The sequence below is a fragment of the Suricata suricatta genome, chromosome 1 (genome assembly GCF_006229205.1).
Source record: "Suricata suricatta isolate VVHF042 chromosome 1, meerkat_22Aug2017_6uvM2_HiC, whole genome shotgun sequence".
NCBI classification, from domain to species: domain Eukaryota; kingdom Metazoa; phylum Chordata; class Mammalia; order Carnivora; family Herpestidae; genus Suricata; species Suricata suricatta.
The window spans coordinates 32,948,851-33,092,041 of record NC_043700.1 but is presented as its reverse complement, the minus strand read 5'-3'; the positions used below and the strand labels follow the sequence as shown (position 1 = coordinate 33,092,041).

The window sequence follows — 143,191 nt, the reverse complement described above, 5'->3', positions numbered from 1 at the left end:
CCCCGCGTCAGGCTCTGTGCTGACAGCTAGCTCAGAGCCTGGAGCCTGCTTCCGGTTCTGTGTCTTCTCTCTCTACCCCTCCACGTCTCATGCTCTGTCTCTCTCTGTATCAAAAATAAATAAAACATTAAGAATAAATAAATAAAACGTAAGTGGAGGGGCACCTGGGTGGCTCAGTCGGTTAAGCCTCCGACTTCGGCTTAGGTCAGATCTCACATTCGTGGGTTCGAGCCCCGCGTCAAGCTCTGTGCTGACAGCTCAGAGCCTGGAGCCTGCTTCCAATTCTGTATCTCCCTCTCTCTGACCCTCCCCTGATCACGCTGTCTCTGTCTGTCTCTCAAAAATAAATAAAAAACATTAAAAAAAAAAAAAGTAAGTGGAAATGCAAAGGACCTACCTACAGTAGCTAAAATAAAGAAGAATAAAGTTGGGTGACTCACAAAACCTAATTTCAAAATTTATTCTAAAGCTTCAGCAGCCAACACAATGTTTTACTGGCATAAAGACAGACAAATAGATCCATGGAACAAACTAGAACCAAGGTAATTCAGTGGTTCCTCTATCTGAATTAACTTTTCAACAAATGTTGCTACAACAACTGGATACCTATTTGCGAGCCAATGGACTTCAATCCTTACCTTTCACCATATTAAAAAATTAACTCAACCAAACAGGGATCATAGACCTCAATATAAAAGCTAAAATGATACAACTTCTAGAACACAAGTGATATCTTTTTTTTCATGTGTGATTTTTTTTAATGTTTAATTTTTGAGAGAGAGAGAGAGACAGCATGAGCAGGGGAGGATCAAAGAAAGAGGGAGACACAGAATCTGAAGAGAGTCCAGGCTCTGAGCGGTCAGCACAGAGCCTGACGGGGGCTGGAACCCAGGAATGTGAGATCATGACCTGAGCCGAAGCCAGACGCTTAACCCACTGAGCCACCCAGACGCCCCCACAAGTGATATCTTAATGGTTTTGGATTTGGCAAAGAGTTCTTAAATATGTTAAAAAATCACAAATATCAATAAATTGGACTACATAAAAATAAAAAACTTTTGTTCTTCAAAACATTTTTCTGGAAAAGTGAAAAAACAAATCACATTCTGAGGAAGAAACATGTATCTGAAAAGGACTTGGGGTGCCTGGGTGGCTCAGTTGGTTGAGCATCCAACTTCAGCTCAGGTCATGATCTCACACTCATGAGTTTGAGCCCTGCATCGGGCTCTGTGCGGACAGCTTGGAGCCTGCAGCCTGCTTCTGATTCTGTCTCCCTCTCTCTCTGCCCCTCCCCAACTAGCACTCTGACTCTCTCTCAAAAACAAATAAACATAATAAAAATTTTTGAAAAGGACTTATAACTATAATATAGAAAGAACTGCAACTTAAAAAGATGATCTATTTTTTTTAATGGACAAAAGACTGGAACAGGCAGTTCACCAAAGAAGATGTATAGATGGCAATCATACAAAAATATATTCAACATCATTAGGGAAATGCAAATTAAACCCCAAATGAGGTGCTATTACAACCCATTTAGAAAGGCTAAGAAACAAAACATGAAATAATCACACAGAGTATCCTTGAAATATGGAGCAAGTGCAACTCTCAAACATTGCTGATGGGAATGGGAAATGCTGGCGGGAAAAGTTTGGCAGTTTCTTTCTTTTTTATTCTAAGTCGGCTCCATGCCCAGCGCAGAGCCCAATGCAAGGCTTAAACTTATGAGATCATAAGACCTGAGATCAACACCTGAGCTGAGATCAAGAGTTGAGTGCTTAGTCAACTATGACACCCAGGAACCCCTGGCAGTTACTTTTAAAAATATTTCTGCCATATGACACCTAGCCATTATTCCACTTCTAGGTATTTACTGAAGAGAAACTAAAGAATCTGTCCATATGAAGTCTTGTACATGAATATTCACAGTTTTATCTGTAATAGCCAAAAACTGGAAAACAACCCAAATGTCCAGGTAAATGGATAAACAAACTGTGGTACATTCAAACAAGAGAATACTACTTGGCAATAAAAAAGAGAAAACTGATACACGTAACATGGAGAAAGCCATAAAAAAAGTATATATATGATTCCATTTATAAAAAAATCATACATAAACTAATCTATAGTGACAGAAGCAAATCAGTGGTTCCCTGGAGACTGAGAGCACATGGGAGGAAAGGGGGAGGACTTACAAAGAGGCACAAGGAAACTTGAGGGTGATGAACATGTTCACTAATTTGATTGTAGTGATGGTTTCACAGATGTGTATATGTCAAAACATATCAAATTTATATATTTTAAATATTTAAAGCTTACTGTACATTAACCATGCCTCAAAAAGTGTAATGTAAATATATAAATTTACGTGTGTGTGCACGTATTTTTTTTTATAGTAGGGGACCTTTTTTACCCAGTAAGGGACCTTTTTCACCCAACAAACTAGCAAAGATTAAAAAAGCTGAGAAACCTGTGCTGGAAGAGCTGTGGGAAACAGATACTCCCATACTCTTGGTGGGAAGATAAAAAGGTACAACCTCTATTTGGCAATAATTATCAAATATTACAAATGCATATACCCTTTATGCCAGCAATTTCAACTAGAGTATTTGCAGATCTACTCATGAATAGATGAAATGAGATGAACAAGTTGTATAAAGTTGCAGAGTACAGAAATCTAAAGAGACCCAGCAGTACAGGACAGATTAAATAAATTACAGAACATTCATCTAGTGGAGTACTAAAGCTATAGAAGAATGGAGAAACTATATATGATAGGCAAAAAACTCCAAGACTTGCGAGTAGAAAGAACAAAGCCAATATGATACTCCCGTATTTGTGAAAGGAGAGATATAATACAGTCACATGGTCACATCTCTGTTATATATGTATAAAATAGACCTCTAGAAGAAATTAGTAAAGAAGTTCCTCAAAACGTTGAAAATAGAACTACTCTACGACCAAGGCTATCTTTGAAGCTGTCCCTGAATTTCCAGCTGAGAGAACACAGCAGCCCAGAACGCCAGGAGTGGAGACTGATCCTGTGGGAGAGACGGGTTCATCATGGTGGATGACCTAAAGCGATTCCTGTATAAAAAATTACCAAGTGTTGAAGGGCTGCATGCTATTGTTGTGTCACATATAGATGGAGAGCCTACTATTAAAGTGGCTGATGATAATGCTCCAGAGCATGCTTTGAGATCTGATTTCTTAACTACTTCTGCTCTTCCAACAGGCCAAGGGACCAAACTTGGACTTTCAAAAAACAGCAGTACCTGATACTATAACACTTACCGGGTGGTCTAATTCAACTGTTTACCTTTGGTGGCGAGTTTCATAGCCAGCAGCAATGCCAATAGAGGACTCATTGTCAACCTAGACAAGGAACTTGCTCCATTATGTGAAGAACTGAGACAAGCTGTGGAAGTTAATCTGGCAGTGGTTTTGATGCATCCCTTACTTTCCTTGTAACAGGCACGTATCAAGGCATCTTTACAGACTGCAAAAATACTTGTGTCCATGTACTCAAGAAAGAGCCCCTTTCCCACCTCACACTAAATAAAGAGCCTATAGATAAAATTTATGGACAGATTGTTATCTTTTCGCATGTAGAGTATTTTCTTAATGAGATCTGGGGATATCACAGAAATAGTTCAATACATGGTGTTAGTCACCAACTATGCATGAAATTCTATTCAGTGGGTCTGAATCAAAATGGTACTTTGAGGGTGCCTGGGTAGCTCAGTTGGTTAAGCATCTGACTCTGGATTTCTGCTCAGGTCATGATCTCATGATTCATGACTGCGAGCCCCAGGTCGGGCTCTGCACAAACAGTACAGAACCCACTTGGGATTCTCTCTCTCTCTCCATAAACCCCTTCCCTGCTCATATCCTATTCTTCCTCTCTCTCTCAAAATAAAAACAAATTTTTAATTTTTTTTTAAATTTTTTTAAAAATTAAAAAATGATCCACTTAAGCCATTAAGTGCTTCCTGATATATATTATGCCCAGTCCTATAAAATGAAGCACGCACTTTTTATGGGGAATAACAATGAGGACATACTTTTCTTTATAGTATTTTATTTCTTTGCACGGAGTGTGAGGAAGATATAATGGCTTAAATAAAAGTAATAAAATCAGTAAAATTACTAAAAAGAAGAAGAAGAAAAAAACTGCCCTATGATCTAGGAATTACATTACTAGGTATTCACCCAAAGAATATAAAAACAGTAATTCAGAGGGATACATGCACCCCAATATTTATAGCAGAATTACCCACAAAAGCCAAATTATGGAAAAGAGCCGAAGTGTCCACTGATAGATGAATGGATAAAGAAGAGATAGTATATATACACAATGGAATACTACTCAGCCATAAAAAAGAATGAAACCTTGCCATTTGCAACAACATGGATGGAGCTAGAGAATATTATGCTAAGTGAAATAAGTCAGAGAAAGACAAATACCTTATGATTTCACTCATATATGGAATTTAAGAAAACAAAGGAGCAAAGGGAAAAAAGAGAGGCAAACCAAGAAATAGACTCTTAACTATAGAAAACAAACTGGTGGTTACCAGAAGGGAGATTGGTGTGGGGAACAGGCTAAAGAGGTGATGAGGATTAAGAAGTGCACTTGTGATGAGCACCAAGTGATGTATGGAAGTGCTGAATCACTACCCTGTACACCTGAAACTAATATTACACTGTATGTTAACTGGATTTAAATAAAAGCTTAAAAATATAATAAAGAACCATAACTTATAAAGAAAGCCTTTTTCAGATTTCTATCAAGCCACATCAGCAGAAATCATTCTTAAGAGCATGATTTTGGCTTCTTACAGGACTGTTTTTATTGAACTGCACTTAGATTATATGTCATGGCCTCTACTATATTTATTATCTAGAGACGAAACTGATTGCATCAAGTAATAATCTCCTTTATCAGTATTTAATAGAAAAATTCCTCTCAAGATGTTAAAGCATGTATTTTTTGAACTCTTACCCCCTACCCATCTTATTTTCCTAATTATATTTTCCTTTAGTTTCAGTTTATTTGGTATTAAGTTCTTTTCTAATATATGAATTTAATAAGCATCATCAATCCATTCTACAATCCATCAGATAATTATATTTAATAATGATTAATTCTGTTGAATAAGTTTTGGGGATCTAATTACAGCAAGGTACTATAGTCATAACACTGTATCATATACTTGGAAGTTACTAAGAGTAAACCTTAAATGCTCTCATCTCACACACACACACACACACACACACACACACACACACACACACACAAATTATGTGCAGTGATGGAGGTGTTAACTAATCCTACTGTGTTAATCACTTCACAGTATATACATGTATCAAATCACATTGCACATCTTATACAATGTGTCAATTATATCTCTAAATCTTAAAAAAACATTTAAACATTAAAAGATTAAACATTATAGGGGCGCCTGGTGGCTTAGTTGGTTAGACATCCAACTCTTAGTTTTGGCTCAGGTCACAATCTCACAGTTTGTGAGTTCGAGCCCCGCATTGGGCTATGCCCTGACAGCCACAACCTGCTTGGAATTTTGTCTCCCTCTCTGTCTGCCTCTCCCCCACTTGTTCTCTCTCTCTCAAAGTAAGTAAATAAAAACATTTTAAAAATTAAAAAATAATTTAAGCATTAAAACAAAAACAATAAAGTCTGATCTACCTCCTGTAAATACTTTCAAATGTTACTTTTAGCAACAGTAACATTCATACCCATCCTATCCCACCAATAGCCAAAGGACACCATGTTAAAAGTGGTTTAATTTTAAAAACTAAACTAACTGAACTCATGGCTGCTGGCATCATCAACCCATGCTCTACCAAACTACAAAACAAAACGTGTTTAAACCAGATTTCTTTAAATGACCTGCGTTATTTTGTAATTATCTACATGAGAAATCACTCTACTCCCAAATGTATACTAGACTATCCTCCCTTTTTGCATTTATCAAATATCTTAAAACAATGAGGCAAAAAAAAAAAAAAACCCAAAAACAAAAACAAACACCACTTACCAGTAGCACAGATGGCTTTGTAAAGCAAATAAATATTCATTAAAACTTTCAATAGGCTTCTCTTGTAGCACATAGTCGATGCGCTGGCCTCCATTCAGCATTCCCACATTGATGGGTGGGACTTCTTCTTTAACTGCCACATTGGTCTCTTCTGTGTGAACATCTGAACATGGACGAACCACAATAACCATCTAAAAGCTTCCAGCTCCCCCAAGATTACCCCTAAGTCCCCTCCGATGGCCAAGTTTACAGTGGGAAGAACTACTCTCTGTTCAGAAAGCTCTCTGCACCTTCCTCCTCTCAATCCCCTTAAAGTTTCTCCTAAGTCACAATGACTTTGTCCAATCCCATTTTTTTCTTTCCTGTACCTCTGATAGTGAATTCATTTGCATCCGGTTTATAAATAAATGTACTTATAGAAATCTTTAGACAGTTGAAAATTAAAGCAAAAAGAATGCAACATTAACTGTGAAATTAAGGAGATATATGAGCTAGTGCACAGCCAGGAAAATAAAACTAAGTAATGAATACCCAGACATTCCCCTGAAAAAGCTTCACAGAGGAGGCTCCTAATATCACCCCCAGACTTCCCAAGCGAGAGAGGTTTTTTAATGCTTCTTTACCAGATGCTTAGCTTCTCTGGACATTTTTCCTCACAAATAATGTTTTTCTACAATTTGTGACTATTTGATAATAATATAAAAGACTAGCAGAGCTGAAGGCCCATTAGGACTCACAGTACTGGTCTGTACAATAAAAACAGAAAAACTGATCAGTAAAAACTCCTGGGAGAAAAAGAATTACATCATGGAGTTACTCTTATCTGATCTGATGTAGGAAATCAAAGTGTACAGTGTCACTGACCACTTAGCTTCTCTGAACTTGATTCCAATTCTGCTTCTGTTTCTTCTGTAGTTTCTGAAGCTTGTAAGGCCGGGTATGGAGCTCTGGTAAAAGACTTCCAGGCCATCCGCAGTGAACCTAACAAGTTATTCTTAAGGTCCATACTCATCCTGGTCAAACCCTCTCTCAGTTCTGAAACATATATGAATAAAAAATGTTACATGGTTTACAAAGAGTTTAGGGTCCAACACAGTTAAATAAAGTGAATGAGATCTAGTAAGTCTGCACTGACCAGACGGTCTAGAATTACAAGTTCTGTACTCAGACTTACCTAAGTGCATACGCTTCCTGCCTTTATGATGTGGGATCAGCATTGGTTCAAATTCCACTCCTGGGACCACCATTGGTTCAATTCTATAGGCCACAGGATCAAACTACACAGGAAAAATGATAGCTACATATATACCTTTGCTGAAGGCACTCAGAAAGTCTTAGGAACTGTGTATCAGGCAAGTATAATTATAAGCTCATTCAAAAAAAAAGTTATTTTGCCTCAGATTCAATGATTATAAATTGTCTCATTACCACAGAATAATATAGGATAAAGCAAATCAACACAATGGAAAATTATATGCTCTTAAGGCACCTGGGTGGCTCAGCGGGTTAGGCATCTGACTCTTACTTTCAGCTCAGGTCATGATCTTGTACTTCATGGGATCAAGCCCTCCACTGGGCTCACACTGACAGCATGAAACCTGCTTGGGATTCTCTCTCTTCCTCTCTGTCCCTCTCCCTTCTTGTGAACATGCACGCCCCACCACCCTACCCCCTCTCACACTCTCAAAATCAAGAAATAAACATTAAAAAAAAAAGGAAACAGAAAAGTATGTGCTCTTTACTAATGAGCCCTAATATTCAGGTGAAAACACGTCCAATGCTTACAGGGTGATAAATATTGAAGAAACCTTTGCATGTTGGAAATTTATAGTTGGGGTCAATTCTTTTTAGTCCTCGGACAGTAAGGAACATTCCAATGGGCGAGCCAAAGGCAAAAAATATTTCTGGTTTGTAGATGAGCCGGGGGTATTTTACAGACACCTGGAAAGAGGATATAGAAGTATCTATCATTGATAACAAAAGTGACAACTGTTCCTACCACACCAATGGCAGGCAATAAAATGACCAAAAAGAATTAGAGTTGTTACCTGCCCAATGCCAACATCCGGATAGTCACCATTTCCAGTAGCATCTGTTTTATTGCAAAACTCCAATTCTTTGGTGATGTTAGATATATTCATCCCTGAAGCTGGCTTCAGAGTTGGTCTATTAATACCCTAAAGAATAAAATAATGCCATGAAGCTATGTAGTAAAAATATACAAAGGCTTATACAGTCTGTTTTTATTGGTTTGAAAGGATGCTGAGGAAAGTTTTGAATTTTAGGAAGAGTCCTCAAAAACAAGATAAAGCTGATAAAAAGAATTGTCTTAAATGATAAATTGACATTCTTACATCCTCTAAAATGGTAAAAGCTGTACACAGCCATTCAATTAGCAGTATAAACTTTAGGCAAACATTAGGAGAGAAAACAACAGCAGAGTATGATGAAGAAGAATGCTGAGGGTCACAAAGGAGATCAATGAAGTGCCTGCCCTTTTAACGGAAGCAGAATGTCTCTATGAATATAGAAAATAATGCAGATCCTGGGCCAAGAACTGGGCCTTAAATAAGAATTGAACAGCCTGATACAAAGTTGAAAGATAACTACTAAGATGTGGAAAGGAATTCAATGGCCAAAAAAAACTAAATGTAGAAGACATTACAATGTGGATAAACCTCAAGTTCATTACACTAAAGTGAAAGAAACCAGCCACAAAAAGCCACATATTGTATGATTCCATTTATATGAAATGTCCAGAATAATAAAATCCGTAACGACAGAAAGGCCAGTGATTCATATAAGGAATGGGGAGTGACTACTAATGGGTATAGAGTTTCTTTTTAGGGTGATGGAAATGTTCTCAAATTAGCTAGTGGTAATGGTTATACAACTCTGTGAATACACTAAAAACAGCTGAATTATACACTTTAAAAGGATGAATTTTATGGTAGGTGATGTGAATTATATTTCAATAAAAAGGTTATGAAAGGAAAAAAATGGAATGGTGAAAAGACTCCAGGGGAGATAAGATTTCTGAAGCTAATAATGTTTTTAAGGATGTCAATATAGAAAATGTGTTTAATATCTCAAAAGAAAGCCAAAGATCAGTTAACAAAATATCTTAGCTGCCTAAACACCTCGCAAAGCAAAAGATACATGGATGTCAAAACCTGTTCAATCCTACAAGCTACATTAAACACATACCGCTGAATTTTTTCTGGTCCTAAAGTAGTTTAATATCTTCTTTCTTGGTCCTAGGGGAATTCCCATTTCCTGAAGATCTTTGTCTGTACATAAAACCTAAGCACAGAAAAGCAAATATCTTTCTTATTTCTAGGCAAAATAAATGAATTAAATGTCCTGTTCTCTGAGAGGACTAAGATCTAGGCATTCTTGTTTTTTGCTTTATATTACTAGGGATCCCTATTGGTACAACATCATTAATAATTTTGAGAAGAGTATTTTATTCATAAAAGCCTAGAGAAAAATAAAAAGTATTGATACTACAGTATCAATGCTATCGTAATATAGATGACATTATTCCAAAAACAAAAACCAGATCTACAGAAGTGGCTAGATAAGGCATGACACAAAACACCCCTTGATTTCCATGCTGACTTAGATGTCACATTCCTGAGAAAGATTATATCCCTACTCATGGACACAAGCAGTAAGAACATAGAGCAAATGCAGAGCAGGATCTCTCAGTAGCACTGAAGCTACTAACCTGACGAGGTTAAGGCTTTCTTCACCCTCCTAGACTAGGTTAGTTCTTAATACCACTGTATACTTTTCCAACTTAGAACTTTGCCTACTTAGAACTGTTTTTGTAATAAAGTGTTTAATATGTGCCTTCCCCACTAAACTATAAACATAATGATGTGAGAGTCCATATCTGTCTTACTGACCATTCCATCTCTAGTAGCTGATATAGTGTGCCTGATCATATTAAGCATTCCCTAAATATCTTTTAAAGAATGTATTGCAAACCTGAAAAAAGCACCAAAAAAGTGGCAAAAACCAAAAACAAATAAATAAGCAATACCAGCAGTAGAGCTCTTGAAAGTATAACAGAAAATAAGAGAATAGTTAGCAGTCATTTATTCTTCCTCATGTTCATGTTTTCTGAGCTGTGTTGTTTTTCAGTCTTTGCTCTGCTATATGTTTGTCCATATGGCTCCTCTGAACCTTGCACTCCCACAAATCAGGATCACTTCATATGATAAAAAAACACATGAACAAGGTAAAGGACATCACTAATGATAACAGATATTTATGACTAAAATGATTCTAAAGGGCAGGCTCTTAGTAAGCGATAAGATGAAGATTAAGCAATAAAAATACTAAAAATGGTACAGCATAAAGTTTTAAAAGATAATTTTTACCAGTGCTTCCTTATCTACTTTCTCCTTCTCAAAGATACTAAAGAATTCAGAGAGTTGAAGTTTCTCCAAATCCTCCTCTAGTGTCAGTGTGTCTCCTTGATCCATGGCAGTATTTGGTGCATCCTAAAAATTAAATTATAAAGCTCATATTCTCTGAAATTTATTTAGATTTTCTTTTATTATTACTATTTGGCAATAAAAATGTATAAAAGTTCCACATAAAGATACACTTAACTTTAAATAAATTGTGATTTATATAAAATTTAAATTAAGAAGTGGTTAATCTTTAAGTTTGCAACTTCAGTTGAAACAATGTTCTTAAATAAATGAATGCATGAATTATTATCAAAGTATTTTCAACTTGATTAACAGAACATTTATTGAGCTCTTATAAGACAAAGCCTCTGTCCTGGAAGAACTCATAGTCCAGCAATATAAATAGGATACTTACATAAAAAGAGAAAACACATAAGATAGCATATGCTAAGTACGAATTCAACACTATAGATAAATGTTCACAGGACTTTGTTTTGCAAAAGATGTCTAAATATCAAGTCCTCCCACTTCTTTCAGACAGAATTTCTATAAATTATATCAGTTTGCATCCAATGTATTCTTCATTTCCTCATCATATGCAAACTCTACTTGAGCTCAATGATTCTCTAATTCTAATTATAGACCAGAAGTACATATTTATAATGGAAAATAAGATACCTGTAGTTATTCAGAATATAGCAAATATTTGTGGAAGCATATTATGATCTTGCTTCTATCATCCAAGAGCAAGAGAGATAATTATAAGTCTTTTAAAATTAAAATAAATGTAAAATCAATGTTATGGTATAAAACTAAACTAAGCAAAAAAACTAAAATTCTAAAATCTAAAAATCCATACTAAGAAATAATATATGAGAACCTATCTGTACATCTAAATTACCTTTTCACTGTCAATATCCCCCAAAGAATCTTTCTGATTTGTTAGGATATCAAACAATATAAGCGAACCTATAAGTAAAATAGAAGAAGGGACAATTTCTAAGCATTGGCACTACATAGCTATCTTTTATACAAAAAGTATTAAGCCAATTACCCATGTAGCAAAATCTATGAAGCAGGAAGTCTTTCTTTCCAATCCACCACCACCCTTCCAACCCCTTCCATACTATGCATCACAGACCAGTTCTAGACCTTTGAATCCGATACTGATAAAACACATTGTACTTAAAGAACAGGTGTCCTTAATATGTGACAGTCCCCTCTGGTCACAGAGAATTCATTTGTTACCTAAACTATGACCAGCAATGGATACACCCCCTTTGAAATTAGGGTTCCTCTGCAGAAAAAGCTTATATATTCGGTTCATTTCAGAAGCAACTGTGTCCACAATAGTCTGACAGTAGGTGGGGCTATTGTAGAAGAAGACATCCAGAATTGTGTCATTGGTGAAGTGCCTTAGGCGGTTAATGCTGGGCAGAGTTATTCGCTGCAGATCTCTGGGGAAAAAAAAAAAAGGTTTTTTTTTAATTTTTTTATACAGTTTATTTTTGAGACAGAGACACTGCATGAGTGAGGGAGGGGCAGAAAAAGAGGGAGACACAGAATCTGAAACAGGCTCCAGGCTCTGACCTGTCAGCACAGAACCTGATGCGGGGCTTGAACCCACAAACCGTTGAGACCATGACGTGAGCCGACGTCGGATGCTCAACCAACTGAGCCACCAAGAAAGGTATTTTAAACAGAAAACTTAATACATTCCAAAAGCCCCTCCAGCTTAGCCTTCAAGCTTAGACTTAGATATTTAAATATAAAACAGGCAATTAATCAATTTATAGGAAATATAGGGGACTCAGAGACAAGTTTAATTAAGCCAAAGGGGTGTCATCAGTGAAAGTCAGTGAGACCCTCTATAAGACAAACCTAGTTTCTTCAATACATAAATTGTAAGGAAACAAGAGATGGAAAGGTAATCAAGAGAACAAAAGAGACTTAAAAGACAAATTGGTGAATTATAACTTATGGACCTCATTTAGATTCCAGTTTAAAATGTGTATGTGCACTTGTGTATGTGTACATATAGGTATATTTGATGATATTAAGAATTTTTAGGTCTGATAATGGTGTTATGGTTAATATATTTTTTAAAAGTCCTTTCAAACATACATTTACAAATGAAATAACATCTTAACATTTGGTTCAAAAATAATATGATGGAAAAAAATAACAACATGGTGGAGTGGAGGGATGGGCAATAGACAGGGATAGGAAGATAATGGATAGAGCAGAACTGGACATGTGCTGAGACTTGCTGGAGCTGCGTAATCATGATCTGTACATGAATATTCATTATATAAGCTACTTTTGTGTACAAAATTCTCTACCATTAAAAAAGTTTTTTATAAGATGGAAAATACAAGAGGCTTTTCCTAGAATTCTCAGTATTAAGGTTTTTGGATCACAAATCAAATGATAAATGGATCAGCTCCCTTTCTCAATGCAGAATTTCTAAAAGCTGAAAAAAGGCAAAAAGAACTCTTATCCCTCAAAGGAACACATTTGGGGACATTATTTAAATCAACTTTGTTAAAACTTTCTCAAAATACCCAGAAAGATTCCTCAAATATTCAACAGTTTCTGTAGTTTAGAGAGGGCAATATGCCCTTAGTAACCTCTTAGTATCAGTTTGAATATGAATATGAACTCCATACCTACTAAAAGCAATACAATGCAACATCTGGCACATGAAATATGCTCACATCATACAGTATTAAGAACTGAGAGAGACAGAATCAGGAAAGCCATTTCCAAGATCAACATGGAAATAAAACTAATTACTTCCTTTATCTTCCACAGAAGCATCTGTCAGTTCTATCCTAAAACTATATTATGAACACACTTCTTTTTGGAGAGCCTATAGCTCTCTAGAATATCTGGAATATAAGAGAAGACATTACCATAAAATCTACAAACAAAACTATTGGGCTTGTGACTAAAGAAAGCCATGACTTAAGCGGTGCCTGGGTGTCTCAGTTCAGCATCTGATTTTGGCTCAGGTCATGAGTGCAGGCCCCTCATTGGACTAAATGCTGTCAGCGCAGAGCCCGCTTTGGATCATCTGTCCACCTCTCTCTCTCTACACTTCTCTAGCTTGCTTTTGCTTAATAAATAAATAAATAAATAAAACTTTAAAAAAGAAAAGAAAGCCATCACTTAAGAGGCACCTGATGGCTCAGTCAGCAGAGTGTCCAACTCTTGATTTCAGCTCAGGTCATGATCCCAGGGTCATGGGATTGAGCCCCACTTTGGGCTCCATGTTGGGCACATGGAGCTCCCTTCTGAGGGCTCCCCTCTCCCCCACTTGTACTCTTTCTCTAAAACAAAATCAGGGAAAAAAGCCATCACTTAAAAGTTGTACCAATTAGGACACCAAGCCTGCGTGGCTCAGTAGGTTGGGCATCAAACTCATCAGGTCATGCTCTCATGCATGGTTCTGACAGTGCAGAGCCTGCTCGGGATTTTCTCAACCTCTCTCTCTACCCCTCCACACTCGTGCTCTCACTCTCTCTCTTAAAATAAACTTTAATTTTAAAAAAAGTTGTACCAATTATAGCTCAAGTTATAAATGTTAATAATATAATGAATGTTTGGGAATTTCCTTTTTTTCCCCAAATGTGGACAAATGTTATCTAAATAAGATCACAAAAGGAACAATAAAATACTTTGTACATCTTGAGGTTGGTTAGCTTTGACAGTCGAAGAAGGAAATTCTTATACATTGGGAAGAAAGTAATGTTTGGCTTTAATGCTAAAGAAATAATATATCTGTAACAGTAAACAGTAATGAGCTAATAAAACATACTGGAAGAAGATACGCACAGCTCTTTACTCCTAATCAGGCTAGTTAAACCAAGGGATTGGTCAACATTTAATAATGTTTACACAAAACTTCCTGAAAAAATTTTTATACAATCAGCTGTAAGCAGAAACATATCAATGATCAATGATCAGAGAACATATTACAATCACAGTTAACAACTCAAATATGAAAGGTATTACTCACACATCTACACCAGTAGAATGCAAAGGACTATGCCAGTTGACTGGAAGAAATTCTACCCTCCCAATCTGCTGATTTTCTTGGGCTTTCTTAAAATGTGTCTGTAGTAGGTTCAAGGAAACACTGCGAAAATCATTAACTGAAAAAGAAATGAACTTACGCATCACCAGGAAAGCAATAAATTTGCAAAATTAGGATACAATGGATCATGTAATTATATTCTATCTTCATTTGCTTAGAACACATATTTACTGGAGTCAAAAAGAGCAAGTGGTATTTAGGGAATATTATTAGTGCATATAGGAAAAGCTTTTCCCTTAACCCAGAACTTTACTACTTAAAACATTTAATCTAAAGAAAAGCTAACTTCAGAATTTCTACTGTGTCATGGAAACTGTGTAACTATTTAAATAAAAAAGAAAAAATGACTATTTCAATTGGCCTTGCAGTTAGATTCCTATTCTAACTTTGTGGTTCTTATAAACAACCACAATTCAATATTTAAATTTTTTAAAAAATACACTGTTATTTGAAATTCATACTACATCAATCTTAACCTTCCAGAATGTATATGCTTAGAAGCATTAACTGGTAGGAGAAGATTCCCAAATTGGGACAATTAGACTCTGAATATATACTATTAAGTTTTAGAGGACACTACCTTTCAAAATCACATCGTACTAATGACCTAAATATTCCAAGTAGAACATCAAGAGCTTTATCCCACTATGAATTACACAAATGACTGAAGGTTCTGTCATTTAACTATATCATTTTTTGGTTCCCTTTAAATTTGGAATAGAGGACCATCACATCATAAAACAATTTTATAAGGATTAAGAGCCTGTTTACTCAAAAATTATTAGTTAAGAGTATAAACGATTAGTCTAGGGAATTTACTAGTACTTTAGGTCTAAGTTAAGAAGCTTTACCCCCTTGCCACCTGTCTTTAGCTCTCCAAATCTTATTATGCAGATAAGACAAAAGACTAAAAACAATACTTTGTCTCAGCTCAAAGGAGCACTAATATTCCCCCCTAAAGTGATTTAATTGTATAGACTTTGCAAACCTACCACACTGAACAATGCTTCGAAAGCGGAGATCACAAGCTGGTCCAATCCCATGGACTACAAAAACCAAGTGATCTATTTGTAAAGGCTCTCCTATAAATGAAATTAAAAAGACAAATTATTTCATATAACTGGTCTTATATTCTAAAATCAAACATTCACAAAAGATGAGTACATCACTTTAAAGTATGAGTATAAAGATGAGTACATCACTTTAAAGGACACAAAACAGTCCTGTATTTTACTTAGCAAAAATACAGGGATTTTCCTGTGTTTCTAATTTATCTTATCATAAATCTGTGAAAAAACTTTTCAGGCTTTTTTAAACTTTTTATTTTGAAATAACTACACTCTTACAGAAAATGTCAAAGAATAGTATAGACACTTCCCTGTACTTTTTATAAATCCAACACTTTAACATTCACCATTTGCTTTATTATTCTCTATGTGTATGTGTTTACCACACATTTTTTTTTGAACGATTTGGAAGTAGGTTGCATAGATCATCAGATTGCACACATCATACCTCTTTAACCCTTTAAATAGTTTAATACGTATTTCCTAAAAAGATTTTCTTAAATAACCACAGAATGGTTATCAAATTCAGGTAACAAAACATTGGTAGAATACTTTTATCTAATATTCCATTTTTATCAATTGTACCAATAATACGTGGTGTCTATATAAACCCTAAATGTTTAAACTCATCTTTGTATTTTTATATATATTTTTTAAATTTTTATTTAAGTAATCTTTACACCCAATGTGGAGCTCAAACTCACAACCCCAAGATCAATAGCCACATGCTCCTGCAACTGAGCCAGCCAGGTGCCCCTAAACTCATCTTTTTAAATTATATTAAGTCTAAGATGTCACAAGTATACTAAGTCTAAGGTAAGCCATCTTCTCTGCAAGATAAAAGGAATCTTATAATCCAGTTAAACATATTATAAAACCAACCATAAATGGGCCTAGCGCAACAGCATTGGATAATCATCAAGGTCCTACTAGAAAATAGTTTTCCTTAGCTAAAAATCTTCAAGGACAGGCGTTACCAGAAATATATTTCCTTTTTTTTTTAAGTTATTTATTTATTTATTTTGAGAAAGAGAGCATAAGCAGCGGAGGGGCAGAGAGAGAGACGAAGAGAGAGACTCCCAGGCAGGCTCCAAGCTGTCAGTGCAGAGTCTGATGTGGGGAACAATTCCACAAACCATGAGATCATGACCTGAGCCAAGATGCAGAATCAGAAACTTAATCAACTGAGCCACTCAAGTGCCCCTAGAAATAAATTTCTAATCAAACAGGTGGAATCACACTTTTTAAAATTAGGACTAAATCAGTTCACTTGTACCTAGTGATTTCCTGATTAGTACTGCCAAATTTGACCCATCCTACAATATATACTTAGCAACTTTAAAATAGACATTTATATCTATCAAGATTCTTAGTACCTGAAGCAATGTGGATCTCAACTCATAAGACCATATCATTAAATCATTTTAAGTTTTGAGGTAATCCAAATCCATAAAAAAAGAAAATCACGATTTAAGTAATAAGTGTATGAGAAGAAAAAAACTGGATGGCTCAGTCAGTTGAACATCATGCTCTTGGTTTCAGCTAAGGTTCTTGAGTTCAAGCCCCACATCAGGCTCCACAATGACAAGGCAGAACCTGCTTGGAATTCTCTCTCTCATTCCCCCACTCTTCCCCCAACTCCTGCTGCCTCTCTCCTTCTCTCTCACACAAAGTAAATAAATAGGCTTTAAAAAAAGAAAAAGAAGAAAAAAATAAATCGTTAACATTACCACAATGAATGTCAACAGAGATGTTCTCAACCCCTCTCTTCACTGTTCTTGGTCGACCCTGTTCAGTGGGTGTCGAACCCCATTCATCAGATCCTGCAACTGGCTGGTAATGCACCATAAGCTTAAACAGAAAAGATCAAAGCAATAAATATATTCTACATTATATTTATAAATATATTCATACATTTTGAGGGACAGGAACATGTATTTCAAAACAGAATACCTAGTCAAACCTCAACTGGATGTTAGACAGGCAACTCCAATAGCTTGAAATGAGAACCCTGAAAATATAGTAGGCCAATGTTGTACACATTAAATACCTTATAATTTTGTCAATTATACCTCAATATAGCCGAGAAAGAAAAAAATACATGTAGGCTTTCAATAATACCCTACACGTGTAAGATATGCTCACAGAATGTGTCAGTGATATTCTTAATCTATAGTGGCATAATTTTCACTAAGTAAATTCTTTTGTATAAACTGAATGAGGTAAAAAATGGTGGCAGTGGCTACAAGTTTAAATTTCGTAACTGTGAATGCAATATGAAAATTCCCTAAGGTTATCCTAAGTAGAACCCCTATGAAAAAGAAACCAATTAAGCTCTTCTTAGTAATGCAATTAATCTTTAATCCCAAAAGAAAGAAAAGTTTAATTTGCTTCACCTTTGGATTGTGTAATATAATAATTTCTCTGTTAGGAGATTCCAGTTTCTTTTTCCATTCATCCAGAGTTACAGCAAGCATGTAAGTTTCCTTAAAAGAAAACACCTTTCATTAGATTTCTCTAATAGCTTTTCTATTAAATTGAGGTTTGTTTTTTTTAACAAGAATACTACTACGTAAACCATTACATAAGAATATCCAACTCCAGTATATCAAATTATTTGAAAAATCTTTCAAAATTGCAACAGATACAACAAATAAAATCACTCCAAATTTTATCATCTAAACTAGATAAAATCACTGTTAACATTTTGATACACTTATTTCAATATTAATGTCTACTCCAATTTAAAGAAAGCAAATTTCAGGCTGTTTCTGAAGTAGAAAAATAAAATGACCAATCTTGTGGTCATAGTTTAAATATTAACAATGATCACCATTAGGGGGAAAATTTTAATTTACAGGCCTAACAGGCATAAAGGCATAACATAAAGGCATAACTTTATCTTGAAACTAATTTGCAAAAAGAAATGCTATATATGTAATCCAGACACAATCGAACTCTTTCTGGAAATTTCACTAAAATGAGTCACAGGAAAAGGTTATTAAATAAGAGAAGGAAAAAAGTGAAATGGGTCAGAGGAATACCTCTAATACTTGGCTGAAGCTCTCAGAGTAGGGAACATACTTATTATCTTTGTCTCCCTTGTAAAACCAGGTACATCGTCTCACTTCTGAGGCTAGCTCATCCCAGTACACAGCATACCGCATCCTCTCCCCCAAATGCACATCATATCTGCCCCCATCAGTGGGGACAACTCTCCCATTGCAATCTTTTCCTATCACAGATTGGAAAAGGGAAAAGAAGTAGATATATCAAAATAAACTTCCCAAAATACAATTCTAAGTTATATTCTAAATAATGTTATGAAACATACAATGAGTTTCTACTTGGCTAAACATTAAACGTAATGGGTCAGTTGGTTGAGCATCTGACTGGCTCAGGTCAGGATCTCGTGGTTCACGAGTTCAAGCCCCAAGTCAGGCTCTATACTGACAGCTCAGAGCCTGGATCCTGCTTTAAGGATTCTCTGTCCCTCGTTCTCTGCCCCTCCCTCTTTCGTACTCTCTCTCTTTCTCTCAAAAATAAATAAAACATTTTAAAAAACTAACATCAAACAAAATGGAAATAACTTTTTTTTTACTATTTTACAAACCATAAAACCCCCGACGCGGGGCTCGAACCCACGAACGTGAGATCTGACCTGAGCCGAAGTCGGAGGCTTAACCAATGAGCCACCCAGGCGCCCCCAGACCAAATTCTTAAATATTATTTTTAAATGCTATAGAGACAACTAGAAAAAAATCTAAAATTTATTTTTAAGAGTGCTCAATATAAGAACTATTACATTAGACTGCAAGAAATAGCCTTTATCTATTACAAATCTTCATTTTCATCCTACCAGAACCATAGGCCTCTTCCAGCTGCTGTGAATCCTCAGAGTTAAAAGGAATCCATGTCTCCTTAGAATCTATTATTTTACAATAAAACCAATGAGGAGAAACTGGTTCATACAAACTGCCAGCATCCATGTCTAGTAGCTCAAAGGAACTACATGAGTTTGGGGACGGAGATGGATCCGACTGGGACAATTGTTCCTGGTGTGACTCCACTGATGACATTTCGTTCTCTAAAAGACAAGATAAAAGAAAACTATCGGGAAAAAATTATTTTCCTTTTATTAACGCTGAAATTGCTCTCTCTCACACACACACTTGGTCATTTAAAGGAGCCATTTCTAAAAAAAAAAGAAATTTAAATCTAAACTGAAAATAGAAATAACTTCTTAGGACTTGAGAGGGAGCTTTAAACAAAATGCTTCTTATAGTCAGACCAACCACTTCACACTGATCTCCCAGTGCTCTCAGAAAACTGCATGGTTTTAATCAGACAATAAATTATAAGACAAACCCAGAATCAGAAGAAACACATGGTCAAAAACTTGATTGCAAAAAAGCATCTAATCACAATTTCAGTCTAAATCTATTGATAAAGGCAAAAAAGTAACTCCAACTGTCTTAGAAACACCTAGATTTTAGGGCTCCAGACCCCTATCATTACACATTTACATGATTACTGGAATCTTAAAATATTGAAAATAAAACTGTTCACTTAAGAATCAGTCAACTGTTATTGATCCCTGAAGTGTGCTTAACTGGGGACTAGGGCTCAAATATGGAAAACACGAACCCCAGTTTGATCCACTGTGCGCAAGCGCGCACCCACTCACACCTTTCAGGTCTCAGGTGAAAAGTAACAGGCGACCTCAAAAGCCTCCTTCCCTCAAAGACGACTCAGGCCTACGTGGTCCGACCCCATCAACTCAGACCACTCAGCAAAGAACACCGCACACATCAAAATATCAAAATACTCCAGCTCTGCGGAGAGTGAGCAACATTTATTGGTATCGCTGCCCCAACGCAGCGGGAAGGCAAACACCTGGCCTCCAGAGCGAACGCTCTCGAGGCTATCGGCCACTTTTTCTTTTTTCCTAGCACCCATTTACCTCGGCCACGTTGGCGTATCCCCTCTCCCCACGACCCTGGGCCTTCTGCAGCCCGGATCCGGGACCTCAGAGCTCGGGAACTTGCCTCCCCCCCGCTTCCAGCCCTGCAGAGAGGGGCGGAGCCACCAATAGAAACAAGGTAATTTCCCGGTACCTTAGGGCGCAGTCGATAAAAAGGGGACCCTGACCGCTTCCCTAGGACGGAGGTCACCCACCCCCGGGCTAGTCCTCCTTTCCCTGCCTCCGGCATCTCCATCCCGTAGTGCCTCCAACCCGCACCCCAGCGGGGCCTACCTCGGCGCAGCGCCTACCTCAACAAGCCGTCGCGGGCTCACCTGGCTGCCCGGCTGCCTTTCACACTCTCCGGCCCTCGCTGAGGGGGGCACATGTCCCCGCGGCGGCCTTTCCCCAGAGCCCAGGCGGAGCGGGGCGGAGCAGGGCGGAGCCTGCGGCCCCGCCAGGCTCGTGCCCAACACCGGGCTCCACTGCGCTCCCAGCTGGTGAGCGGCCGGCCGGACTTCAAAGAGCAAAGGTGAGGTGGCGACGGGGACCGCGGGTGGTAGCGATGGATGGGGCGAGGAGAGCAGCCGGAGGCCGGCAGGAAGTGTCGCGAGAGGTGGAAGGAATCGCGCGAGATGTGGCTCCTTCCTGCAGGCAGGGAGCCGGAGTGCCGGGCACACCGGCAGTGCGTTGGCCGTGCCTTCCACTCTGAGCGGGCGCGTGGGATTTCTGTGTGAGGTCGGAGGTCTTCGAAAAGCCGGGACGGGGAATAATAACACGTTATAGGTGTAAGGGAGCATTTTGAGTTTCAGTGGAAGACAAAGTTTCTTCAGGATTAATCACCCATCCTCCCCACTTGGTAAATGAAATGGGAAAAGAGGCCCGCTGACCCCGGGACTCAGGCTGACCGTACTAAAGGGCCAGGCATGGTGCCGGGAACCCGAGGGAGACGCAGATGCCACGCCCCTGGTGGGCAGTAGAACGACAGGGCGCTGGCAGCAGCTTCATCTACCCAGACTCCTGGGTGTACAGAAGAATGGATACAATTGACATCTGCAAAGAAAAAAAAAAGGTTACCTCTGGGGCTCTGCCCCTTCCCCCTTCTGTTTTATTAGGATTTCGAGGCTGCCAAAAAGATATGTCTAAAAAACGCAGAGGTGAGCTTCACCGGATTTAAAAGCTGCACAAGAGGTTGGAAACGAGATATTTTTGTCCAAACAAGATGACATAATTGAGGTGAAAAGTTTAAACGAAATTTCCCACAGTCCTGAAGCTAATGGCCCCACCCTGCTCTCCTGAGTATTTAGTTTTACGGAAGGCCTTGGCTCCTTTGGGTATTTTGTAAGATACTTGCCTATTTTCTAAGTAGATTATAGGGCAAGGGTTCAGGGAATGTCTTTTATTTCTCCAGAACCGAGGAAAAATTCTTATAACACTTTCTTTTCCAGATTAATAGTCACACACACAGATTTCCACAAGTTTACTTATACCTTTTCAAATTTATAACACCTTCTGATCTGCAGGGACAGAGTAAGGAATGCCAGTGCTGTCCCATTCTCTCGGATCTTGTCAGATGATTAGCTCATATCATTGACTAATAGCAGCTCTTACTACATTCTAGGTAGAATTGTAAGCATCCGACAAGTGTGATTCCATTTAGTCCCCATGGCAACCTGATGAAGTACAGACTACAGTTATCCCTATTTGCAGAGGTAAAATGACTTACCCAAAGTCTACTACCAGCAAGTGATGGAGTCAAAATTTTAAACACAGTATCTATCTTCAGAGCCTCCACTTAAGTAACTTACCTAAAATCAGTCAGTTGAGTGACAAAACCAGAACTTGAATTTAGGTTCTCTGTTTCCAAATCTCTATATCCTCAATAGACTGTTTGCAATTTTATTGGTCTCAGGAACTCTACACTGTAATTATTGAGAACCCTATAGAGTATTATTTATGTAGGTTATATATATTGCTGTTTGCTGTACTAGAAATTAAAACAAATTTAAATATTTACTAGTTCATTTAAAATAACATTAAAGGGGTGCCTGGGTGGCTCAGTCAATTAAGCCTCCGACTTCAGCTCAGGTCAGATCTCACATTTGTGGGTTCGAGCCCCTAGTTGGGCTCTGTGCTGACAGCTCAGAGCCTGGAGCCTGCTTCCGGTTCTGTGTCTCTTTCTCTCTCTGCCCCTCCCCCTCTCATGTTCTGTCTCTCTCTGTATCAAAAATAAATAAAACATTAAAAAAAATAAAAAATAAATAAACAAGCACTCCAGATGAGTTAGAGGCAAACAGTGTGGGATCTATGCTTTAAGAAACTGCCTTAAGCAAATAAATTTTAGGTTCCCAAGAATGCCCAGTAGGTAGGTTCAGAAAGAGGATATTCTATAGTATATCACTCAACACACACACACACACGCACATACACACTTAATTTCACTGACTATTGTTTGCAGTTGTATATCAGATCTTTTACCAGAAAAAAACTTAAAGGCAAAATCTGAAACAAACCCTATCTTTTCCTTTCAGTTCTCGAGTGCAGGAGGCAGCAAACTTTTCTGTGAAGCGCCAGACAAATATTTCAGGCTCAGTGGGCCATAAGGTTTCTGTCACAACTAATTAGATCGCTTATTGTAGCAAAAATAGCCAGAGACAATAGGTAAACAGATGAGGGTGGCTGTGTCCCAACAACTTTGTTTAAAAAAGGAGGCAGTAGGTTACATTGCAGTTTGCTGACTCCATGCTCCAGTACAAAAGATAATGCTAATTGCCAGTAAGCTGCCTAAAGAGCAAAAGCAAGAGTCTAAGGGTCATGAAACTAGATTTCATATCCAGAGTTGGAAAAAGTGCTAGGCATCAATTTTGCATTCTCATTTCCTTCCAAAATAAACCGTATTTCAGCATTCAAAATGTATGTGTTGAGTGCCTATCAAGGCATTAGGTAAGAGGATACACAGTTTTTGGAGGCAGGAGTCCTCAATATCCGATGGACAGCTAGGCATCCTGAATGCAGAAAACTCCACAGTTGTCGTGGATGCCTGACTATAACAAGAACAGGGCATCAGGCTGTGATGATGGTTCTCAAATTCAAGTAAATGGAAAAATATGCTCAGTAGATTCTTTAAAATGTTGATTTTTAGATCCAACACCCAGAGTTTCTGATTAAACTAAAATAGTTTCATCAGAGGAGTCATTGAATCTACATTTTAATGAAGAATATACAGGCAGCCGCTCTGAGGCAAGGTGCTTAAATCAAGAAACAGAAGGTCTGAGCTAGAATTTTGGCTATATCGCTAACTTAGTGTATAAAAGAAGAATGTTAAGGGGTGCCTGCATGGCTCAGTTGGTTAAGTGTCTGACTCTTGATATCAGCTCAGGTCATGATCTAGTGGTCCTGAGATGGAGCCCCATGTGGGGCTTTGTGCTAAACTCAGAGACTGCTGACATTCTCTCTCCCCCTCTGCTCCTCCCCCACGTGTGCGTGTGTGCATGTGCGTGTGCACCCGTGCTCTCTCAGAATAAACATTTATAAAAATGAGAATGTTAGAACTAGAGGAAACCTTAGTGATCTCCAATGTGATGTTCTCTTCCAAATCAAAGTTGGTGATTTTTGTTAAATCAGTCCATAAACCACTCATGAAAACACATTGTATTACCAGGGAGCCTGCTTGGGATTCTCTCTTCCCTTCTCTCTGCCTCTCCCAACTCACCCATGTGTACTCTCGCTCTCAAAGTAAATAAACAATAACAACAAAACAAAAGAGAGCTGTTTTGAAGAACGTCAGTTTAAGCTGTGCAGCAAGCTGGCACTAGCCCTGGGAAGTGTCCATCAAGCCAAGGCTTCCCGTTGGCCACGGGTGTCAGAATGAACTGTAGGGGTCGAGGGCAAGTGGCCTATGATAGGCCACTTTGCCATATTGATGATTTAAAATAAAAGTTACTGGGAAAAAAAGCTGTGCAAGAAGAACACTCGGACCGTCCTCCGTCCCCCTGAAAGCAGGAAATAAATCTCCTGTGAAAGGTACCCTTCCTGCACCAGGAGGTAGAGACATCCTCACCACCCAGAGCTGGGAAATCTAGAGCCAAGAAGGCTGTATAAACAATCCTGGTTATTTTTTTACTCATTTACTACCCCAACCCAAATTCTGTTTAGAATTCCTTAATAATTGAACCTCCCAAAGTGAAGTTTTCTGTATCCCCTCAATTCCTCACAAATTTGTCTCTTTGTCTAAAAAGTATAAAAACTGCCTGCCTTGGTCACCTCTTGAGGTGTCAGTTTCAGTATTGCACCTCTGTGCACATGTAATAAAACTGTGGGGCTTTTCCTGTCAATCTGTCTCATGTAAATTTAATTCCTAGTTCAGCTGGAAGGTAAGAATTTTTTCTTCCCCTCAGAGCCAATGTAAATGTAGCAAACGCAAATGTAAAAATGTAACACTTTTAGGGAAAACAAAACTAGGAGAAAATCTTGGGGAACTGGGGTTAAGTAAACCTGTGGCTCTTAAGAGAGTTGACCTCAAAAGTCCAATCATTAAAAGCAAAAAATGATAAATAAGATTTCTTCAAAAATAAAAATTTGTGCTCTGGGAAAGACTCTGTTAAGAGGATGAAAAGACAAGCTACAGACTGGAATAAAATATTTCCAAACCACACATCTGACAAAGGACTTGTAGCCAGAAAACAAAGAATTCTCAAAACTCATCAGTCAAGATGATGGAGACCAAATGTGCTTTCAATACTATTTTTCAGGAGCGGGAGGCGGAACTTCTTGGAGAAACAACTGATTCTAGGACTAGAACCGAACAAGCCTGGAAAACCTTCTGGGGCCAGAAAGTAAGGGAAGGGAGTGAAAAAAAAGCCACACACACAATGACGACAGAAGGTGTCAAAAGGACACAACTGAGAGAGCTCCCAATGACCAATGTAAAAGAATTAGAGGAATAAAATAGATAAGGTAGTATTAGATCATAACATGAAGTATAAAATAAGTATTTATGAGTCCTTACTGATATAAATATTACACGACCAACAAATAAATAGGAGAACTAATTTATATAAACACCCTCAAGGAAGTAGAGGATAACTCCCTATTTCTTAAGTGTAGATTTGCATATAGTGACTTCCTTCCAAAAAGTGTAGTATGAAAAAGGTGGGGGAGGGGGGAGTAATTTTATGGTGGAGAAACCCAACAAACACTACCTCAGCCAGGTCATTAAGGTTAACGTCAACAGTATGTTATGTTGACAGTATACATACATTTGATATGTGATGAGATGGGCACTTGCCATCTCTGTGGTCTTCCTCTCAAAAACCCACAGCCCCACTGTATATGAGAAAAACATCAGACAAATCCCAGTTGAGGGAAGTCTACAAAATATCTGACCAGTACTCCCCAAGACTGTCACGGTCATCAAAAACAAGGAAGATCTGAGAAACTGTCACAGCCAAGAGGCTCCTAATATATGATGAGTAAATGTAATGTAGTATTCTGAATGGGATCCTGGAAGAGAGAAAGGAAGTCAGGTAAAAACTAAGGAAATCTGAAGACAGTGTGCATTTTAGTTAATAAGAATGTATCATTATTGGTCCACTAATTGTGTCCAATGGACAACACTAATTTAAGGTGTTAATGAAGTGTGGAGTATATAGGAACTCTGTGGCGTCTTAAGTTTTCTGTAAATCTAAACAATTCTGTAATAAGTTTACTAAAATAAGTCCCCCTGAAATGGGCAAAAGATATGCACAGGCATTTCACAGAAGAGAATACACAGATGGCAAATAAGCACATGAAATGATGTTCAACATCATTAACTATCAAGGAAATGTAAATTAAACCAAAACCACAATGAGATATCACTATGCATCTGTCAGAACATCCTAGAAGTTTGGTAGTATTCTACAAAATTAAGCATACAACTACTCTATATCCAGAGTATATCCAGAGTATATCCAGAGCTGCATTCCTGGTCATTTTTCCCAAAGAAATGAAGACGATGTCCATACAAAACCCTGTACATGAGTGTAGAGAGTAGCTTTATTCATAATAGCCCCAAATTAGAAACAACTCAGATGTCTTCAACAGGTGACTAGTTAAAAAACAGAGGCACAGGGGCGCCTGGGTGGCTCAGTCGGTTAAGCCTCCGGCTTCGGCTCAGGTCAGATCTCACGTTCGTGGGTTCGAGCCCCGCATCAGGCTCTGTGCTGACAGCCAGCTCAGAGCCTGGAGCCTGCTTCAGATTCTGTGTCTCCTTCTCTCTCTGCCCCTCCCCCTCTCATGCTCTGTCTCTCTCTGTATCAAAAATAAATAAAACATTAAAAAAAAAAGTTTAAATATATCCCTTGCCAGGTAGCCATGCAGGATTTAAAAACAAAAACAAAAACAAAAACAGAGGCACATCCGTATAGTAGACTACTGCTTAGCAATAAAAAAGAACTACTGATAAGGAGAAAACTTGAATGAATCTCAAGAGAATTATGCTGAGTGAAAAAAAAAGCCAATCTCTAATGGTTACAATACTGTACAATTCTACTTATAGAACATTCTTGAAATGGCAAAACTCAGAAATGGAGAACAGATTAGTGATTGCAATGGGTTTAGAATGGTGGGAAAGGGGAAGTAGACGTGGTTATGAAAGGTCAATAGTAAAAATAATTGTGGTGGTAGAATTTTTCTGTATTTTGGATCAGTGTCAATTTACTGCTTGTGACATTTTGCAAAAATATTACCATTGGGGGAAACTGGGTAAAGAGTACATGAAAGCCGTGCATTATTTTTTAAAACTGCGTGTGAATCTACAATGCTCTTAAAATAAGAATCTTAATTTAAAAAATACAGGGGGTGCCTGGGTGGCTCAGTCGGTTGAGCATCCGACTTCAGCTCAGGTCATGATCTTGCAGTTTGTGTGTTCGAGCCCCATGTCAGGCTCTGTGCTGACAGACAGCTCAGAGCCTGGAACCTGCTTTGGATTCTGTGTCTCCCCTTCTTTCTGCCCCTCCCCTGCTCATGTTCTGTCTCTCTGTTTCTCAATGATAAATAAATGTTAAAAAAAAAAAAGGTTTTTTTAAAATGTAGTACCCCCAGTAAACTTGAATTTCAGGGAAACAATTATTTTAATATTAGCATATCCTATGCAATATTTGGAATATATTGATTTAAAAAAAAAGATTTGCTGAGGCATCTGAGTGGCTCAGTCAGTTAACCTCAATTTCAGCTCAGGTCATGAGCTCATGATTCATGAGTTTGAGCCCCACATGGGTTCTGCACCGACAGTGTGGAGCCTGCTTGGGATTTTCTGTCTCCCTCTCTGCCCCTCTCCTACTTACTCTCAAAAATAAACATTAAAAAAAAAAAACTTCAAGAAAATGATGTTACTCATCTGAAATCCAAATGTAACTAGGAGTCCTATAATTTATCAGGCAATACTACTATTAGCATTAGCTTATGGAAACAGAGTACATATTGCAAAATAAAAGGACATTTAAGGACTGGCTGACAGATGTGCCCTGATCCCAGAAACCCCTAAATCCTCACTCTCAGCAGCTGGTACCTTCTGTGCCTCACATTTCATGATAACAAATATGCCTACTACTCCTGGTAAGAAAAGCTACCTGGAGTAAAAAACCTCCTGTTTACACACAGGAATAAAAATTATCAGATAATCTACCCTTCCTAATTTCAGATTTAAAAGAGCTATCCCCGAGGCACCAGCTGGCTCAGTCAGTTAAGCGTCCAACTCTTGATTTCTGCTCAGTGATCTCACAGCTTGTGAATTTAAGCCCCTTGTCAGGCTCCTCATTGATAGCGCAGAGCTTGCTCGAGATTCACTCTCTCCCTCTCTCTGCCCCTCCCCTGCTTGTGTTCTGTCTCAAAAAATATAAAAAAAACTTTAAAAATAAAAAATGAAAGAGCTATCCCCTCTAACAAAGATTATGAAAAAATAAAAACAAAATAGTCAAGAAGCAAGTTCTAGAAATAATTTTGGGTCTCCAGTAAAACACTAGAAATCCAAAAACTAACAAAATACCTCTAACATTTATCATAACATAATGAAGTTGGAGATCAAAAAAGAAAGGAAAAAGCAATTTGGGAGGAAATCTATTATTCAGTAAAAAGAAAACATCAAATTATCCTTAATAATCCTTTGAGATAAGATGCTTATAACCACAGACACAAGCATAATTCCATAAAAGAACAGAAAGAACAAAAAATTCTTTTTATTTTTTAATGTTTTATTTATTTTTGAGACAGAGGGAGACAGAGCATGAGAGGGGGAGGGGCAGAGAGAGAGGGGGAGACCCAGAATCTGAATCAGGCTCCAGGCTCTAGGCTGTCAGCACAGAGCCCGATGCAGGGCTCAAATCCACAAACTGTGATATCATGACCTGAGCCGAAGTTAGACACTCAACGGACTGAGTCACCCAGGCGCCCCCCCAAAATTCTTAAAATGTAAAAATAGAGTCAAAATGTAAAACTCCAAATGAAGATTTGGAATATAAAAGTGAGTAAATCTCCCACAAAATACTGCAAAAAGGCAAAAAATATAAAAAGAAAGCAAAGTGAATCAAAGAACCAGCCTTAGCGGTCTATAACAGAAATAGCAGGAATTCTAGAAAGAGTTAACAGAGAAGAGGGTGATGGAGGGGGGAAATTTAAAAAATCAAGACAATGTCATAGAGCTTAGGGTATGAGTTTCCAGAATGAAATATGTCCAGTAAAATGCACAAAAAACAGACCCACATCAAAGCTATGCTGTTAGGAAATTTCAGAAGAGAGGAGACAAAAATATCCTACAAGCTTCCAGAGAGAAGGATTTTATATAAAGGGTCATGAAAACATTCTCAAATACGCAAGATGTTAAAAACTTTCTCATGCAGCCTTTTGCAGGAAGCTACTGGAGAATATGCTCTACCAAAATGAGGGATTAAATTAAGAAAGAGAAAGACATAAACTACAGACAATAGGAAATGAGCAGGAAAAGCAAAAAAAATCCCCAGGATAAGTAGAAGATCCCAGAATGATAATACGCACTGGGAACATACCAGTTCAACAGTCAGAAGGCTCCACGGTAGACTTCTTCAGGAATTTGAAAGTATAAAATATATGTGTGAACATCTTAAAAGAAGATTTACACAAAGGATTGGAGGATTCAAGGTCAAATTAGTTATAAGTACATGAGCAATCTCGAATTTATCAAATCATTTATCAAATAAGATAAGGATTAATTGCAGGGAAAAGAAGGAGTTGTTCAGGAAAGGAAAAGTAATCCCAGTTTACAACATCACTGAGCTCTGATTAGCATTTACATGGTCATAATAATGTACAATGAAATCATCGCATGACTAGATTGGGGGGTGGATTTTGAGTACAGGAGGATGAAGACTGAGATGTATTTTAGGGGCAGACAGTTAAATCTAAACCTTCACCTCCTGTAATAGAAAATCAGTAGAAATGACTTAAAATTGAGAAATCAAAAGAAGCAATATGTCATTAAAAAATATGGAGAGGCATGTAGCTGGCTTAGCCAGTAGAGCATGCGACTCTTCATCTCAGGGTTGTAAATTCAGGCCCCATGTTGGGTATAGAGATTACTTAAGGAAAATAAAATCTTGAAAATAAATAAACAAAAATTTAAAATATGGAGATAACACCTAAGGGAGCTAGAAAAAGACCAAAAAACAAAAACAAAAACAAAACCCAAAACCAGTAAACGGAAGGAAATAATAAAGATGAGAGCAAAAATAAATTATAAAGAAACTAAACAATAGAACAAAAAATACAGGGATAATTTTTTAAAACCTCAGTTAAAACTCGTTGCTTTTGAGCAACAACCTCTTTGACCTTGGCTACAGGAACCTTTTACTTGACACAAGCAAAAATGAACTATTGGGACCTCATCAAAATAAAAAGCTTCTGCAAAGCAAACAATCAGCAAAACTAAATGGCAACCAACGGAATGGGAGAAGATATCTGCAAATGAAATATCAGATAAAGGGGTAGTATCCAAAATCTATGAAGAACTTATCAAACTCAACACCCAAAAAACAAATAATCCAGTGAAGAAATGGGTATAAGACATGACTATATACTTTTCCAAAGAAGACATCTGAAGAAATGGTCAACATCATTCGTCATCAGGGAAATACAAATCAAAACCACAATGAGATAACACCGGTCAGAACAGCTAAAATTAACAACTCCGGCAACAACAGATATTGGCAAGGATGTGAAGAAAGAGGAACCCTTTTGCTGGTGGGAATGCAAACTGGTGCAGCCACTCTGGAAAACAGCATGGTGGTTTCTTCAAAAAATTACAAATAGAACTACAATCCAGCAATTGCACTATGAGGTACTTACCCAAAGGATATAGGAGTGCTATTTCAGAGGGGCACATGCACCTCAGTGTTTATCTAGCAGCACTACAGACAATACCCAAAGTATGCAAAGATCCCAAATGTCCATCAGCTGATGAATGAATAAAGAAGATGTGGTGTAGAGGCATCTGGGTGGCTCATTCGGTTGAGTGTCTGACTTCAGCTCAGGTCAGAATCTCATGGTTTTTGAGATCAAGCCGCGCATCGGGCTCTGTGCTGACAGCTTGGAGCCTGGAGCCGGCTTTGGATTCTCTCTCTCTCTGCCTCTCCCCTGCTTGTACTCTTTCTCGCTCTCTCAAAAATAAACATTAAAAAAAATTTTTTTAATATGTGGTATCTACATATAGACAATGGAATATTAGTTGGAGATCAAAAAGAATGAAATCTTGCCATTTCCAACAATGTGGATAGAACTAGAGTGTATCATGCTAAGTGAAATTAGTCAGAGAAAGACAAATATCATATGACTTCACTCATATGGAATTTAAGTTACAAAACAGATGACCATAAAGGAAGGGAAGGAAGCAAAGATAATATAAAAACAGGAAGAGAGACAAACCATAAGAGACTCTTAAATACAGAGAACAGACTGAGGGTTGCTGGAGGGGCTTTAGGTGGAGGGATGAGCTAAATGGGCAAGAGGCATTACTTGTTGGAATGAGCACTAGGTGTTATATATAAGTGATGAATCACTAAATTTTATTCCTGAAATCATTATTAAACTACATGTTAACTAACTTGGATGTAAATTAAAAAAAAAAAACAACTCATTGCTTTTGTAGAAGAAAATCTGGGACTGGGAGCAGAAGCATGGTCCTTGTTACAGAATTGACTCTTTAACCTCATAACTTCCATAGAATTATTTGAGTCTTGAAAACTCAACTTTTTTTTAAAAAGAAAAAAGAAGATGAAAAAATAAATTTCAGTCATCACCTAAATGTAATAAGACAGGACGCCATCAAAATCCTCAAGGAGAAAGCAGGCAAAAACCTCTTTGACCTTGGCTGCAGCAACTTCTTACTCAATACATTTCCAGAGGCAAGGGAAACAAAAGCAAAAATGAACTATTGGGACCTCATCAAAGTAAAAAAGCTTCTGCACAGTGAAGGAAACAATCAGAAAACTAAAAGGCAACCAACAGAATGGGAGAAGATGTTTGCAAATGACACATCAGATAAAGAGTTAGTATCCAAAATCTATAAAGAACTAATCAAGGTACACCTGGGTGGCTCAGGCAGTTGAGTGTCCGGCTTCAGCTCATGTCATGATCTCGCAGTTTGTGGGTTCGAGCCCCACGTCAGGCTCTGTGCTGACAGCTAGCTCAGAGCCTGGAGCCTGTCTTCGGATTCTGTGACCCTCTCTCTGACCCTCCCTTGCTTACTCTATCTCTCTCTCTCTCTCTCAAAGGTAAATAAAACATTAAAAAAAAAAAAAAACTTACCAACTCAACACCTAAAAACCAAATAATCTAATGAAGAAATGGGCAAAAGACATGAATAGACAATTCTCCAAAGAAGACATTCAGATGGCTAACACATGAAAAAATGCTCAACATCACTCATCATCAGAGAAATACAAATCAAAACCACAATGAGATACCACCTCAACACCTGTCAGAATGGCTAACATTTAGCAATTCAGGCAACAACAGATGTTGGCAAGGATGCGGAAAAAAAGGAACTCTTGTACACTCCTGGTGGGAATGCAAACTGGTGCAGCCACTCTGGAAAACAGTATGGAGGTTCCTCAAAAAATTAAAAATAGAACTACCCTATGACCCAGAAATTGCACTACTAGATATCTATCTAAGGGATATAGGTATGCTGTTTCACAGGGGCACATTCACCCCAATGTTTATAGCAGCACTATCTACAGTAGCCAAAGTATGTAAAGAGCCCAAATGTCAATCAATGGATGAGTGGATAAAGAATTATGTGGTGTGTGTGTATATACACACACAATGGTGTATTACTCGGCAATCATAAACAATGAAATCTTGCCATTCGTAACTACATGGATAGAATTGGAGGGTATTATGCTAAGTGAAATAAGTCAGTCAGAGAAAGACAAATATCATATGACTTCACTCATATGAGGACTTTAAGATACAAAACAGATGAACATAAGGGAAGGGAAGCAAAAATAATATAAAAACAGGGAGGAAGACAAAACAGAAGAGACTCTTAAATAAAATACAGAGAACAAACAGAGGGTTACTGGAGGAATGGTGGGAAGGGGGATGATCTAAATGGGTAAGGGGCATTAAGGAATCTACTCCTGAAATCATTGTTGCACTATATGCTAATTAACTTGGATACAAATTTAAAAAGTAAAAATAAATAAAAATAAAGGTAGAAAAAAAATTCCACTGATCAACTACCCATCTCCCAAAAAATGCCTGCTTGGCTCAGTCAGTTAAGCATCCAACTTCTGCTAAGGCATGATTTCAGGTTCTTGGGTTCAAGCCTCACATTGGGCTCCACACTGATAGTCCGGAGCCTGCTCGATATTCTCTCTCTCACCCTTTACTGCCTCTTCCCCACCCACGCTTTCCTACTCTGTGAAAATAAATAAATAAAACTTAAGAATAAAAAACTTTTGTAAATGCCAATTTAACCTATATTCTTCAACTTTTTAAGTCTTCCTACCATTAATAGTATTACATTAATCACTACAGAACTGTCTGTAAAACCCTATTTTTTTAAGCATTTAGAAGAAATCCATACCAACAAAGCAGAGACAAGCATAACCCACCATCCAGATACTTCATTAGGGCATATCTGTCTAAATATTTATATTGGCATTTATATTTGAAACATTAGTGGCTTATTATAAAGAAGACATAGCTATGTTTAACATGCCAGGTCTGGATAACTTTATTCAAGCTTTTGACAAAAACTACCCCCAAAGTAATATAAATGTAGAGACTTCTAGAAAGTCCAGATGTGAAATTCCAAGACAATTTTGAATTTAGTCTGGAGTCGATATTGAGTCAAATATTGAACCAAACCCATAAATCATAAATACTATTTTCCTTCTTAAGTTCATTATATTTTCTGGAACAGGTTACCAAGTTTTCCTTTCTTTGATACTCGTATTTGGAATCATTTTAACACGGTTTACATCTTTAAGTTATAAATTTGTACTATCTTGAGTATCTTTTTTTAATTAAAAATATGAATCCAAATGTGATAACTCTTCCTTAAAGAATGCCAATTACTAAATGTAGAAGAAATGAGAGAAATAGAAAATCACCATTAGAACACCACAGTAGTAACTGACACACGCAAGATCTGGCAACAGATACAAAAATGAGTGAGCAATAGTTTAAGCAGAAACAGGACATTTGCATAGTCTCAAAGTAGCTCCAGCAAATAGTCATTACAAAGAAAAACATAGTAATTTTACAGTACAGAATCCTAGCAAACACGACCTCAGTAATTAAGGTTAACAACAGCAGAGATACATTATGACATCAGGTGTCATGATACACTGTCACAGATTGGAAGACACTATGAAGATATGACAACTTAAGTGCAAGGTGGGATCCTGCAGTGGATCTTAGAACAGTAAAAGGACATCAGTGAAAAGACCAACAAAATCTCTACTTTTTAAACTCTCTACTTTAGTCAACAGTATTGTATAAAGGCTAATTTCTTAATTTGACAAATGTTCTATGGTTGTAGAAGATGTTAACAGAGGGGAAGTTCAGTGAATATATACATAAACTACTCATTTTACAACTCTTTAGGAGGTCTTAAATTATCTTAAAATTAAAAAAATAACTGCTAAAAACATATATACATATGTGCATAATGTGTGTGTGTGTGTATAAAAATCAAAACTTCATGGAAATTGGTATCATCGGCCCTCAGTTAAATAGTTAATAGCGTTCTCTCCTGAATTAGTCACGGTCTTACTGATTTTCTTTAAATTGGCTTTAAGGTTCTCCCCCTTCTAAATTTTTATTTTCAAATATAAGTTTCTAATTTTCATAGAAGGCCTTTTTTTTTAATATTCCTACATTAGGCCAAAAATAAAAATCCTAGAATAACATTGTCACATAGTATCTCATAAAATCAGTCGCTCCATCATCCATCAGACCCAGCCAACACTTGTACTCCATTTTTTCTCATCATGTGTTGGTTTGGCTTTGTTTAAAAGGAGAGGAGATGGCTGATAGATTTATTAGCACTAGCAGGCCTGACAGTCTAGAAAAAAGTTATCACTTGGATATCTTATTAAGAAACAGCTGTTTTTCCAATAACAGATACTGTATACTAGAACTCACTTCTGAGAGGAAAAGTAAGTCATTTACCTACGTCTCTTCCATACCATAGCATAAAGCTACCCAAGCAAGCCTAGCTAAGACCCTTTCAATATTCCTTTCTTAAGTTTGGCTCTGAACTGACCGTTATTAATGGTAATAAACATCTTTTTTTATAAAACAATTTATTCTAGGGAAATAAAGGTAAACATCAACTATGCCTTTAAAAGAAAATTTCCCACTCTAACTATGGCTGATTCATTCCCTGAGCATGAATCCTTTTTTATCCTTGTTTTTTACTGTAAACTAAGCTGAAATCTGCTGATAGGGATCTTGATGGTGAACCTAGTATTTTAGATGGAGAAGCGCATTTCCAAATGATCACACTTATTACTTTCACGGATATTTCCACTCACTGTGGTATTTAATTTTTCATCTGTACCTATCATAATGCTCTATACGGAAGCAGCAGCAGTGAAAAGACGATTGTGGGGAGGTGAGGAAATTTTAAGGTGGATCTTTATCCAAATATAATAAAAAAGCAAAAAAGAAAATGGCCACAAACATCTCATTCCTATGCCACTGCCATCTTCCAATCTGCCTTCCGCTATTAACATGAAAAGTAGGAGTGGTAAAACTCTACCCTAATGATCTATACAAAAAAGGAGACAAGTTACCTCAGGAACTCACTACACATTGCAATATGTTCAAGTGGTGAAAAGATAGAAATTCATTCAGAATTGCCATACTATCTGGCTGCCAATATAATCTCTTGAATAATTATATTAAACATATTACTATAAAACGTACCAAGAAGTAGAGAATAATACTATATTTATGAACTGCAAATAACAAAACAAAACAGAGGTCCAAGAAGGCTAAAGTCCAAGCTGTAATTTACACATGAAGTGTATGTTGAAAGCAGTCACAACGTACAAAAATGTGACAAGTAGTCCAGATGTTTAAAAAAAACAGAGCCTGCTTGCCTCGGATTATATCCAGTCTCATCTGGTAAGTTTTTGATAAGCCTGTTACACAAAACATGTTTTCCTCCTGCTGATAAGAAGCAGCCTGTACATATCCACACATTTCTTAAGGAGTGACTGACTTGGCAATAATGGTAACTCCACAGTTTCCTATTACATTCATTGGTCTGAAAACTGAAAACAACTAACTCATAACTAAAATGTTCTTTCAAGTCCTTTACCAGTTTTTCAAGTTTTAATCAAAGGAAAGTTGGAATGTATTGCTTCTTGTCACCAACAAGCATTTCAAAAAGAGGGTTAATTAACCAAAATCAAGAGTTCTTTGGTCAAGTTAGTAACAGGCTTCCCCTTTGTTCTAAATCCTTCATAATCCTTTTTTTTCCAATTTTTCCAGTATGGCCTGGATTTTACAAACAGCCTCTTTTCTGGCCTGCCGGACAGAATCCTGGCCCCCAGTTTCAACTGAATCCAGTTCCAAAAGTTCCTTAGTTAGCATTTCTTCCAGAAGCCAGTATGCTTTGTCTGTCTTTTTTCCTACGAACTCTTCTACTTCTTGCTCAAGATATTGGACCTTCTCCAGCACATGTATGATTTTTTTAATACTTGGAGGAGTACCTTCATCTGAAGGCAGACACTCTTCAGGAAGATTATCACTGTGCTCTTGATTGCTGGGGTGCTCGTTGCTGGCATTACCATACAGTTGAGGCTCAGCACTGTACTGGACTTGGGAATCCAAAAGGTCTGAATTCTCACTGTTCACTGTTCCCGAGGACTCGTACTGATGGACGTTGCAAGGAAAGCTGTGCCGGTTCACGCCTTGATCTGATTGGCTATACGGGTATGGGGAGTCCTTGGAGTGGGAGAGCAAAGAGGGGGAAAGAGCTGTTTTAATGGGAATCCATCAACATCAGGTTGGTTAGCTCCCATCTTTCACCTGACCATGAGGGTACACGCAAAGAGTCCCCACTAATGAAACTAGGCCTCCCTCCTTAACCATTTCAGAAAAATACAACCGTAAAAAGATAAGTGTGCTCTGTTAGGTAAAAGGCAGAGGATCCCTGGGGTATAGTGGCTGGAATCTACCCTGAAGTGTTGATCATCATGAATACCTCACAATCAATCCTTTCCACCTCACAATCCACCCAGTGACGTAATAAATAGACATTAGATAGTTTTCCCCTAAAGAGTTAAAACCTAAGACAGACCTTAAAAAGGAACATAGCCACAGGCAGATGATGTTTACGTCTGTGGTTTATACAATTTCACATTGGTATCATCTTCTGTGTACTGACTGAAGTAATAAAATGCAATCTTGGATTTTGTTTAACATTCAGATAGCATTACAACTAATGGGAAATGAGCATTCTTTTGTCTTTTACAAAAAAGATGTGAACCTATTACTGCTCTAAAAAATAAAGTGTATTAAAAAAAAGAAGAAGAAACTGGGCTAGATAAAGCTACAGGTAGTAATCACCACTTTTTGCAATTAGTCCCCATTTCACACACACCAATGCAGGCAAGTTTCATGTTGTGCCTTTACAAGTACCCAAACATCAAAAGGACGTTGAGCAGGCTCCTACCTTGGGCTGCTGGGGTGGTGGGGAGTGAGGGGACTGAGGAGAGCTGCTGCTGGGCCACGCTGAAGCACTCTCACTCATGTAGAGACTCCCAGGCGGCGCTGAGGGTGCGGCTGAAGGCCAGGGGTACCGAGTTCCCATTCCATAAGCACCAGGAGAAGCCCATGAGTCCTCCGGTGGTCGTACAGTTGGTCCCGGCTGCGGAACACTACGATTACCATCCCCATAAGGATAATGGGGCAGGGTCATTCCAGGGTTCTAGATTGAAAGGAAGGAAATAGGCTGGTCACTGCTAAAAAAACAAAAAACAAGAAACCTGAACGAAGTAATGAAAATACTGTAGTATCAATAGACTGAGATGCTTCCTCTTTGCTTAACAGATGCACTTTCGCTGCTACCAGGCTAAGTGGCAGCATCTCTAATCAGTGGCAGTCATTTCTCCACGCCTGAAAAAGCTTCACTCTGAAGATACAGGAGGCAGATATAGAGACAATCAAACTCCGAAGGAAAAAGGCTTAAAATTCAACCACTAAAGTGTAGCATAAATCTGTTCCAAGATACGAGAAATAAGTAGACCCATATGCTATAAGGAATAACAAATTAAGATGTATCTATCAGAACTCCCCTGGAAGGGACAGAGAAACAAACATGGTATCACTCCAGGAATATTAAACAAATACAAACCCAAGACAAAACTGCTTACCTGTGAAGCAGGATATCCTGGAACCTGCCCCCGAAGAGGGGGTGCTTCAGTCTGGCAGTCCTGCTGAGGATACAGCCAACGAGAGACTGGGGCTGGGCTGTTGCCAGGTGAACGGTAAGTGCTTGGAACCTCTGGGGAGTAACTGGTCTGAGTATATCCAGGTGTATAATAAGCCCCAGAATAAGAGGCAGTATTCGCCCCAGGGCCAGGGGGGTATGGTGGGCCATATGCTCCATTTGTGTAAGAATTCAAACTCTGTAAAAAAACAAAATCGAAAGAAAAAAAAAAAAGACTGAATAGAAAAACTGACCTGACCTAATACCCAACTTTGAAAACTCTGGAAAGGGAAAAGGTCAGTAATGAAAATATGAACTGCCTAAGAAATCTGTGAAGCATTCTTTCTCTAATATATTATGGCCATATACCATATATTAAACTCAGATTATCACTAGAGTCTGTTTTGTAGCCATGACAGGGTATATTGTGATGAATGAGGAAGTGAAGGCATCAGGGCTGTGTGAAGGCATCAGGGCTGTGCTTCCCAAACACTTAAGTATAACTAACAACTACACCTGACAGCAGAGAACCTGTGTCCGCCACCTGGGGAGACCCCCTGGGAGACCTGAGGAAAGGGCTAGACATGGAAGAAAATAATCATGGTACAACTAAAAGAAGAGAAGACTAGAAGAGCACTTGGGTGGCTTAGTCCATTAAGCGTCTGACTTCAGCTCAGGTCAGGAACTCACAGTTCGTGAGCTCAAGCCCTTCATTAGGCTCTATGCTGACAGCTTGGAGCCTAGAGCCTGCTTCAGATTCTGTGTCTCCCTGTCTCTCTCCCCTCCCCCGCTCACACTGTCTGTCTGCCCCTCTCTCAAAAATAAACATTAAAAAAAAATTTTAAGAGAAGACTAGAGAAACAGACCGAGCGCTGCCATAGGCTTTGTTTAATCTCTGAGCTTTAGTTTCTGCACCAGAAAAATAGAAATCATAAACCTACCTGGTAAGACTACTGTGAAAGGCAAATGAGCTGATATATATAAATACTTAGCATAGGGTCTGGCACACAGTACGCTCAATAAATGGTAATTATTTATAATATCATTTTTATTACTACTATTATGGCAATATCAAGAAATGAATCCAGATCTGAAAAGTACAAACCCCATGAAAAGCCTATGTTCTTTGTACTATCCCACTCTGCTTCCCCAGTAAATAACAGACCACAATGAACTACTGGGACCTCATCAAAATAAAAAGCTTCTGCACAGCGAAGGAAATGATCAGAAAATTAAAAGGCAACCAATGGAATAGGAGAAGATATTTACAAATGACATATCAGATAAAGGGTTATTGTCCAAAATCTACAAAGAACTTATTAAACTCAACACCCCCCCCCAAAAAAAATAATCTAGTGAAGAAATGGGCAAAAGACATGAATAGACATTTCTCCAAAGAAGACATCCAGATGGCCAATCAACACATGAAAAAATGCTCAACATGACTCATCATCAGAGAAATACAAATCAAAACCACAATGAGATACCACCTCACACCTATCAGAATGGCTAACATTAACAATTCAGGCAACACCAGATGTTGGCAAGGATGCAGAGAAAGAGGATCTCTTGTACATTGCTGGTGGGAATGCAAACTGGTACAGCCACTCTGGAAAACAATGTAGAGGTTCCTCAGAAAAAATAAAAAATAGAACTACTCTATGACCCAGCAATTACACTACTAGGTATTTATCCAAGGGATGCAGGTGTAGTGTTTCAGAGGGGCACATGCACCCCAATGTTTATAGCAGTGCTATCAACAACAGCCAAGGTATGGAAAGAGCCCAAATGTCCATCGATGAATGAATGGATAAAGATACGATACACACACACACACACACACACACACACACACACACACACAGGAGTATTACTCAGCAATCATAAAGAATGAAATCTTGGGGGTGCCTGGATGGCTCAGTCATTTGAGCGTCTGACTTCAGCTCAGGTCATGATCTCATGATTCGTGGGCTCAAGCCCCACATCGGGCTCTGTGCTGACGCTCAGAGTCTGGAGCCTGCTTCAGATCCTGTGTCTCCCTCTCTGTCTGCCCCTCCCCTACTCATGCTCTGTTTCTCACTGTCTCAATAATAAAACATTAAAAAAAAAAAAAAGAATGAAATCTTGTCATTTGCAACTATGTCGCTGGAACTGGAGGGTATTATCCTAAGTGAAATAAGTCAGTTGGAGAAAGACAAATATCATATATGACTTCACTCATATGAGGACTTTAAGATACAAAACAGATTAACATAAGGGAAGGGAAGCAAAAATAATATAAAAACAGGGAAGGGGACACACAGAGGGCTGCTGGATGGGTTGTGGGAGGGGGGATGATTTAAATGGGTTAGGGGCACTGAGGAATCTACTCCTGAAATCACTGTTGCAACATATGCTAACTTGGATGTATAAATTATTAAAAAAATAGTAAAATAAAATGTTAAAAAAAAAGACTACAGAGGCGAATTTCTTATATGTTGCTGTCACTTTTTTTTAAGATCTTATTTTTTTAGTAATCTCCACACCCATTGTGGGGCTCAAACTCAGAACCCCAAGATCAAGAGTCACATACACTACTGAGCCAGTTGCCCCCCGGCCCCTGCTCACTATAGATAGTTTTAAATCACCCATCCACACTGCTATTGGCACCCAGAATCCTAGGTTAGTTATCCAAATGAATTATAGCCAAACTTTACATTTATTTTTTTTTAATTTTTTAAACAATTTTTTATATGTTTTATTTATTTTTGATACAGAGAGAGACAGAGCATGAGAGGGGAAGAGGGCAGAGAGAGAAGGAGACACAGAACTGGAAACAGGCTCCAGGCTCTGAGCTAGCTGTCAGCACAGAGCCTGACGCAGGGCTCGAACCCACGAACGTGAGATCTGACCTGAGCTGAAGTCAGATGCTTAATCGACTGAGCCACCTAGGCACCCCTTTTTTAAAATTTTTTATGTTTCTATTTATCTTTGAGAGAGAGAGAGAGAGAGAGTGAGAGAGAGAGAGAGAGACCGTGAGCAGGGGAGGGTCAGAGTGAGAGGGAGGCGCAGAATCTGAAGACAGGCTTCAGGCTCTGAGCTGTCCGCACAGAGCATGACGCAGGGCTCGAACCCACAAACCGGGAGATCATGACCTGAGACGAAGCCTGACGCTCAACTGACTGAGCCACCCAGGTGCCCCCAAACTTTACATTTAAATGACTATCTTAATGTTTTCAATTAACTTCTGCTTCATCTTTTTAAAATGATAAAAACACAGAATCAAGTTTCCCAGTACTTAGCTAAGACTACATAATCATTTCCATTTCGGGTAGAAGAATAAGCAAAGAATCCTATGATGTTAGCCAGACTTACTGTGGTGATCATTTTGCAATGTATGCAAATGTATGCTGTACATCTAGAACTAATACATGTTGAGTATCAATTACACCTCAGTTAAAAAAAAGACTTCTGATAGTTTATACAGCTTCTAATCACTGAGGAAATAATAGTCAAATATGATTTCTAGTCTAACACATCAAAAAATGAGATGGATCGGGGCACTTGGGTCATTCAGTCAGTTAAGCAGCTGACTCAATTTTGGCTCAGGTCATGATCTCACAATTTGTGAGTTCAAGCCCCACATCTGCGCTGATAGTGCAGAGCCTGCTTGGGATTCTCTCTCTTTCTCTCTCCACCTCTCTCTCTGCCCCTCTCCAGCTTGTGCTTGTGCCCACACACTCTCTCTCTCAAAATAAAAAACAATTTTTTAATGAGATGGATCAAAGTGGGAGATCAATCATAATTCTGTAGAAAATAAATGCTTAGCCGTACTTTTACAGCAAGGGGATAAAAGACAGGCTATTATCACCACATGGCCAAAGAATTCCATGCAAGGACAGTTGCAGTGGAAGATCCAGCAAGGCATTCCCCAACCAGAAGGATGACAAACCACCCCTTTGTTAAAGTCACTAGAGGGCTGTTAAGATCTTTCCCCTGGATGTGCCTAAAAAAAGAGTCCTTAATACAGTGTATGATAAAACATCACGTGGTCTTTTGTACTTTTCAACTTCTAGAAATCCTTCCTAAGGAGAAGATTCAACTAGAGAAAAAGTTATAGGCATGAATTTGTTCAACACAGGATTATTTATAATCACACAAAACTGTAAACAACCTAAATTTCCCATAATAATGGAATGATTAAGTATATTATGGGCTGTTCATTGAGGGAATTTTATTGTCTTAAAATTCACTGTTAGAACTGACCAAACACTTAATGATGTTAAAGAATTATTTTTAGTTTTTTTCTTTAAGTTTTAATAATGACATTGATATGTTTTTAAATCTTCCTTACATTTTAAAGATATATACTTAAGTATTTATAAGTGAAATAATATGATGTCTGGAATTTCCTTCAAAATAACCCAAGGATACAGATGAAGCACGATGTGTGTGCACTGACATTTACTGAAGGTGAGATGAGTTCATGGGAGAGTACTGGGCTACACTCATTCCTTTTGATTATGTTTGGAAATTTCCTTAATATTAAAAAAATTCACCTTGTTATTTTACCCTATAACATGGAGAGTATATATGATAAATGAAAAGTCATACAAAAATGTATATATACAATAAGTTTAAATCTGTGTAAACATAATAGGGAAAATGCAAAATTATTTACCAAAATACAGATCTATTAGGGTAACAGAATTAGTATTTTCCTCCTTTTCTTTATTTTCCAAATATAAAGTTGATTACTTTTATAGTAAAAAAATTTTTTATGCTATTAAAAATGTCATGAAATCCCAAGTATGTCTAGGATCCAGTGGGCTGCTAGGACCAGAGCAACTTCATCAGTGTCCAAGTAGACTATTTCAGTGAAGGGAAACTTGTGTCTAAGGACAAGAAGCTACAATTTGCAAACTGTCAGCTGATACGGCAACACGAAAAATCTGAAAGAGCAACTACAAGAATGAAGTAAAATCTTTGACAGTTATTAAATTTCTGTAAAAGTCTCATTCTGGCTGCCAGAAGAAATCCAGAGGCTGGAAACTCAGAAATTCCAGCTGCTCCTCTTGTTCTAGATGTAAATATAGATATTATTTAGCATTCAAAAGTCATAACAATGTCACATCATATGGGGTCCTACTGTGAGCTAAAAATCATCCATATGAATACTTCTCCCAACAGTCAACTTCACAGTTGATGGACTGCTGTGTAGATGTAGAATCCAAAGAGGGAGAAAAGTAGTCAAGTCTTTCACACAGAAAGCAATACATTCCCTTTCCATTCCACAGCAAACAGACTCAACCCAAGCAAAGACAGATTACCTTTAAGCAACACAACTCCTCCTACGGTGCTTCTCTTGAAAAACATGGAAAGTTTCACCACAAAAATGCTCCATGAGTTCATAATCAGCAAGTCGACATCAACTTGAATTTCTCTAATACTCTAATACAGGGATGCCCTGGGTTTGCCTCAGGTCATGATCTCACAGTTTCTGAGTTTGAGTCCTGCATTGGTACAGACCCTGCTTCAGATCCGCTGTCTCCCTCTCTCTTTCCCTCCCCTACTCTCTCTTTCTCTCAAAAATAAACATTCAAAAAAAGATACACATATTTTCTGTATTTTTTCAGTTACCTGAAATATTTAAAATTTGTCCTAAGAGGTCAGTTTTTTTGACATCAAAAGCAAAGCAATAAAAATAAAAGTAAACAAGTGGTACTACATCAAACCAAAAAGCTTCTGCATGGCAAAGGAAACCATCAACAGAATAAAAAGGTAACCTACTAAATGGAAGAAAATATTTTCAAATCATATATTTGATAAGGAGTTAATATCTAAAAAATATAAAGAACTCCTAAAACTCAATAGCAAAAAAACCAAACAAGCCAATTAGAAATTAGACAGACAACCTGAATACTTTTCCAAAGAAGACATACAGATGACCAACAGGTACATTAAAAGGTGCTCAACATCACTAATCACCAAGGAAATACAAATCAAAACCACAATGAGACATCACCTCACACCTGTGAAAATGGCTATTATCAAGACAACAAATAATAAGTGTTGGTGAGGATGTGGAGAAAAGGAAACCCTTGCGCACTGTTGGTTGGGAATGTAAATTGATACAGACACTATGGAAAGAAAACAGTTTGGGGAATTCCTTGGAAAATTAAAAATAGAGTGATCCAGCAATGCCCCTACTCACAATATAGCCAAAGGAAACAAAAACACTAACTCAAAAAGATATCTGCATCCCCATGTTCATTGCAATATTTTTTACAATAGCCAAGGCATGGAAGCAACTTAAGTGTCTACCGATGGATGAATAAAGAAAATGTGGTATATATATATAAAAACAATTTACTATTACACAGCCATAAAAAAAAAGGAAATGTTGCCATTTGCAACAACATGGATGGAAATAAGTCAGACAAAGAAAGACAAATACCATATGCTCTCATTTATATGTGGAATCTTAAAAAAATCCTAAATTCAGATAATGAACTAAAGGGGGTCAAAAGATACAAACTTCCAGCTGTAAAATAAGTAAGTCATGATACAGCATGGTGACTATCGTTAATACTGTATTGCATATTTGGAAATTGCCAACAGAATAAATCTTAAAAGTTCTCATGAGAGGGCGCCTGAGTGGCTCAGTCGGTTAAGTGTCTGACTTTAGCTCAGGTCATGATTTCACAGTCTGTGGATTCGAGAACCCCGCATCAGGCTCTGTGCTGACAGCTCAGAACCTAGAGACTGCTTCGGGATTCTGTGTCTCCCTCTGTCTCTGCCTCTCCACAGCTCACATTCTGTTTTCTGTTTCAAAATAAATAAAAATTGAAAAAAAAAAAGTTCTTGGGGCGCCAGGTGGCTCAGTCAGTTAAGCATGTGTCTTGATTTCATCTCAGGTCATGATCTCCAGCAGTTCTTGAGTTCAAGCCCTGTGTCCAGCTGTGCTGACAGCTTGGAGCCTGGAGCATGCTTCAGATTCCATGTCTCCCCCTCTCTCTGCCCCTCCCCTGCTCACACTCTGCCTCTGTCTCAAAAATAAAGAAACATTAAAAAATTGTTTTAAAAAGTTCTCATCAGAAGATAAATAATTGTAACTATATGTGGTGATAGATGTTAACTAAACTTAATTGTGGTGGTTATTTCACAATAGACATAAACATCAAATCATTACATTATATACCTGGAACTAATATGATATTACATGTTAATTATATTTTTTTAAAAAGCCGAACTTAGAAAAATAAGTACATTTTATATTTATTGTTTCCAGGCCCTAAGAAATAATCTATTATGCCTCAAGATACCTTTTCTATGGGTAATATTTGCCTAGATATTTCCTTATCTCTGAGCCAAAAATATGAAGACAGAGTCCATTAAATAACAAAACCCCATACATCATTACTATGAAATCCTCACAAGTTTTGAAAATCAATATATTAAGAAAAAATTCAGAAAGCCTGGCAATTTTAGACCATACCTGGCCTTGCATTTCCGGTCTTACAGGATATGTACTTGGGTATGGAGCCCTAGGTCGTGCAGAATTCCAACAGTTAGAATTGTAGCTAGGATATGGTGGCTGGTCCTAAGGGGGGAAAAAGAGTCACCTTTAATAATATTCTTAACATCATACTGAAAAGTTGATAGAGGCAAGTAAAATCATCAAAACAAACCAAAAAAAAGCAATAGAACCCTACTATAAAATGGGGCACCTGGGTGACTCAGTTGGTTCAATGTCCAACTCTTGGTTTCTGCTCAGGTCATGATCTCAAGGTTCTGACAATTCATGAGCTCAAGCCCTACATGGGGCTCTGTGCTGTGTAGGGCTCCATGCTGACAGCACAGAGTCAGCTTGGGATTCTCTTTCTCTCTCTCTCTCTCTCTCTCTCTCTCTCTCTCTCTCTCTCTCTCTCCCTCCCTCCCTCCCTCCCTCCCCTCCCCCCCCCACACATAGATCTCTCAAAATGAATAATTTTTAAAAGAAGAACTCTATTAGTTACAAACAGAGAGGGAGAGAAGCAAACCATAAGAGACATAAATACAGAAAACAAAGGGTTGATGTGGGGGTGGGGGAGAGTAGGAAATGGGTGATGGGCATTGAGGAGGGCACTTGTTAGGATGAACACTGGGTGTTGTATGTAAGCAATGAATCATGGGAATCTACCCCAAAACCAAGAACACACTGTACATACTGTATGTTAGCCAATTTGACAATAAATTATATCTTAAAAATAATAAATAAATAAATAATAAAAAAGAACTCTACTGTAAAATCACTCTTTATTAAATTTTCATCATTAAATTGATGCTTCAAATATTGTATGGTAAGTCACATGCCCTAGAAAAAGCAATTATTGACTATCTAGGCCTATTCTTAAGCATTATGATACCAAATGACATATAAAAGAATTCTACTATGTTAAGATGCTTAGCAAAACCAGACACCTCGATTCCTTTGTCCCTCTCCCATCACCAACCCTATGTCTACCAATTTAATTAGCACAACAAGAAGATAGTTCTTTGCCACTATTAAGAGTAATATTTGCCTAGGGGCGCCTGGATAGCTTCGTCAGTTAAGCATCCAACCTCAGCTCAGGACATGATCTCAGAGTTTGTGAGTTCAAGCCCAGCAGTCAGGCTCTGTGCTGACAGCTCAGAGCCTGGAGCCCACTTCGGATCCTGTGTCTTCCTTGCTCTCTGCCCTTCCCCCGCTCATGCTCTCTCACCTTCAAAATCAGATAAACATTAAAAATCTTTTTTAAAGAGTAATATTTGCCTTATCTCAACAACTTTGGAGCTTGAAAATATTACCACTAAACTTTACTTTAAACACATACAACTTCAATCCTCCTTTGCCTGCCATACTAATTTTTCATGTTTCTTTACTTTCTGATATGGCTACACTTTCTGCTGGCAGCCTACAACTAACTCAAGTGTCAGGAGTTGGTACAGAACAACTACCACTCCAAGAAGAAAATCTGGCTATGACATTAATCTCTACAGCTTTGCACTCCAACTCAAAGAGTTAATGCAATGATTTGCAATAAGCCAATAAACTCTTAAGAGACTAGATCAACTCAAAAATTTTTAGAGCTTAATGTATACATTTGCTATCCTATAAGTTATTTCGCTTTGAACTTTACAGTTTAGTTTTAAGCTTAAACAAGATTTTCAAGTTGTTTCACAAAGAAATTCACTGGCAGTTGTAATCGCTGAGAGTTTAATTATCACCATCTTAGCTTAACTGCACCAGTTATGCATCAGTTTCATAATGCTTTGTTTTCAAAGCACGAAATTGTTCCATACGACATTATACAAGCTGGGCAAGCAGCATCTCCTTTACATAATGCAGAAGTTAGAGAATAGAAGATTTAAAATAAGATTACAGGCATACTTCAGATCCTAACTACCAAACTTCTCAATCAGCAGATGCCCCCAATTAATGCCCTCCCTTCCTTCTTCCCCTGGTAAAAGGGCAAGCATTTGACTAATTAATTGATCCCTCTCTGCGAAGAATATGAATCATATGAATCGTGAATAGAGATGAAAAGACAAGAGTTGAAGCTGACACCCCAGCGGTGGTGAATGAATTCCCAAATCTCCAGGACTACCCAGGTTCCTGTACCCTCCTACTGACTCTCTGAGGTACTCCACATTTTCATTGCTTCAGTCACCTACCTCTCACCTTGCCCTCCCTTCCTTCCTTAGCTTACCAACAACTAATCCTTTGCCACTGCTTCCCTCAGATACGCTCACCCTGCAAAAACCCAGCCCTGCTTAAACTCAACTGTCCACTGACTTCACATCTGCACTTCCTCTAAATACTGGTGGAGAGAAACACAAGCAGCTCTGGTTTCACTCTTCATAAATCTCAAGTAGATACTACACTTCCTTAGAATGTTGATCTCACTCTCCAGAACAATTCCACTCTTGTCTCCTCAAATTTTAATATCCTCTTAGCCTGGAATGCCTGGGTGGCTTAGTTGGTTGAGCCCCAACTTTGGTTCAGATCATGATCTTACAGTTCGTGGGTTCAAGCCCCACGTCGGGCTCTGTGCTGACAGCTCAGAGCCTGGAGCCTGCTTCAGATTCTGTGTCTCCCTTGCTCTCTGCCCGTCCCCCGCTCATGCTCTCAACAATAAACAAACATCAAAACAAAACAAAAAAAAAGTCTGGGGGCACCTGGGTGGCTAAGTCAGTTAAGCGGCCGACTTCGGCTCAGAGTATAATATCACGGTTCGTGAGTTTGAGCCCTGTGTTAGGATCTGTGCTGACAGCTCAGAGCCTAGAGCCTGCTTCGGATTCTGTGTCTCCCTCTCTCTCTGCTCTTCCCCTGCTCTCTCTGTCTCTCGAAAATAAATAAACGTTAAAAAAACTTTTTTAAGAAGTCTGGCACTACTGTCTTAGTCCACCCCTCAATTTTCAACTGACAACTTTATCTCATGGTTCACCTTAAAAAAAAGAAGGAAAAAGGAATCAGAATCACCATCTTCCTCCTTAACTAAATTGAATGCACTCTATCTGCCATTGTCTTCCCAGAAAGCATGAATAAAGTGCCTTTGACCCTATTAAAAGCCAATTCCTGAGGCACCTGGGTGGCTCAATCCATTAAGCATCCAACTCTTAATTTCAGCTCAAGTCAGGATCTGTTTGTGAGACTGAGCCTTACTCAGGCTCCATGCTCACAATGTAGAGCAGGCCTAGGATTCTCTCTCACCCTCTCTGCTTCTGCCCCACTCATGCACTCTCTTTTTAAAATAAATAAACATTTATGAAGCGCCAGAGTGGCTCAGTCAAGGTTAAGTCGGCTTCAGCTCAGGTCATGATTTCGCGGTTCGTGGGTTCAAGCCCTGCATCAGGCTCTGCTCTGACAGCTAGCTCAGAGCCTGGAGCCTGTCTTCAGATTTGGGTCTCCCTCTCTCTCTGACCCTCCCTTCCTCGCACTCTCTCTCTGTCTCTCAAAAATAAATAAAAAACACTAAAAATTTTAAAAAATAAAATAAAATAAAGATTAAAAAAATAAAATAAATTTAAAAACTAACAAACTGGATAATCACACACACACAAAAATAATTCACTCAAGTAACTCCTGAACAGTTTTTTTTTTTCCTGAACAGGTTTCTGAATGGATAGCCTCAGTAGTATACATTCTGATTTTCTTTTTAATGTTTATTTTTGAGGGAGAAAGACAGAGCATGAGTGGAGGAAGGGTAGGAGGGAAGGAGACACAGAATCTGAAGCAGGCTTCAGGCTCTGAGCTGTGAGCACAGAGCCCAACACGGGCTCGAACTCACAAACCATGAGATCATGACCTGAGCCAAAGTCTGACACCCAACCAACTGGGCCACTCAGGTGCCCCTCAGTGGTATACATTCTAAAAGCAAAATACATACAAGGAAATATTAAACTTTGTGTGGAATATTCTTAGTAGTGATATTAATGTTTTAATTTTTAAACTGTTTGTGTATTGCAGAATAGAGGAAATAAATAGACTAATGGTAATGGAAACCAGTATTTTCACACTGGAAAAGAAAAATAATATATTAAATGGAAAAAGATAAGAATTGTATAAAGTGAATTCAATTAATATATAAAATATATTCTAGATATATATTCTAAAAATGTAATTTAACCTTTTATTTATTTATTTATGTTTTACATTTATTTATTATTGAGACAGAGAGAGAGCATGAATGGGGTAGGGGCAGAGAGAGAAGTAGACATAGAATCCGAAGCAGGCTCTGAGCTGTCAGCACGGAGCCTGACTCTGGGCCTGAACCCGTGAACCGCGAGATCATAACCTGAACTGAAGTTGGTGGCTCAACCGACTGAGCCACGCAGGAGCTCCCAAACTTTTATTTTTTTAAGTTTATTTATTTATGAGAGAGAGGGAGGGGAGGAGGGAACACAAGTGGGGAAAGAACAGAGAGGGAGGAAGAAAGAGAATCCCAAGCAAGGCTCTACACTCAGCATAACGTCCTACGTAGGGCCTGATCCCATGACATGAGCCAAAATCAAGAGTCGGACGCTTAACCGACTGAGCCACCCAAGCACTCCTAAAAATGCAATTTCACCTTTTATGCAAAAGAAACAAATAGGTGTGGTGTGTGTGTGTGTGTGTGCACGCCAATTCCAAACAAAGGATTTAGGAATCAACGCAAACTCTAACAACTCTTTCACATACCTGTCCTCCACCATGAAACCAGCATATCCCATTACAGGAGCTGTGATTTCAGCTTGAATCCCAGAACAAAAAGACACATGGACAAATCAAACCCAACCTGGAGCCTGGAGAAGAGTCACTACAGCAGACTCACAGAACATGAGCAAGAAATAAATGTTTATGGTTGGAAGCCACAATACTTGTTTTTTTTTTTACTACAGGAAAAGTCAGAAATACAATAACTAAATACCAAGCTGGTAACATAACCATAGAGAGAGAATTATTTCAAATGACTTTTAAATAACAGTATTTTTACTGTACATCTTCAGTGGAATATATTCTAGGGATAAGCTCAACTGCAAAGAAACCTAAAACTGCATTCATTAGTTAACTGTTAGTCATAATATTGCCATTATAATTTTTATTGACAGCTCTATTGACATAATGCACTACAACTTAATCATTTAAGTTGTACAATTCAGCAGTTTTTAGATTCACAGATAAGTGCAATCATCACACCAATTTCAGAACATTTTTCAAAACCTCCAAAGGACACACCGTACCTTTTAGCCATACCTCCTATGTCTGCATTCCCCCAGCCCTATGCCACTACCAATCTACTTCTATCTCTATAGACTTGACTATTCTGGATATTTCATATAAATAGAATATGTGATATCTTGTGGCCAGCTTCTTTCACTTAGCATAACATTCCTGGGGTCCAACTATGATGTAGCATGTATCACTACTTCATTCTTTTTTGTGGGCAAATAGTATTCCAATGTGTATAAACACATTTTGTTTATTCATCAGTTGAGAGACATTTTTATCATTGCCACCTTTTAACTATTATATGAATTATACAATAGTTACTAATTATATATAATTAGTATAATAATGCTGCTATAAACATTCATGAAATTTCTTCAAGATTTTTTTAAGTTTATTTATTTTGCAACAGCATGTGCAGACACATGCACACAAGCAGAGAGAGAGAATCCCAATGGGCAGAGAGAGAGAATCCCAAGCAGGCTTTGTACTGTTGGTGCAGAGCCTGATGTAGGGTTCAAACTCATGAATGTAGAGCTCATGACCTGATCTGAAATCAAGAGTTGGACGCCTAACTGACTGAGTTACTGAGGTGCCCCTTCATGAATAATTTTTTATGTAAACATACATTTTCAGTTCTCCTGGGTATATGCCTAGAAGTGAAATTGCTAGGTCAACAAGTTGAGGAACTAGAAACTTTTTCAAAGCAGCTAAACCAATTTACATTCCCATTCGCTATGTGTGAGTTCCAGTTTCTCCACATCCTCAGAAATAGTTTGTCTGTAGTTTTGTGTTTATAGCCATCCTAGAGAGTGGGTGTGATGCGTTATCTCATTGTGGTTTTGATTTACAGCTCCCTCATGACTAATGATTTGAACATTTTTTTCATGTGCTCATTGGCCATTTTTTGTCTTCGTTAGAGAATTACCTATTTAGATGTTTTGCCCATTTTTAAATTGGGTTATTTATATTTTTATTGTTTAGGGTTTTTTTAAATGTTTATATGTATTTTTGAGAAGCAAGAGACAGAGTACAACCGGAGGAGGGCAGAGAGAGAGAAGGAGACACATAATATGAAGCAGGCTCCAGGCTCTGGGCTATCAGAGTCCAACACGGGCCTCGAACTGACAGAATGCAAGATCATGACCTGAACCGAAGTCAGACACTTAAGGTACCTGTTGTTTAGTTTTAAGAGCTCTTTATGTATCCTATATACAAGTCCCTTTTCAAATATGTGATTTGCGAACATTTTATTCCTTTTCACTTTCTTGATAGTGTCCCTTGAAAGTTCTTCATTTTAATGAAGTCCAATTTATCTATTTTTTTCTTTTGTTGGTTGTGCTTTTGGTGTCATATCTAAGCAACTGTTAGGCAGGAACCCAGACATGAGCAGCAGGAAGATGGACCTTAGATGTCCTGACAGAGAGCCCCAACTGAGGACCACTCAGGGACTACTCCATTCCACTCATCTAGCAGTCAGTTTGTGGTTACATCATCAAAGCAGAGAAAGAATGAAGTTTGTTGTGCTTGTCCTTATTTGACCTATGTTTCTAGAATAGAAATAATATTGCCATTTTCTACCCCGTAGAGGCATTTCCAATACTTCTTGGGAAAGGGCATGCATAGTTGACTAATTATTATATATTCCAGGCTTGTCATTCTATGTTGTGACCCTACAACCCACCTAAAAGAAAAGACGGGTATAAGCCCACACCCCGGAGTTTGCAGGGCCTTTGTCTGTCTTCACTGGCCCACTCCTCCCTTAGTGTACTTTAATGAAAATTTGCTCTGCTTTTGCTGTCCTGTTAACTCTTTACTATGGCAGTGAAAAGAATCAAGGCTTCTTTCCTTTTCCATCTAACACTCTATAACATAACCACTGCAAACTCCAAAGTAATGAAGATTTACCCCTTGTTTCTTCTAAGAGTTTTACAGTTTCAGCTCTTACATTTAGGTCTATGATCCATTTTAAGCTAATTTTTATATATGGTGTGAGAGCCCAACTTTATTTATTGTATATAGCTATCCAGTTGCCATAGTATTGTATGATGTGCCATAGACTGTTCTTTCCTTTATTAAATGATCTTGGATGGGGCACCTAGGTGGCTGTCAGTTAAGTGTCCAACTTCGGCACAGGTCATGATCTCACAGTCTGTGGGTTCGAGCCCCGCATCAGGCTCCGTGATGACCGCTCTGAGCCTGGAGCCTGCTTTAGATTCTGTTTCCCTCTCTCTGCCCTCCCCTGCTCACTTGCTCGCTCTCTCTCAAAAATAAATAAACACATTTAAAAAAATAAAATAAAAATAAACATACATTAAAGAAATAAAAAATAAATGGTTATGGCATCTTTGTCAAAAATCACTTGACCACAGACACAAACGAATTTATTTCTGGACTCTCAATTCTATCTCATATAGACATATAGGTTATATATGTCTTTTTCTTTCATTTTCTTGCCTGATTGCCCTAGTCAAAACTTCCAATAATACAATGTTGAACAGTAGTGGCAGGAGAAGATATCTTTGTCTTGTTTTTGATCTTAGGGAAAAGCCTCACATCACTAAGTATGCAGTTGGCTGTGGGTGTTTCATAGATACCCTTTATCAGACTGGAGAAATTTCTTTGTATTCCTTGAGTGATTTTTATCAAGAAAGAGTGCTGATTTTGTTAAATGCTTTTTCTACATCTATTGAAATAGTCATAGAAGAATGATGATGATAATGATGATGATTCAGAGCCTTCTGCACCCAATGTGGGGCTTGGACTCACAACTCAGAGATCACGTCTCATGCTCTGACTGAGACAGCCAGGTGTCCCGAGGTTTTATTTTTTTATTGATATGGTATATTACATTGATTTTCAGATGTTAAACCAACCTTGTGTTCCTGGAATAAATCCCACTTGGTCATGGTATATAATTCTTTTTATGGGTTGATGTATTTGCTAAACTTTTTTGAGGATTTCTGCATCCATACTTATAATAGGTATTGACCTGTTTTCTTGTGATGTCTGTCTAGTTTTGGTATCAGAATGGTGTTACTCTGATGAGTTAACAGGTGTTCTCTCCTCTCCTATTTTTTAGAAGTATTTATGAAGAATTAGTGTATCAGTTCTTTAAATGGTTGGTAGGATTCAGTAGCTCACCTGGGCTTAGACTTTCTTTGTAGGTAGTTTTTGTTGTTGTTGTTGTTTTGTTTTGTTTTTTACCAATTCAATTTCTTTACTTGTTACAGGTCTATTCAGATTTTCTATTTCTTCTTGAGTTAGTTTGGGTAGTTTGTATCTTCCTAGAAATTTGTCCATTTCTTCTAAAGTTACCTAATTTATTAGCATACAATCATCCTTAGTATTCCATTATGATCTTATTTCTGTAAGATCAGCAGTAATGTTCCTTCTTTCATTTCTGACTCTAGTGATGAGTCTTCTCTTTTTTTCCATATCAATATAGCTAGATTAATCAATTGTGTTGATCTTTTCAAAGAACCAGTCTTTGGTTGCATAGATTTCCTCTATTGTTTTTCTATTCCCTATTATGTTAATTTCCACTCTTATTTTGATTATGTCCTTCCTTCTGCTTACTTCAGGTTTAGTTTGCTCTTCTTTTTCCAGTATCAATATGGAAGATTAGGCTATTGATCTGAAATCATGATTCTTTCTTTAAAAAAATTTTTTTTAATGTTTTTTATTTATTTTTGAGAAACAGCACGGGCAGGGGAGGGTCAGAGAGAGAGGGAAACACAGAATCTGAAGCAGGCTCCGGGCTCTGAGCTGTCAGCACAGAGCCCAATGCAGGGCTCGAACCCACGAACCATGAGATCATGACCTGAGCTGAAGCCAGATGCTTAACCAACTGAGCCACCCAGGCACCCCCATGATTCTTAATATAGGCATTTATAGCTACAACTTCCTTTTAAGCAGTACTACTTTAGCTGTATCATAGGAATTTTGGTATACTGTGTCTTCATTTTCATTCATCTCAAGGTATTTTTTAATTTCCCTTTTGGTTTCTTCTTTGACCTGCTGGTTGTTTAGGAGTGTTTTATTTAAGGGGCACCTAACTGGCTCAGTTGGTAGAGCATGCAACTCTTGATCTCAGGGTTGTACAAATGAGCCCCATGTTGGTTGTAGAGATAACTTAAAAATCAAATCTTAAAAAAATATATTAAGGAGTATTTTATTTAATTTCCACATATATGAGTTTCCCAAGGTCTTTCCTGCTATTAATATCTAATTTCTTTACATTATGGTTGGAGAACATACTTTGTATTATTTCTATACCTGTGTATTAAGATTTTGTTTTACAGCTAACATATGGCTTATCTTGAAAAATGTCCCATGTGTACTTGAGAAGATATATATTCTGTTGTTGGGTGGAGTGTTCTATAGATGTCTGTTAGGTCTAATTGGTTTATATCTTCTATTTCCTTGTTAATTTTATATCTAGTTGTTCTATCCATTATTGAAAGTGGGGTACTGAAGCCTCTATTATTATTGAGTTGTATATTTCTCTATTTCTATATATTTCTCTTCTTTCATATACATTGGTATTTTGTTACTAGGTGCGTATATTTTTATAGTTACTATATCTTCCTATAGATTATCCTTTTTATCATGTTCCACTTTATCCCTAGTAACATTTTTTGGGTTTTTTGTTTATTTTTTAAATAGTTTATTTTTTTATTTTTTGAATGAGAGGGCACAAGTGAGCAAGGTACAGAGAGGAAGGTAGGGAGAGAGAGAATCCCAGGAGATGTAGAGAGGAAGCAGGGGAGAGATAGAGAAGAGGGGCTCACCCAAAGCAGAGTTCATGGTCACCCAAAGCAGGGCTCAAGCTCACCCAATGCAGGGCTCAAACTCAAGAAGTATGAGATCATGACCTGTGCTGAAGTCCGACGCCTAACTAACTGAGCCACCCAGGCACCCCTAACATTTTTTAAAGTTTGTCTGATACTGCATAGTCACTACAATTTTCTTCTAGTTAATGTTTGCATGTTTTTTCTTCCTTTCACTTTTAAGCCATTTGTATCTTTATTTTTTTTTAATGTTTATTATTTTTGAGGCAGTGCACACTTGAGAGTGGGGGAGGGGCAGAGAGAGGGAGACACAGGATCCGAATTGGGCTCTGTACTAACAGCAGAGATTTGAACTCACAAACCATGAAATCATGTCCTGAGCCAAAGCTGGATGCTTAGTTGACTGAGCCATCCAGGCACCCCAAGCCACTTATATCCTTAAATCTGAAGTATGGCTCCCACAGGCAGCTGAGAAGGAAAAACCTACTACTCCTATGTTTTTCCTTTACTCTTACAGTATTACCACACTCCCAACACTTTCGATACCTGATGTGTGAGATTTTTTCCCCCATGCCAAACAATTCTGCAACACCAGCTGGCTGTCCTACAATTAAACTCAATACTGACACAATCTACCTATAGACAGCATCAGATCCCAGAGGTCCCTTGAGACTGCCCCCCACTTCAGATGTCAACTACCAAGGAACAGATCCCAGGTACCAAGGAACAGATCCCAGGTCTCCAGGTTATCCACAATTTATGTCTGACTAGGCTACAAAGCAGAGGTTCCCATGACCTCTTCGCTCTTGGATTTGATTATTTGCTAGTACAGCTCACCCAATCAAGGGATATACTTATGTTTACCAGTTATAAAGGATATGATAAAGGATACAGATGAACAGCCAAATGCAGAGATTCATAGGGCAGGCAAGGTCTAGGAGGAGGCCAAGTGCAGAAGCTTCTGTCCCCATGGAGTCAAGGTACATTACTCTCCCAGTAGACTAAACTGGAAGCTCTCTGAACCCCACTGTGTTTGGATTTTTATAGAGGTTCCCTAACATAGGCATGATCAATTATTAACTTCATTTCCAGCCCCTCTCCCTTCTCTGGAGAATGGGGAGCAGGGCTGAAAACTCCAAACATCTAAGTATGGCTGGGGCTTTCTGGTGACCAACTCCATCCAGGAGCCACTAAGGAGACTACTCAGAGACACTTCATCAGAACCAAAGACAGTTGTATCACCCAGGAAATTCCAGGGGAGTCCTGGTCAGGAACCAGGCTCACAGACCAAATATTAGAACAAAAATGCTCCTCATCCAGAACACGGGACAGAGACCAATATGTATATTTTTCTATTATCTCACAGCAGCATATAATTGGATCTTACCTTTTTTTTTTTTTTTGGTTTTCTATGTCTCATATCTGTTCTTATTTCTCTATTCTTTTTTACTGCTTTCTTTTACTTTAAGTGAATATTTTCTAATGTAACGTTTTCTTTAATGAATGTGTGTGTGTGTGTGTGTGTGTGTGTGTGTGTGTGGTGTGTGTGGTGTGTGTGGTGTGTGTGTGTTTCGTTCCTTGACCACACCTATCTGTTAAAGCTCCACACCCTGGAACATAAATTGTTCCACAAACTGATCCAACCAAATTTGGGCTTCTTGGAAGAGAGACTTTTCCAAGTCAGTGGTTAAGATTTGTTCTAATCCCAAAGGGCTTCTCCCAGCTCTTCCCCAGGTTCTCCCCAGCAAACGAGGTGGCCTACAATTTAGACTATATGTCCAATGAATCTACCAATCTCCTTCCAGCTGCCTTTCACAATGATCTCCACAGTTTTTGAGAACATCCTTAGGCTACGGTTTCTCCACACCACACTCTGTTGCAAATAAAATAAAGTCAGTTCCTTTGGGAAAAGATTAGGAGGTACCTGCTTTACAGCCTGCCTCTGCCTCCAGATAAAATGTCTGAGCCACAGTCTACAACTGGGTTGGGGACAATAGTGTGTTTCTCTGAGAGACCCCTTGCTTTAAGAGCTGAGCACCGGGCGGGGAAAGGGCAGTAGCCTCAGGGCTTCTTACTAGGGTAAGGCTAGTCAGAGCCCTAGTATTCTTGGCAGTGCCCTCCATCCCCAAGTAAGGATGCGGCAGAAGAGGGAACCACACGACTGAACCACACTTGCCTAGAACTTGCCTGAGCAACAGTAGCTGGGGGCAAGATGAGGATTGTTGATGTGCGGCCCTCCCAGCAGGATAACCCTGACTGGGAGCTGGGCAGGGAGGGAGCCGTTTCCTTGGCTGCACCAGTCTGGAATGGAGCTTGTCACGCTGATCTGAGAGAGCAGAGACATGGAGCAGATCTTGGTTCAAATAGCACAGACTCTCACTGTTCTCATGGAGTTTGGCTAGATCTTCCAGAATAAATGTTTATTCGTTTGCTATATTCCCTAAGACTATTTACAGAGACTTTAACTGGCTGTTTTTCTGTTTTCTTTTTAAATAATTTTGACCAGTTTCACCGGGGACTGGGTCCACAGACCTCCTCACACTATCATGCCTGAACTAGGACCTGGCATTATTTTGGCCTTATTTGATATATTACTGTAGGATTGTGCAAGTATTTATAATTATCCTAACATTGTTAGTAATCAAGATATTCTATATGAGAAGAAAGTAGTAAATACAATAAAGAAGTAAAAATAATCTGTAATGTTAACTTGAATTAATATAAATATGAACTCATTTCTTTTTCTATCTAAAAAAAACCTATTTTGGGGTGCTCGGCTGGCTCAGTCATTGGAGCATGTGACTCCTGATCTTGGGGTTGTAAGTTCAAGCCCCACACTGGGTATAGAGATTACTTAAAAATACAATCTTTCCAAAAACATTCAACAATTAAAAAACATTTTAAAAACCTATTTCATAACTCTGCCCACTGGAAGGGTCTAGAAACAGTGGTAACGCAACTGCAGTCAGTTATACCTGGCACCCAAATTTAACTTCTGTACCAGTTATTAAGCTATTGGCCCTCAACTCCACAAATGCAGTGTTTTATAGTGTGGTTCTGTGACACAGGATCTGGAATGTTTCTCCTCTGCTGCATGCTTCGGTTCTGCCAAGAGGAGGCACTAGGTTAGAGAAGAGAAGGGACTTGCTCCTTCCTGTTTGCTTTTTCTTTGTCAGCCCAGCAATGCCCTTCAACGCGGAGGCAGCAGTTAGCAGCAATCTCCAGAATCTTCTGGTTTTCCAGAACTCCCTCAGAGACCAGCAGCAGGTAGGCAGTGCCTCCTCCTGGATTCCAGCTCCACCAGGCCATTCTTCCAAGTTTTCTGGTTCTGATAACCCTACCCCTTCTCTTTATTTCCTAGCCCTAGGAACTGTACTTGTTTCCTGTAGTTACCATCTCCTGTGTCACCTCCATTTTCTCTTTTTGTGTTTTGAGATCGCCAATGCCCACGTAACGAATTTCCTAAAATAAAATTTTTTTAAAAAGACCTAGTGTGGGGGTGCCTGGTGGCTCAGTCAGTTGAGTGTCCAACTCTTGATTTCAGCTCAAGCTTCTCAGTTTGTGAGTTTAAGCCCCACAACAGGCTCTGCACTGACAGCACAGAGCCTGCTTGGGATTCTCTTTCCCTCCGTCCCTCCCTCTCTCTCTCTGCCCCTCCCCCATGCTCTCTTTCTCTCAAAATACATAAACATTAAAAATAAAAAATAAATAAATAATAAAAGTAGGTTCTGTTTTCCTGCCTAGGTCCTGACATATATGCTTCTAAAAATAATTCCCCATTAAAAAAAAAAAAAATCAAAGCTTCTTAAAGGAATGGTTGATTATATGTGTGGGAAAGAATATACACAAAATAAGCCTGGCACATCTTGTACCAGAAATCAGGGAAGCTGCCAAAAATCAATGGGTCATGTCAAAAGGACTCAGAAGGCAAGAAGAAGGGACTCCTATTGGCATGAGATAATTTAAGCAATAAAAATAATGGCTACAACTCCGTGAAACACATTCAAAACAAAGAATATATTTTATATGTGTCTACATACATTTATTCACATTATGCAAATGAGATCATAATGATACTTCAAATAACAAACAAGAAAGTTGTTTTTCTGTAATTTTAACAGGGTTTAGAAGTGAATGAAAACTAAGTCTTACATATTTTTTTAGGTTTATTTTTGAGAGTGAGAGCGAGGGAGGGAGAAAGAGAGAGCGAGCATGCACCCACAAGCAGGAAAGGGAGAGAGAAAGAGAGGGAGACACCGAATCCAAAGCAGGCTGGGATTGACTTGGAGCTCAAACCCATTAACAGTGAGATCATGACCCGAGCCAAAGTTGCATGCTTAACCAACTGAGCCACCTAGGTAGGCACCCCTTAAATCTTCCATCTTATCTTGGGAATCTTTTTTTTTTTTTTAAAGATGGGTCAAGGGCGCCTGGGTGGCTCAGTCAGTTAGTGTCCGACTTCGGCTCCGGTCATGAGGTCATGATCTCACGGTTTGTGAGTTTGAGCCCCCGTCGGGCTCTGTGCTGACAGCTCAGAGCCTGGAACCTGCTGCAGAGTCTGTGTCTCCAGTTCGCATTCTGTCGTGCTCTCTCTCTCAAAAATAAACAAACATAAAAAAAAAAAAGGTCACTATCTATACCTTGATTATGGTAGTGGTTACATGACTGTATAAATTTGTCAAAACTCTGGGGCGCCTGGGTGGCTCAGTTGGTTAAGTGTCCGGCTTTAGCTCAGGTCATGACCTCACAGTTTGTGGGTTCGAGCCCCACATCAGGCTCTGTGCTGACAGCTAGCTCAGAGCCTGGGGCCTGTCTTCAGATTCTCTGTCTCCCTCTCTCTCTGACCCTCCTTTTCTCAAGCTCTCACTGTCTCTCAAAAATAAATAAAACATAAAGAATTTTTAAAAAATAAAATAAATTTGTCAAAACTCACAGAACTGTATCTTGAAAAAAGCACAATTTACAGAATGTAATTATACCATAATTTTCAAAATGAAAAGAAAGAATGTTGCCTATGGTCATACCACCCTGAATACTCCCAGTCTTGTCTGATCTCAAAGCTAAGCAAGTTCAGGCCTGGTTAGTACTTGGATGGGAGAAAATCTTCAATGAAGAGGTAAGAATTATTAATTTTATTAAGTCTTAATAAAAAGACTGTCGGTTCTTTTTTTTTCTCCCTTTTGGACAAAATGGAATAAATCTAAAAATATACCCAGTAACAAAGAAAGTCTGCAGCTCAAGGCCCTCCTAACATGACACTAATTCTATGAAATAGCACTTGGTCTCACGGGAAGCTGGCTGAAGCTCATCTCTGTTTTATAAACCAAGTTGCCAATTCTATCATGTGCTTCACTCTTTCCAAACCTTTTATTTGTTGTCTGAAACTAGACAAAGGTGCTAAAAGGTGATGTAAACAAGACAAAAGTAAGAAAAGGCTTTCACAAGAGGTAGTAATTAATGTGAATTAAAGTTCTTATGGTACTGGAAATTTGATCAAAATGATGCAAGACAATAAATTCATTACTTCCCTTTTGAGAAGAAATACTTAAATCTCAGATGAAGGCTAGAGTCAACTCCTTTCATATTTACCTTACAACTAGTTAAAAAAGAAAGAAAGAAAAAGAACTAGTGTTGTAGAAGTGAATGTGTGATTAAATTTACAAAGTGACTTACCAACATGCCTCCAAAATATAATCCCAGCCTGAGCAAATCAAACCCGCAGAGGAAGCTGACTAGTGTTGCTACTAAATTCCATTTACAAATTTGTTTACCTTGTTCACAAGAATTAGACAAAAACAATTAGAAAAGTACATTAAAAATTATTTTTATTGCTATCTCTGCCCAAATCACTATAAAAGCAGATTATGTTCCTGTACTGATCACCATCAAAAATTTTCATTCTCAATCTCATTTGGGTCTCTCCCATGCTTCTCTGTAAGTTTGCACTTTCCCCTAGCACCTGTTTCAAATATTCACCATATCAAGTTCTCAGCTTAATCCCTGCCATTTCCTTTCCTCTCAGATGACCTCACCTCCTACTTCACCAAGGACACCAAGAGCTATAAACTCCTTCAATGTCTCTCCCCTCTGACTCCAAACTGATTTTTCCTTCCTCTGGCTTGGATGGTTTTCCAGCTCTTCCTCACTTTTTTTTTAATGTTTATTTTTGAGAGTGAGAGTGAGAGCGAGAGCGAGAGCGAACGAGCTAGGGAGGGGCAGAGAGAGAGGGAGACACCACAGAATCTGAAGCAGGCTCCAGGCTCTAAGCTGTCATCACAAAGCTTGACTTGGGGTTCAAACTCATGGACCATTATGACCTGAGTGGAAGTCAGACACGTAAGCGACTGAGCCACCCAGGCACCTCTCTTCCTTACTTCTTAATACTTATTTCCACAAGCAATATTCCATTCTTTTGTTCCCATCTTTCTTCTCATTCTACTAGGTTACCCTCCTCTGCTTACAAACATACTCAAAACCACCTAATCCTAAAAATTCTTCTGTCAATCCTGATTCGCAGTCAAGTAACCACTTTCTCATTTGCTAACTTCTGGAAGTACAGTTTACACTGGTTGTCTTGGGGCGCCTGGGTGGCTCAGTCAGTTAAGCATCTAGCTTCGGCTCAGGTCATAATCTCACGGTTCGTGGGTTCGAGCCCTGCGTCAAGCTCTGTGCTGACAGTTCAGAGCCGGGAGCCTGCTTCTGATTCTGTGTGTGTCTCTTTCTCTGTACCCTCCCCTGCTTGCACTGTCTCTCAAAAATAAATAAAAGACATTAAAAAAAATTTTTTTAAATACACTGGTTGTCTTGTCATCCAAACCTCCCGTTCATTACTTTAATACGATTTTAAATCTCATCACTAAAATCAACAAGGCCCTCTTCATTGCCAAATCCAACAGAGTCTCTTCAGTTCTCATTACCACTTAACCTGCAAAACAATATTGTGTCCTTGCTTCTTTTGCATTGCATGACTTTCCTGATTTCCCAACTGTCTTTCCAAGTAGTCTCTCTCATTGTCTCCTTCTGAATCCTCTTTCTCTGTCACTATTCTAGACACTGAAAGATCTCCCATGGGAACATTATCCAGTTTGGTACCTCGAATATGCTTACATTTGATTAACTCTCAAATCACTATCGCCATCCCCCATCACCCAACTCTGCATCTATTGATTTGTCCTCCCAGCAACAACTCCTGGAGGCCACACACTAAAATTTGACATCATTGGGTACCTGGCTACTTCAGTAGGGAAAGCAGGGGACTCAGGGTTTTAAGCTCAAGCCTCATGTTGGGTCTAGAGACTACTTAAAATAACATCTTAAAAAAATTTTGACATCAAAAAACCCAAAACAAAAACAAAATCACAAACTTCTCTCTAATCAATCACGTACCCTGCATCCAGAGCTTGGCACATAGTTAGCACCATGAATAACTGGCTTCCAACAGAAATGAAATAGATGTAGAACATAAACCCTTGCCAAGTCTCTGTATTATTTTAAGTTTCTCTATTAAACAATCACTAGTTCTTCTGGTACAAAACTAATCTTCCCATAAAAACTTGTTCCTCTTCCTTTTTATTATTATGAAACATTTACTCCTAGAAAATACTAAAACCTCAGAATCACCCGGCTTCTCCAGCTTCCCTCACTTCCTTCCAACTGATACAAACTTTTAAAAATGTCTTTTAAATCTATGCAACTTCTTTTGAAATGCGTTCAAAAAGTAAGATAGAGGCACCTGACTGCCTCAGTCAGAAGAGTGACTCTTGATCCTGGGGTTGTGAGTTTGAACCCATGTCGAGTGTAGAGATTATTTTTTAAAAATAACCTAAAAAAAACCCAAAAGCAAGCTACCTAGATATGATAAAGCAAATATAATAAATGCTAATTACAGAATCTAGGTGGTAGCTGTATAGGCATTCACTGTGTAGTTCTTTCAATTGTTCTGTATGTTTGAAGATTTTTGTAATAAAATGTTGAAAAAAATGCTTGCTCTTCTGAACTACTCTGAGAGCATAATGGAGCTCTGTCTCCCCAGTCCTTCCCATTGTAATCACCCTCCAAGATGGCTCCCAAGGATCCCTTCCTGCTGGTATTTTCACCTTTGTGGAGATGGCTCCCATAGTGGTCAGTGGAAGTGATGGTCTATCACTTCTGAGATTAGGTGGTAAGAGACTGCAGCTTCCAGCTTCCATCTCATTACTCTCTCTGATGACTCATTCTGGGGTAACATGCAGATCACCTAGGGATCTTATTAAAATACACATTTGATTCTGGAGGGTAGAAGCAGGGCCTGACATACATCATTTCCAATAAGCTCCTAAGTGCTGCAGATGCTGCTAGTTCAGGGACGGTGGGCTAAGTATAACTAACAAGTGAAGAAAAGAAAGAAAGTAGGGAGAGTTAGGTTTAGGTTTTCTTCCCCTGCCATATTTACATATGTTAATACAGAGTAAAGTCTTTGTAGTGGTTCGGTGCCACATTAAATATACCTCAGTATATTTAATTCTATAGAGCAGTGCTTCTCAAACATAAACAAGCATAGAATCACCTGGTGATCTTACTAAACTACAACATTAAGTCTGGAGCATGAGAGATTCTGCATTTCAAACAACCTCCAGGTGACACTGAAGCTTCTGGCCCATGAACCACATTTTCTGAGTAGTAAGGTTCTTAAAGTCTCCTATACTTTTTGTTTGAGAGAGAGAGAGAGAGAGAAAGAGAGAGAGAGAGAGAGAGAGAGAGAGGGAGGGAGGGAGGGAGGGAGTACAAACACGTGAGCAAAAGAGAGGGGCAGGGAGAGAGGGAGAGAGGGAGGGAGGGAGGGAGAACAAACACGTGAGCAAAAGAGAGGGGCAGGCTCAGTGTGGAGCCCAAGGCAGAGCTCAATCCCACGACGCTGGGATCACGACCTGAGCCAAAATCAAGAGTCGAACACTCAACTGACTGAGCCACGCAGGCACCCCCTTCTATACCTTTCGTTTTGTGACATACTTGATTACATTAAATGTAAAATTTATGCTATATCAAAAACCACATTAAGTTAAAAGACAACGAATTTGGAAAACACATTTGTAACATCTGACAACATGCGTATCTTTTGCATTAATTTTCCATTGCTGCATAAAAAATTGCCATCCTATACTTTTCAAGTTTCCATAACACTAATATGAAAGATAACTTCCTGAAATGGTTTACAAATGCCCATAACACATTCCAGCTTCATCACCAACCACTCCGACTCCAGCAGCATCACCCATCTTACATGCACACCCATACTCCAACCACACCTTACAAAACCCTACACAAGTCTAAAATCTTAACTTCTCTAATCTTGCCCGGAAAAAACACTTTTGTTTTGGGAATACTCCAAGTCCAAGTAGAAGTGTATTGGTCCTCTCCCCTTTTCTTTCCGTTGGTCTTCGGTCTAGTTTGCCTACTTGTAAGCCAAGCATTTCATCGCTCTGAATGAATGAATTCATCGCTCTGAGTGAATTTAAGTTCCACAGCCTGCTCATTTAGACAAAAAGTATATAACTCTTCTTCCCAATTAACCCCTTACTACAACATGTTTTTTCTCACATAAATTTTTTTAAAGATAGGACTATCATGGCATAAAATCCACCCTTTTAAAGTGTACAATTCAGGGGCACCTGGACAGTTCAATCAGTTAAGTGTCTGACTTGTGCTCAGGTCATGATCCTGTGGTTCGTGGTTCAAGCCCCGCATTGAGCTCTCTATTCTCAGCACAGAGCCCACTTCGGATCCTCTGTCTCTCTCTCTCTCTCTGTCCATCCTCTGCTCGTACGTGGGTGTGTTTCCTCTCCCCCTCTCTCTCAAAAATAAACATTTTTAATAAAGTATACAATAGCTCCTGATATATTCAAAGTTGTGCATTTTCACTAATTCCAGAGTATTTTCATCACCCCAAAAAGAAACCCCATACCCTTCATCATCGCCTCAGAGTCCCTAGTCCCCTTAGCCCCTGTCAAACTACTACCCTTTCTGTCTCTACAGATTTGCCCATTCAGGACATTTCATGTAAATGGACTCATACAGTATGTGGTCTTTCTGACTGTCTTTGTTCAGGCAGCATGATGTTTCCAAGTTCATCCATGTCATAGAATGTATCAGTACTTATGTCTTTCCTACGGCTAAATAATTCCACTGTATAAGTGTACCATATTTTATCTATTTATCAGTCGATGGACATTTGGGTTATTCCCACGTTTGGCTACTCTGAGTAATGCTGCCATGAACATGCTTGTTGATCATAAAAACATGCAAGTTTTTATGTAGACACATCTTCCGTTCTCTTGGGTACATAATTAAAAGCAAACTTGCTGAATAACATACTAACTCTATGCTTAATGTTTGAGGAACTGCCAAACTATTTTCCAAAGCACTGAACCATTTTACATCGCCATCAGCAATGTATGGGAATTTCACTACTACATTTTCAACCCATGAAGAGGTTATTAATTACTGAATGAAAACAGGTGTGTGCTCCACCGTATAATAATTCTCTATTAAGAATACTGAATTAATATAGAGAAATCTGGCAGGAAAACAAGGAGTAAAATGCTGTAAATCCGAGGGTACAGGTTTCCCCTGCTATCTGAAACTAGGACATTCCTATGAAATCTTTTGCAAGCCAAAATGGCATAAGGCGAAAAAGCGATTACTGTTCATTTTTATGAAAATCGTTTCAGCAATCCCAGACCCTCAAAATTACCTTTCTGAGGCTATTCTGATACCTTAGGGCATATCTTGCTAATGGATGCACAAAATAAATCGAGATAAAGCACCGACGCTCAGGGACACAGTTCAAAGCTATGGCAGCTAGATGATGAGATGCTGAGTGCAGTTCCCAGGGAAGGAGCTGGGCTATGCCTCTACAACTGCTTGCTGCAAAACAGACGCTGAAGCTATTTTCCCTTTTCACCATTTTAGTGAAAGCAAAACTGTCCTTCAGATTTCTTTAGTTAAAATAGCCACTACTGTAGGTCTTTACTGAAAAACGAAGCGACAGTAAGGTGAATCTTCAAAAACCGGGGATACCTCTATTGACCCAAGTAGGTGAGTTGACCTCTCAGAGCCAACTATTTGAGTATAAAATAGGGAGACTGTAATGACATTTACATTGCAGCCGCAGTGAAGATTAAATTAATAAACCAAGTAAAGGTGCTTTCCAACACTGATTATTGGTGAGTCAACCCTGGACAAAGCATTAGGGGCTAAGGGCTAAATGCCGGATTCCTCCTCTTCCTTCCCGGCTCCTTCCCGGTGGGAGGGGCTGCTGAGTGACAGCGGGGGCTGCAGCCACCTCCCTTCTCCGGGAGAGCCGGCCATAGGAGCCACGCAGAATAAATTGTTAGAGCTCGAAAAGCTTGGCCGGGTCACTCCAGCCCAACATCAATCAAGGCGAGAGATTCCGCAGCTTGCTACTTAGGTAAGCAAGTCAACGCAGTATCCTTCTTCCTTTTTTAATGGTAATAGACACATTTATTTTGGTCGAAGCAGGAAAGGGAAAGCAAAGAGAACACAAGCATATCCCCTCAGCCACGATCCCAGCCAGTCTCGGTCTCTCCAACCCTCCCATAAGGAAAACAAATATGAAACCCGATCCGTGACGAACTTGGGAGGTTATCAATCCCGATGGCTCTCACCCCCCAAAGACTCCCCTTATCGGGACCCCCTGGGACAGATGGCCCAAAACTCACCTGGTGGCTTCCTCCAGCTCGACCTGTCTCTGACCAGGCGCCTGCGGAGGCATAGTAGCCATCGCCCCCTCCGCCTTCTCCCGGCCAGGTGGTCTCAGCCGGGCCGCCCCCGCGCACCCGCCAGGAAATGGGAGGCTGGGGAGGTTCAAGGCGAGGAGGATACAAGGGAGGAGGTGGGTGCATGGGCACATCGCCACCCCCTGGCCCGTAATAGCGGCCATACGACTGGCCGTCACTGGGGCCGTAGCCCGAGCGCCTCAAGGCCGACATGGGCTCTAATGCCCCTAAGTGCTTCCCGCCCCCCACGACCGGTCCATTGCGCAGGCGCCCGTCCGCGAGAGGAACCGGACAGCAGTGAAAGGGGTAGGCCGACAACAGCCAATCCCAGGCCCTGTCCCGCCCCTTCGGCTGCCTAGTCCCGTCAGTTGAGGAACAGCATACGTAACTTTGGGGTCTGGGAAGCAGGAAGGCAAGCGGCAACATGTTCCTCAATAGAGAGAATACGTTTTCCCTGCCACCTAGACAATCTAGATTCTTCTTCCCCTTTTACCAAGGATGAGGAAAGGGTGTCTCGGGACCGCACGACAGTCCCGCCTCTTCCGGAAGACGGGCACGTGACACCGGAAGTGGGTGGGAATTCTATGGAGGCGTTTCCGGCAGGCCCCGGCTACTGAAAGCCGGGGCAGACGTGCTGCTCCTGGTCCGGGTTCCTGTCCCGGTCCGGCCCAGGCGGCGACTGCGGTCGGAGGAAGGTGTTGGCCTACCGCCGCTGTACACTGCAGCCTTACCTCAGCTCAAAATGAACTATATGCCTGGCACCGCCAGCCTCATCGAGGACATAGACAGTGAGTAACTCATCTCTGGATGAAGTCTGGGGTGAGATCCTTCCTCCTGGGCGCGTACCTCTTCAGGGAGGGGATCATAGAATGAGTCTGGGGCGGGTTGAGTGTGTTTTTGACACGATCCAGAGTGTTCGGCGTTGACATCCTCCACGTGAGCGAAGAGCCTCTAGACGCTCCGTTTGCCCACCCCCTAGCCGGCTACCTCTGCCCTGCCTCTCGCAGCTTCCACCAATCCCGGGAGTCGGTAAGCCACAAGCTGTAGAACTCAAGTCCCGCTGTGGTAGGATGGGGCTGTTGAGACCTAAACACGAAAATTGCCCTCCCACCTGCGATATATCGAAGTACCAGGTTGTTACTGGTGGATGAATGAGAATAGTTAGAGAAAGGATTCATTAAGAAACGAACATTTTAGGACAACAGTAGTTGGACGTAATGGGCAGTAAACATAGGCTTTATGCTTTGTAGCCATTGCAGTATTTTTCTACCGTAAGGGCCTTTAGCACTTTTAGGTTATGATAGTAAAGATCGCTGCCAGACAAGGTCTTGACTTTTCTGGAAAGGCCGAATCACTTCAATTTTTTTTTTTTCTGTTCGACAATTTTCTTTTACTCCTAAGAAGACCTTTGTTATTCCTGGTAATTGCCCTGAAGATGGGTTCAGTCCTACACAAAAGAGATGCCAACTTACAATTGTCCTGTCTTTTCTTTTTCTAAGCTCTCAATTGCAGCAAAATGGTTTACACGGTTCTGAATAAGTCACAACAATCACAGTGACTGTGTATGCAAATTTAAAAAGTGAGTCTGTGTGCCTCCTGGCTGGCTCAGCCAGTAGAGCATGTGTCTCTGGGTCTCCGGGTTTTGAGTTTGAGCGCCAGGTCAGGTGTAGAGACTACTTACTAAAATCTTAAAAAAAAAAAAAAAAAAAAAAAAAAAGGCAATAAAATAAGGGGCACCTGGGTGACTCAGTCAGTTGAGTGTCTGACTTCAGCCCAGGTCATGATCTGGTGGTTCTGGAGTTCAAGCCTTATATCGGGTTCTCTGCTGTCAACTTGTCAGTGCAGAGCCTGGTTAGGATCCTCTGTTCTCCTCTCTCCACCCCTCCCCTGCTTGGGCTGTCCCAAAACTAAATAAATATTTAAAACCATAATAAAATAAAAAGTGAGTCCATGATCATATTCTCTTTTTACCATCAACTGAAATCACCTTTTAAATCAAAATTAGTGATTTTGCTGTCGAAAGAAAATGTAGTGTGAATTGGACCATATTCATGTATGAGTAAGAACCGCACAAGCCTCTCTGTAACATGTAATGAAATCTTCAGTTTTTGTCATCTGTGGATGCCTTTTTGCTTCCACCTCTCGTATTATATATCTGAATTATGTGAGGCCCCCAGTACATTCTGCCGTTTTACTTTATTTTTGTTCTCAAACCCTCTGACCCATTCTTTGTGGATTCCAAGCCCCCTCCTTTACTGAAAAATTTGAAACAATTTCTTATGCACCCTTCACTGCCCCTGCACTGCACGCACAATTTTGGCTTCTCTCCTCAGTCTTTCTGCATATTCACCCATCCTCTCATCTAAGTAGGAAGTGTTCCTCCCTTTCAGTCACCTTTATTCCTCTTTCTTCCCACTGCTTCTTCCATTAATACCCTTGTCCTCTCATATCTTCTCTCTTCCCTGCATCCTTCCCTTCGTGTATATCCTTGTCTGTCCATCTCATATTTTCTCTGTTACGTTTCCTCATCAAACCCCCCTCCCTATTTTCCTATCTTTACCCCCCACCTTTTGAAACCTCTCCATTTGACTCTACTTCCTTACCACCTCCATTACCCCTGCAGTCTGACTTTTCTTGTCATCACACTGCTGAATCTGCATTTTTTTTTTTTTTTTGGGAGAGAGTGTGCACACACCGGAAAATGTGTGGGAGGAGCAGAGAGAGAATCCCAAGTAGGCTCTGCACTATCAGTGCGGAGCCCAAAGCAGAGCTCGATCTCAGAAACTGTGAGATCATGACCTGAGTGGAAATCAAGAGGGTGGACATTTAATCCACTGAGCCACCCAGGCGCCCCTGAAGCTGCTTTCTTAAAAAGGCAGCAGTCTGATGCATTCTTCTGGATTCTTCCCTCCTGTCTGCAACATTGTGATACCTTTACCACTAGATTCTTAATTCTGTTTTCTTGCTTTTTGCCAGATTGATACTTGGTGATTTTATTACCTAACTCTCACTATTCCCTAAAGTAGGTGATCCCTTAGATTCTTTCTTTGGCCTGCTTCTTTCTTTAAATCTCTAGGAGAGCTCCTGGGCTTTAATAATTATATCACCCCTTTGTGGACTTACCCAAAAAGGACTTACCCAAAATTGCTCTAATTCTGACTTCTTTGACATTCCAGTCTTACATTTACAAGTGCCTGTTGACATCTCTACGTATGTGTCCTGATGAGCACTTCAGAATCACAAAGAGCTAAAGAGTCTTCCACCTTAAACTTCTTTTATTCCCAATATTTGATAAATGATCTGCCCTGACATAAGACTCACAGTTCCTACATTTCCTTTTTTTTTTTAGTTTTTTTTTTTTATTGCTTTTTATTTTATTTTTGAGAGACAGAGAGAGACAGCTGGAGCAGGGGAGGGTCAGAGAGAGAGGGAGACACAGAACCGGAAGCAGGCTCCAGGCTCTGAGCTAGCTGTCAGCACAGAGCCCGACGGGGGGCTCGAACCCACAAACTGTGAGATCTGACCTGAGCCAAAGCCGGATGCTTAACCGACTGAGCCACCCAGGCGCCCCAGTTTTTTTTTTGTTTTTTTTTTTTTGAGAGACAGAGATAGTGTGAGCAGGGGAGGGTCAGAGAGAGAGGGAGACAAAGAATCTGAAGACAGGCTCCAGGCTCTGAGCTAGCTGTCGGCACAGAGCCTGAGGCGGGGCTCGAACCCACAAACCGTGAGATCATGACCTGAGCTGAAGCCGGTTAAGGTTGCTTAACCGACTGAGCCACCCAGGTGCCCCCACTACATTTCCTTAACTCCTCCCTTCAGCACTCACTGCCACCCTCCCACACACACAAACTCAATCCCATTATTTCGAGCTACATAGTCTTGGGGCACCTGGGTGTCCCAGTTAGTTGAGCATCCAACTCTTGATTTACGCTCAGGTCATGATCCCAGGGTCATGGGATCAAGCCCCACATCAGGCTCCTCGCTGAGTGTGGAGCCTGCTTAGGATTCATTCTCATCTTCTCTCTCCCTCTCCCTCTCCCTTCCCTCCTCCCTCCCTCTCCCTCCCTCTCTCCCTCTCCCTCCCTCCCTCCACCTTTTCCTCTCCCTCTGCCTCTCTCTTGCACGTGTGCTGGCCCTGTCGCTCTTTCTCTTAAAAAAAAAAAAGTGGGGGGGGAACCACATAGTCTTAGTTCTCTCTGCCTCTCCCTTCTCACTGGCCTTGGCTAGGTTTCTTTTTCATGTCTCCCTTTTCTGCCATTTCAGTCTTCAGTGTTTTCTTGTGAAGTATAATGCAAGCGGAACCTGCTTCTGGTACTTTGTGGACTTTATCTCCTGTGACTTCCCTTTACACCCCCAACTTTTAGCCAAACATATGGATACATACAGACCTTTTTGTTCCTGCTGCCTAAATTACAGATTTCCCTTTCTCTCCCTTCCCAGAGGTCCAAAAATTATCTACCTTTCAAGGTCCAACTCAGATACTTCCTCTAGCTAGATAGTTTCTCTCAGTTTCATATAATTGAGATTTGCTTTCTTGTGGTACTTAATTATAGCCCAAAGAAGATAACAGATTCCTTCAGGGAAGAATCACTGTCTTGTTTCTCTGTTATGCTTCTAGATAGTATTTTATTTATGGCATTAAAGAAATTAATGAATTTTGCTACCTATTCTAGCAACTAACTGGCTTATTGTCAATTCTTGAATATGAGCTGAAAGTCCCCTCTTCAAAGAGGTTTTCCCTAGCCACTTTCACTCTCTCTTCATACTATCCTGCTATCTTCTTTATTATTGCGTTGTACTAATCACAGTAGGTCATGGGGGGGGTTGGGGGGGGGAGTTGTTTGTCTTCCTCCACCTGGAATATAAGTTGATAAGGTCGATGACTTTCTGAGTTGTCTTCTCTACTGTATATCTCAGCCCCGGAACAGCACATAGCTTTCAATAAATATGATTTAATTTTTGCTGTAGTTGATTGTCGGCATCCTCATTTTACCTGTGTGAGGCATTGTTTTTATTTAAAACCTTTCCTGGGGCGCCTGGGTGGCTCAGTCGGTTAAGCCTCCGACTTCAGCTCAGGTCAGATCTCATGTTTGTGGGTTCGAGCCCCGCGTCGGGCTCTGTGCTGGCAGCTAGCTCAGAGCCTGGAGCCTGCTTCCAGTTCTGTGTCTCCTCCTCTCTCTGACCCTCCCCCTCTATGCTCTGTCTCTCTGTATCAAAAATAAATTAAAACATTAAAAAAAAAATTTAAAACCTTTCCTGATTCCAAAGTGTGAAATGGAAACTCTTCTAAGTTGAGAGGAAAATAATTCTAGAATTAAGATCATAGAGGTCATCTAGACTAAATTTCTCAGATTTGTGGATATAGACACTGACATGACACTGGTAGGGTTTAACTGCCAACATCAACATCTAGAGCTGGGAGTCAGGCTTCCAGACTCCTCGCGCAGCCCTTTGCCCACTCGGCCACATTCTGATCCTTTTCAGCATGACTCTTGTCATATAAAACCCCGGAACGCCTTGGTCCTCTTTCTAATTTCCTAATGAACTCTGTCGTAAATACATTGGAAGAGGAAGTGTTGGAGCTTAAATTGTTATCAACTTCTTTTTATTGTTAATCCTGTAAACTACTCCTGAGGCTAACAGTTCTCATTTTTTAAAGATCTTTTTTCCTCTTCCCAGAAAAGCATTTGGTCCTGCTTCGAGATGGAAGGACACTTATAGGTTTTTTAAGAAGCATCGACCAATTCGGTATGTACTAGTTGTGGATTCTTATCCTCTGGATCAAAGAGCCCACCATTATATGTATTTTTGTGTTAGTTCATGTTGAGGTTTACTTACCTGCAACTTTCTCAAGTATCTGGCGTAACGGAAAATGTTTTGAGTCATTACATCATTGTTTTCTAAATTATGATTAGGTGATTCAAAAGCTAGTATTTACAAGCTTGTATTGCTAAAACTGGTTTTCACTAGAACATACGATTACAGTGTTTTGGACTGTTTTTTTATTTTCCCCAGTAGAGGGAGCCAAATGATAGAAATAAACTCAGTCCACTGAAAAAGCTGCTCATTTGTACATTGGCTTGGGTGCGACTACTGTTCAAAGCAGTTCCTGCCATGAAGGTAATCCCTCCCTGTCCAATGAAAGTTGGTATTTCCTGAAGCTTTTTAGGGATCCCAACGTAAAGTTCAAGATTTTACACTTTAGGGACACATTAGCTCAAAAAATCTTGGTCTTTGTTTTGAATCTTGCACTTTTCTAAAGAGATCTATATTTGCTCTTGTTTCAAGGAACTTCTCAGTTCATATCAACATTTGTTGGACCTCTGCTAGTGGATTTGGGCATGAAGAAAAGTAATATAATTGACACACTTACAGGAATTATAGAAGATAGTGTAGATATTTACTTTTCTTCAAATAAGACAATTAGTACCAATTTTAAAAAGAAAAGTAATTATTCTTAACAAATGAGAGTTCTGAATCTTAAGTCAAATTTGTCAAACTATTTTGGGGGGAAAGTGGCAAATACTTTATTCTCAAATTACCAGGTATGGTTATCTGACCCCGTGAAAAAAATAGGTGTTTGTATAGCACAACCCATGGATACCCGCACTGGGTTAAATGAATCCTAAGTACTGAAACAAAGTTAAGTCTTTGGTAAATCATCATATCCACATGCCCACGCAATGTAGAGAAATTGCTTTTGTCTTAAAAAGTTTTGATCTCTGCAGTTGTTTCGGCTTTAGAGTCTTGCAAGTGCCCTACTCCTTTATATTTTCTTATAGTCATGGTGATATTTGCAGTTTAACTGATACAAACGAATTTAACTTTTGTTACTGATTCCCACCAACATTCATGCATTAGTGCAACATAATCCCAGATGCTCTCTTGGTTTGCAATTGTTTAGACGTCTCCCAGGTGGTGTGTCTTAGTGAAATAAGAGAAGACTGTTTCAAATTTTAGCTTTTCCCAGAATTAGAAAGTTTGGAAATCATGTCTAGCTAAATCTTTTCTACTCAGAATAACTGATTATTTGAGTTATGGACCTTTATCCAATAATTTGAACTAAATATCTCTGTTTCTTCCCTATACACTTATAGCTAATTTAGTGCTACATCAGACTGTGGAGCGTATTCATGTGGGCAAAAAATACGGTGATATTCCTCGAGGGATTTTTGTGGTCAGAGGAGAAAATGTGGTCCTACTAGGAGAAATAGTAAGTGAAAACTGTTAAGCTGCTGTGGGTCTTGATAATCTATGCTAGTTAGGTTTCTTTTGTCTTTTCAAGAAGGAAAAAATACATTTTTCAAATTTCTGCCAGCTTCTCATAGGGAACCACCAAATTAGCTTAGAAAAGCTAGAGTGGTAAAAGGAAAACTACACGGAATAATTAACTTTGTTTCAGTGCCTCTTGGCATTGTAAAGATTTTGATCCCATTAGCAGCACAGTATCATTGATTTTACCTGATATAATAAAAATACCATCCTGTACCAATATGTTCTTTAATGTATTATTTTTACTATCTTTAATAGCAGAAAATTTAAAAACTTGATACCTAATAAGAGATGAATAATTCAATAAAGAATGATTTAAATACACTGGAATATTTTGCAGTCATTTAAACAATTGGTTACAAGAAACCAATTTTCATGACCGAAAGCTAATGAGCAGTGTTTGGAGGAAAGACACATTGCATGTACAGTGTGACGCCCCTGTGTTTTAAGCGGGGAAAGGAAAGAATGGCTGTAGGAGAAGCAATCTGTTACCTGTCCTGAGAATGTAGCTCCGCCTTGCTTGGATTCTCAGGTCACAACTAAAGAGGTACCTGTGTATCTATGCCAGGAAGACCAGTTGGCAGGTGAAAAGTTAAGTCTTCTAAAGTGTTGTTACTGTAGGTCTGTGCGTGTGTGTGTGTGTGTGTGTAAGTACATAACTATGCATATACGTATATGTAAGCATATATATATATACACACACAAAACTGTTAGAAAATGGTATATGACTATTAATACTCAGACCTTTTTTTTAGCTTTTTTAATTTTTTTATATATTTTTAATTTTTTATGTTTATTTTTTGAGAGAGAGAGCACGCACAAGCAGGGGAGTGGCAGAGAGAGAGGGAGACACAGAAACCAAAGCAGGCTCCAGGCTCTGAGCTGTCAGCAAAGAGCCCAGCGCAGCGCTCAAAACTCACAAACCATGAGATCATGACCTGAGCTAAAGTTGGATGCTTAACGGACTGAGCCACCCAGGTGCCCCTATTTTATAAACTTACAGAGAGAGAGAGAGGGCACGTGCGTGGGGGAGGGGCAGAGAGAAAGAGAGAATCCCAAGTAGACTCCACCAGGGAGCCTGACTCTGCGCTACATCTCACCAACCATGAGATCATGACCTGAGCCAAAATCAAGAGCAGGTGTTCCACCAACTGAGCCCCCTGAGTGCCCCTTAAGATTTTATTTTAATTCCAGTTAGTTAACATACAGTGTTATATTAGTTTCAGGCACACGATATAGTGATTCTCAGACATCTTTAAAAGAAGATAAAACTTTGCCTTCATGTTTTACATAAAATATTTACTTAAAAATGCTTAACCTTTTACATTGCTTCTGATTATTGGGTTTGCCAGGAAAATCAAACTAAGCACTTTGGCATTTGCTTAAGTGTATCCTTTCCTATTTTGTTTTTAAAAGTTTTCAATACAGTTTCTCAATACCTACCCACATCTTAAGTTAGGTTTACAAAAGTCTTTGGAGTGGAGTGCTTTGGTCTGTGGCAATTCTCAACAATAAGCCATTTGAGAAAGTACGGAGATAATTCTGCTAGGATCAGGTTGGTTTAGAGACCTCATGTTGAAACAGTTGGCTAGAGATGACTAATCAATATTATCAATAGCAGTATTGCTAAGTGCTGCAGTGAAATGTATGGAATTTTTTTTCTAATTTTTAAAGTGTTTTTGTGGTTGCTATTTTTGCTTCATTGGGTCGTTTTTTGCACGTTTCAGCAGTAGAAATCGTCATATCACTGTAATATGTAAAGGTTGAAATGCAGCACTCTAGTACCCTGGGGTGTGGGGAGTGGGGCTAGTTGACTGTTAAGCATATTGAGAGGGGCTAACCCCTCTGGACAGTAGGAGTGTGGGTGATTATTTTTTCCTTTGTGTATACTTTTTTCAATTTAATTTTTAAAGAGGAAACATATTACTTTGCTACCAGAGGAAAAGATTTAAGTTAAACTATTCATACATACTCTGCTTCAGTTTTATAGTTGTGAACACCACAGAAATGCTCTCTGTGCTGGTTACCATTGGCACACACGTGCCCCAGTGTAGATGTGTATGTGCGGGAGGAGGAATCATCTTGCATTTGTTCTTGAAGGTTCGTTGTTTCCTGGAAGCCCTTTTGTGGAGAAAATCCTCTTATGTTCCTGGTTTGGATGCTGTAAAATTTTTTAACAGTGGTACCACTAAACACTTAACAGTTCAAGGAAGTCAAATCAATAGTCAGTCTGAAGAAATTAAGTACCAGCCCTAGGGAAGCTCATACCCAGAAACCATTAGGATTCTGTGAACGTCTTGTTTAAGAAGTCCCTGGATTCTGCCTCAGGGATGGTAATGCACACGGCCTGATGTAGTAAGACTGCTTATTGGGGATTGGCATCATCATAACCACACAAATAGCTTGACAAATAGTGTATTGAAAAGTCCAAGAGGCCGTACACCAGGCTGAGGCATTCTCTTCCCTTCAGCTGCCACCCATAGACTGTAAGGGCAGGTTACATTTGATTAGATCTGTTTTGCCCAGTGCAGTTAACATCTGACCCAGGGAAGGACTTAATGTAATTTGTTTGGCTTTCTCTCTAATCTCTCTGGTGAAACTCTTCTACCAGCTGTCACTGCCGGTGGCTTTTGAGGCCTTGGCAGGCACGTGCAGTGTTATCGCCGGGGTAGCCTGGAGCATCTGCAGCACATCCGTGACGTGTTGATGCCTTCCTAGAATTTTATTGTTGAAAGTCGTAGAGGAGGATAAGAAATAAGAATACCCGTGTGGATAGGCCTTCCATGTTACAGAAACACAGAATTGTTGGAGGAGAATAAAAAATCTGTGATAGTGAGATACTTTAATAGCAAGGTTCTGCATCATAAGATTAGTTATCAAATGTTTGTAAGGTGTTCAAACATAAAAATAAGCATATGATGCCATAGTAAGTGGGAAATTTACAGTTAATAGTTGCATTGTGGATTTTTTTAAGTCAGTGTATACCTGGAGAAATTGGAAGGATATTCACTAAAATATTATCGTTCTATCCTGGAAATTATAGGTGATTAAAATTATTTTTTCTGCTGATCTGTTTTCTAAATTTCATATAGTGAGCATGTATCTTTAAAATAAGGGAAAAAATGAGGTAGCTGGGTGGCTCAGTCAGTTAAGTGTCTGACTCTTGATCTCAACTCAGGTCTTGCTTTCAGGGTTGTTAGGTTAAGCCCTGCATTGGGGGTGGAGCCTACTTAAACAATTTAAAAAAAAAAGGGAAAAAATAACTTTTTGAAAGTAAAAATGTTTTAAATTAAAATAGTGAAAGTGGAGCCAACCTGGTTTCTAGCAACCTAACTGGTCTACTGAGGTTTTCCCTAGAAGACTTGTTGTCTTTGGGTAAGGGTACATCTTTGAATCAGTGTTCTCTACCTTCTTGGTGAGCCACAACCCCTAGAAATTAAGCTGACTTTGATGATGTAAAAATTACAAAACTTATCTAAAGCCATTTTAGTCTCAGCAACTTCTCTTTTGCGTCCTTTGGGGTTGGGGAAATAGCTATTCAACATTTATACATATGCATATATATCATTTTTCAAAGAAAAACAGGCCTTGAGTAATGTAGGACTTCAGATAACGCAAGGCATTTTTATACACAGTCGTACCGATCCCTATTACCGCGTTCATCTAAGGACTTATTCTGTAGTGGTGTTGCCGTTTCTCTGTGAAACTTCTCTGTCCTCAGGAGAAACATATTTCAGCCGTGTCACAGTCATGCTCTCCTAGGAATCTATTTGCCTAAAGATCTATAAAGTTTTCTATTTTTGGTCATCAGTGGAAGTTTTTCAGCCCTGCTTATTTTATAGGACTTGGAAAAGGAGAGTGACACACCCCTCCAGCAAGTGTCTATTGAAGAAATCCTAGAAGAACAGAGGGTAGAACAGCAGACCAAGCTGGAAGCCGAGAAGCTGAAAGTTCAAGCTCTTAAGGATCGGGGTCTCTCCATTCCTCGGGCTGATACCCTGGATGAGTATTAAGTCGTGTCGCTCTTGGGGAGCAGGGGCTCTCACTGGAAAGTGACATCCTGGGCACCTCACATTTGACTACAGACTGTAGAGTTTTGAAAAGTCATTTTTATTTTGAATTCTTTCACATGTGCAACATGAAGAAGTCACGTGGCTTTTTCCCCCCATTTTTAATGACAAAATCATTGTTAAAAAAAAACAAACAGTGGCCAGGACTCCTTTCACAAGTCACTGTGGAGACAGAAACTACTTCTTTTTATTGTTCTTGTCCCCGAGTAGCACTCACAGGAAACATCTTCATTTACTTGTAAATAAAATATGATCTCAAAACTCTTAGTATTTCCCAAGTTTGAGTTGCCTCCAGTGAATTGATAGATTGAGTTTCTGCTCTCCAAGGTGAACTCTGTCTGCGTACCGCGATTGCCCCCTTCTGTGACAGTTCGAAGTTCTAGTTAGTTGTCAGGGAACATTTTCAGGTCCACCCCTCTTCCCCTTTTCATATTTTTGTCTGGGAAGAAAAGCCCATTTTGAGGTTTGAGGAAGGAGCTTCCGGTCAGGGTGAGCAGTTAACTGATGAGAACAGAAGCCTCGGTTTTGAGAAACAGCATCACAGCCATGTTCATTGTTCCTTCTTCACCGACAACGACTCCGTACTGGTCCCATGAGGTCCAGCACTCACTGAGGTGGTGTCTCTCTAAATCTTCTGTTAATTTCGTGAGGTTTTCCCTTTCTTCGCATTGAGTCTTGAGCATCTTCTCCTGTGTCCTCAAAAAGCACAAATGAAGTGGTGTTTCAGTGAATGATAATCTAGATTATTCTTGGCCGGCAGCCCTTACAGATGCCACTTTTCTGGTGTGGCACTGGTCGCACAGGGTGTGAGGTGGACAGTGTTTGAAGGGTGCAGTATAGTGGGATGGGCAGCGTGCTGAACTAGGAGTCAGACACACTGGCTGGTACTCTCTGCTCTCTGTTAATCTCTCTGACTCCATTTTTTTTAATGTCGAATTATTCTAGATAATTTCCTTTTTATAGTCTGTTGAGCAAAGACCTCCTTTTCCTAAGATGCTTATATCCAATCCCTATGTCTGAATTATTGACAGTATTAAATATATTTAACATTTTACAGGTTGAGATATTTTTAAAACTGCCCCAGATATCTATAGACCATTTGACTGCTGAGTTATTCAATTTGTTGTTTTGGGGGATTTTAAAAAAATATTTTTTGGGAGGGCACAAGTGGGGGAGGGACAATGGGAGAGGAACAGAGGATTTGGGGCAGGCTCTGCACTGACAGCAGCAAGCCTGATGTGGGGCTCAAACTCATGAATCGCGAGATCGTGACCTGAGCTGAAGTCTGACAGCTCAACCAACTGAGCCACCCAGGTGCCCCTTAAAGTAGATACTTTGTGAAGAAACCATTGCTTAATGATTTATATAGTGTTTTGCCTCTAATCTTACTGTTTAATGACCAGAATTGTTATTAACACGGGAAAAAACCCATCACCAACCTTTGAAAAACCAGTGTATCTCTATACGAATTACAACATTTATTTTTCTGAGCACCGTGGTGTCAACATCTGACACCCTCAATTCCAAGTGCAGTAACAAGAGTTATGATTTATGAGGAAAAGGGACTTAATTTCCACAGTAGAATTTCCCAGCCTTAGCAAGTTTTGACCATTGCTTTCTGACCTTTGTCACACAAGCAGCAGCTAAGAATTTGACCCAAAGGATGAAACTGGACTACCTGCTTCCTTCCTGAGTCTCCAGGCTGCTCAGTACAATGGCTGGCCCTCAGCTCTGCCCAGCCCAGCCCTTTTGCAGATACTGAAATCTGGACCTTTTTCTTCTGGACCATTCATTGCTAGCCCTCTCTTCCGTTATTAGATTTCAGAATCAACCTCCGTTCACACTTTTCTATTATCTTTAATACTTCTTCCAATAGAGGTTCCCATAAGACTGCCTTCTAGGGAGTCAGGGATTAACCACCAGAGCCCCTTTCCTGTCCATCTTTACTCTGATAATACTGAGAACAGCAGCATATCTCTCTCTCTTCCAGCTGTTGTTTTTCCCCTTTCCTTTGCCCTTGACCTTACATTACATGCTCTTAGCTAATTTAAACCAAAGTATCTGCTCCCCTCCCCTGGCTCTGATATCTGACAGGCCCGGGATACTTAGTAAAGCCAGATAGTCTCACGCTGTTCACTGTGCAGGGCTTTTTAGGGAGGCCACATCAGCGTAAGCCCAGAGGCATCACATGGGGGAAGATGGCTGGAAAGTCTCATTTTGCTCACAAGAGAATAGGGCAGGCAGGCTCAGGCAGAGCACGGTGCAGACCAGAGACAGGCCAGGCAAGCTGGAGCCTCAGAGCATGCTGTTCATAGCACTGCAGGGGTCCGGGAACCAACCCAGCAACTGTACGTTACAAGAAAATACAAGTGGAGGGGCTGGTAACAAACACTTCCCCACCCCCAGTTTCCCCCAAAAGAAGTTACACGTATGTACATATCTGTGAGGCATTTTTCACCTTTCCAAAGGCATGTTACAAGATGAGCTCCATCCAACCTTTCTCAGCGTTCTCAGTGAGGTACAAAGATGGCATCCTGGTTCTAGATGTTGCAGGCTGATGCTCTGGTGCGGAAACAATCCTCCAGCTTTAAGCTACAACCAGCCCTGCTCATAATGAAGGAAAGTAGCAGGAGAGCCTGGTCTGAGCTGTCTGTCACCTTAGAGTTATTGTGAGCTGAGCAGGAGTGTCATCTGTGATAAAAGGACACATGCACACAGGCTCTACGAAGGCCCCTGATTCCTAAAGGTGCCTCCCAACCTGTTAAAACTACATGTGGCCCTCGAACAATGCAGAGATTGGGGACCCCAGCACCTCCACCCACACACAGAAATCCCCACATAACTCCTGACTCCCTGTAAACTTAACTGCTGATAGATAGCCTACTGTTGCCCAGAAGCCTTACCAATAACAACACGTATTTTGTACGTTCTATGTATTATATACTGTATTCTTACAAGAAAGGCCAGAGAAAATGTTACCAAGAAGATCATAAGAGAAAATACATTTACAATCCCATATCGTATTTATCAAAATATCTGTGGGTACATGTACCTGCGCAGTTCAGACACCTGCTGTTCAAGGGTCGACTGTTCATAGGGGCCTGGGTGGCTCAGTCAGTTGAGCGTCCAACTTCGGCCCAGGTCATGATCTTAGGTTCATGGGTTCGAGCCCTGTGTCGGGCTCTGTGCTGCAAGCTCAGAGCCTAGAGCCTACTTTGGATTCTGTGTCTCCCTCTCTCTCTGCCTTTTGCCCATTCATGCTCTGTCTCTCTCTGTCTCTCAAAAAGAAAAAAAGAAAAGAGAAAAGGTCGACTGTTCATTAAATCCAAGGAAGGTCAGCCAGAGCCACTGAGCAACCAGCAGGAGTGATTCGTAGAGATCCTTACATTGACTATGGAGATGTGCTCTTACCTTAAGGCAGTCTTCACTGCAGACTACAGTACAGCCCTCCAAATGTGAAGAGTGGACATAACTGATGGAAAAATGGCTGGAAGAGCATCCCAGGGAAACATGAGGTTGGGGTAGGGAATGACTTGTCAAGGTTGCTGGAAGGAAAGAACACACTCTTCTTTCGAAATGTCTCCCTCCCAACTGCCAACACCCCCCGCTCCAATCTTGCATATCACCCTCCAGCGGCCCCCAGATAAGGAGAGCAAGAGACTGGTGGGCGCTTGCTTCTACCAATGAAGCAGGTCTTGTATCCAGTTAAGTGACCCAAGATCAAAAGTAACTTCCTATCCAATCCCCTGATCTCCCAGCCTGAAAGAACTAGAAAACCAACTCTAGAAAACAGAGGCTATCTGTCACTCCTCCAGGTCAGTGCACTTGGTTAGAACTACCCTACTTGTCTGCTTCTTCCCAGTGCTGCCTGGACCATCTGGCATCAGAATAAAATCAAGTTCTTCTTATTTTCTCCTATCTCACTTAACTGTTTCATTTCTTTTTCCCCTTTTTGTACCCATTCCCCTTATGTATGTATGTATATATGTATGTATTTTTCCCATTCCCCCCCCCTTTATTTTAAGGGTTTTTTCCTAATTCCAGCCACTCAGTAGTGGTTGCTGCCACTTGGCTAGACCCAGGGGTAGAAAGTGGCCTCAAACTGCAGTTATGTTCACAACTAATTCAAATTTTTCTTAAAGTAGTGTACAGGTCAAAAATCTGGAAGGTTAAATTCAGCCCACCTGCCTTCAGTGTGCTCTCCTAGATTAGGCTCTCCCAAAAGGCAGAAAGCTTTGTGTTCTCTGCCCTAAGGCCTGGCTCACCTGCGGGGGAGATGGAGAGTGAAAGGGGAACGACGGAGCACATACAATTTAATAGTTGGCCCTTGTTTTCAAAGAGAAACTTGAGATTTTAAAAGGTTAAGCTGTAGGGGCACCTGGTGGCTCAGTCAGTTAAGTATCTGACTCTTGGTTTCAGCTCAGGTCATAATCTCCTGATTTATCGGATCAAACCCCACAGCAGGCTCTGTGCTGACAGGGGAAGTCTGCTTGGGATTCTCTCTCTCTGCCCCTCCCCTGCTTGTGCATGCTCTCTCTCTCTCTCTCTCTCTCTCTCTCTCTCTCTCTCTCTCTCTCTCTCTCTCTCTCTCAAAATAAATAAGCTTAAAATTAAAAAAGGTTGGGACACCTGGGTGGCTCAGTCGGTTGAGCTTCAGGCTTTAGCTCAGGTCATGATCTCACAGATGTGAGTTCGAGCCCCACGTCAGGCTCTGTCTGTGCTGATATCTAGCTCAGGGCCTGGAGCCTGCTTCAGATACTGTGTCTCCCTCTCTCTCTCTGACCCTCTCCTGCTCATGCCATGTCTCTCTCTTTCTCTCAAAAATAAATAATACATGGTGCCTGCTGGTGGCCGCATCGCCGTATGGTAGGGGCCTGAAAACTTGTGGCTGCAGCCTTCGGGCTGGGATGAACCGCGCTCTCGGTGGAGGCCGGGGAGCCGCGCCAGAGCCATGGCCAGTACAGTGGTAGCAGTTGGACTGACCATTGCTGCTGCAGGATTTGCAGGCTGTTATGTTTTGTAAGCCATGAAACATATGGAGCCTCAAGTAAAACAAGTTTTTCAAAGTCTACCAAAATCTGCCTTCAGTGGTGGCTATTACAGAGGTGGGTTTGAACCCAAAATTGTCGTAGCCGATGCCAGGTCCCGGCGCATTCATCCCCGGCGTTCGGTGGTACCTGTCTCGTCCACCCCAGGCGGAGAATCCTCGCGGGTTCTTTCCTGAGGGAGGGAGAGAAAACAGGGCAGGAGGGAGACGCAGAGAGTGAAGACAGCACATGGTATCCGATCAAGCCTCTTCTTTATTGAGAAAACACCCTATCTTATAAGGGTTTCAAGGGGGGAAAACAAGGCAGCTGACCTAGGTCGGTTGCTAGGAAACAGGGTTAATGGATTAAGCCTGGAGTAAAAGAGGAACCAGACTAAAGTGTTTTCGCACAGCGCCTGAAGGGCTGATACTACCCTGCCTGCAGGCAGTTGATCTTTGATTTTCTGGCTTCTCCTGACAGGGAGTGGTGCTCCCTGCCTATTTTTGCAACTCCCCTCAGGGAGTGACATATCCAGCTAGCAAATGGCCAAGCAGCTGAATCTTTGCCGCTTCTCACACAAAATGACAAAACGAGAAGCAGCATTAATACTAGGTGTAAGCCCTACTGCCAATAAAGGAAAAATAAGAGATGCTCATCGACAAATTATGCTTTTAAATCACCCAGACAAGGGAGGATCTCCTTTTATAGCAGCCAAAATCAACGAAGCTAAAGATTTACTAGAAGGTCAAGCTAAAAAATGAAGTAAATGTGTGAATTTTAAGTTGTTAGTTTATGTATATGAGTGCTAGCTTTTTATAATAAAAGGCCTCGATGCTAAAAAATAAAATAATACATTAAAAATTTTTTTAATACTTTTTTTTTCTTTTTTTAATGTCTTTTTAATTTTTGAGAGACAGAAACAGTGCGAGCAGGGGAGGGTCCGAGAGAGAGGGAGACGCAGAATCTGAAGCAGACTCCAGGCTCTGAGCTATTTGTCAGCACAGAGCCTGATGTGGGGCTCGAACCCACGAATTGCGAGATCATGACCTGAGCCGAAACCGGATGTTTAACCAACTGAGCCACCCAGGTGCCCCCCAAAAAAATTTTTTTAATAAATTAAATTTAAAAAGGTTAAGCTGTATAACAAAGAACACAGTTCTTCATTCTGGCTTCTTCATAGCTGTCTCAGTTTAGTCAAGCTGTTTACCTCACTGCCTCAATTTTCTCATCTGTAAAATAGGCATAACTGTAGTACCAACTTCTTGGATGCTTGTTATAAGAATAATGTGAGTTAATTTGGGTAAAGAGCTTAGAACAGTGCCTGGCACAGAAAGAGTGCTCAGCATCAGCTACTATAATTTGCTGAAGATCTGATATGTGCCAGACTCTGGGGATAGATTCCATATCCTCGATGAACTGATACTTAACTGTCTCCTTTGTATAAATAAGGATACCTTGTGGGGCACCTGGGTGGCTCAGTCAGTTAGGCGTCTGACTTCGGCTCAGGTCGTGATTTTGCGAATTGTGAGTTCGAGCCCCACATCGGGCTCTGTGCTGACGCTCGGAACCTAGAGCCTGCTTTGGATTCTGCTTCCCTCTTCTCTCTGCCCCTCCCCCACTCATGCTCTGTCTCTGTCTCTCAAAAATAAATAAACATTTAAAAAATCGATTCCTCCTTTACTTAAAAACAAAAAACAAATAAGGATACCTTGTGAAATGCTGGTGACCGACTCGGATTAAGGAATTAAGTATGACTATATAAAATGTATTCCAAAGGAAGGTAATCCATAATTACCTCAAGTCCAACTATTCAGGCTTGCCTTAACTTTCTGCTTCCCTCTCACAGTGGCGCCTGTGGAGGAAAACACATTTTTTTCAATACTAAATAAACATTTACCCTATAAGCAGTCCAGGGTGTGTCCTCACCTCCTGGCTGACCCCTCTGAAGAGGTGGAAGGAAATAAGCATTTACTGAGAATCTACAAAGTACCAGACCCTATGCTCTCCAATCATTTATTAAACATTGATTCAAGGTCTCCTCATTCTCTAGCACTGTGCTAGATGCTAGGGATTCAAGAGCCTGCAAAGGATCCAAATTCTCCTGGAGTTTACAGGTCCTTATGGAGCTTACAGACACGTAAAAGGAGGGGGCCTGCATGTGTGGGGACAGAGGGTATATGGAAAATCTCTGTACCTTCCTCAATTTTGCTGTGAACTGAAAAGTACTGAATTTTAGTTAAAGAACAGAGTGACATGGGGCTCAAAGGGAACCCTTGAAGGGAAGTGACACTGTGAGCTACCCAGCCTGAAGGTGTGCACGGGGCAGGCCCCAGAGGGACTAGCCGAGCGCTGCCGGAGAAGACAGCCAGGGTGCCAGGCTGGAGGGCCCAGATATTGGACTAAGTTATCTGGACGTTTCTCTTGCGGGCTCCTGATGTATCATCTGATTTCAGCTGGGTCACACCAAGAAAAAGAAAAAGAAGGGGCGCCTGGGTGTCTCAGTCGGTTAAGCGTCTGAATTTGGCTCAGGTCATGGTCTCGTGGTTCATGAGTTCGAGCCCCACATCGGGCTCTGTGCTGACAGCTCAGAGCCTGGAACCTGCTTCAGATTCTGTGTCTCCCTCCCTCTCTGTACCTTCCCCGCTCATGCTCTGTCTCTCTCTGTCTCTCAAAAATAAATAAATGTTAAAAATTTTTTACAAAAAAGAAAAAAGAAGAAAATATACCCCCCCCCCCCATTTCACAGATCAGCAAGTTAGGATGGAAGAAGTTAAGTGTGTCGCAATCATGAAGCGAGAGGCGGACCTGGGACCTGGAGTGGGACACCTGCGCTTTTCCCCTGCAGCCCCCAGGCTCCCCATGTAACCAGCCTGCGGGCGCACCACCGGGTGGGTGGCATTGCCGGGTGCACACCTCCTCTGAGCTGGCCCAGATCCTTTCTCCAGGCTCTTGGCCCACCTGGAATGTCCCCCCCCACACACACACAACTCTGTCTCATACCCAGTAACTCCTAATGGCCCTTTCCACACTCCGCTCAAACGTGCCTTCCTCCCAGAAACCTTCCTTCCCGCTCTTCCCTCCCACTGTGTGGTGAGGCCTTCCACCCACATACTTCCAGACCCCTCACCAGCTCCACTGCTCTCACACTGGGCCACACGGCTTATTTGTCCTCGCACAGTGGACACTCAACAAGGGGGTGTCGAAGGAATGAGTCGAACCCCCTTTCCTGCTCCAGAGCCCCGCCTCCCTCCCCTGGCCCCAGGGCCTCCCTCCAGCACTCTGCCTGAGCCAGACCTCTGGGTGCCTTTCTCCTTGGCCTGCTGTGGTCACCCGGTCTCCTCTCTTGGGGGCTCTGCCCTCCTCAAAGGGCAAAGCCAGACACAGATGACTTCCAGAGCCAGAGGAAATTCCAGACCTGTTCCGCCACCTTACTGCTCAGAGGGACAGCAAGAGTTAACTAGTCATTCGTCCTGGAAAGGATGAGGGAGGATAAGGGCCTTGGCCTTGGGGGAGGCCATCAGCACCCCTCCCTGAGTCAGTGGCAGCTTCTGACATCAGCAACAGCTGTGTGCCTCAGTCCTGCAGTCTCCCCCCATCCCCGAGCTGCGCCTCTCACAGTGGCTGTAACTCTCCACAGGATGGCAACAGCAGGGCCTTGAACATTATCTGCACAGCCCGGCCCGCAATAACCCCCTCCCCACTGGCCACCACTTCCACTGAGGCACGCATGTGCACCAGAGCTCACGTGTAGAGGCAGGGAGGAGAAGCCTGGGGTGCCTGGTACCCGCCAGCACACCCTCTGCACCTCCGCTTTCCAGTCTGTGGAAGGTTAAGTCCCCCCACCCCTCAGCCAGGCTGGAGATGAACCAGAGGCCAAGGCCCGTCCCTTTGGTGCTGTCTTCCCTGGGACTCTGCAGGGGCTGGAAACGAAGCCTACAGGCATGTTTCCTAAGCCAAAGACATAACTACGCACCCCTTCCCCGCCCCTCCCTCCCACACCCCGCAACTATTAGCTCAACAGAGAAGAAGTATGAGCATGTTCTGTGCCCTTGAGCTGAATGCAGGGGTGTGGGGACATGGACATGCCTCAGGGAGAAACAGTCTCCCCGAAGAGACAAGCCAACACACACCAACTGTTACACAAATGGGGACCTCGGATGACGTACCCTCTGGGGGCAGTAATGGGAGGTGGCAGAGGAACAAGCCATTCCAGAAGGTTGGGGTGGTCAAGGAAGGCTTCCCAGGGGAAGAGGGCCCACAGTGGCCTTGAGAAATGGGTCTCCAGGCAGCCACTGCTGGGAGAGGATCCCAGGACAAGGGCCTCTGGATCACTGGACCCTTCTCGCTCTCCATGAGGAGTCGATGGGGCGGGTATGGGACTCTGTTCCGTATGGACTCTGAGTACCGGGCTGACCTGAGCAGGTCCTGTCCCCTCCATCTTTTTGGTAGTGGGGACCCAGCAAGAGGCAGTGGGGACCACCACTGCTCCCTACTCCTGAGGCCTCCCCTCCCTGCCTCCAGACAGCAGTGCCAGGGCGGAACTCTCACACAGAAGGGCCTGGGCCAGGGGCCAAGCCAGTGTGATTCTCATGCTTCCGTTACTCTTGCCGGGTGAATCTGGCTTGAAACTAGCCTCAAGTTCAATTTTAATTTTTTTTATATTTATTTATTTTTGAGAGACAGAGTGTAAGCAGGGGAGGGGCAGAAAGAGAGAGGGAGACAGAAGCTGAAGCAGGCTCCAGGCTCTGAGCTGTCAGCACAGAGCCCGACACAGGGCTCGAATCCAAAACCGTGAGATCATGACCTGAGCCGAAGTTGGTCACTTAACCGACTGAGCCACCCAGACGCCCCTCCAAGTTCAATTTTAAAGGGAAAAGATTTCATCCCAGACCAGGGCAGGGTTTCTCAAAGAGTAGGGTGCAGGTCACAGGATACCTGCGTGGCAACCACTGAGGGATATTTTTCTTTAACACAATTCTAGACTGGTTAGACCTAGAGTTTCTGAGGCCGAGGGTCAGAAATCTGCATTTTACACAGCACCGCACATGCTCTTTGAAAACCACAGTTGGATGGTGTATGCTTTTTCTAAACCGCCTTGACCTTGCTGCTGCTTTTTCGCACGCCCCCCACCCCGCCCCCCACCCCGCCCCCCTCCACTGGAGTCTGGCACCAACCTTCTTGCTCCTTTCTGCGCACCCGCCTCCAATCCCCGCCGCACGCTCCCCACAAACAGCCAAAGTCACGGTGTGAGGCAATCCCTCAGCCCTTGACCTCTTCCTTTGCGCAGCGAGTGATGGCTTTTTTATCTGCCGATGATGAAGTACAGCCTTCAGACGGGGGGCATTTAAGACAGAACCTGCGGCTGGTCGTGGCCACAGCTGCAAGACCCAGAGGCGGACCTCGCCGGCTCGGGAAGAGGGGAAGAAGCCACCCTTGAGAGCGCTGCCACCCCGCCTGGCTCCCGCTGCCTGGAAACAATGCTCTTAGCCACGTTCAAGCTGTGTGCCGGGAGCTCCTACAGACACGTCCGCAACATGAAGGGTGAGCCCCTCGCCTAGTGGAGGCCATGTGGCTCCGGGGACCCGGGGGCGGGGCGCTCCGCGCTCGGCTCACTCTGGTGGGCTGAGCAAGGCTTTAACCTTCTGGACCTCCCTTTTCCATGTGAACAGTTGACCTGGATGCTTAGATGCCTACATCCCTTCTGGATTCTAATGGGGCGCCTGGGTGGCTCAGTCGGTTAAGCCTTCTGGATTCTGTCACTTGTGCTGTCTGTCCTCTCTGGGGCTCCAATCATTCTTGAACTCTTCCTGACTTTGCCTGGATTGGCACCAAGGGCACCAGGAGTCATAGCCACAGTGGCAGGGGTGGGAGCGAGCCTTGATGCCTCCAAGTAGTCGTGGCAAGCCTGAGACATATGGGCAGGGAAGAGTGGGAGAAGAAAAAGAAAGCGGAGAAGGCTCGGAAGAGCAAGGTAAAGAGGGAAAGTGGGCACAGCAGGAAGTCTTGCTACCATCCTACAAGGAGGAGGCAGACCCAGTTAAGGAAATCTGCTTTGGTAAAGCTAATCAGGAGCCAAGATCATTTGAGTCAGTCTCCTGCAGTCATTGAAGGGTACACAAACCAATCTAAAGTCCTTTCCAATTACCCTGGATTGAACTGGCTTCCATTAAAATTTTTTTTTAATCGTTTATTGATTTTTGAGAAACAGAATAGAGCATGAGCAGGGGAGGGGCACAGAGAAAGAGGGAGATAGAATCCAAAGCAGGCTCTGGGCTCCAAGTTGTCAGCACAGAGCCTGACATGGGGCTCGAACTCACTGACCATGAGATCATGACCTGAGCTGAAGTTGGACACTCACCTGACTGAGCCACCCAGGTGCCCCCATTTTTAAAAATATGCTTATATATTTTGAGGAGAGAGAGAATGCAAGCAGGAACTGCACTGTCAGCATGGATCCCAATGCAGGGCTTGAACTCACACACTATGAGATCATGACCTGAGCCCAAACCACACTGACTGAGGCACCCAGGCACCCCTGGCTTCTGTTGAGAAGGAAGCTGTGCTTGGAAGACCCAGACCAACAGGAGGGCCATCTCACTGGATCAGCAGGACTCCCCTCACTCACACTCCAGTGGCACACCGAGCAGTCACTCATGCGAAGGACTCCAGCTGCTGACAGCTACACTGGCCTCGGGCTTGGGGTCTTTAATTCTTCTTCCACAGAAGGATCTTTCTGGTTGTTAGAAAAGAGCTTCTTCTTTCTCTCCCTTTCAAGAAGGAAACTGCAGCAGGCTCTGGTGCAGCCCCCGCCTCCAGGCAGCACCAGGCCTGGCCAGCCCAGATGGAAGGCAGACTCTGGGCCCAAAGGCGGCCTGGCGCGGAGTGACAGCCCTGGGCAGAGAGGTGACCTGCTCTTGTTCAGATCCCCACTAGGGATTGTTCTGAGCAAGTCACCCCCCTCTCCATTTGTTTCCTCATCTCTGGGACCATCTCGCTCTAAGGGTATTCCTCTGTCCGAGGCAACAATGTTCCCCCACCTCCCGGCAGGGCTGAGGCATCAAGCTGTGCTGGCCATCAGCCAGGGGCTGAACCGGAGGGCACTGGGGGACCCGACCTCGGGGGCGTGGATTAACCAGGTTCGGCGTCGGAGTTCTCTGCTCGGTAAGTGCGGACGCTTCTAGGCCTGCCCCCGTCCCCCTAACCAGCCCGAAGCTGGCCTTTCTCACTCACTTTGAAGGGGTGGGACTGGGGTTCCTCGGGACCAGACCCCCCCCCCCCCCGTCAGCTGTAGCTGTGTGTCTAACTTCACCTGCAGGCCAGACCCTATGACTTTGGTCTTGGCGCTTCAGAGGGAAGAGCAGATCCAGACTGAAGGGATGGAAGCAGGGGAGGGGTGGGAGGTGGGAGGAGGCAAAGGAGACGCAAGCAAGCTCGGTCTCCTGTGGGCTGTGTATCCAGGCTCTCGGCTGGAAGACGCTCTCTACAGTGACCAGGAGCTGGCCTATATCCGGCAGGGAGAGGAGGCCATGCAGAAGGCCCTGGGCATCCTCAGCAGCCAGGAGGGCTGGAAGAAGGAGAACCAGCAGGTGAGAGTGGGCCTGAACCCACGTGCCTCGCTGTTCCATTGCCATCCTCAAGGCCATTCTCAAAATTCCCGCCTCATGCGCCTCGTGTTTTCATGTGAACATTCCCCTTTCTCAAGAATGCATCCTCAGATGCTCCCCTCCCCATCCAAGACTTCCTGGAAACTTGTGTTTGAGAAGCACTGTGTGTGTGCCCTTCGTTACCCTCTGAACACCTTGCGCGCCCAACTCGGCAGAGACCACACCCTGGGGGTCTGCAGGCATCAGAGACCTTGCTGCCCTGGGCCACAAGGGCCTGTGCATGGTTGCAGTTCTAATGTCTTCGGCCCTCCTCATGGCTGAGTTTGCAGGGGTGATCTGGGCTCAGCCACAACAGAGCTGAGAATACAAATGGCCCGAGGCCTTTTGGGGTTCCCAGCTCCTGAGCATTGTACCCCAACTGGGAGCCAGTAACAAGGCACATGTTCAAGGCCAATGGCTCTGTTGAGTGAGACTCTGGTGACTCTACCTTCACTAAAAAGCTTACATGCTGCCCAAAGCCCAGAGTTCAGGTAAACACCCTCTCTTCCCAAGTTCTGAGTTAGCAGACTACCAGTTTGGGAGTCAGGAAATCCGGGATCTAGGCCAAGCAGTGCCCTAAGGGTCTCTGAACCTCCCTCCTTCTGGTAAAAAATGAGGTACTGGACTGAAAACATCTTTAACATCCCGTCCAACACTGTGTTAACGAGCTGGTTGCAGACCAGACTTTCCCACTTCCAGTTTTGTTTAGCTCTGGAAATTTGAGCTAACAAGGTCAAGTAGGGGTCTTTTTGGTTGGCCCTCCCCACACTCACCACCAAGAAGAAAGGGCCCAGAAGCAGGCAGGTTATGTCTCAAGGTTTCCGCAACGTAGGAGGCTCGAGGCGGGAAAGAGGACCAACTGTCTTAGTTAGAAGTAATCTTAGGCCTCCTTGTGCTCAGAGTTCTTGGTGCTCTTCCCCTTCCTGCCTTGCCTGTCACTGCCTGTGCGCCCCAGGCTAGGAATGTTTCTCTTTAACTTCATCCTGAAGCCCCTTCTTTCTCCCCGACAGGCGAATGGGGACACTGTCCTGAGTAAAGTGGTCCCCGATACGGGCAAGGTATTCCGGTTGGAGGTGGTGGTGGACCAGCCCATGGAGAGGCTTTATGAAGAGCTGGTGGAGCGCATGGAAGCAATGGGAGAGTGGAACCCGAACATCAAGGAGATCAAGGTGAGGAGAGTCCAGGTGTGGGTGACAGGAACCCGTGGGAGCCCAGTCTAAAAGGTGTGCCAAAGAGGCTGCATGCTGTGGTGGTGCCTGAGCGCCAGCACTGGCTAATGATTCGGGCTCCCTGTGGCCCGGCAGGTCCTGCAGAAGATCGGGAAGGATACAATCATCACCCATGAGTTGGCTGCAGAATCAGCAGGAAACCTCGTGGGGCCCAGGGACTTCGTGAGTGTGCGCTGCACCAAGCGCCGAGGCTCCACCTGTGTGCTGGCCGGCATGGCCACACGCTTTGGGGAGATGCCCGAGCAGAAAGGGGTCATCAGGTAATCCTGGCGGTTGCCCCAAAGCTCCCTTCCTTCACGCAGGCTTGTGGGTACATGCCGCCGAGCGTGTGATGAATCCTCAGCTTCGAGAAACCAGTCCTTGGTCCCTACCTTCAACTGCCTTTTGCACAGAAATATGGAGGAAGACAAGTTTGGCCCCACCGACCTTCCCAGAAAGTTTAAGGACCTTAGTAATTTTCTAAAACATGAGGTTGGGCTGAGGTGTCACTGGTAGGTTCAGGTATGACCTGAGGGGCATGCAAGCCATGCCCCTTAGAACACAGCGGCTGTTTCCCAGGGGCCCCACCCATCCTCCCAGACCCTTCCCCTGGCATCCAGCAAAGCCAAGGCACCACAGGGGCCCTACAGGCCCCAGCTCCAGCCAGCATCTGTTTCTGGGAGCTGGTAATCATGCCAACGGTTACATTTATCACCCTTGGCAAAAAAGAAAATAGTTCTGAGACTTGGAAAAGACAAGGTACTAGAGAAGTGTGGCTCATATAACTAGTCAGCATCAAAGAGAATTCTGCCTTGTCCCCCTGACTTGACTTCTCTTCCTTTGCCAGAGGTGAGCACGGTCCCACTTGCATGGTGCTCCATCCTCTGGCTGGAAGTCCCTCGAAGACCAAACTCACCTGGCTGCTCAGCATTGACCTCAAGGTGAGGGGCACAAGAGGTGGCTAGTGGGTAGGTGGTGGGGAGAAAAAGTGGCTCTTACCCTCCCACATCGTCCTGCAAGGAACAGGAAAAATCCTCCTCCATTCTGAGACAGACTATTGGAGAGGGAAGAGGCCTGCTATCCCATCATCTCCAAAGACTACAGTAGCTCCCTTTTACCTCATACCAAATTTGAACTCTGTAGTTATCAGTTTGGAAAGAAGGAAAGTTAGGCCCCCAAAGATAGGGTTGCTAGCTCAGGGTCACACAACTGACCTTTGTCTGGACAGCAGGTTCTGTGCTCCTTACTTGGTCATGACGCAGCAGGGCAGCAAGGCAGTCCTGGTCGACTCCGAGGTCGCCCCTACAAACAGAGCTGGAGGGAAGCCCCCGGCAATCCATGTTTGTGACAGGGTGGACGTGCCTACAGTGGAGCATCTCCCACAAGGCGGCCCAATTCTTTTATCTTCCACTCCAGGGATGGCTGCCAAAGACCATCATCAATCAGGTCTTATCGCAGACCCAGGTGGACTTCGCCAACCACCTGCGCAAGCACCTGGAGTCCAGCCCTGCTCCTGACGCCAGGTGTTAAAGACCAGCCTGTGCCTCCACCTGTTCCTGGCTGTGCTGGCTCGCCTGCTCATCAGATCCCTGCTGACGATCTTCATCCGGGGACTGTGGAATGGGCTGGGGTGTATTTAGAGTAGGATGCTGGGACTGGCAAAATTTTAGGACCAAGAAAATGGGGACAGAGCTTTTAAAAGAAAGAGCTTTCTAACTCTATTCAATGATTAGCTGTGAAATGAAGGTGAAGGGTTACAACAGATTTGTAAAACTCCTGTCTAGCCCTTACACGTCTATTTAAAAACATCTTTATAAAATGCTACTAGCTGATACAGAGTGCAGAGGGACCTCCTACTTAGGGGCTCAAGAGCTCCGTTCTCTGCAGGCAGTGTGTGGGGTCTAAAAAGGGACTCTGGCAACCCTCTGCTCCTCTACCAAACAGGAAGAGAGCTGCACCGACGACCAAGCAACTCCTCCCCCCAGCAGATGCGTTCTAGAAATGTAGCCTAAGTGTTCTTGACTGAAAAAAACACGAAACTAATTAAACTAGTTACCCTACTTCTTCCATGAGCACCAGTCAGAATAGTCATAACTAAGACACAAACTTGTCTGTACCTGCTTAAAAAATTCTACTCTTAAAAAAATAATTATTCTAGTAAATTGCAACTTCATGCTAAAGGAGTCCTGGACAAAGACTTTAATTAAACTAGATCTGCTAGCTCATTAAAAGGGAAAACTACTGGGGATGCAGATCACTTGATTATTTAGAACCTGTTGCCAAGATCTTTCATAAATATTTAATTTCCACAAAAAGCACAAGACTAATTCAATTTTTAAAGTTTATTTAGAGAGAATAGGAGTGGCAGAGAGCCAAGCAGGCTCCACACTGCCAGCGCAGAGTCTGACGTGGGGCTTGAACTCATGAACTGAGAGGTCACGACCTGAGCCGAAATCAATAGTCAGAAGCTTAACGGACAGAACTACCCAGGCGCTCTAAACCTCAATCAATTCTTACAAGAACTCTAGATCTGGTAGCTGACGGCATCGCAAGATGAAGGATGGCTGAGGATTGTTATTTATGTAGTTAAGAGACAGGACAGTATCAAATGAGAGCATGAATGATATTGCTAGGATAAAGTTAAAAAAAACCAAGCTTTTATTATTTTCTCTTCTGTGAATGTTGACACCTAACAAGGGAACTGAATCTTTAAGGTTTACTTATTTTGAGAGCCAGAGAGAGAGAGACAGAGACAGAGAGAGGGAGAGAGACTTTGAGAGAGACTCCCAAGCAAGCTCCACACTGTCTGGGCAGAGCCCAACACAGGCCTCAACCTCATGAACTGCAAGATCATGACCTGAACCGAATGTTGGACACTTTACGTACTGAGCCACCCAGGCACCTTGGAAACCAAATCTTTAGTTCAGAGTCAATTACATCTGCTTCCAGCTTGGCTCGGGGCTGCCAATCTTGCGACTTTTAACAGGTCAGCGTTTTACTATTTTGAGAGAAGGCCAAAAGAGGAAGTATGGTTAGAGTAAGTTCCCCTTTCAAGATTCAGAGAATTTATGTTTTGAAAATATAAATTGGGGTGGGATTACGTTGCTAATTGTGAGGAGGATGAAAAGCCAGCTCTTATACCACTTGAGAAACTTTCCCATTGCAGTTGTTAACAGCACCGATGATTTAAATTGTCTGGAAACAGAGCTCTCTGGCTTATTAATTAAACAAATTAGCAGTTGTGGGAATGCTGATGCTTATGGAGGTATTGAAATACTGTATCTGACAGAAGTGCTTCTTAGTATTTATTCTTGTCTCATAGTCTATTTTAGCACAGATCAAATGATGGTTTACCTGGAAGCCTCAGAGGGAGAGGAGATAGCTGTAGAACGATTTCTAGAACAGATTCCTCTGCTCTCAGCTAAGGGAAAATGACTGTCTAAAGATATATAAAGCGATACACACTCTGGTTTTGAGAAAGAGCAGGCTGAAAGCAAGGAAATGGGCTTTCTCGCCACACCCACAGTTTGGAGCTCGATTAAAATGTGTCTTCAAACCGTGCAACTGTGTCTTTGATGGAATTGGGGGCCACTTCCTCACTTGTTTAGTTTTATGTTGGAATAAAGTAAGTGGTCAGGGATGATATGCCATCTGAGACCACTTGATAGGACTCCACGGAGAGTGGGCATTCTGTGAGCCCTTCAAATGAACCTTCTCAAAACACACACACACACACACACACACACACACACACACAATTTTGAATACAAAGTATAAACAGGCAACATCATGACTTCTGTAACCTGATTTATGAAGATCCTACGTACAAAAATTTTATCAAATGGAGAGTGGGTGTACAAGTAAAATATGTGGTAATTTATGTTACAAGGAAGTTTCCTCCGGCTTCCTCTACACAACACTACCCTCATTCTCTTAGAGCTCTTTAAACCCTGATGACCCAGCTTTGCAGCCAAGTCTGCCCTTTAAGAGCAAACTCGAGTGAACAGGTGTCCGGTGGTGACAGGCTGGGCCTTCAGCCTACAGTCGCGCTGATTCTGTTAGGCTTGTTAAGAGAGGTGGAATGGACAAAACAAACAGGCTGAATGGTTCATTAGGAGACAAATATACTAGTCAAAGCTACTGTGTTAAGATACCAACAGTCACTTGAAGCTTGGGAAATTCCTGGGAGGTGGCATTGTCACGGACGTATTAAAAAGGGGGGCCGGGAAGCCATAAAGGGAGCTCAAGGGAGGGCTCATTCTTACATTCCAGTCTTGAGTATTCGGAATCATCACGTGTTAGGAAGGAAGGGAAGGCAGGCAGGAAAACAACGTCCAGAGGGAAATGCTGGAGGGACATCACTAACCATTTTAAACTCTTGTTCATCTCCTTGAGGTTTCTTTCACAAGAGAAAGAGGGTGGCTGAGCTGGCTAGAGAGAACAGAAGAAGACGGGTCAGGATAGAGCCAGACACCCGCCTTCCCCCCAGTGCGGGCTCTCCCTTCCTCAGACGGCCCACTTCGATACCCCTGTCACCCAGAGGAACCCACCCGAAAAGGGAAGCAGAGTGCCACACATACTTGAAGAGAGGTTTTATTTGGGAAGAGTTTCTAATTGTTAAAGGTGCAAGCAAGTTCTTTTTACAATTACAGTTTGAGACCTAGTAGTTTCAGAGACCTCAGTGTTCAAAAATACTTCAAAAGGAATAAAAGCCCAGAGCCAAAGGGAAGACCTTTCAGATCTGGAATGTACAGGACTGATTTCAGCTGTTCTCAGAAACAGGCCTACTACTTCCTTGGAAATCAGACGGGATGGAGTCTATGCCACAAAACGAAAGGTCTTTAAATAAGTTAGCTCGTTGGACGAAGATGATTCACTCCTTAGAAAGTACAGTAAGGGAACGAGTCCCGGTTGGTGGGATACGCAGCACAGCACCAGTTCACGGGGGGCGCATGGGATCTGGGGTCAGCACACAGAACAGCAGCAGTCACCAGAAGTGGGGAGAGTACAGTCTCACTCACACTTTTAAGTTGCTAACAGCACAGGCTGTGCCCTGCAGTATCTTTGGGAGAATGTTTGCAACGATTAAAATACAAAAACAGGCACCCCTCCCCAATTTATTCCCCAGCAAGTCCATGTCTGCAAAGAAAGAGGGATCTGGTCAGGGTTCCCACGGCGGACTCCGCCGCCCATCCACTTCTGTTTCCACGTGATATAAGACATCAGCCAGTGTGTGCTCTACCACGGCGCCCCAGCCCATGTCACTCATCTGTGGGAGGGACAAGAAACAGAAAGGAGGTGATCAGGATCACTGCGGCAAAAAGGAACAGAGATACTGAGGAGGCGCTGTGAATGCTACTCACGGGGCGGTAAGTGAGATCCTTTGGAGGATACTTGAAGCACGGTCCAAAGTTAATGGAAACCTGGGACAGTTCCAGTCAAGCAGACAGGAGAAAACAGTGGGAAAAAAAAGGTTTAATGTGACATGGGAGCTTTTTAGTTTTAAATGTAGCTATGATATTCAGGGTCTAAGTGGAACAAATGCTAAAAGTGGTAAAAGTGGTCAGGTCCATAAAAAAATTACGTAAATAAAACAGACTTTTGTTGACTTATGTTTATAACCTAAAGATTTCCTTATTTTACTTAAATAGTAGTTACTGACAGACTAAAAATACATGGAAATTTCCAGATGTTACCTTTTCAAATCACTTAAAAAAAGACATCAGAAAACCCCACCATAGTATCTGATGATAGTCCCCTTCATACTGTATCATATTAAAAAAAAAAATCGGTGTAAGCAACAGCTATAACCAATGAGGGAGGTTATCATGGCATCTAGCATCGAGCTGACCTCTGCATGTGTATACGTCACATCCTGTACACTGAACAAGGACACTTACCACACAGTACATTCAAAGTCAAAGTGTGGAGCACACTAATTGAACAATAGTTTCACTATCCAAGCAAATACTTCCTAAGACAGCGAACTGTTTTTGGACCGATCAGTAACAATGGGAACACATTCCCGTGTCACTCCTAGGCTACTCAGATTTCGTTCTAGAATTTACATCAGTGGTCGACCATCACAAACATTCGCCTGCTTCCCTCAAGCTCTGTTCACAGGCTGAACAGACGATACATACCGTGCAACTCTTATAGAGTGAGATGGCCGGAAAGTAAACCCCTTCAAAAATATCTTTGTAGGCCACACCTTGATTGACACCGTTTTTATAAAATATTATCTGAAACAAAAACCACGGTTTTAGTTCAGAATTTAACAACAGAACAAGCAAACTGAAGAAGAACTCACTTGGAGAACCCTTCAGAAACCCTGCCGCCGTGCTGGCAACCATGTGTTCTAAGAACAGCATACGTCTTACGTTTGTAGAGCGTATTGACACACACCATTCTAGCAGGTCTTCAGGTTTTTCAGAGCATATTTACATGCAGCATGTAAACTATGGTCTTAGGTTTGTTTGCTTCAGGATTTCTAAGTTATGTGTACCAGAACATTCTACTTTCTCTTATTGGTCACACTGTCCACATAAAAAGCCAACTAGTCTTCCACGGCTTCCTCAGAACGGTACCTTCTTAAGCTTATTTATTTGTCCCCTTCCCTTGCATCAGATTCTCACTTCTGCATCTCTACTTTGAAAATCCCTTCAGATCTTCTAAGCCTCTGAATCCTCACTTTCTTTGTCCTTTCTCTCTGGAAATTGTTCTGAATATCCTCTTTTAATCACTACACGTGGACTTCAAAAAAGACCTTTTCTCAAGGAACTTTCTCTGCCTGGTCTTCCCAGCAGAGTGGCCTTCTCCTGGGCTGGGTTTTCTGGCTGTATCATCCTGGGGTCCATTAACTGTTTCCCTTTACTATTTTCTGCCCTAAAAACAACTGGAACCCTACTTTATTTCCTCCTATGTTAGCTTCTATTACTGTCTCAGTGATCACAGCATTTTTAGGGAACAGTGTTTCCAGCTCAAAATTTTCTTCCACCCCTTCCTCTATTTCTGGCTAGTCTGTATTTATCGTGGGACTTTGGGCAGATGTGGTTCCGACAACCTTGGAAAAGGGAGGTAGGGAAAGCTCTAGAAGACCCGAGTGAGCCATTAGAGCTGCTGCCGCGCCGGGCCACACAGCAAGGCCCCCTCCTCTTCCATTCGGTGTTCCTCCCTCTGTACTTGACGCTTCCTCTAGTAGAAGCAGCATCTCTGACTTGCTTCCTCAATCGCCTATGATTTCCTTATTAGGCTGCTGCTTTTACCCTTTTCACCGTGGACTGTCCCTAAAGGAACACTGGCCACCCCTCTGGCAGTGGCACGGAGCCACAGGAGCACGAGCTGGCCCAGCGATCACAGTAGGCAACAGAGGCAGAGCGCTCTGTGGCTGGGAGCTCTCACAGCACAGACCCTTCCGGTCCCCTTTGGGCCTCACTTCCCTGGCTCTTATAATGAGGAGCTTGGGACCAATCTTCAAAGTCTTCTAGTTCTGACATTTCTATGATCATGACTCACCGACTCACCTCACTGTGGGGAGTCTGCTTTAGGCTCTTCTCTGCTTTATCCACAAAGTCTTTCTCCTCAAAATACAAATAACTCTTGAATTTTATCAAAGCCTTGAAATCCGAGAAAGGGGAAAAAAAGGAACACTGAAGCATCAGCTATATCATCATGAAATTAAAAAAAAGCCAGATTCATACAAATAGTACTGAGTCCTTGTGTTTTACAACAGAAATTAAAAATCTATGCAGGGTTAGCTTTGCTACATTTTAAATGACTATTTGCTTGTTAAAAGTACTAGTGGCACATACTTGTTAAACATTTTCAAAAAAGTCCTTCACTAAGATTTGTGAGGAATACATATACATACACATATTCTTTTACAACAAAAATACCCATTAAATTAAAATTAATTCATAGGTCCTCCCCCCCCCCCCCGCAAGTAATCTCAGTGAAAGAAATGACAAGTTTACTGGGCCTAAAATCTCTTATTTCAAAAAAAACACTTTTTTGAGGGCTAATTCCTTCCCTCCTAGATCCCTACCTGTTTCTCCTATAGATGGTCTCTGGGTCACTCCTTCCTTGATGGTTCCCAGACCCTAACTATTCACTCCCAAGGAGATATAGGACATTAATTTTTAAAAAATTTTAATCTCTAGCACATACATATATTAAGCACAGTAAAAAAAATTCAAGAGATGTACAAGAACATGAAATGAAGAGCATATCCTTCCAGAAAGTCTAGGCATATATTAATATCTTCAAAATGAAAATCAAACAAAAAACCCCACACCAGACAAAAACACAAAGAAGCAAACAGGACCGATACTACCCAATTTAAAGACCTACTCTAAGACTACAATAATTAAGAGTGTGGTATCGGCATAAAGGTCATCGAATAGATCAATGGACTTGAGAGCCCAAACACTAAATGTCTTCATCCTACTTATAAAATCATCTGATTTTGGGGCGCCTGGGTGGCTCAGTTGGTTGAGTGTTCTACTTCGGCTCACGTCCTGATCTCATGGTATGTGAGTTCAAGCTCTGCATCAGGCTCTGTTTCGACAGCTCAGAGCCTGGAGCTTGTTTCATATTGTGTCTCCCTCTCTCTCTGCCCCTTTCCTGTTGGCACTCTGTCTCTCTCTCTCAAAAAATAAATAAACATTAAAAAAATGTATACTTATCATGATGAGCACTGAGTAATGTATGGAATTTTTCTTTTTTTTTTTAAAGTTTATTTATTTATTTATTTATTTATTTGAGAGAAAGAGAGAGAGAGAGAAAGTGTGGGCAAACTGGGGAGGGGCAGAGAGAGAGGGAAAGAGAGAGAATCCCAGGCAGGCTCCACACTGTCAGTGCAGAACCAATGTGGGGCTCGAATCCACAAACTACGAGATTATGACTTGAGCTGAAGTCAGACACTTAACTGACTGAGCCACCCAGGCACCTGTGTATGGAATTTTTTCAATCACTATATTGCACACTTGAAACGAACATAATACTGTATGTTAATTAAAATGGAATTTAAAAATTTTCTAAGAAAAGGAAAATGGATAATTACATGTCAGCCATATATCAATAAACCTAGAAAAAATAGGAAAATAGACAATGCCCTTTCGCCACATGCTCTCTCTCAAAATAAACAAACATTTAAAAAACAACAACAGGGCGCCTGGGTGGCTCAGTCAGTTAAGTGTCTGGCTTTGGCTCAGGTCAGATCTCATGGTTCGTGGGTTCGAGCCCCGCGTCGGGCTCTGTGCTGACAGCTAGCTCAGAGCCTGGAGCCTGTTTCAGATTCTGTGTCTCCCTCTCTCTCTGACCCTCCCCTTCTCCAGCTGTCTCTCTCTGGTCTCTCAAAAATAAATAAAAAGCATTAAAAAAACAAACAAAAAAAAAAAACACAACAACAACAACAAAAAAACCCAAACCCAAAAGATTATGTACTGCATGGTTCCATTTATAAAATAAGTTTAAAAACAAACAAAGTTAATGGAATAGAATTATGATGGGGGAAAAATTCCAAGAATGGTTGGCTCTATAGGGATAGGAGTTGGGACTGACTGGGAAAGAGCATGAGGGAACTTTCTGGGGTGATGAGATTCTATCATCGCCTTAGGAGGTTGGGTCAAACTCCAAACTCAGTGAATACACATTTAAAAACATACATTTCATTTTATGTAAATTTGTATCAAAAAAAACCCCCACTGAACTCTAGCTAAAGATACGTATTCTGAAGTACTTGGGCACAGGTGATGTGTGTATATATTTTAAGTTTATTTTGAGTGAGAGAGAGACTCCCAAGCAGGCTCCACACTCAGCATAGAGCCTGCTGTGGGGCTCAAACCCACAAACTTTGAGATCATGACCTGAGCTGAAATCAAGAACCGGATGCTTAACCAACTGAGTCACCCAGGCGCCCCACTGGTGAGGTGTACTCATGGCTGTCATACTCTCTGAAATGCGTTAAAATGAGATGGATGGATGGATGGGTGGGTGGGTGGAGCAATGAACAGATAACAGGTTAATGGTAGAATTTAGGTGACTGGTATTTGGACACTGACTTTAAAATTCTTTCAACTTTGTTACGTCTAAAAACTTTCAAAATGGGATGTTGGAAAGAAGTGTGCATGGTGGGTCGGCATTACAAGAGAACACTCAGCCCACAGACGCAGGCATATGTTGGTTGCACCAGGTCTCCCAACCCAAGAATCTCTCAGGAAGACAGACTCACCTTATCTTTATAAGTATCGGGCAGTGACTTGGCGGTCTCTGTATCCTCAGGCAGATTGATATAGAATCCCAGGACGTCTCCCTGTCCATAGCCAGAAGAGTAGTGTTTGCCAATTGACTGGTGGAACTTGGTTCCCTTTTTGCTCCTCCATGAATAGCTAAATTTATCATAACCTAAGGGAGCTTGGAGGTTACCTGTCCCAGTAGAGATATATAGGAAATCAAAAGGTTGCAAATATGACTCTGGTTTGCCAAAAGAAAAAATTCTACTCCTTTTCATTTTACATTTTTGGTCAGTTTTGCAAAATTGCTGACAATCTATTTCTCACAAGCAAAGAATTATAAAAATATTTCTAGGAATTGCTAACCACCTAATCCTTCAGGAAATAAATTTTGTGCCCATAATCCAATAAGCCAATGGTCTATACCTTTCCACCTGCTGTGATGTCCTCACGATAAGATCGCTCTCACTTACCCAAGGGCTGGGACCACCCCAGTCTGGCAGCTGTGTCTGGTGGCATCTCATCCACTGTGATTTCGAAGTACCAGGCACCCTTCCGTACCCCATGAGAAGCCCGGACCATGGAGTAGCCCTTCTCGCCAACCACAGTCAGCCGGTCGTCAGAGATCTTTAACTGGGGAGCTGCAGTGTGGACATGAAAACACAGGCCGGCATCTTACTGGAGGCTCTGAGAGATGATTGCCACAAAACCCGGAGTCTCCTACACTCCAGTAAAACAAAGTAAAAAATCAGAAATACCAGAGCGGGGATCTTAAGTTCAGGAATTTCAAAATCTTCACATAAAATACAGCCAAAGGAGAGAGGAAGAAAATGGAAGAAAGGAGTCAGATAACCTAGTTTCTATTAAATGTGATATTTGAGATTATGAGTGAGAATTAATTATGCTGTCTATTCCCTAAAATACAACAAACCAGCTGTGCTTGGATCCTGATTTGTATAAACCGCTTTTTTTTTTTTTTTTTTTTTTTTTACAACACTCATTTTCGAGACAGACAGAGCAGGAGCAGGGGAGGGGCAGAGAGAGAGGGAAACACAGAATCTGAAGCAGGCTCTAGGCTCTGAGCTGTCAGCACAGAGCCCGACATGGGGTTCGGACCATGAACTGTGAGATCATGAGCTAAGCAGAAGCCAGACACTTAACTGAGCTATCCAGGTGCCCCCTTCCAACCCAATTTTTTTTTTTTTAAGTTTTAGGCCCAGCCTGGGCTTGAACTCATGACCCTGGAATCAAGTCACATACTCTACCTACTGAACCACCTAGGCGACCCTGTGTAAACTATCCTTTAAAAGACTTGATATTTTAGGGGTGCCTGGGTGGCTCAGTTGGTTAAGCATCTGACTCTTGGTTTCGGCTCAGGTCACGATCTCACAGTTCATGGGTTCAAGCAGCACTGGGATCCTCTCTCTCTACCCCTCCTATGCTCTCTCTCTCAAAATAACTCAAAATAAAATATAAAAAATAAAAGACTTGGTATTTTATTTTGAAACAAGGTTAGACTTCCAAAAATAGTACACATTCCTCATATGCCCTTCCCTCAGCTTCCCCAAATATTAATTAACACCATCTACAGCCATAACACAATGATCAAAACCAGGAAATTGACATTGCTATTAACTAATCTACAGATCATCCTCAAATTAAACCGATTATCCTAATATCCTTTTCCTGGGATCCAATCCAACATCCACATTTCATTTAGTTGTCATGTGTCCTTAAGTTTCTTCCAATCTGGGACAGTTGAAGTCTCTCATGACCATGACATTTTGAAGAATACTGGTCACTTTCATTTGCAGAATGTCTCTCAATTAGGTCTGTCTGATGTTTCCTCCTGTTTAAGTCCAGGTTATGCTTTCTGTAAGGAATATCACTGAAATAATGCCGTGCCTCTCAGTGCATCATATCAGGAACAGATGTCAAAATGCTGATAGTGTATTAAACTTTGATCACTTGACTAATGTGGTACCTTACAGGTTTTCTCCAGTATAAAGTTACTATTTTCCCTTTGTAAATAATAAGTGTTTTGTGAGGAGACAAAAAGATATTTCAAGGAAATCTGATTATGGACTGAATTCAGATGCTAGCAAGGAATGATCTATTTTGTTAAGTGCGATAATAGCATTTGTGCTTACAAAAGAAAATATCCATATTTTTAAAGAGTATGTAGAGTGAGATTTACTTCTTAAAAATTCAGAAGAAAAGAGAGATCCAGAAATAAACATAAAATATGACAAAAACTTGACAATTATTAAATCTGGGAGAAAAGTATATGAAGATTCATTCTATTCGTCTTTTTACCTATGTGTATAAGTTTGAAACTTTACTATGAGGCCATTATGGAAGATAAGGGGACAATCTAAACCAACTGGAGGGGATATCACGACTTGGAAGTGAAGGAAAAATGACAAAAGAGAGAGCATTTCTAGATGGTGTATGTTGATTTCATCAATGTAGAAACATCACAAATCCAATTAAGACTTAACTGAGGAAAAAGCATTTGAAACAGTGTTAACACTAGAAGGTATCTGAATTCTATTGGAGGAAGAACAAAACTTATATTAGCTCTAGCTTTTATAAAAGCCTTTCTGATTTACAAAGTACTTTGCAGGTGGGTAGGCAGGCAGACTCTCTGCCCATCCCAACTACCATGCCTACTATGCAGATGGAGAAGCAGATCATGTGGCTGTTCGAGATCACGCTGCAGGTCGGTGCGGCCCAGCTGACAGCGGCAAAAATAGAAAAGGTCTGGCCCTGCACACAATGGCTTGTGTACCAGGCACCTACAAGGATAACCTGTCTGAATTAAATGCACGTTGTTTAGCAGAACTTTCTTAGGTATTTGGCAAATCCTACCTTCTCAAATATAAACACCTCATCCTTTACTCCTTTCTGAGCAATTAAGCCCTAAAACCAGTAGGTGGGGGCTGAGCAAGGCAAGTGTTCAGGATCGAATAAAACACTGAAGGATTCACCTCCTCGTAAAATACTTCTACCACCTTAGTAAAACAATCAAAGAGGACACCATCAGTAAGGTACCAACTGACAGGATGCACCACGAAGAACGCGGCACTTTAATGATATTTCTGTCAAAGATGCAGAACCTGAATTGAATCCTGAGTATTCAACTAGAAACTCAAACAGGGATATTCTAACAAACAAGTGGCCTCTAATTTCCAAATGCTTCAAAGTTGGGGTGCCTGGGTGACTCAGCTAAGCGTCTGACTCCTGATTTTGGCTCAGGTCATGATCTCACAGTTCGTGAGTTTCTAAGTCCCATTTTGGGCTCTGTGCTGACAGCAGAGCCTGCTGAGGATTCTCTCCCTCTCTGCCACTTGCCTGTTCACTCTCTCTCTCTCAAAATAAATAAACTTTTAAGAAAAAAAAAAGCTTCAAGGTCATAAAAATCTAGGAAAGACAGAAAAGCTGTTCCAGATTGAAGATCTGGCACAGGACAACTAAATGCAGCATACAGTTCTCAAATGCATCGTCTGCTATAATGACACTGGATCAACTGAAGAGACCTAAATATGATCTGTAGATCATCAGACGGTAGTTAATTAGTGTTAATTTCCTGTCTTTGATGGCTATACACTGGTTCTGTAAGAACGTCAAAGTTCAAAAGTATCTACTCTTTGATACTTTTCCTTTGTAGAGGTGGAGTCTAATTTCCCTCCAACTGAGTGTGGGCTGAACTTGGAGACTCACTTCTAACAAAACAAAATTGAAGCGACTAACTTCAAAGATAGTCATGGACTATACTCAAACTCTATTGCTCTCTCAAATCACTTGCACCAGGAGAACTCTGCTTCCAGGGTGAGGACAAATAAACAAATGAGAGGTCTATGGAGAGGCCCACATGGTGAGGATCTAAGGGCATCCTGTCAAAGTGACATGAGTGAGCCATCTTGGAAATAAATCCTCCAGCCTCTCAAGTCCTGAGAGACAGCAGGCGCATCTAAGAGCCTGACCTCAGCTGCATGAATTCTCCTGAGCCAGACCACAAAGCCAAGCTGCTCTGATTCCCAACCCTCAAAAACCATAGGAGATAATGAACATTTGTAGTCTTAGATTTCTAAGTTTTATGGCAATTTGTCACACAGTACTAAATAACAGAAGGATAAAGTCCTTGCCTGGAAATACACAATCAAGTTCTCAAAAACCAGAGGGCATCATGGCAACTTATTCTCAAGTGGTTCAGAAAAAGTTTGGTACTGTTCTTACAGGTCCCCCCCCACCTTTTTAGTATTTATTTACTTTTGAGAGAAGAAGACAGAGACAGAGCATAAGCAGTAGAGGGGCAGAGAGACGGAGACACAGAATCCGAAGCAGGCTCCAGGCTCCGAGCTGTCAGCACAGAGCCCAATGCGGGGCTCAAACTCATGAACCGTGAGATCATGACCTGAGCTGAAGTTGGAGGCTTAACCAATTGAGACACCCAGGTGCCCTTAAATACTGAGGTATTTATTGGTGGATAATATGCTATTTAGAACTTGCATTAAGGGGCATGTGGGTGGCTTAGTTGGATAAGTGTTCGACTTTGGCTCAGGTCATGATCTCACGGTTTATGGGTTCAAGCCCCGCGACGGGTTCTGTGCTGACAGTTCGGAGCCTGGAATCTGCTTCAGAATCTGTATCTCTCTCTCTGCCCCTCCCTGCTTGTGCTGTCTCATTCGCAATCAAGAATAAAAAAAAAAAAAGAACTTGCGTTAATACTCTAGAAAAACAAAGACAAAATTCATGAGGTACATTTGTCTAAAAGTAGTGAGTTTATTTTTTTTAAGTAGTGAGTGTATTTAAATTCACTTTCACATTCTAAAGGATAATGAAGGCTATTCTGAATAAATCATGTCATTAAAAGAGTTACTGAACATTAAGGAGTTTTTGTATGACAAAAGTCATAAAATCGAACAACTGACAAACTAGTAGGAGAAAATGTTCACAATATATACCACAAAAGGCCAATATCTCTAGTATATTAAGGACAGATAATTCAAAACAAAATGATTCTTAAACAGCAAAAAGTGTTCCAATTCAAGGAACCAAATTAAACAGCACTGAGGTACCATTTCTCCCTATGAGACTTAGGTTAAAGAAGGTTAAAACACAGGGCAACACATTGTGAGGCTATGGGGACGTAAACACTCTACACTTCTTCTTTTTTTAAAAAAATTTTTGGGAGGGGATGGAGAGAAACAGAGTACAAGCAGAGAGGGGCAGAGAAAGAGGTAGACAGAATTGGAAGCAGGTTCCAGGCTCTGAGCTGTCAGCACAGAGCCTGACGTGGGGCTCGAACTCATGAACCGCAAGATCATGACCTGAGCTGAAGTTGAACACTCAACTGAGACACCTGGGCGCCCCTACACTCTACACTTCTGATGGGAATACAAATTCATACAACCTTCTGAAGGGAAATTTGGCAATGATAGCAAAACCATATATATATTTGCTTAACTTTTGCTCTAGCAATTCTACTTCTGGAATCATACCAGCAAAATACAAAAACACACATGCTCATCGTTATTCACTGTCTTTTTGTGATTGCAAAATACTGGAAACAATCTAAGTGCCCACAGAATGGCTGAATAAACTATATACATCCACATAATAGAGAATCATGAAGCTAAAAACATAGAAAACAATTAGAATGATCTCTTTAGGGGCGCTTGGGTAGCTCAGTTGGCTAAGCGTCCAACTTCGTCTCAGGTCATGATCTCAGTTCATGGGTTTGAGCCCCACATCAGGCTCTGTGCTGACAGCTAGCTCAGAGCTTGGAGCCTGTCTTCGGTTCTGTGTCTCCCTCTCTCTTTGACCCTCCCCTGCTCACGCTCTCTTTCTCTCAAAAATAAATAAAAACATTTAAAAAAATTTTTAAAAAGATGACTTCAAAGACACCTAGAACTTAAAAAATAAAAAGAATGATCTCTTCAAAGTGCTGTGGAGTAATGGCATGAAGCAAAATGCAAGAGTATCGTATGCTGCCTTCCATGTATGAAAAAAAGAGATAAAAGGAAATCTACATCTATCTGCTTATCTGTGCAGAAGAGACACAGCAAAGGTGAACTAGAAACCAGAGACTGGTTACCTATAAAGGGCGGGTGAGGGAGAACAGAGGGGGTGAGAAGAGCTTGCAGGGATGAAGAGTGAGTGATGCTTTTGTTAACCTTTCCGTTCCACTTTAACTCCTGGAACCACAGTAATGTACACATACCCTTCACATAACCCCCCTGAAACACACACACACACACACACACACACACACACACACACTCTCTCTCTCTCTCTCTCTCTCTCCCCTCTCCCCTGAAAGAGGCGGGAGAACCTAAAAACAGCATACACACACTAACAAATGAGCCTATTTTATAAATGAGAAACAGAAGCACACTGAAGGAGGTGTTGGAGAACAGAATGAATCTAAGTTACAGTAACTTGATGGGATACTGAGAGACTACAGACAAAGAGCTGAGCATAACCAAGGTGAGCTAGGTCAGATCGTTTAGGTTTCTCAGAGGCTAGCAATTCTGAAACTACACTACGTGCATGTGAGAAATGAACACGCAAGGGAATACACTGTAGAGTCAGGTTTCTCATGGCTGGAAAAAGAAGCGACAAGGAAGGAAAGATGGAGGGCCTGACTGGGAGCCAAGCTCTCAGCGCACTCAGTATAGCCCTGTATGCATATGCATCAGTTGGCATACATAGGATGTCCTACTTCTTCTGTCCACCAAGGGAGTCTAGGAGTGACACCCAGGGAGCATACCTAACACTTAAGTCTTTATTTCTGAACATCATTTTCCAACCAAAGGAATCAAAGCTCTTCAGAGAAATAGCAGACACTTGGCCTGGGACATGGAAAATACAAGATAAGCCAGGAACATTCTGTGATGCCAGAAAGTAAAGAAGTACTTAAAAAAAAAAAAAAAAAAAAAAAAAAAGATGAGGCTTATCTAAAAAACCTAGGAACTAATCAAAGACGCTCCCAAGAGCCAAAGCGGGAATAATCTGAGCAACTAGATAAAGTACACCCCAAGAGAATAAAATTAATATCTGGGTGCACACTGATATAAATAATCAAGTAAATAATAAATGGAGAAGGAAGAAATATAAAATCATTAGGCAAACACCATGTTAATAATCTTAATAATCACTGCAGGAAAGGTCCACTGAAGGTACTAAAATTAGTGAGCAAAACTTTATGAACAGAGTAAGCATCTTCAGAGGCGTCTGGGTGGCTCAGTCAGTTAAGCGTCCAGCTTCGGCTCAGGTCATGATCTCACGGTTCATGGGTTTGAGCCCCACGTCGGGCTCTGTGTTGACAGCTCAGAGCCTGGGGCCTGCTTCAGATTCTGTATCTCCCTCTCTCTCTGACCCTACCCTGATCAAGCTGCCTCTCTCTATCTCTCAAAACTAAATGAAAAACATTCAAAAAAAATTAAAAAATAAAAATAAAAATAGAGTAAGAGTCTTCCTCCAGATACGGATTAACATAACGGGCAAGAGAGAAAGCCACAGAAACCACCTTAACCAAATGATCACGGTCAACACAACTAATATGAAGACACAGCCACAGCATGACCCCCACGAGATGATTTAACAAGGTGTTCTTCCAAAATATGCATAGCCTCTGTCTAATCCTGAGAAAAAGTAGATAAACCCCCACTGAGGAACATGTGACAAACTCCCTGATTAACACACGTATTAACAGTGCCACGGTCATGGCCAAGACCAGCAAGGACTGAGGACCTGGGGAAGGCGGCAAGAGACTAAGAAACTGTGAGATCCTAGAAAAGAGGCTGTAGTGGGGAAACTAGTGAAATGTCAATGATGCTTCTTTAACAGCATCTAATAATGTTCACTTCCTGGTTTGGACAACTGCACTGTCAATCCTGTAAGATGTTTCCATTAGAAGTTTGAGGAGGGATATATTAAAACCATTACTTTTGTAACTTTAAGTTTAAAGTTAGTTCAAAATAGGGTGCCAGTCAGTTGAGCATGCACCTCCTGATCTTGGGGTTGAAAGTTTGGGCCCCACATTGGGTGTAGAAACTACTTAAAAAATAAAAAAATTAAAAAAAATAAAAAATAAATTCCAAATAAAAAGTTAAAAAAACCCACATATACATAAATGGCTAGAGCTGACAGGAAGAGGCAAACAAGGAAACCATTTCTTGCATGTTCCAGCTGAGTCTAGTTAGCACTAGGGGGCAGGGGGTGGAAACGGACTGCCATGTGTATCTAATTCTACACTGGACAAAGCTGAGGACAGTATTCAAAGTAACATCTGGGTCCAACATGAATGTATTTTTTTAAAGGTGTTTTTTTAAGTTTTTTGTGTTTGTTTTTGTTTTGAGAGAAGAAGAGAGAGAATCCCAAGCCCAGGCACATCCCCCTTCGCTCCCCCAACATGAGTATTAATACCTTACATACCTCGATCATGTAGGGCTAACAAAACCCGTTCATACAGGCAGGCTCTGTAAAGGTCTCCAGGAATAGGCTTTCCTGCCCAGCAGTCAAGTTCAAGCTTCTCAGGGTCAGGGGCATGGGGATCAGGCTCAGCTAGGATATACCGATAGCCATCTTTGTTAAACGGGTGTTCCAAGGGGTAGCCATGAGGGGGAAGGCGCTGAGCAGAAAACAAAGGGTCACTGCAGAAAGGAAAAAATAATATCAAGAAAAACTCCCTTAGCTCAAATGCCTTCAATTCTTAAAGAGGATCCTGCCCTCTGCAGGCACAACAGGGAAATGAAAAGGATTCACTCTTAAATGTAGCAAAGTAGGTTTGGTCAAATTAGTCTGTAGGAATACCTATGAAAAGGAAACAGTATATCATAGGGGAGAGTAAGGAAGATGGGGAACAGGGGCGATATCCTTTAATATGTTAATTATTAAAAACTAATGAACACAAACTCAGAGATAAGAGTAGGGGTACTTACTGTCTCGCCAATTTAAATAAGAAAAGACCAGGATTTATTGAACAAAGCCAAGGGAAGATACAAGAGGGCAGAGGCCCAAATATGTAGTAAAAGAGCTAAAGTTCAATACTGGGTCCACTCCTCCATCTATCCTTTCTTAAGACGTCTTAATAGAACTTTACTCCCCAGTGATCAGCCCCAGGGTGCTGCCCCAGAGCTCCTCTAACAAACATGTAAAATGGGATTCCTAGCCTGGGATTATTTTATCCCTCAAAGTGCTCAAGATTTGAGAAAAATGGATAGGCTTTTTAATCTCAGACACCTAAGCTACTGCAGAGTATAGCTCTGCTCCCTCTGATGGGCTGTGCCAGCACCAAAGAACGGTCTAAGGGTGGTGAGTGCCAGGGGGTGTTCTGCCCACCTCCGGGCCTTCTTGGTGGTCCCTGTGGTCCCTCCATCTTGCTGTTTGCGCTTCGCTCCTCTTCCTTTTCCACTGCTTCCTGCGGCAATTCCCCCTTTGAAGAGAAGGCAGATCACTTTCAATGAGCTGTCCTAGAAGTTCATGTGGATGTGGAAATTCCATGGTGACTAACACTCCTGACGTGCATTTGTGTAACACCAGACACAGGAGGATTTCCTTCCTGAAAGCCTATTGGGGTTTCTCCCTGATTCCGAAAGATCGGCTGAGGGTCTCACAGCTCAGAACACTGGGTTCTGGCAGTAAGCTCAAATGAACCTGGCACTGATGACACCCATGTTCTACATTCAACCTTCCTTTCCGAATGGACTGCAACAACTGGCACACTCTCTGAGGATGTGACACAAATGCATTTTCACTCATTCAGACACCCAGTCTAAAAACATTGCAAGGATAAAATTTTTTTCCACCCAAATCAATACAAACATCCATAAAAAATATCCTCACTCTAAGTAGATGTTCACTCACTTGAACTATGCAGGATATATTCCATAAACATAATAAAGGCACAGGATCTGCTAAAGCACTTAACTTGAATATCCAACAAGACAGAGGTACAGAAAACATAGAAACAGAAACGAAGATACTGAAAAGGTGTTTCTCTCCAGTGCTGCTAGTTATCTATCCACTCTAGTTGTTCATGACCCACGTAGAAAGGCTTTAAATTTAGTAGGCAACTTTAACAATTATTAAGATTGTGTCAATGCATAAAATTCAGGTTAGACTAACCTAGCTTGTGGAATTAAGAGTATCAATAGACAATTGATGTATTTTATACAAAAAATAATTTAGCGACATACTAAGGCCACAAGGAACACTACCTAGTGACTTCTGAAATAGGTACTTTGAAGTTTTTGTCCAGTTCTGTCTTTCCTCTCAATTTGCTTTTCTGTCTGCCAGAAAATGTCCCTGGACTGCAGGAAAACACCTTTATGGTAACAACTGCATAGAGTACTGTATCTTAATTTGGGGCAAGCTTGGAAATTCTCAGCAGTTCTGCTGGAATAAAAAGGATCAAGACATTGAGAGCAAGTCATATTCTGCATATACAGGACCAGACGATGCAGAACGTCCTTCGTGAACACACCATGTATTATTCCTATTTTTCATAAAAAGGTTTAATGTTAGCACTGTTGCATTATCAATTTGAGTTTGTGTTACCTTAAAAAAACTATTAATCTCTTACTGTTATTTGTATTTTAATTAATTTAAAAGAGAAGTTTTAGATCCATCTTGAACAAAACGAGCTATATTCAGGGACTGCTGGCCATGTTAGGCAGAATATGACAACGTACAAGCTTTTACTACTAACATTCAAATGAACTATGGTTTCATATCAAGTGCTATTGCCACCATTTTCACAATGCTTTAAAATTTTAATTTAGTTTTAGCTTCTACCACAACTCAGCAGAAAGCATTTTCCAAACCACATAATACTTAAGTCTGAGAGGATGGAAGAAGACAGAGGAGGAATTCACCTCCAAAAGAGGCTCCACCTGTAAGAACAGAAGTGGCACCATGTATTCGTCACATTTTAACAATTAAAAGGGCAAAAATGGTGTAAAAAGATAAACAATACAGTTAGCTTTTTCCAACCCATCTTAGAATATTAGTAACAGTGGAAATGATTACACATTTAAGATGCTTCTGCACCAAAGGACAAGTTAATGTCGCCAACTGTTAGATGAACAGCTGGCTGCCTCCCGGCTACCCCAACCTTTATTAGATTACCATTAGTAATGAGGTCCATTCCTGTCACTAGATGGGTCACTAACCGAAAAACATCTACAGCCAGTGATCAGTACAGAAACGTTGTCATGGGAATAAGCTGAAGTTTCAGGGCAAGAACAATTAGAAGATGGGCGTAGGAAGTCTGTTAAGTTAACAGTTGAATTAGGAGTAAGGGAGAACAAACGAATCTACACTGGGTGTCAGTGATAAGGATACAGATGGGGAGTCTAAGATAAACATAGCAAATCTGACCTCAAACCTGTACTTTGTTTTATGCTAAATCTGTTTCACTTAAGACCAAACTGTGGTGTAAAGGGACAAAAAGTTCTCCACTACCATCTGTCAAATCTTTGGCTAGCTTCCCAAAACTGAGTTTTGGACTTTAAAGCATCTTTGTAAATAGCTAGTTAAGAGTCAACCCAAAGGATGCCCAATTCTAGGCATATTTGGATCCAACAGCTTACAAATATTTCATCGAGACATCTGAACACTTACCATTTAGATTCCCGCTTGTAGACACAGCACTGCTTTGTTTTTGGTTGTCATAAGAAGGACCAATGTTACTAAGATCCTAGAGGGAAAAATATTCAATTATAAAGGAAGGTCATATAATCAAACCTATCTGGCAATGCTCAAAAAACCCAGGAAATTCCAGTAGAATGTGAATCAAAACGGACAATTCTAAGAAGCCTGAAATGTACAGGGTTCCAAACCTGGATGTTCAGAGATCAGCAAGTAACATGTGTGAGGAGGCCACGTGTAAGGATCGAAGTGTTAACAGTGAATTGGGAGCAGGGATGTTGGAGCAGGAGATGGCAAACAGGAATGCCTAAGACCTATTTTCTCAGCCTCCTGTGGGAATTCAGGCCCACTATAATCAGATCTCATCTGAGAAGAAAAGATAGAAATATGAATTTCTGCTGCCAGCACATTAACAAATGCTTGACTCGTCTACCTTATGAAAACTCTGGCTAACCTGACTGATGCCCATGAGCCTGTTCTGTAGGCATTGCCTGACTGTGGACAAGGCTAGCCAAGACCAGAGTACACAGGAAATTCCTGCAACTGTAAAAGAAGGCACCAGGAGTGAACAAAAGTAACCTCTGTGAGGACACGCCCCAAGATTCCTCTACCCCACTTCATCATCCTTTATGCTGCCATTTTTTGACCACGTGTCCCATGAAGAGGCTTGATTCCTTAATGTGAAGGCCCAGAAAGGAGGACACCTCCTTTTGTCTCTATATCCAACCAACATGCTCCATTCAACCTACATGCCACCCCATGACATCCTGACTCGTATTGTTAAAGACACCCAACTCCTACCCTTTGGGAGGGGTCCCTGAGTGGCTCAGTCAGTTGAGTGTCTGACTTTGGCTCAGGTCATGATCTTGCAGTCCAACTCCTACCCTTTGGGAAGCCCAATTTTCTCCCGTCTCCTTGCTTGGCACCTTGCAATAAAACCCTTTTTCTCTGCTACAAAACTGCTGTCAGTGTTTGGCATACTGTGTATCATCGGGCAATGGGTCCTCATATAGTAACATTTCTATGTGAAACCTTGAATTTTCAATGCTGGCAGATCAAACATTACAAGGCATGGCTGAAAGATTTGGCCTTCTGAGATGCCAAATGTGTCCCCAGCCATTAAACAGAGGAGAAATTTTCTTTTTCCTCATGTTATACAGATACACAAATTCTTGACCACAAAATTTTCTTAATAACAAATGTTTTTTTTTTAATAACAAATGTTTTTAAGAGTAAAGCTTGAAGGGCACCTGGGTGGCTCAGTTAGTTGGTTGGGCATCCAGCTTCGGCTCAGGTCATGATCTCACGGCTTGTGGGTTTAAGCCCCGCTTCGGGCTCTGTGCTGACAGCTCAGAGACTATAGCCTATAGCCTGCTTCAGATTCTGCGTCTACCTCTCTCTGTCCCTCCCCTGCTCATGGACTCTCTCTCTCAAAAATAAACATTAAAAAAAAATGTTTAAAAAGAAAGTAAAATTTGAGATGGAAAGAAAATTAGAAATTACTTGGCACAGCCTATTTATGTTATGGGTGAGGAAATTAAAGTTAAAAAAGATAAAAATGATATGCAAAAGGTTGTAACATTAAAGGGAAGAACCACAACTAAAACACTAGTCTCCTGGTTTAAGGAGAGGGCTTTCCCCCACAACACATGGCAAGAATTCCTTATGTGGGGCCCCCGTCAGAGGCCTGGAATGGCCACGACAAATGGCCAAATGCGAACAAAACCCAATTCTGTCTCCAAATCAAAAGGGGAATATAAAGTACCTGATCCAAAAGTCCAAATTTGGGGTAATCTTCTTCTGGGTCCTTACTTCCGGGATCAGGATGTTCCTTTACTAAGAATACATCTCTTTCTTTACTCTGAAAGGAAGCAGTATTTTAGCGTTATTGGAAATTTTATATTTCAGAGTAGTACCGAATACATGATCAGCCAGAAACTCCAATTTCTAAGTGTAATCTCCCCAAATGACAGTATTACTTTTCCCACTGATTAGAAAATACATGACCATCAAAAAGTTCAAACACAGAAACTTGAAGAAATGAAAGCCAGAGTCCTCTGGAATCCTCCCCCATCCCTCTACCTCACAGAGAGAAGCACGGGTAACGGCCTGCTGTGGGCTTCTTCCCAGGAGCTCTCTTTATTTCTCAGGACAATAATGTTTAGAACAGTGTTATCTGTTTCTGTTTTTAAATCAAAGGAAAAAATAGTCTGCAATGTCAATATAAAAGTATACTTGCAAAAGCACAGTGGACAAAGGTTTCAGTGTCGTGTATAAAACGACGCTGATGTTCACTTCAGACACAACTTTGTGATTGTATGAAAACTATGAAACTTTACAATCAGGGATACCTCACTCTCCAAGATTTAACACTAAGTTGTTTTCGTTTTTTTAGTCATCACGCTATTTAGGTGAGACTAAAACAAATTTAATACTTACAAAGAACACGGATTTTCGAAATGTCAAGTCTGATCATTTTGGTCTACTCACCATTGTTTTAACAATGTTATTTGGCCAGGTCATTTTCCCAGGTCTCTGTCTGGTTGTCATGCACTCCCAGTATTTATCAATAAATGGTATGATATCCTAATTTTTAAAACAAAATATATTAAGATTTCTATAGTTGCTTTCAAAGTTATACTCACAAAAAAGGAAAGAAAACTGCAGCATTTTCAAAGAGCTTGTCAGAATCAAGAGAAAAATCCGTATTTAGTCTTTTCATGATTAAACAAATACATAATTGCATGCAAACAACATATACATTGTGAAGAATTTCAAATAAGCATATCCAAGTCCTAGCCACAGAGGGCTTACAATCCAGTCGGAGGGAAAGACCCACCCTATTCTCTTGGGTGCCATTTGGACAATGACTCCCAAGTGATTCTCTCTCGTGAGCTCCTGTTTTACCTGCTTCCAAAATCTCTATGTGGTCATCCCAAAGGCACCTCAAACTTGTTACAAAACTAAACTTTGTATCTCATCTCACAAATATGCTCTGCAGATCTGTATTCTTGCTCTTAATGCTCAGAATCACCTACCACCCAGAATATCACCTACCACCTAGAATCACAAACTAGAAACCAAGGGTGTCATCCTTGATTCTTCTCTTGGGCACAACCGTCACATCTAAACTAACACCAAATGAATTTTAAGATTTCAGAAAATTTCTCACCCATCAGGCCTCTTTTCTATCCCCACCGATCTGATTATGGTTCTCACCAGTTCTTACTGACACGACAACTATCTGAGCCTGACCTTGACATCGACCTCCCCTGACTCTTGCCATTCTGCCAAAGTCCACCAGAGTTAGAGTCTACCACCACCATCTTCCACCGCTTAGTTCTGTGAAAACCAAATCTTTACCAAAAGGAACTATTTGGGGTGCCTGACTGCCTCCGTCAGTGGAGTATGTAGCTCTTGATCCCAGGGGTGTAAATTCAAGACCCATGTCAGATGTAGAGTTTACTTAAAAAAAAAAAAAAAAGTATTAAAGTAAAAAGATAAAAGGAACCAGAGTTGAATCAGGGAAAGCAGAAGTGAAATCTGAATATTCTGTTGTTCCAGAAAGTAAGCAAGAGGTCAAAAACTGATAAGGACATATCAAAAAGTATTAGGCATCAGACTGAATGGGGCTACACTGATCAAATCTGAGCACCAGAAATAAGAAATCCACAAACTGGGGCACCTGGGTGGGTCAGCTGGTTAAGTTTCTAGTCCAACTCCTGAGTTGGACTCAGGTCATAATCTCAGTTTGTGACATCAGCCCTGAGTCAGGCTCTGTGCAGAGTGTGCGGCCTGCTTGGCATTCTCTCTCTCTTTTTCTCTGCCTCCTCACCTCTCTCTCTCCCCCTCCCCCTGCCCCCTCCCCCCCAATTCTCTCTCAAACACAAACTTAAAAAAAAAATTCACAAATCTGCAGGGATACTTAAAGGAAAACTCTGTTTACAGAAGATTTCAAGTAATAAACGTGTTCTTTTTCACAACGACCACTCTACCGCCTGATTCGGGCTAGGATAATCAGTGGTTGCTAAAACCACTTCGTGAAGGGGACTGAACAAGACATTCACACAACCTCAACACACCACCACACAGACTGCTTAATAATTACAAAGAGAAAAGGTCCCTTTACAATGGAGAAACCTGGTAGATACCTCCTCTTTACCCGAGTAATCAAATTTAAGGTCATTAATAATAAAACAGAGCAATATTTTATTCCTCCTGATGTGATACAAGGAAAAACATACACTATATCCTAAACTATCTACATGATATTCTTGCCAAAAATGTTGAACCTGAAGTTGATCATAAGGAAACAATTAGTTAAATGCAAACTGAGGAGAATCATGCCAAACAACTGTCTAGGCTCCTTAAAATCTTAAATGTCAGAGCAGACTAGGGTGCCTGGCTGGCTCAGTTGGAGAAACACACAACTCTTGATCTCAGGGCCATGAGCCCCATGTTGGGTGTAGAGATTACTTAAATAGATAAACTTTATAAAGAAATAAGTAAGTAAATAAATGTCATAGCAGACCAAAAAAAACAAAGTAAAATAAATTCTGGAACCGTTTCAGATTAAAGACAAAAAAGACATTACAGGGGCGCCTGGCTGGCTTGGTCAGTAGAGCATGCAACTCTTGATCTCAGGGTTGTGATTTCCAGCCTCATGTTGGGTGTGGAACCTACCTAAAAAAAAAAAAAAAAAAAAAAAAAAAAAAAAAGGGCGAGAGAGCAAGAGAGACATTATGACTAAACGTAATGTGCTATCTTTGCCTGGATCCTGGATAGAGAAAAAAAGCTATGAAGGATATTAAAATGATAATTAACCATGAAAAAATATAATTATATACTTTAAATAAAAAATAAACACTACATATTAGACAGTAGTATTACATCAATATTAAGTTTCCTGAGTATGATAACTGTATTGTGGTTATGAGAAAATACTGGGTATAGTATTCAGTTTAGTCTCCTACAACTTGGGAAGAAAACAGAGATATGGGGAGATACATTAAAGCAAATGCAGTAACATATTAATACCTGGCAAATTTAGGAAAAGAATTAACAGATGTTCACTGTACTACCTGAATTTTTCTAAGTTTGAGATTTTCAAAGTAAGAATTGGGCGGCGGGGGACAAGAAGAAAGCCAAGTCTAAGCATAGCACATCTCTACTGCAGGAATAAAAAGGGGGTGAGAGGGCTGTTTGACTACTACAGTCTGCAGGATTAAGTCCTAACTTCTATTCAGTAAAAAAGCCCTTGTAGGTCTGATCCCAACTATATTGGTCTCACCATACACCTTATGCCAATGTTTTTCAAACTGTAGATTACAATCAATTAGTAGGTTATAAAATTGTGGGGCACCTGGGTGGCTCAGTCGGTTAAGCCTCCAACTTCAGCTCAGGTCATGATCTCACATTCGTGGGTTCGAGCCCCGCGTCAGGCTCTGTGCTGACAGCTCAGAGACTGGAGCCTGCTTCTGATTCTGTGTCTCCCTCTCTCTCTGCCCCTCCCCGCTCATGCTCGGTCTCTCTCCGTCTCAAAAATAAATAAAACATTAAAAAAAAATTTTTTTTAACCAATTTTGTAAGTCAAAACTAGCACTGACTAGGATAGAAAATAACAGAATGCAGAGGAAAAAGACGGGAGGGTAAGTACTGGTGAAAAAAAATTTAACTTTATGCTGAAAGAGAGTGTGCACACACACATGAATAAGGGAGAGGCAGTGAGAGGGAGAGAGAGAAACCCAAGCAGGCCCTGCGCTGTCAGATGGTGGGCTCAATCTCATGGACCATAACTCACAGACTGTGAGAGCATGACCTCAGTGGAGATCAAGAATCAGATGTGTAACTAACTGAGTCACCTAGGCACCCGTTTGGTGAAATTTTTGTTTTGATTTTGCTTATTTACTTCTTAAGGTTTTGTTTTATTTTTATATTTTTTGAATCAGAAGTAGAGAGAATCCATGCTGCCAGGGCGGAGCCCGATGTGGGGCTCGATCTCACGATGACATCATGACCTGAGCTGAAATCAAGAGTCAGACGCTTAACCAACTAAGCCACCAGGTGCCTCTGAAGATTTTAAGTAATTTCTTAAAATGGCGCTTGAACTCACAACCCCAAGTCAAGTATGCACTACTGACTGAGCAAGTCAAGTGTCCCTTGTTTCAGTTTAAATGAAAGTGGGCAGGGATGAGTGCAAACTAGGCACAATGTAAACGCCATTGTTCTAAAATTTACTTAATTTTCATATTTTCTTACCGTGAATCACAGTAGGAAAGACTCATGGGTGGGCCAATCATGTAATTTTGAGTCCTGACTTTAGTTGTGTGGTTTTGCAGTTTAATAACAGAGGATAATTCTTTTCAATAAAAGGCATGTAAAAACTTACACTCTTCCCTCTGACAAATCTGTAATAATCATCAATAAAAATTGTTAAGCTGGGCTGAGAAGGTTCACCTCAAGATCTGATTTTTTTTTTCTGTTTAAGTTTATTTTTGAGTAATCTCTATGCCCAATGTGGGGCTCGAACTCAAGACCCTGAGATCAAGAGTCGCATGTTCTACTGACTGAGCCAGCCAGGTACCCCCTCAAGATCTGATTTTTTTTTTAAGTTTGAGAGAGAGAGAGAGACAGCACTGGTAGGGGAAGGGCAGAGAGAGAGAATCCGAAGCAGGCTGTCAGCGTGGACCCTGATATAGGGCCCTAACTCATGAAATTGTGAGATCATGACCTGAGCTGAAACCAAGAGTCAGACACTTAACCAACTGAGCCACCCAGGTGTTCCAAAATCTGATTATTGAGGGACAGATGCTTCTTTGATTCTATAAAGCCAACCAAAACTATCTAAAGATTCCCCCAACTAACAGCTAAGCCAAATGATATAATGTGCACATACTGGGAAGTTAGTAAATCACATGACATCAGTAACAACCACTGAATCTATAGTTATACACTCATAAAAATTGGGGGCAAAGTACTCATTGTTAAAAAGAATATTTTAGGGGCGCCTGGGTGGCTCAGTCGGTTAAGCCTCCGCTTCGGCTCAGGTCAGATCTCACGTTTGTGGGTTCGAGCCCCGCGTCAGGCTCTGTGCTGACAGCTAGCTCAGAGCGTGGAGCCTGCTTTCGGTTCTGTGTCTCCTTCTCTCTCTGCCCCTCCCCCTCTCATGCTCTGTCTCTCTCTGTCTCAAAAATAAATAAAACATTTAAAAAAAAGTATATTTTAGAAGTTCCACCGATTCTTTGGCATAATTGTGATTACACTGATTTCTTCTCTACCTTATCTTTGGAGAACATGGTTTTTGGATGTTCATCTTGTGTTCGGGACTGCCAAGTTAGGTTGGCCAAAGCACTAAGGCACATTTCTTTCAAGTCTGTTAAAAACAAAAAGGAAGAAAAAATTATCTATAGTACTATATCCATGTTACCTAAAGGATATTCAACTAGGTGGTCCACAAATTAACAATTACAGCAGCAAAAAGAACACAAGAGTCATGATTTGACCTGAAATGGACCATAGCCATTATTTGGAGCTAAACCCCAACGTAACTTCTCCTGGCTACCAGGCAGGAGTTCCCTGATCCTAAGCCCAAATCTCTTTTCCTTCAGCCACCCAGAAGACAATTCTGCAGCACTCCTGAGTTTGTTCTTACTTGCTTGCTTCCGGAGGAAATAGGTATTCCCGCTGTGATGGCACACATTGCAGTGAAAACTATAGTTGGTCATGAAAGGCAGACAGGATCTGCAGAACAGCCAGATTAAAAAATTAGTGAACTTCTAAATACACATTTCTTTACAATAAGTTAACGTACTGAATCCACAGGGATCCCTTCCCTGCAGTGAAGGTAATAATGTTAATATATTAGTATATTATTAAAACTTTAAAAGCTCACCAAAACCAAACAGGGCTTCTGTTTTTACAAATACCTGGATTCTTCTGTTAAAACATTTAATAAGATATTATCTACCAGAGTAGATAATTCGGCAACAGGAAGGTTATATCACTGGTACCTTGTCCAAGCTAGTTTAATATAGTATCTGAGCACCTAAGAAGAGTACACAAAGTCGGTAGTGGAAGACAGAGTAGCCTCCTTAAATATCATTACATTCAAATATCTGTGTGTAGGGGCACCTGGGTGGATTAGTTGGTTAAGTGTCCGACTTCGGCTCAGGTTATGATCTCACGGTTTGTGGGTTCGAGCCCCACGTCAGGCTCTGTGCTGACAGCTAGCACAGAGCCTGGAGCCTGTCTTCACATTCTGTGTCTCCCTCTCTCTCTAACCCTCCCCTACTCATGCTGTCTCTCTCTCTCTCAAAAATAAATAAAAACATTAAAAAAATAAAAAAAACCCCAAAACCCCCCACAAATATCTGTGTGTAAATTATATTTAAATATATACAGCTCTATAAATGTTTGCATGTAAATTACACTTAATCGTAAATACTCTTTAAAGGACCAATATAACTGCTGGAAAGGGCAGACAGAAGATATGACAAGATTAATTAAAAATGTAAATAATTATTCAAGAAAACAACACATCAAAAGTCACAAAATATTACTTGTCTCAATACCAAAAGAATCCTACAGATAATTAGTCCAGGAGAGTTTCAAGGATTCAAGTAGTGACTTCAGATTTAAGAATTAGAAAAGATTTTTGGAGAATGTAAGTTATGAACTGGATTTGGGAAGAGGAGTTGGTTTTCTTTTCTCTAAGTGAACTATACACCGAGATGAGAAAGGCCAACGAGGGGCCAGAGGGCAAACTGCTATAAACAGGTCTGTCCCAGAGAGGGGATTGGGGGGGGGGGGGAAGGCTTGAAAGGTAGGAAGTGCAAGGAGTCAGGTGCAGTTGGGTTTTTTCTGTGGGTAATGGGAACTCCTTGAAGGGGAAGGGGCAAGGTTAAAATTCTTAATGACAGGATGGGTCTTTAGGAAGAGATTAGAAAAAGCAAATGTAGGGGCATTTGGGTGGCTCAGGTGGTTAAGCATCAGACTCTTGATTTCAACTCACATCATAATCTCATGGTTTGTGAGGTTGAGCCCTGAGTTGGGTTCTGCACTGGCAGAACTCCCTCTCTCTCAGCCCCTCTCCTGCTTAAAAAAAAAAGGATGTTCTTTGTTATTTACGTGTTTTGCAAATATTTTCTCCCTGCCTAGAATGCATCTTTTTGTTTTCTCATTTTTGTCTCTGTAATTTTTTTCAAGTTTATTTATTTTGAGAGAGAAAAGGAGCACAAGTGCATAAGCAGGGAAGCCCGAAGGTAGGGACTTGAACTCCGCAACCGTGAAATCATGACTGGAACTGGCCGATCCCACATAAGACGCTTTTGCAGCAGTTCCAGCAGAAAGTAATGGTCTCACCTGGTGAGATAAGGAAAACAAAAAGGACAAGCCCATGTACAGGAAGAGAAAAAACTGGTAAAGCTTGATGACTGATTAGATTGGAGGGCAGGAAGTGAAAGGAGTTCTAACTACTAAGACTACTTGTATCACAAAGATAGAATCTCCTCAGAAGTGAGTTTGGGGACAAGTGAAAACTTGTCTGTGTAAGAACACGAATCTGAACCAAACAGACACCATGACAGGCTTTAAGTTTCCCCTCAGAACTAGAAGGCCTAAGTTTCCTTTTCCCCAAAACTATCAGGCAGTTACACATTGCCTAGAGCAGGAGAGACCACCTTGCGGTATCCAATCAGGAAAGGCCAGCTACCTCTCCCCACATTCCTTAAGGTGAGGCCTGCAGATAGGAACTTTAGATAGGATCCTGTTACCTAATGTTAAAGTTAACCCATTAGTCGTGAACAAGACCCTGGACTCGCTCTGTAATTGGTTAATTTCAAAACTACTCTATAAATTTTTTTTAATGTTTTATTTATTTTTGATACAGAGAGAGACAAGAGCATGAGAGGGGGAGGGGCAGAGAGAGAAGGAGACACAGAACAGGAAGCAGGCTTCAGGCTCTGAACTAGCTGTCAGCACAGAGCCCGATGCGGGGCTCGAACCTACGACCGTGAGATCTGACCTGAGCCGAAGCCGGAGGCTTAACCAACTGAGCCACCCAGGCGCCCCTCAAAACTACTCTAAATATTGTGATTGGGTCCCGCCCAAAGCAACGAACGCTCTAAACAAAATGTATGGTTAAAGTTACTGCCAATGCTATTATACAATAATGATTGGATCGCTGTATCTATGTCACAATTTCTTGTAACTCCCCCTTCCCTAACCCCATATAAACCCTACTCATCCCTTGTTCGGGGCTCTCAGCACGGATCCACTGTGCTGGTGAAGTCTGTGAGCCCAGAGTTTAGGCCCCGGCGAGCCTAAGCCCGTAATAATAAAGCCCTTTGCCTTTACATGCGTGCCTCAGTCTCCCTGGTGGTCTCTGGCCGTTGAGGATACTGCGATTTGGGCATTACATCTGTACTGTATAAGGGGACCTTACTCTTCTTTTTTTAATTAAAAAAAAAAAGTTTATTTATTTTTGAGGAGGGGGAGAGGTGGGGAGAGGAGGGGCAAAGAGAGAGGAAGACACAGAACGGAAGCAGGCTCTGAGCTGTCAGCATAAGAGCCCCAAGCTGGGCCTGAACTCATGGAACCATGAGATCATGACCTGAGCTGAAGTCGGATGCTTAATCGAATGAGCTACCCAGACGCCCCAGGAGACCTTAGCCTTAAAAAGGAGAAAGTAATAGAAAAATTCAAGACTAGTTTAAGTTGTAAAAGAAGAAATCAACATAAAAGCAAGTTTATCTGGACTCAACTGAAACTTGCTTTACGTATCCTCAAAGAGAAGGTTCCCAAGTGTGTCTGTTGCCACCACTCAAGAAATTAAGAAACATTCTTGTGAATGTTAAGATTGAATTCCCTTGCCTTTACCTTGCTCTTGAACCCTTTATTCAACAGCCCACTGTGATAAAAATCACCTACAGAAAGTAAAGCCAGAAACTAGAGATGAAGAAATATAATTATTAATTCAAATATAATTAGGGATTCACCACAGCCCTTTTCCTACCCTGACTAGCTCACTTCCTCCATCTCAGCTGTGAAAGGCAATCTGTCCACCTAGTTGGGCTTTAGGTATAACTTCTCACGCAAATTCAGGTACAAACTGGTTTCTACCAAAACTCTGAACTGTGGTTTGATTCTTACCTAGATCACCCCAAGTTAGCTCTCAGGTAAATTTCCTTTCCTAGGCTCTGTCTATCCAAATAAATTCTCTTTGGCCAAAGTGGCCTGATTTTAGTTAGGTCTTACCTAAGTGCTCACCTTTGGTTATCTTGCATATTTTCCCTACAGATCTTTCCAACAAAATCTATTCTTTCTTCCAGATCCTTCCCTAGTTTTTTTTTTTTTAAACATTGTATCCTAGGTCACCAATCACATGTTAATTAGAACATTAGCATTTGTAAAGTCCATTACAACTTTTTAACTAGAAAGCATACAATGAATTATAAAAGAAGGCCTCACCCAAGGAAGAATTTCAGAATAATGCAGCCTTATTTTGAGGCAGTCTCAACTAAAATTCACTTGCACAATATGGTTCACAAAAGACACCAAAGAGAGCCAGCAGTACAACTATTTCCATAGACAGTGGGTCAATATCGAGCACTTGCTAGCTGTTGGCTGGCTCCCTACAGTAAAGCAAAAATCCACTTACTCTCAGTCGATCATAAAGTGATTCTGATTCATTAAACGAGGTAAAAGATAGGAAATATGTTCTTCTGAGAAGTGAACACAGAATACTTAAACGAGGTGAGTTTAAAGCCAAATGGGAAGAAAAGGATGGCTCAAGCATGAAGAGGCACTGGTCATCTCAAATTTCTGACAACAGGCTTTGTCCACCATATATATCAACCCTCTTCCCAAAATCCGTAACACCAAATACAACATTTAAATAATACTGTCCCACAACTGTTTATAATAATGCTTCGTAATTGCATGGCTTTGTCTCCCCACCAGGCTCTAAGCTCAAAGCAGGGAGAATACCTATTTTTGTACCTATTAGGGCTTGGCTCACAACAGAGAACACATTTAGATTATTAAAACAATTCTTGATTACAAATCCTACTATTCACTGAACATGGGTTAGAAAACATAGGAAACAACAGGATTTTATATTTGCCTACAAACTATTATTCAACTGTTGAACACAAAGATTTTACAAAGCGATTCTTAAAAAGACAACAAAAAATACTCACGAGGTATCTATGCCAAAGGTGTCCGCTGTGAACCATTTTGTACATATGCCACACTGCAGCTCTACCTCTCCCAACTGTCGGCCATTCTCTTCATCCACGGAGCCCGCCTGAGTATCCATCACCTCTGAGGTATCCCCAGCACCTTCCTGTGTCCACAGATCAATTAATCAGGTCAGTTGGCCCTACTGCATTTGACTCACTTAAAAAAAAAATCGGGCGCCAGGGTGGCTCAGCTGGTTAAGCATCAGACTTCAGCTCAGGTCATGATCTCACAGTCTTCAGGTTTGAGACGTGAGCCGGGGGCTCTGTGCTGGCAGCTCAAAGTCTGGAGCCTGCTTCGGATTCTGTCTCCCTCTGTCTCTCTCTCTATCCCTCCCCGTCTCATGCTCTGTCTCAAAACAAACATTAAAAAATTTTTTCTTATTTTTTATTTCTTTTAAGTTTTTTAAATGTTTTATTTAGTTTTGAGACAGAGACAGAGCATGAGAGGGGGAGGGGCAGAGAGAGAGGAGACACAGAATCTGAAGCAGCTGGAGACGCTGAGCTGTCATCACAGGGCCCAACGCCAGGCTCCAACCCATGAACCGGAGATCATGATCTGAGCCAAAGTCGGAGGTTTAACCGACTGAGCCACCCAGGCGCCCCTAAAAATTAAACAAACAAACAAAAAAACTATCTTGCCTTGCATACATCCAGAAAGAAATACTTACTAGTGTATCTTTTCCATTAGAGGATTCAGTCTCCAAACCACCACCTACATCAACTGAATTTGCATCCCTAGAAGAGAATGGAAGCACTCAAGTAAGAAATTTCAAGGGAAACAAACCTCAAAACTCCTATGCCTAAAGATAACTACAGCTGAACATCACACTCCCACAGCTTTTTCAACTAAGCCTATTCTCAGCCTGGGTGCCCAGGTTAGGAAGAATATGACCAAGACAGACGCAGGCCCACAGGGCAGAGGGAAGCCTAATCTGTCCTTCAGACCAATCTACTTGAGATGTAATTAGTCCTGGGGGGAGATTTGCATAGATGCAGCTCTCCCACTCCGCTTTCAGAGGAATCGGTTACTTCTTCCAGTCCAGCAATGCAAAGTATTTCTTCTCTGGATATCTGAGGGATTCCTGCTAGAAGAGTGAACTACTGGTGCCCTCAAGAGCCTGAGAGAAAACAACAACCTTGACTCTCTTGAACCGCGAAAGGTAAGGAAAGGGGCGTAGATACAGTCCAGCGGGGAGGGAGAAGGGGACGGGCCAAGGGGCGGGCGGGACTACAGTCCTGGAGGGGGGTGGGGGAAGTAGAGCGGATGACTGCCGGGCCTAGGTTCGGAGGGGGCGAGCAGGACAGTTCCCGGGAGCTACATGATCCCAGGAGTCGGCCTCCCTCTCAGTGTCCGCCTTGGGCTACAGGACGTCTCACCCGCTTTCTGCCTCTCCAGAACCGGGTTCTGCAGCTGGAGCAACAGATGTTCCTTCTCCTGCTGGGGCAGTTGCCACCGCTACCACCGGTTTTGTCTCCCCTTCTTCTGCCACTGTTGCATTTGCGGCCGCTGATGGGCCGGGTCCTGCATCCACTCCAGGTCCCGGTCCGGTTCCCGCCGCCGCCATCACTGCCGCCTCCCAGAGTTCTCGCGAGAATACGATCTCCGTCTCGCGTGATTTGCTGAATGGCCTTGTAATCTTCAAACAGTAAACGCGCTTGGCGGGTCCACCGCCTGCCTTGAGGAATGGGCCCTCCAGGCCCACTTTAAGGTCGGGCATGCGGAGGCAGGCGGGGTCTCGGGATTTGGACTGCTACTCCCGGAGCCAGGTGAAGGTGTAGGAGGCGAAGTACTAGTTTGCTTTCCTCAGGGCTGGATGTTCTGCACTTTCGTGGTCAGCACTGGAAATCACAGCGCAGACGAGGTGCCTTGAGAGAGCGCTGGGTGCCTACGGACTGTGAAGGTTGTGGTGTGCAATGCAAACGTTCCTCACCATTAAATGTAGGAAACGTCATCTACAAACACTAGCACTCACTGTCCAGGCCCAGAAGCAATTCGTTAACTGCCCTGGTGATCTGCCACTTTGAGCACGTTTTCAAGTGGCTATCTAGTCTAGAAGGTATGGCTGCAGAGCCCCAGCTACATAGGTGAGGACAGGAGAAGGTATGTGGATGGAACATCCCGGCGGAAGACGTAAACAGCAACGTGTTTTAAAAGCTGCCAGACACTTAATATTGTAAGAGAAGGAAAATGAAGCCCGAGTTAGGAAGTCAGGTGCTGGAGTACTTTCCAGTTGAGAGAAGATTGGCCTCAGGAAGGAACAGGTAGCGACCAAAGGTAAGAACTAGAGGACTCAATGCTGAAATTGGTAGCTGAAACCATTGGAATCGAATCATTCAAACTCAAGAATATAAATCTTCAGAAGGATTCAGGCCAGGAGAATTTTCAGGAAGTCAGTGTGTATATCCTAATTTTTACAAAGTTGCCTGATAACACACTTTTCTCCTGATTTATAAAAGAAAGGCATACCTCTCTCCAAATCTGAATCAAATCTTACTATGATGTCTTGCCCAAGGGTGTACAAACCTATGGGACACCAGACACAAGAACAATTGGAAGTATGTAAATATTTGGATTTCCTAATTGGTTCCCAATTATTTGTTTTCAACACAATTGAAGGGGGACCTGAGTTACCAGCTCATAGATTATTTTAAAAACTGACAGATTATTATTATTTTTAAAATTTTTATATACTTAGTTTTGAGAGAGAGAGAGCACAGGTCAGGGAAGGATAGAGAAAGAGGGAGACACAGAATCTGAAGCAGGCTGCAGGCCTGAGCTACCCGGATGTCCCCCCAAAATTGATAGATTATTTTAAATTTTTAAATAATTATTTTAAAAGTGATGGGTGTGGGGCGCCTGGGTGGCTCAGTCGGTTAAGCATCCGGCCTCGACTCAGGTCATGATCTCACGGTTCGTGGGTTCGAGCCCTGCATCGGGCTCTGTGCTGACAGCTAGCTCAGAGCCTAGAACTGCCTCAGATTCTGTGTCTGCCTCTCTCTCTGACCCTCCCCTGCTCGTGCTGTCTCTCTCTGTCTCAAAAAAATAAATAAAAAACATTTTTAAAAAATTAAAAAAAATTAAAGTGATGGGTGAAATTTTAAGAAGAAACATTATAGTTTTCACAGATTCAAAATATCTCCTCCAAAATATTTATTCTAGTATTAAATGTTTTAACATACAGCCACAAAATCTATGATACTGCTTCCTCCACAAGGTAGAGCTTGAATCCCCCTCTCTTGCTGAGTGTGTGGGCTGAACTTAGTTACTTGTTTCTGAACAATAGAATGTAGAAAAGGAAAATAGTAAGTTTTACAGTAAAGAAACTGGCAGACACCACCTTAACCAAGTGGTCAAGGTTAACACCACCAGTAGTAAATCAGTTTGATATCATTTGCTCCTTTGATATGACGCATGAGAAGGACTTCATCTTTGTGGAATTCTTCCCCAAAATCCATAGCCCTAGTCTAATCAACAGAAAACAGCCAAATCCAAATTGAGACATTCCAGAAAATACTTAGCCAGTGCACCTCAAAACTTTTCACATCATTGGGGCACCTGGGTGGCTCAGTCGGTTAAGCGTCCGACTTCAGCTCAGGTCTTGATCTCACAGTCCATGGGTTGGAGCCCCACATCAGGCTCTGGGTTGACAGCTTAGAGCCTGGAGCCTGCTTCAGAATCTGTGTCTCCCTCTCTCTGTGCCTCTCACTTGCTCACTCTCTGCCTTTCTCTCTCTCTCAAAATAAATAAACATAAAAAATAAAATAAATAACAAAAAAAACTTTTCACATCATGAAAGACCTGAGAAACTCTGGAGGAGACAAGGAGATGACAATTATATGTAATGGATTCTGGATTGGAAAGGAACATTAGAGGGAAAAAATGGTGGAATCAATAATGTCTGTAGTTCATAGTATTACAGCAATGCTAATTTCTTAGTTCTGATCAATGTACCATGCTTCCAGATGTCAGCATTAGAGGAAGAGCTGGGTTAAGGCTATATGGGGGTACTCTTTGAACTATCTTTGTGACCCTTCTGTAAATCTAAAAGTAATTGAAAATTTAAATTAAAAAAATTCATGGTAGATCACAATGTGATTGGCATAGAACTTTGAAGGAGTTCAAAGAATTGAGTTCATGGACAACTGGGTGGCTCAGTCGGTTGAGCGTCTGACTCTTGATTTCGGCTCAGGTCATGATCCCAGGGTTATGGGATTGAGCTCCTGGTTGGGTTCCTCACTGAGCCAGGAAACTGCTTGGGATTCTCACTCTGCCCCTCTCTTCCCTTCCCCTGCTTGCGTGTGTGTGCAGGTGCATGCTCTCGCTCTCTCTCAAAATAAACATTGACAGAAAAAAAGTTGCACACTCCACAGACTGAGCCAACTGGCACCCCAGAGTGGTTTTTTTTTTTCAGTTTTATTTAACAGTGCTAATGTTTGCAATCACATGAAATCCTCTGCAGGTAATTACATTTACAATGATAAATTCGTGCAAACAAAATTTTGAAGACCACTAATTTAGAACAATGTCCTTCAAATGTTTGGCCACAACTCACATAAGAAACACATTTTGCAATGTGACCTAGTATGCACATTATATTATTTACAATTAAAAGATTTATGAAACAACCTGCATTTTGTATTATGTCTTTTTTAAATGCCAGTACTGACACACTAAATTGATTAGACAACCTCTGATACAGCATTGTTGTCGAAGGGCTATGGTCTGGGGGCTGTAGTCTGGGCAGCAACTTCATTTTATTTTACTAAAAAATTTTAATTTATTTTTGACAGAGAGAGAGACAGAGACAGAGCATGAGTAGGGGAGGGGCAGAGAGAGAGGGACACACAGAATCCAAAGACACGCTCCAGGCTCTGAGCTAGCTGTCAGCACAGAACCCTATGCGGGGCTCAAATCCACAAGCCGTGGGATCAGGACCTGAGCTGAAGTCAGACACATAACCAATTGACCCACCCAGGGGCCCCTAAGAAATTTTTTTTAATTTTAAAGAGAGAGCATGAGCAGGGGAGAGGCAAATGGAGAGAGAGAATCTTAAACAGGCTCACTCAGCACAGAGCCCAGTGTAGGGCTCAATGTCATGACCTGAGCCAGAATCAAGAGCTGGGTGCTCAACTGACTGAGCCACCCAGGCACCCAGCAACTACATTTTAAATGAAGACCATGAATGATTCATTTTAAATGAAAGTCATGAGTGATTCCAGTTACTTGGAATCACTTCATAGAACCCACATTATAGTGGATTGAAAAGGGGGTGGAAGGATAGAAGCAGAAATAGCTGTGTAGACAAATCTTTCCAGTTTTTTCTTGAGGCTTGCTTGCTTTCTTTCTTTCTCTCTCTCTTTCTTATTTTCCTTCTTTCTCTCTTATTTTCTTTCTTTCTTTCTCTCTTTCTCTCTTTCTTTCATTTTGAGAGGGAGCTGGAGAGAGACAGAAAGAGCCCCTCTCTCTCCCTAGATAGAGAATCCCAAGCAGGCTCCAAGCTATGAGTCAGTACAGAGTCTGACATGGGCTCGATCTCATGACCTCAAGATCATGACCTGAGCTGAGTTCAAGAGTTGGGAGCTTAACTGACAGCCACCCAGGTGCCCCTAAGCATTTTATTTCTGCAAAGGAAAAACTGAGTCAGTGTGGCAAAATGTTAGCATTTGTTAAATCCTTGTTTGTGGGGTGCCTGGGTGGCTCAGTCGGTTAAGGCTCTGACTTCGGCTCAGGTCAGATCTCATGTTCCTGGGTTCGAGCCCCGCATCAGGCTCTGTGCTGACAGCTGGCTCAGAGCCTGGAGCCTGCTTCAGATTCTGTGTCTCCTTTTCTCTGTGCTTCTCCCCCTCTCATGCTCTGTATCAAAAATAAATAAAATATTTTTTAAAAATCCTTGTTTGTTACCTGGTTCTTTGCACTGTTTTGGTGTGTTTGAAATAGTTCCTACACAAAGGTTTGGTTTTAAGAAACAATTGAATGATAGCTGGAAGGAAATGCAGTGTTGGGAGACAGGCTCATGACACACTTTTGTTCATCAGTAGGGAGCCAGAGTTTGAAAATACAGGAAAGGTGGTAGCTGATGAAACAGCTTTCTAAAGAAACTGGGTCAGGGCACCTGGATGGCTCAGTTGGTTAAGCATCTGACTCCTGATTTCAGCTCACAGTCCTTGAGTTCAAGCCCTGTTTTGGGCCCTGTGCTGACAGTACAGAGCCTGCTTGGGATTCTGTCTCTCCCTCTCTCAGCCCCTCACCCCATGCACGTGCACTCACGGTCTCTCAAAATAAATAAACTTAAAAAAATTTTTTTTTTAATAAACTGGGTCAAGGAGCTGAGTCAGCTGGCAGAGATGGAGAAGTTCGGCTTGATGACAGAGAATCCACTGATCTGAAACAGGAAGAAATCGGGAGGATGGAATAAGGATGCGGTTTGTAATTAGGACTATGGGGAAATTTGGTGGCTGATAGTGAGGGCCTCACCGAGCTCCGAGCCTGCATATTGATGGCACCTACAATTTATACCTTCCAGCTCCTCCACCAGCACTACGCTATATAACAGCAAAGATGAGTGGAAACAATCTGAGTTTTCAATTTCCCCGGGCAGGTCAAAGTAAGGGCCAGGATAAAAGGCAATCAAAGATGATAGAAGGATAGCAGTCCAGATGATTAACTGTGGCATCTGAGGAAGTAGAAAGACCACGGGTGGGGAATTCAATATCCAGAAGTCTGGATGGAAAGGCAGGAACAGGAATGGGGAGAGGTTGAAGTAAGAATATTTGACTTCAATATTTTAGGAGAATTCCACAGCCAGCTCACCTGTAGGTAAAGGTGGGTGAGGCTAACCAGACCTAATTTCTAGAATTGGAAAGCAAGGCAACCCACACACTGGGCAGCTGCTCAAGATAAAAGTTAACTAAAATCATTAATAGCACCAGCTTAGAAGTTTAGGCTGGATAAATAGGAGAAACACATTTTTATTTTATTTAAAAAAAACACTTTCTTATTTTTGAGAGAGAGGGAATGAGAACAAGCAGGGGAGGAGCAGAGCAAGAGGGAGACAGGATCCGAAGCAGGATCTGCGTTGGCAGCACGGAGCCTGATGCAGGGCTCGAACTTACGAACCATGAGATCATGACCTGAGCCAAAGTTGGATGCTTAACCGACTGAACCATCCAGACGCCTCGAGAAACACATTTTTAGAAGTTCTGTCAGGAGCAGGGAACTCACCCAGCGTGTCAGAAAGCTGACTGCATCCAGCCAGGGGGTCGGCTATTTGCCCAGTCCTGGTGGAAATCTGGAGTGCATTCTCTCATCGTCAAATACAGGATTCAGGATGTTCATAATTGTTATTCTTGAGCAGTGGATTTATAAAGACTGCCTCTTAACTCTTTTCTCTGTATTTTCCAAGTGTTTGACAGTGCACCAGGAGTTGCTCAAATTAGAAGTAAAAAAAAGTCTTCAAAAAAAAAAAAGACTTTTCTCCTTTCTCACTTTTCTCCACTAGGTCTCAGATTTGTTCCTTCTCCAACCTATTTGTCCCTCCAGCCTATTGTGTTTTTTGTTTTGTTTTGTTTTTTGTGAAAGAGAGAGAGAGAGAGAGAGAGAGAGAGAGAGCAATCAGGGAAGGGACAGAGAGACATGGAGAGAGAGAATCCCAAGCCAGCTCTGAAGTGTCAGCCCAGAGCCTGATGCAGGGCTCAAATTCACGAACTGTGAGATCATGACCTAAGCAGTAATTAAGAGATCAAGAGTCCACCAGGTACCCCATTGTTTCTTTTTTCTTTGCTCGAGCTATTCTCTCCAGTTTGATCAGCAAATATTAAAAACCAAGTTTCGGGGCGCCTGGGTGGCTCAGTTGGTTAAGCCTCCGGCTTCGGCCTAGGTCAGATCTCACTTTTGTGGGTTCGAGCCCCACATCAGGCTCTGTGCTGACAGCTAGCTCAGAGCCTGGAGCCTGCTTTAGATTCTATGTCTCCTTCTCTCTCTGCCCCTCCCCCTCTCATGCTCTGTCTCTCTCTGTATCAAAAAGAAATAAAACATTAAAAAATAAATAAATAAATAAAAACCAAGTTTCAAAACAGTATTGTTTCACCCCATAGGATTTAATGGTTTTGGATGAAGTTAATTGGGCACCTGGCTTGCTCGGTAGTGTATGAGATTCTTGATCTCAGGGTTGATAAGTTTGAGTCTTAGGTTGGGTGTGTGTGGAGTTTCTTTAAAAATAAAATCTTAAAAAAAAAACTAGGCAGGGCACCTGGTGGCTCAGTCGGTTAAACATCTGGCTCTTGATTTCAGCTCAGGTCATGATCTCACAGTTGGTGGGTTCTAACCCCACCTTAGGCTCTGTGCTGATAGTGCAGACCCTGCTTGGGATTCTTGGTCTTCCTCTCTTTCCCACTTACTTGTGCTCAAATGCTCTCTCTCTCTCTTTCTCTCTCTCTCTCCATCTCCCTCTCTTTCTCTCTATCTCTCTCTCTCTCTCAGTACAGAGCCCGACACAGGGATCCAACTCGTGAACTGTGAGATCATGACCTGAGCCAAAGTCAGACACTTAACTGATTGAGCCACCCAGGCGCCCCTATCAGTAAACATTTTTTAAAATTTAAGAAGCAATTATTTTGACTCATAGATCTTCTGGATTTGAGAAAAAAAATTAGTGTAAAGAAAAAAGTTACTGGGGTGCTCTCTCAGTCAGTAGAGCATGAGACTCTTGATCTTGGGGTCATGAGTTCAAGCCCCATGTTGGGTGTAGAGATTAAATTAAAGAAATAAATAAACTTTTTAAAAGAGAAAAACAGTATTATGTTGTGATTCTACTTCTGTATATTTTTAGTATACACAAAGAAGTCTGGAGAAGCTTTTATTGGTGGTTATCTCTGAGGGCATGGAGGTGATTACAGAGACTTTCTGTAATATACTTCTGTAGAATCATAGATTTTTCTCTGAATTACAATAATCTGAAAAAGGTAGACATGTGTTTAAGAACTTTACACATTAATAAACTAAACCACACAAAGTAATTTCCCAAGGATAAGTGTTGAAGTAAACTAACCTACTGCTATCGTCTTATAAGCAGAGAAAAGGATATTCCAGATCCTTAAGGAACTGATCATTTTCTTCTCATTTAAAGACAAAACAAAGTCATGGATAAGTGGGTTCTAATTGTTTTGGATTACTTCTCGCTCCAGAAACTTAGCCAAGCTGTGTCCATTTGTTTCTCACCAAGCAGCCACACTAACTTCTTGCATGAGTATTTTCTTGCTGTTCTCTCAGAGATGAATCAAGCTTTCCAGAAAGTTCTACAACTTAAAAATACAGTTCCAGATGTTCCTCATCCCAGGAGTGTGTGTTAGCAAAATAGCTGTGTTGGGCAGTACTTTGTAGATGCTGAAAGTCTGGGGGTGGGGCCTGAGAGCTTTGCATTTCTTTTTTTTTTTTAACTTTTTAACATTTATTTATTTTTGAGAGACAGAGAGAGACAGATCATGAGCAGGGGAGAGGCAGAGAGAGGGACACACAGAATCAGAAACAGGCTCCTGGCTCTGAGCTGTCAGTACAGAGCCTGATACGGGGCTTGAACCCATGAACGGCGAGATCATGACCTAAGCCGAAGTCAGATGCTCAATCGACTGAGCCACCCAGGTGCCCCAAGTTTTGCATTTCTAACAGGCTCCCAGCTGGTGGTGGGAATGCTGGTCTGAGGATCATGCTTTGAGTATCAGGAAGTAGAATATTTCTAACCCTATTTCACCTTCCCACTAGCTTCTCTAATGTGATCTCTTTCAACAGGGCTTTGTGTACAGCTGGTAATAACTAACTATGCTTAGCTATTAGCTAACGTAGCAGAGTAATACCAAATAGTAGTGACTTTCCCATCTACCCCCTCTCCCTTCCCACACAGTGCTTAAGCCTGGCTACACTTTCAAGTCACCTGAGGAACTTTACCAAAAAGAAAAGCAAGGACCCTTGGCCAATACAATTTGACCTTGTGAATGAGGGATCCAGACATTGATAGCTTTATTAGTTGTTAAAAACTTTCTTAAAGTTTATTTATTTTTGAAAGAGAGAGCACCAGTGGGGTAGAGACAGAGAGAAGGAGCCTGATGTGGGGCTCAGACTCACAAACTGTGAGATCATGACCTGAGCGGATATCAAGTCTGGATGCTTGACCGACTGAGCCATCCAGGCGCTCCTAGGCATTGATAGCTTTAAAAAAGCTTCCTGTGTGGTTCTAAGATGCAACAAGGGTCGCCCTGTGCTTCAGTCACTAAAGGGGAGATAGGGCAAAGTGAAAGAGAAATAGTCTGTCATCTACGTTCCTAAGAGGTACAGAAAGGACTCTTAACTAAGATGCTTGGGACACATGCTTCTACCCCCACATAGATTACCTGGGAGATGAGAAAGGGATGCACCATGACTGTGGGGTAAGTCTAGGTAGACCGGGACTGAGCCTTGCAGAGATTTTGGTGCCCTGGTGCAGCACAGGCAAAGACAGAATGACTCCCACTTCCCCTAACCTGGCCCAGAAGTAGCAGAAAGGACTGCTGAGCTGAAGGGCCAAGGCTCCAGTGCCCCATGTGGGCCCATCACTGAACATCCGATGGGGCAAAGGAAGGCTTGGCGGATGCCTCGGGGGTTAGGCTTGGGTGTACCACGCCCAATAGAACAAGTCCAGGAGAACTTTGTTGGATTATAAAGAGAAATGTAAAAAGAATCTAAATTATGTTGAATTATAAAAGATAATCTATTCCTCGCTAACTTGAGTTGCAGACCAAGATTCACATCTGTTATACTAGTCAAGATTCGAGTGTCAGCCTTTCAGAAGCACTGTATTTGTACTTTATACAGAGAGTTCTTGACTACCAGAGGGCCTTCCATGGCCAAGGGAGAGAACCTGTGGGGAAGCAAGCACCTCTGACCAGCCTTTGCCAAAAGTTTCCAGGCCCTTTCCTAAAAAAGAGTGTGGGTCAGATGTCCAGGACTCTGCTCCATGCTCCCCCTTCCCCCTGCCCAAGCCTCCATGTTTTCATCAGCTGTAAAGCAAACAAAACAAAACAAAATGTTATGTTTGTCATAACTATCAAAAAGATGACTTACTGTGGTGGTTCATCTCCATGGAGCATTTATTTAGTCTCTGCCTGAGCTCTTGGTCCTTCACCTCTAGTGTATATAAACTGAGTTAACTAAACACAACGGATTCCTCCCAGGAACCACATATCTGGGTCCTGAAAGCAGAAGAAAAGGGTTTTATCCTTCCTTTTTTTAGAAAAAACTAAGCTCCCAGTGGGTGGGGATTTTTGCGTTTTGCTCACTGTTGTATCCCAGACACCTAGAACAGGGCCCAGCACACAGAAGGAAAGATGTGCCGAATGAATGGAACTGCACCACTCTCCTGTGAAGGCTCGTCCCAGAACAAGGCCACAGGTGCCACCAGTCCCACTGAGGAGAGCGGCCCAGAGAGTTCAACGAGGGGGTCCTCTGGAGTCTGAGGAGGACCTACCCAAGGACATAGGGCACCTACTCGCCGATTCTCCACGCTAGCTCTTATAGTGGATGCAAGCCTGTTGTGATAGTTTGGACTAATAGGGCTGACATCCTCAGATTACGTAGCTCAGCAGTTCTCAAAATGTGGTCTCAGGACTAGCAGCACCAGAATCATCTGGAATGTACTAGCAATGGAAATTCTCAGGCTCCACTCCAGACCTCTGGGATCGGAAACTCTGGGGGTCCAGTCTAGCAATGCGTCTTCACAAGCTCTCCAAGTCATTCTAATGCCTTCTAAAGCTTGAGCATCACTAATGTAGCACGACAAGGGATAGGAGGAAGAGCTAGAGAGGGGACAAATGGTAGAAGTTCAGGGCCCATTTTGAGTGTAGTAGGGGGTATGCATCCATCCAAGCAAAAAGATGCTTCTTGACTTCCTGCAGTTCCTCGGGGAGCTAGTGATGAATACTGTTTAGAACACATGGGGTAGGTGTGAGTTTCTCTAGTAGAGTCCCTGTGGAATACTGGAAGCCAAAGATGTAGGCAGGGAAAGAGTGAGGTTACACTTTCCCCTTGTTCTAGACATAGTAAGTTCTGACCAGGACATGGTAGATGGTTGCTCCGTGGGAATCGTAGGGGATGAGGTGTAGTCAGAAGCTCAGAATATAAATGAAGTTGTGTGGTACTGGGAAAGATCAAGAGGACAGCAATGATCAGAATTGAAGTAGAGGAAATCAGAGTGAGCTTACTTCATTCAGGGGTCCATGAAGACCCCTGGGAAGATGATGTTATGACCTTTCTTTCCCTTCCTTGGCAAAAGAAAGCTTCTGACTGAACTGTAAACTTCAATGCAGTTACTCATTCAGGGATTTAAGTTTTCATGATGCAGGCCCAGGAGCCAGGGCATCTATGGGAATGCTATACGTAGCAGGCCAACCGTCTTGATGGGTCAGGATCGATAGCTCTCCCTTGGGCTGATAATGTCTTCCTGTTTGCAATGGCTTATCTTCAACCCTGGAGGATCATGAAGGAAGCTGTCAAGTCTAAGATAAAGAAGAAAAAACTGGAGTCTCCAGGAGGGAAAGATGAATCAGTGGTTAAAGGTTTGTTCCATTTGGAGATGCCAAATCCTGTCCATGGAGGGACTATCTACTGATGATGGAGTAGCGTTTCCAATTATATGCTGACCACAGCAGAAAAATGGTGGCGCCATCTTCTTCCTTTGTGGTTTGAGACCTCATAAACCCACGGCTGAGTAGGTGGTCGTGAACCACAGCCTCTGGGCCTCTTGCACTGCAAAACGCTGATCTGGTTTAGATCCCATCTTCGGAGGGAAGAAAAGAGGAGGCCATGCTACTTTCCCCCCAAATCAGTACCACCAGCATAATTTGTCAGTGAATGGAGTGGCAAAGTTCATCAGGCTTACAGAGTAGAGTTCAATGCCACTATGTAGGACATCAGAACTTTCTAGTACATTGTAAAATGCCCGTTGTCTGAGTTAAGAGGCTCAGCTCAGGAGCCAGGAAACACAGCCGTGGATGGGCTTCTTGGTGGTTCTTGAGTGGCTCAGAACTTGAAATGGTCCCAGGAGCTGAGGGATTACCTGAGGGACAACTACATTTATCATAATTATTTTTCAATGTTTATTTATTTTTGACACAGAGACAGAGTGTGAGTGGGGGCGGGGGCAGAGAGAGCAGGAGACACAGAATCCAAAGCAGGCTCCGTGCTCTGAGGGGTCAGCGCAGAGCCCATGAACTCATGAACCGTGAGATCATGACCTGAGCTGCAGTCAAACACTTAACCGACTGAGCTACCCAGGTGCCCTGGGACAACTACATGTATACTCATGATTCCAGTGCAAATCTGAACCTATCCTGATAGAGCCTAAGGAAAGAGTTCTTAGCAGTCCTGTCCTACGGGAGGGAAGTCTTGTTTCTCCCACGTCAGAGTGGAGTGACTAGGAAAAGGTTCAAATGCAACCCAATGGCAACTGCTCACGTTGAGAAGCCATGCAAGAGTAAAATTTGTCCCTAGGTGGATAGACCCAACCGGCGACTGCTGAGGAGTGGTGAACTGAGGTCAGAAGGCAGTACGACTGCATGCATGGCTGTGTTTGGCCAGAGGGGGTGGCAAGGTTGTAACTAGCTTGTCCCAAACCAGGTCTCAGCAGTGCAGAAGTGTTCTACACTACCCTTGGTTCTGCCCCCCCCAAACACCTCCAGTCACACTGTCAGGAAAACTTGTCCCTCAGTATTCTTCTCAGGCAGTGAGGGGCCAGCTGCCTAGTCTTGAGATAACATGAAGCAGTGTGCTTAGGTGTACAATACCTGTGGCCCCTCCACTTTTCCTCACCTCACTGAACAGAACAGAGTAACAGAGAGGTAGGCTTCTTTCCTTGTTTTAACGAACTCTTCCAGCAGGGGGCAGCACTAACTTGAGTGTTGTGGCTGGAAACTAAACTTCCTAGAGAGGACCTAATAAGGAACAAATGACAGCTCAAAGGTCTTCCTTTATTTTTATTTTTTCTAATTAAAAAAATGTTTTATTACTTATTTTTGAGAGAGAGACAGTGTGAGCAGGGAAGGGGCAGAGCTCCAGGCTCTTAACTGTCAGCACAGAGCCTGATGTGGGGCTTGAAGTCCTGAGCTGTGAGACCAACTGAGCCAACCAGGGACCCCCAAAGGTCTTTCTTTAAAAACCAGCTTTCTGTGCTATGGCCTCTGAAGAGCTGGAGGAAGGAGGGATTTGCTTCACTTTTGGAGAGAGGGGTCCCCGCCTTCCTGCAGGATACATTCAAGTCATATTCTCTGGAATGTGTGCGTTCAAGAAAACCTAATTTTCAGGGGTTGTACTTTCCCCCAAGCAATCTGCAGTTTCTCTACTTTTCATATTCATTTAACCTGTTGCGGATGAGATGGGAGGTTTGTTCTAATTACTTCCAGAAAATGAGGTGTCTACAGCCTGTCCCTGCGGTGTTGGCTCTTCCATGCAGGAATACTTGTCCCACAGCGTGGGGCCGCTGTCCTCTGCCTAAGAGGGCAGGCAGGGTTGGCTCTGCTAAATTCTGAACCTCATTTTGAGGAGGACAAGTTTGTGATTTTGGCAACAAAAGCTGAGTATGTAAGACAAGAATCCTGTAAGGGCTCAATCTCTAAATGTTTGTTACCTCCACTAGGTCAGCTCCTGGAAGGCAGTGCTTTCTCGTGCCCTCTGCTGTCCCTGACTCAGAGTGCCTGCACACATGCACACAGGCGGCACTCAATAAATAACCCTTCTGGGGCGCCTGGGTGGCTCAGTCGGTTAAGCGTTTGACTTCGGCTCAGGTTATGATCTCACTGTCCGTGGGCTGGAGCCCCACACTGGGCTCTGTGCTGACAGCTCAGAGCTTGGAGCCTGCTTCAGATTTGGTCTCCCTCTCTCTCTGCCCCTCCCCCACTCATGCTGTCTTGCTCTCTCAAAAATAAACACTAAAATTTTTAAAAAAATAACCCTTGCACAAATGACAAAATGCTACCCATCTTTAGCTCGCTAGTTTTCGTCCCTCACCCCCACCTCCCTAATTCTAAGCAACCCACCGAACATCTGAATGACTTCTTCGCTCTAGTTACCTTCAACTGATTTGCCTTAACACTGTCACTGCCTTATTCTAATACCTCCATCCAACAACCTAGTTGCCTATGGCTCAGAATCTAAATAACGTAGATCTCTGTTCCATCCAGAGTGGTATGAAGAGCACGGGCTGTGGACCTGGACAGACAGAAGCTGGAACCTAATTCTGCCATGCATCTATCACAGAAGTAAAATGGGAATAAGAACATCCACCTTCTAAGTTATTGGGGCCATAAATAAAATTGTAGTAAAGCTGCAGACATAGAAAAAGCACTCAATCAATGGCTTTTTACCCCAGTAATCTAATCTTACGGTAATTTTACCTTGTGCTACCCACACCATATCTATTCCAGACACCACCCCTGCAGCCTACCTATCCTTCACACTCTGACTGCTCCTGCCTGGCTCTTATTCCACTTTCTTGCACTTCATCATGCCTCCTTGGATTTTTTTTTGTCACGTGGTGGTCTTGACATTCTCTTGTATGGCCTGGAAGGTCTAGCACCTCGCCCTGGTATAGGTAAGGTGCTTAGCAAATCAACAGGATTGGATTCAGCTGAAACAGACCACATGCAGGTCTACTAAAGAACTCTGCCCCTCCCAAAATACTGGTTTTCAGACCATGGGGTCCCTTGGTTGGCTATGTGCCCGTGGGCCCTTCCTTGAGTCATTTCCACAGTAAATGTCTCACAAAAGGATGCCGTAGGAAGACAGCCTCCATCGGGACCTGGGAGTTGGAGGGATGCCTACAGCTGTGCCAACAACAGTATGGAGGCTGGAAAATCACTGGCAGTCAAGGTCCCCACTCCGCTCGTGTTCCCTGGGAACGTTCCCCAAGGTTCCGGTTTTAGCCTTCTCGCTGTTTACTCTGTGCAACTGACCTGGCATTCCCTTCTGA

General features: G+C 41.6%; 5 protein-coding genes, 1 long non-coding RNA gene and 1 pseudogene across 14 annotated transcripts in view; 3 read left to right on the top strand and 4 right to left on the bottom strand.

Annotated features, from left to right (window-relative positions):
* Positions 1–21,202, bottom strand: part of DDHD2 (DDHD domain containing 2) — a 25,936-nt gene extending 4,734 nt beyond the window's left edge. For 2 of the 5 annotated variants that reach the window (XM_029936173.1, XM_029936174.1), the window contains exons 1-16: positions 20,927–21,197; positions 19,512–19,739; positions 18,697–18,887; positions 18,049–18,138; positions 17,383–17,503; positions 15,578–15,667; positions 14,508–14,643; positions 11,735–11,943; positions 11,388–11,455; positions 10,451–10,573; positions 9,270–9,365; positions 8,111–8,239; positions 7,848–8,003; positions 7,237–7,339; positions 6,927–7,097; positions 6,063–6,225 (exon numbers count right to left, since the gene is read on the bottom strand). In XM_029936173.1, coding sequence (XP_029792033.1) covers positions 6,063–6,225; positions 6,927–7,097; positions 7,237–7,339; positions 7,848–8,003; positions 8,111–8,239; positions 9,270–9,365; positions 10,451–10,573; positions 11,388–11,455; positions 11,735–11,943; positions 14,508–14,643; positions 15,578–15,667; positions 17,383–17,503; positions 18,049–18,138; positions 18,697–18,887; positions 19,512–19,731 — 2,066 coding nt within the window. In that variant the 5' untranslated portion in view covers positions 19,732–19,739; positions 20,927–21,197. Of the gene's footprint in view, positions 1–6,062; positions 6,226–6,926; positions 7,098–7,236; positions 7,340–7,847; positions 8,027–8,110; positions 8,240–9,269; positions 9,366–10,450; positions 10,574–11,387; positions 11,456–11,734; positions 11,944–14,507; positions 14,644–15,577; positions 15,668–17,382; positions 17,504–18,048; positions 18,139–18,696; positions 18,888–19,511; positions 19,740–20,926 lie in introns of those variants that run through there. The other 3 variants (XM_029936175.1, XM_029936176.1, XM_029936177.1) reach the window with 3 other exon arrangements.
* Positions 3,064–3,558, top strand: LOC115288924 (annotated as a pseudogene).
* Positions 21,203–33,839: 12,637 nt separating the features above from the next.
* On the bottom strand, positions 33,840–68,359 carry BAG4 (BCL2 associated athanogene 4). 3 transcript variants are annotated; one of them, XM_029936169.1, is made up of 5 exons: positions 67,797–68,359; positions 46,055–46,159; positions 38,522–38,776; positions 37,822–38,016; positions 33,840–37,091 (listed from the first exon to the last, which is right to left on the bottom strand). In XM_029936169.1, exons 1-5 carry the CDS (start codon positions 68,277–68,279, stop codon positions 36,606–36,608), a joined length of 1,524 nt encoding a protein of 507 aa, XP_029792029.1. In that variant the 5' UTR covers positions 68,280–68,359; the 3' UTR covers positions 33,840–36,605. The 3 variants fall into 3 exon arrangements, with proteins under 3 accessions (XP_029792029.1, XP_029792028.1, XP_029792030.1); XM_029936168.1 differs by having other exon boundaries at positions 37,822–38,076; positions 67,797–68,358; XM_029936170.1 differs by lacking the exon at positions 46,055–46,159 and having other exon boundaries at positions 37,822–38,076.
* LSM1 (LSM1 homolog, mRNA degradation associated) lies at positions 67,448–79,473 on the top strand. The gene is made up of 5 exons (XM_029936171.1): positions 67,448–67,525; positions 68,351–68,641; positions 73,533–73,601; positions 74,951–75,066; positions 78,968–79,473. Exons 2-5 carry the CDS (start codon positions 68,596–68,598, stop codon positions 79,136–79,138), a joined length of 402 nt encoding a protein of 133 aa, XP_029792031.1. The 5' UTR covers positions 67,448–67,525; positions 68,351–68,595; the 3' UTR covers positions 79,139–79,473.
* LOC115288808 lies at positions 79,215–81,840 on the bottom strand. The gene is made up of 3 exons (XR_003907205.1): positions 81,654–81,840; positions 81,421–81,541; positions 79,215–79,884 (listed from the first exon to the last, which is right to left on the bottom strand). It is a non-coding gene; the product is annotated as an uncharacterized LOC115288808 (long non-coding RNA).
* A 7,715-nt stretch (positions 81,841–89,555) lies between these two features.
* STAR (steroidogenic acute regulatory protein) lies at positions 89,556–95,256 on the top strand. Its single transcript, XM_029936167.1, has 7 exons — positions 89,556–89,763; positions 91,270–91,383; positions 91,681–91,808; positions 92,876–93,034; positions 93,170–93,354; positions 93,921–94,014; positions 94,490–95,256. The coding sequence occupies exons 1-7, from the start codon at positions 89,700–89,702 to the stop codon at positions 94,601–94,603; spliced, it is 858 nt and encodes a 285-aa protein (XP_029792027.1). The 5' UTR covers positions 89,556–89,699; the 3' UTR covers positions 94,604–95,256.
* Positions 95,257–97,650: 2,394 nt separating this feature from the next.
* On the bottom strand, positions 97,651–128,782 carry ASH2L (ASH2 like, histone lysine methyltransferase complex subunit). Of its 3 annotated transcripts, XM_029936164.1 has the most exons (17): positions 128,580–128,782; positions 127,871–127,937; positions 127,161–127,306; positions 122,615–122,703; positions 122,241–122,335; positions 117,454–117,549; positions 116,729–116,824; positions 114,937–115,012; positions 114,189–114,206; positions 112,654–112,747; positions 111,748–111,965; positions 103,779–103,946; positions 103,305–103,498; positions 100,597–100,689; positions 99,217–99,315; positions 98,437–98,496; positions 97,651–98,342 (listed from the first exon to the last, which is right to left on the bottom strand). In XM_029936164.1, exons 1-17 carry the CDS (start codon positions 128,765–128,767, stop codon positions 98,235–98,237), a joined length of 1,905 nt encoding a protein of 634 aa, XP_029792024.1. In that variant the 5' UTR covers positions 128,768–128,782; the 3' UTR covers positions 97,651–98,234. The 3 variants fall into 3 exon arrangements, with proteins under 3 accessions (XP_029792024.1, XP_029792026.1, XP_029792025.1); XM_029936166.1 differs by lacking the exon at positions 100,597–100,689; XM_029936165.1 differs by lacking the exon at positions 114,189–114,206.
* Positions 128,783–143,191: the final 14,409 nt, after the last annotated feature.

What these genes read in the sequence shown, in the direction of transcription:
- BAG4 (XM_029936168.1), bottom strand. Translation starts at nt 68,279, where the DNA reads ATGTTGCCGCTTGCCTTCCTGCTTCCCAGACCCCAAAGTTACGTATGC. An exon ending in GAGCTGGAGGAAGCCACCAG is followed by an intron (nt 46,160 to 67,796) that starts GTGAGTTTTGGG and finishes TTCCCCCCTTAG; the next exon opens with GACCAGCCACCATATCCTAG. An exon ending in CAGGATATCCTGCTTCACAG is followed by an intron (nt 38,077 to 38,521) that starts GTAAGCAGTTTT and finishes CTTTCAATCTAG; the next exon opens with AACCCTGGAATGACCCTGCC.
- LSM1 (XM_029936171.1), top strand. Translation starts at nt 68,596, where the DNA reads ATGAACTATATGCCTGGCACCGCCAGCCTCATCGAGGACATAGACA. An exon ending in AAGAAGCATCGACCAATTCG is followed by an intron (nt 73,602 to 74,950) that starts GTATGTACTAGT and finishes ATACACTTATAG; the next exon opens with CTAATTTAGTGCTACATCAG. An exon ending in TGGTCCTACTAGGAGAAATA is followed by an intron (nt 75,067 to 78,967) that starts GTAAGTGAAAAC and finishes CTTATTTTATAG; the next exon opens with GACTTGGAAAAGGAGAGTGA.
- STAR (XM_029936167.1), top strand. Translation starts at nt 89,700, where the DNA reads ATGCTCTTAGCCACGTTCAAGCTGTGTGCCGGGAGCTCCTACAGACAC. An exon ending in ACACGTCCGCAACATGAAGG is followed by an intron (nt 89,764 to 91,269) that starts GTGAGCCCCTCG and finishes ACCTCCCGGCAG; the next exon opens with GGCTGAGGCATCAAGCTGTG. An exon ending in GAGCAGAAAGGGGTCATCAG is followed by an intron (nt 93,355 to 93,920) that starts GTAATCCTGGCG and finishes TTCCTTTGCCAG; the next exon opens with AGGTGAGCACGGTCCCACTT.
- ASH2L (XM_029936164.1), bottom strand. Translation starts at nt 128,767, where the DNA reads ATGGCGGCGGCGGGAACCGGACCGGGACCTGGAGTGGATGCAGGACCC. An exon ending in ATAACATTGTTAAAACAATG is followed by an intron (nt 116,825 to 117,453) that starts GTGAGTAGACCA and finishes GCTTCCTTTCAG; the next exon opens with AGTAAAGAAAGAGATGTATT. An exon ending in CCGATACTTATAAAGATAAG is followed by an intron (nt 100,690 to 103,304) that starts GTGAGTCTGTCT and finishes TCGGATTTCAAG; the next exon opens with GCTTTGATAAAATTCAAGAG.